This window comes from Papio anubis, chromosome 9, assembly GCF_008728515.1.
Source record: "Papio anubis isolate 15944 chromosome 9, Panubis1.0, whole genome shotgun sequence".
Classification (NCBI taxonomy): Eukaryota; Metazoa; Chordata; class Mammalia; order Primates; family Cercopithecidae; genus Papio; species Papio anubis.
The window spans coordinates 121331010-121475188 of record NC_044984.1 but is presented as its reverse complement, the minus strand read 5'-3'; the positions used below and the strand labels follow the sequence as shown (position 1 = coordinate 121475188).

General features: G+C 40.3%; 1 protein-coding gene and 2 long non-coding RNA genes across 5 annotated transcripts; 1 reads left to right on the top strand and 2 right to left on the bottom strand.

The window, feature by feature from the left end:
* Nucleotides 1-54896: 54896 nt before the first annotated feature.
* Nucleotides 54897-76279, bottom strand: LOC108581164. 2 transcript variants are annotated; one of them, XR_001893075.3, is made up of 5 exons: nt 76191-76279; nt 65158-65262; nt 61290-61825; nt 59818-59914; nt 54897-55081 (listed from the first exon to the last, which is right to left on the bottom strand). It is a non-coding gene; the product is annotated as an uncharacterized LOC108581164 (long non-coding RNA). The 2 variants fall into 2 exon arrangements; XR_001893076.3 differs by lacking the exon at nt 65158-65262.
* A 350-nt stretch (nt 76280-76629) lies between these two features.
* On the top strand, nt 76630-110072 carry LOC103876155. 2 transcript variants are annotated; one of them, XR_004176250.1, is made up of 4 exons: nt 76630-76718; nt 80390-80486; nt 108834-108993; nt 109198-110072. It is a non-coding gene; the product is annotated as an uncharacterized LOC103876155 (long non-coding RNA). The 2 variants fall into 2 exon arrangements; XR_635263.3 differs by lacking the exons at nt 108834-108993; nt 109198-110072 and adding an exon at nt 81533-81620.
* On the bottom strand, nt 84389-87720 carry LOC110740782 (transmembrane protein 132B-like). Its single transcript, XM_021923140.2, has one exon. It carries the CDS (start codon nt 86150-86152, stop codon nt 85475-85477), a length of 678 nt encoding a protein of 225 aa, XP_021778832.1. The 5' UTR covers nt 86153-87720; the 3' UTR covers nt 84389-85474.
* Nucleotides 110073-144179: the final 34107 nt, after the last annotated feature.

Below are 144179 nucleotides of genomic sequence, written 5' to 3'. Positions count from 1 at the left end.
TTCCATACCAACTTCCCAACAAGCTTACTAGGTCAACCCTAGTAGAGAATCACTTCTCAGCATTTGGGAAACACATGTCAAGGCCAGGCATAGGACTCAGTACTTAATCGGTTTGCTGTAAAGTCAGTCTTTTCCCTCCCTCCTTCACAGGACCCCACTTGTACTTGCAGTTTTGTTATTTTTAAAAATGCATCTTTTACATTTTATTTTTTTAAAATATAGAGACAGGGCCTCATTCTGTTACCCAGGTTGGAGTGTGTGGCATGATCATAACTCACTGCAGTCTGGAATTCCTGGGCTCCAGTGATCCTCCCACCTCAGGTTCCTGAGTAGTTGGGACCACAGATGTGTGTTATGCCCTACTAATTTTTTACATTTTTTACATTTTAAATTTTTTGTAAAGGTCAGGTGTCACTGTCTTGCCCGGGCTGGTCTTGAACTCCTCACCTCAAACAATCCTTCTGTCTTGGCCTTACAAAATGCTGGAATTACAGGCATGAACACTGAGTCCAGGCATCTTTTAAAAATATTTTTTATATTTTATTATATTACAAATGTATCATTTTGAATATTATGTGCTACAATTGTAAGCCTAAATCCAACCATTAATTTTTAAAACATAGCAGTGATAATTTCACGATTTAATAAAAAATCAAAGTCCCAGCATTGAGTTTGTTTCCACTAGCACCAGCTGGCTTCAGATCACATTGGAGGCCACTGTGCAGCCCAGGTGAGTGAGCTGAGCAAAAGCCGTGACTCGCTCCATGTTCACGTCTTTACAGATGATGGCTGCTTGCCCTTTCTCTATGGCCCTCCCTCTCCCCGCCACCTCCCACCCTCTCTCTCTGTGCACCTACTTTGGGTTCTGCTTATTCCCACAGTCCATAGACTCAGAACATGAACAGACCTCACACGCCCCATGAAGTGTGCCCAGCCTGCAGCCCTCAAGCAAACAGCATGTGCAGTGTTGATGCAGGACTTGGCTATGAAGCCTGCTGGGCTGGACCAAAGTCAGCCCTGAAATTCCTGGATTCCCAGGGATGGGAGAAGGAGCCTGAAACAGTCATCCAGGGAGATCCATCATCCTAATGGGAGACTGTGATGACAGACCCTTAGAAAACAAAAGGGGGGCCGGGCGTGGTGGCTCAAGCCTGTAATCTCAGCACTTTGGGAGGCCGAGACGGGCGGATCACGAGGTCAGGAGATCGAGACCATCCTGCCTAATATGGTGAAACCCCGTCTCTACTAAAAAATACAAAAAACTAGCCGGGCGAGGTGGCGGGCGCCTGTAGTCCCAGCTACTCGGGAGGCTGAGGCAGGAGAATGGCGTAAACCCGGGAGGCGGAGCTTGCAGTGAGCTGAGATCCGGCCACTGCACTCCAGCCTGGGTGACAAAGCGAGACTCCGCCTCAAAAATAAAAAAGAAAAAAAAGAAAACAAAAGGGGTTGTATACACAGACTCAAAAAAGAAGACCTACCAAGACTCAGAAAAGGGGGCCTCATCTGTGACAACCAAAAAATTCTCCAGACTTTGCTCAATGTCCCCTTCAGAACGTGGTCAGCCCTAGTAGAGAATCACTTCTCAACGTTTGGGAAACACATGTCAAGGCCAGGCATAGGGCTCAGTACTTAATCGGTTTGCTGTAAAGTCAGTCTTTTCCCTCCCTCCTTCACAGGACCCCACTGTGCAGCTCTTCTCCCTGGAATATTGATCCATGCTCTTTCTCAAGCCCCACCTGACCCAGTTGCACCTGTGAACACCAGCTGTGGGCACCTGCTGTGTAGTCTTGTCTCCTGGGCTCTGCAGTGCAAATGGTGCCCCCTCTGTGAGCTTCACATCCCTGGTGCCAGCCTGGGGAACCCTCCTTCTACATGAAATTGCTGTGAGTGTTTCACCCAGGATGTTAACTAAGCTGGGTAGAGGGAGAGCGATGTGAACTTTGTTCAACTTTCCCCATGGCTTATTGGTAAAAGTTCAGCTCTGGAGCCAGAATCACTTCTAAGGACGGATAGAGTTTATTTCACAAACTTCTAGAAATTGCCAAAACAGTTTCACATCCCTTTCGAGTTGGACTGGGGGCTAACATAACCTTAACAGGAAAAATTCATGAATGTTATCCTTAAAATAATGCTCCATATGCCATTAAAATCTGCCTTGCTGGAAATGCAGATGGTTTTTAAGGGTATCTCAATGTTTAAAAGAATCTTAAAATAAAGTTTTTAAGAATGAAAAACAAACAAAAAGGAAAATGAGGTGTTGCCCATCGGTAGCACAAACTTAAGGTCTGGCTGTGGCTCTGTGATGTTAACACACTTGTCTCCTGGGACCACTCATGGTAATAACTGTGATTTCAGTCTCTTCCAATGTCTCTCAGTGTATCCCACATTTGAATCACCAGAAAAGAGACAGGAAGAGGCACCACCCCCACCCACACACACATAATCGAATTGTTGAGATGCTGGAAGAATAACCTATTGGCAAAACTGAAACGAGGGTAAATTAGCAAACAGAGGGGTGTGAGGAATTCCAAAACCAAAAACAGTCATTTAAAAGCATCTGCAAAGAGATACATTAACATGTGTCCTTCACTCTAAAATAGCACCAAAATTCAGAGATTCCAGGGTCCAGAATTGGAACTTATAATTACAAGTTAATATATCATCATCTTAGCTGAGTATAGAGGTTTTAAGGACAAGTGTGAGAACTGGTTAGACATGGGTTTATCTGCTCGTACATCACAGTGATGCTTGAGTCTGAAGCTCTTACAGACAGCAGCCACATTTATTTTTCACTGCCTCTAGAGAAATGCATGACAGAGGAGATTACATGATAGGTAAACTTACTACCAAAAAAATTCACTGTGACTAGCTGGCTTGTTGGTCTGTATGCTAAGCTCTAAAAACTGCAAGATCTCAAAAATTGAATTGTACACCCCACATTGTTAAAAAGTGAAATGAGCTTTGAGCATAGACTTTCTAGATCTTTGTTTGAAATACCTGCTGTTTCTGTTGAATCTGAAGCCATTGGCTGCCTTCCTTATCCAGTCTTAGTAGCTAGGATAGCTGTGAAGAATGATATTCTGATTGTCAAAAATGCCTATCTGTCTGTGTTCTTGTACACTGTTGTAGTTAACAGAATGAATTACCATGAAGAGCAGTGTCAAAGTGGAAATGATGTTTCCTTTAACCTAAGGAAACTGTGATGAGTACAATTCAGAATAAAAGTAGCATGAGCAGATCTTTATCTGTTGGTATGGAACAATAGTTAGGATTTTTTTTTTTTTTTTTTTTTGAGATGGAGTCTCACTCTGTCGCCAGGCTGGAGTACAATTGCGAGATCTCGGCTCACTGCAAACTCCACCTCCTGGATTCAAGCAATTCTCCTGCCTCAGCCTCCTGAGTAGCTGGGACTGCAGGCACCCAGCATCATGCCCGACTAATTTTTATGTATTTTTGTAGAAATGGGATTTCGCCATGTTGGCCAGGCTGGTCTTGAACTCCTGACCTCAGGTGATCCGCTCCGCCCTTGGCCTCCCAAAGTGCTGGGATTACAGGCATGAGCCACCCTGCCTGGACAAGATTTACTGTTGCAGAATTCAAGGAATTGAAACATAGGTGACATATATACACAAATACAGGTGTAATTCACATGATGTTGCGGAAATGATACATACGTTTTCGTGCACACAGACACACACACACACGGAACTTGTAACCGAACAGCAGGTCAGTTACTCACCACATAAAGAGTCTAATTAACAAGAGCAAGATCTGGTTTAAAGAAAGTGACTTATTCTGAGGCAGCTTAGGGGAAGAGGCACAGATGTCCTGCCTTCAAATGTGCTGTTTTGCTTTTGGAGCAGAAAGTGGACACTTTTAAAAGGTTTTGCAGAGGAGGAAGCAAGCAAAGTCGGGGGTGGGGATCTGCATGTCAGCTCCGGTGCAGTGCCTTAAGTGAACATCGCTGCTAACTTACATGTTAATTTAATAAATTCATCTAAATTTTGAGGAGTGAGATGAACTTGCCCTGTAGGAAGTGTCTGGTGAAGTGGGTGGAGGTAGGCATAAAAGCTGTATTTGGCCTAGTGTGATGGCTCATAGCTGTAATCCCAGTACTTCTGGAGGCTGAGGCAAGCAGATTGCTTGAGCCAAGAAGTAGGAGACCAGAGTGGGCAACATAGCAAGACCCCATCTCTACAAAAATCACAAAATTAGCTGGGCATGGTGGTGCAGGTCTGTGGTCCCAGCTACTCAGGAAGCTGAAGCAGAAGGATCGCTTGAGCCCAGGAGGTCAAGTCCACAGTGAGATGAGATTCTAACACTACACTTCAGTCTGGGTGATAGACTGAGGCCATCTCAAAAGAAAAAAAAAAAGGCTATATTCGCATTTCTAAAGGGGTAAGTAGGAATGGGGAACTGGAGCAACAAGAAGAAAGATAAAAACACATTTAAGCAATCTGTTAGAAAAAAATGAGGATACTCAGTTACAAACTTAGTTGAGAGAAAAGGAAGAAGGAAGCTGGGAGGCTGAGAGATAGAATGGGAAGGAAACTTACTTTCTCACTGTGTACCTCTTTATTTTGTCAGAAATATTTGTACTATTCATTGAAAAGGAATTCATTGGAAAACTACAGTTAGAAATCACCATTGATTTCTTTCAGTATATCATCCTCAACATTTGTGATTACAGACATTGCAACTTTACTGGGAGGCAGGCATTGTGGTAAGTGCTTTAAATATATCACTTTCTCCTCACGACCACCTATGAGGAAAGTAATGTTAAAGAGCCTAATATTACAGATTAAAATAATGAGCCACAGAGAGTTAAGTTCCTTGTTCAAGGCACACACCTGATTAATTGTGCCTCAGATCCAGTTGTGTTTGTGTGCAAAGTCTAGAGCTTAATCATGACACTATTTCCTCTGTAGTTCAGAAAGAGTAGGAATAGATTGATCACTTATGTCTTATTTGATCAACCTTCTTATATGCTAAAAGTTATACCAAAGAAAATTACCTGTTAGTATAAGGTAATTTGGAAGAGGAAAGTCTTAATTAGAACTTATGGGTCTTAGAATCACTTCAGTTTGTAGTATTCTTAATTTTAATAATAAAAAAGACATTCTAATTTCACTCCCAAATTATTGAAATTCTTTTTTAAATGTTGTTATGTTATTTGGCAGCAACTGCCCTGCAGAGCACTATATTACTTGATCTCTAGGATTGCTATTGAATTCCTGGTGGCCATTTGCACAGTTGCATAGTTGCAAATTTCACTAATAATGTCCATATTGGAAATGTGACTTGCTCCCCGAATATGTGGTTTGATGGAGCTAAACTCTATTGATTTAATATTGGATAAGCATTTGATGGGCGCCTAATGTCTGCCAGCTGCTGAAAACATTGTTTTATGTTTTTTGTTTTTTTAGGTGGAATTTCGCTCTTATTGCCCAGGCTGGAGTGCACTGGTGCCATCTTGGTTCACCTCCGCCTCCTGGGTTCAGGCGATTCTCCTGCCTCAACCTTCCAGAGTAGCTGGGATTACAGGCATGCGCCATCATGCCCGGCTAATTTTGTATTTTTAGTAGAGACAGGGTTTCTCCATGTTGGTCAGGCTGGTCTCGAACTCCCGACCTCAGGTGATCCACCCACCTTGGCCGCCCAATAAGAAAGAAATCATGTCATGGAGCTTTGAGTTTCTGTGGAGCTTGGAGTCAATCTGATCAGAGCTCATATAAAATTATTCTTAAGTCATTTGGTTTAAGGACAATAGCAAGTAGGATTTTTGCAAGAAAGTACCTGGAAGAAATAATTCATGAAGTGGTGGGAAATATCCCCCGCATAGCCTATTATTCATAAATAGGAGCATCATAAGCTTCCTAAATAAGATAAAATTAATTTAGAATTATATTTTTAGAGAAATATAATGGGTTTCACTCATCTACCTTTATAAAGAAAAACAAAGAACATAAAACTATTCAAAATCAGAATGATTAATAACGTAATATTTTATTTTAGTTCCATATTATGATTGATTAAGAAAGAAAAAGAAGATAGAAGAGAAAACATGAAATACAAGAGAATGGAACTATTTTTGCAGAATTCTCACGGGTCAGAGAAGCTGCGAATCCATTCTGGATTTTCTCATGAGAGATCTTGGTAGAATGGTTCCAGTAACACAGCGGGAATATTGAGCTAATGGTCCCTGTGCTGTCCTCTTAAGACATGTGTCATATAGAACCAGGAAGGAGGAATATAAAGAAAGATAAGCCTGGAGAGAAAAGAATAGACAGACAAAGAAATTTGGGAGTTCCGGTTTTATGAAAATTAAAGCCCATTTTTCCATTGTCAAGATACTTAACATAAAGATTTTTGAACAAAAACACTTCCACTCACATACTTAGGTATTAAGTCTTCTCACTCGTTCTAGGAGTTGGAGAAGAATAAAGCCAATACATTCACATATTCCACAAAGCTGTCTTGCACAACTTCTATGTACCAGCTAACACTCAAGGCACAGTGAGCAAGAGAGATAACGTCTCTATCTGATGAAGCTGCTATTTTAGAGAAGAAGCAGAGACACTGGACAAATAAGTCAAATGTATGTTATGCCTGATGGGAAAAAGTTCTAGGGTAAGAGGTGGAGTGGGGCAGGGTGGTGGGGGTGTGTTTCAGAGGCTGGCGTAAATCTATGTCATATCTGAGTCCAGTTCTGCTGATAGTTTGATTCTGGACTAAGTTGTTTCTTCTCAATTTTTAAAAATTTCATGACTTATAATCTGTCCTTGAAATCTGCACATTACATGTGGCTATTGAGAGACTGAGATAAATGGTATGTAAGTAGGGCTAGGAGCTTGCGTCTTCTTTTGGGACATTAGTATGGGATATGGGTCAATGTGGGCAGACGTTGCGCTGAGCTGGGTTTTGTTGCTGCTATGGTTACGATCTGTGAACCACAGGCTTCAAACTCATCTAACCACGATGCCGTGTTTTATGACATCCAAAGTGTGTCTTCACTGTTTGTGGTCCATCTTCAGTTCTGAGTCGTCTGTCCATCGTTCATTGCTGTTTGTTACTGGATGTTTGCTGAACTCGTGAGGTGGCAGCATGGTTGAGTCTTCTCTGCTGTTCTGGTTTAGCCTCAGTCCTAGGTGGGGCTGGTGGGCCTGGATATTCGTGCTGGGACTTTCTCAGCATCCTTGCCCCTTTCTCTAGCATCTACATCTGTCTGTTAACAATGGGTCTTGTAGAAGAGTTGAGAACTCCTTCCCCAATGGAGGGAGACTTGTAATGGTACTACAATAGAGTCTTGATCCCAAGACTGCCATCAGCCCCCACTCTACAAGTATACAGATATTTTCTTTTTTCATTTGTTCTGAAATAACAAGAGGCCTTTACCTGTATCTTGGGAGTGGCAGGGTTTGCTGCTCTTCTTTTCAGGGTAAAAGGCATTTGCTTTCTATGTTACAAGGGGTGGGGTGGAGGATCAGGCATATAGCTTCATGCCTTTCCCGCAGCATCACCCATCACTCACCTTCTGCACAACAAAAAGAGCCTTTCTCCATTTCACCTCTTGCCTTCAACCTTTCACATAGCATGAAGTGGAAGATCTATAGAAAAGGATTCTGCAAGTGCATGCAACCCTGGCCTCCCACACAGCCGACTCTGTGTGAATTACTCTGTCTCCATTGCAGTTTCTCTGTCTTGATAAATTGGCTCTGTCTAGGCAGCAGGCAAGGTGAATCCATTGGGCAGTTACAAGAGATTCTGTAACCTCATACCAGTCTACTCCCAGTCTTTAATGAGTGGCTAAAATATTGGCATTTGACCTGATTCTATGGCCAGAATCCTTTCTTCCCAGGCTCTGCCACGACTGGGGAAGTCCACAGGATCCATCCATCTTAGTCAAAGAGCTGTCCCTGAATGGACTTCAGAATATTTAACTACCTAGCAACCTCTGCTTTCTGATAGGTTAAAAAATATGATTTTTAGTTTACATGGCTTTTCTCATTGGTAGTTTCTGAGTGTTGTGGCTGGGGGAGGGGTGGGGATGATTAGAAAACAGAACTTTCTCTCTGCCTTCTTAGTTCTGTGTCTGGGGCCTGTGAATTAACTTGACAAATGGCAGATTAACAGGAGAAAATGCATAGGTTTTCTTATTGATGTTCATAATTTTATGTGTCTGGAGGCTTCTTGAGAAAGAAGTGAAGACCCAAAATGATGGCAGTTAGACCCATGGGCTTATATATCCCTTTCGGAAAGGGTGATACATGGTGGAGACGTGACTGCAGAAAGGAAAAAGGGTTGGGACACTCAGGGTGGGTAAATTGTGGGAAGGTGACTAGGCAATGTGTGGCAAATAGGATTGTTTAGTAAGTGTTGTGATGCAGGTATGGCTCCTTCTCCTCCTCCTGGTACAGAATGGAGAGACCCCTCTATAAATGGAAAGTAATGTCATCTTCACAAATAAAAATGTACACTCTACTTCTAGGCAGAAAGGGAGAGGATAAAGGGTTCTTCCTGCATCTGCTGGTTCTCAGTAGTCTCCAGCTCAAAATATCCCACCAGCCAGAGTGGAGTATTTTGGGTGACATATTGTCATCCCCTCATGAGCAATGCTCTTTTCAACTCTCTGTGTTCAAGGCAAAGCCAGATGTTTTTAGTCCTTTCGAAGGAATTAAAACTGTGAGTTATGAGCCCCACCCATGGTGAATATAAGCTGTTGGGAACTAATTGTAACAAAGAAAACAATCATTTCAATCAAACTGAATGGCAAAAAAAAGATAAGTGAATATGTTATTGCTATTTTTCATGTTAATTAGGTCAATTTAGTCATTAAATATTGAATACATATATCAAAATGTCACACTGTATATCATAAATATATACATTTTGGTCAACTAAATCTTAAGCTGAAAAGAAGTTGGAATAGTTAAAAAAAAAACAATAGAATTTCCAAGTTAATTCATTGATTCCATATAATCTCTTTTAATTTCCTTTCTAATTTTTTAAAGGAAAAATTTTAATGTCTTTCTGTTTGTATGTTTTAATTTTAATTATCACAATTTGGGAAAGCTTCAAAAGTTGAAGACTTTTGGTGTTCTATTTGTTAAGTTTTTCTATTGAAAGATTTTAAAACTAACTTTGACAAAATACAAACAAAATATACAGGATGATTCATTTACAAAATGATCAGTACAACTGTCATATACATAGGTTGAATTACAAAATACTGTCACGAAAGATCAAAGTTTTCCAAAATCCAGTTTATGGTAAGCAGGAAAAAATGTATACCAACATACTAAGGTTTGTTTTATTTTTATTCAACATTACTTTAATCACAAAAATTTTGTAATTCAGTTACTTTCTGTTTTTAAACATGAAGCAATTCAGTTTCTATTATTGGTGAAATCTGTAGCTTCTTTCCTCCAAATCAATGAAGACTTTCTTCTGAAAAACATAATATTATTTTAAGTTTAAAAGTGTTTTAATTATATAACACTTTTTACTAAAATTTGAAAAGTAGAAAAATGAAGATTAGAAAACAGAAACTAAAATTAAAATGATAAAAATCTTACCTCTCAAATGAAAAAAATCTAGTAATAATGAGTGAATTTTCTCATATATTAGTAAACCTATATATAAATGGTTATCTAGGTTTTTTAAAAAAAAAGTTGTCTTAAACTTTTTAATATATGTGAATTAAAATAGCATTTCCAAAATGATGTCATACATACAAAAAGGTACAACTTTACACAAAAGGTAACCTGAGGAAATAGGAAAGAAAAAGAAATCAACTGACATTCCTCTGGTTTACTCCTGATGAGTCCTGGGCCTAAGTTTGTATGATGAACATTGCTATATTTTGAATGTTTATTTCCCCCCAAAAGTCATATGTTGAAATTTTAATGCCCAACCCCACCAAAGCAATGAAATTAAGAGATGGGGCCTTTGGGAAGTAATTGGGCCCTGAGGGTGGAACACTAATGAATGGGATTAGTGTCATTATAAAAGAGGCCCCACGGAGCTGCCTTACCCCCTGCACCATGTGAGGACACAGTAAGAAGGTGCCATCTATAAGCCAGGAAGTGAGCCCTCACCAGACACCAAATCTGCTATCATCTCCCTCTTGGACTTCCCAGCCCCTAGAGCTTTGAGAAATGCATTTCTATTGATAAACTACCAATGTATGGCGTTTCATTATAGCAGCCCAAATAAACCAAAACCATATACACTTATAACATGACCTCCAATATGGCTTGCTATTCCCTCTTTATCTGAATGAAACCTTATCCAGATTGAAAATTTGTAATTCAATGCAGTATGTTCTGTCTCTAACTCAGCTTTATAAGCCATTATGTGATTTTTCACAGGCCAATCCAAGACTTTTCGACTATGTCTTATTTGAAAGCAACAGTGGATTTCCAGATCCTCTAATTCTGTGTGTGATTCTTCTTCTATGGTAGCCATACATGTCCACTTGCTGATTAGCTCATGACATGAGCTGGGCAGGCCAGACTGCAGAGACTTAAATAATGCTTAAGTGATGAAGACTGCAGAGCCAATTTTCTTTCTCCAAAAAAAGTTATTTTATTGCATACATAAAATCCTTTCTCCTGGAAATGAGAAAAACAGGTGGCTGCAATTTGTATCAGTTAAATTGTGACCTCGTTTTTGTAATTTACACTTTTTCTTCCTTAATGATAGTTCTTTTTTTTCTTTTTTAACAAAACTGCTGATGGGTACTTGGGTACTTATATGGCATAATGAGTATTTACATGGCACGATTTTTCTGTGTCCATCTTCTTTTTTACAGTACTTTGAAAAGTTTTAATAAGAAATGTAAGCACTATCTACTAGAACCATAATGAACAGAGAACTAATGCATTTATTTTTGCTTAAAAAATGTAAATCCAAGCAGAGCACTTGTGGAAATCATGAATAAGAACCTTGTGATTCTACATTTTGTTTTTTTTTACAATTTTTGTCTGTCAAGTCCTGAGTTCTCATTACAGTTTAAGATTCTTCTGCCCCATCAAAGGAGATGAAATTCAGAAACTCTAAATAAAATAAAGACAACTTAGATGGTTGCTACTGCAAGCAGTTAATTCAAAATTAGATGAGTTGATAAAACTGAGTAATTATAATGATGAGAGTTGATTTGTTTAATTTACTTTATATTTTTGAGTAGTTTTAGGTTCTAGAAAAATTGAGAGGAAGTTACACAGCTTTTTTGTGTGCCCCCTACTCCTGAAACATGCACAGATTACCCCATTTCCAACATCCCCCACCAGAGTGGTTCATTTGTTAGAGTTGACAAACCTGTATTGACACATCATTATCACCCAGTGTGCACAGTTGACATTAGAGTTCACTCTTGGTGTTGCACATTTTATGGGTTTGAACAAATTTGAAATGACATGCCTCCATAGAGGGTCATGCACAGTAATTTTACTGCCCTAAAATTATCTATATTCTGCTTATTCACCCCTCTCAACCCCAATTCCTGGAAACTACTGAAGTTTTTACTGTCTTCAGAATTTTACCTTCTCCAGAATGTCACATAATTGAAGTCACACAGTATGTAGCCATCTTTTTAGGCTGACTTCCTTAACTTAATAGTATATTTCTAAGATTCTTCCACATATTTTCATGGTTTAATAGCTCATTTCTTTTCAGCACTGATTAATATTGCCTGGTCAGGCTACACCACAGTTTATTTATCCATTCACTCACTAAATGGCATCTTGAATGATTCTAAATATTGACAATTATGAATAAAGCTGCTATAAACATCCATGTGCAGGTTTTTATGTGGAAATAAGTTTCCAGCTTTTTTTGGGTAAATACCAAGGGGCATGATTGCTGGATTGTGTAATAAGAGGATGCTTAGTTTTCTAAGAGGCCCCAAACTCTCTTCCAAATAGTGTGTACCATTTTGCATTACCACGAATAATGAGAGGATTTGTTGCTTTACTTTCTCACTAGCATTTGGTGTTATCAGTATTCAGGATTTTGACAGTTCTAATAGGTGTGTAGTAGATTTCTTTGTTGTTTTAATTTCCATTTCCCTGATGACATACGATGTAAAGGATCTTTTCTTATGCTCATTCGTCATTCATATATTTTCTTTGGTGAGGTGTCTGTTATAGTCTTTGGCCCACTATTATTGGATAAAATTGCTTTTCTTTTGGTAACCTAATTTTCCATTATTCTATTTTATCATATTTTTTCTTCTTTAGTTTTATTGATGTGCCTAAGTATCCTTGGCAACGAGTGGTCAGTAAAGGTCATTAGGACAAGATAAGAATAAAATGAGAGCTTTATTAGCAGTTTCGTACTCCTCAGTGGCTCATGCCTCCCTTCTCAGCACATAACTCTTCATTTTGCACGGAACAGTTTCGCACAGTTTTCAGTGTTAAGGTAAGTACATGAGCCAACACAGACATAGCCAGTTTCACCACCATTACCACGGAGAGCAATTCTGTATTTTTATTTTTTCAACGTTTATTTTAAGTTCAGGGGTACATGTGCAGGATGTGCAAGTTTGTTACATGGGTAGACGTGTGCCATGGAGGTTTACTGCAGAGATCATTGCATCACCTAGGTATAAAGCCCAGCATCCATTCCTTCCTTATGAACTCTTTTTCTTCTGAGTTCTAACAGCCATCCTGGCTAAGACATCATAAAACATCAGACAAAGGAGGCGCTGACTCCAGCAATAAAACACTTCCTGAAAGTATTGAACACATTAATACCCACCCAAACACACACACACACACATAGACATACACAAATACACATTCATATATACATACACACAAATATATGTATATGCATCTACACACATGTAATTACATAAACACAGACATATGTACACATGCATGCACACATGTATGTGTGCATTCACACACGTGCATTAACATGCATATATACACACGTATACAAATATAAACGTAATTATATATGTGCATACATATATACACATAAATATACACATGCATACATGCACACATACACACGTGTGTATACATATACACATACACATATATACATGTACATATACATACATATATACACACATATATACACATATACACACACATATACACACACAGATGTACACAATACACATACCTATATACACACAGTGCACATACTTATATACAGACCCATACATGTACAAATGTTTACACACATACAGGTATACACACACACCCATGCATATATAAACACACATATATACATACATACATAGACACTATATATACATACAAACATACATACAAAATGTATACATACAAGTGTATATACATATACATATATGCATATACATTTATATAAGCCTACAATACATACATACATATATTATTTCTATACACATGCTATATGTACTCAATTATATAAGTACACATATGTGTATTTTCTGTATTTCCTTTGGATATTCTAAGAACAATGTTGATCCACTCATCCATCAGATATTTCCTGGGGGCTATCTATAAGCTGGCCATTTTGCCAGATTGCATGATATGTTAGAAAAAAGCCAAAACCCAGCTCCTTCCGCTCCTTCAATTCCCTAGTGATTTAGTGCCACTGAACCTGAATGGACATGAGAGGAACATGAAGCAGAGGATGAGGACTGTGAGATGGAAAGGAGAGATGCTCTTATTAATGATTGTGATTAATAATCATGACAGATAATGGCAGTAATCACGATAATAATGATGATGATGATTATCACGTGGAAGATTATTCAGCAAATAGTCCTTCTCCTCTCTGCTATTACAGGGGACAAAAGTGCTTTCTTTCCTACCGATGTTGGGCATGGCCATAGACTGACTTTTGGCAATGGGATGTGGGCAGAGGCAGCAGAGTGCCTCCTAAAAAATGCGTGACATGTCTACCAGCCTCTTATGCTCCAGCGCTCCAGCAGGGACCTGAATGCAGGCTGTCATGGGCACCATCTTAGTCTGTTTATTAGGCCCTTCCATGTGGGTTAGGAGGCTTAATAAACATACTAAGATGGTTATTTTGTGGGTTCTTGTAATCAGAGAGCAACATTTCGTAAGGCCTCTTATTCTTCCAACCTGCCCTTCTCCATCTGCATGGAGACGGGGAGAAGAATCCAGGAAATGTCCTTTTCTGACATCCCTGCAGCTCAGCAAGGGTCCTTCATGACGTGGCATTTGCTTACAATCTTGGGGGACTTTCCATTTATCAGAGGTTATTAACCAGGAGTGCACTTTAATCAATCACAAATATTTATCTGCTACACACAGAGGATAGAGGAGCTAATCGACAGAAGAGTGTCTTGTCTCTATGGCACTTTTAATCTATAGGAGAGCATTTTCAAAACCCAAATGCCTGACTGTAGACTTTCTGTTTTGGTGGGTATGAATTCGACACTGTGCCTTTAATAAATGACAACTGCCACAAAGCTTCTCATCACATTTTGACGTGCAGAAAACTGCTGAGCTTAAGTTATAAGTAACAGGTTTGCTTATTGCTAATAATAAAAATTATACATATTAAAAAATGTTGTGCCGCATATAATTCCTTCTTTTCAAGTTATTCATAGAGGCAGGAGGCAGAGAAATTCTAGGCAGACAGGGGTGGATCCCCAGTGACACCACACCTTCAAGCCAAAAAATAAAAATAAAAAATCAGCCTGGAACCGCTGGCTCAGCGTGAGATCTTCTCTTCCTGTTTGCCCGCTCTCTCCCTATTGGTTCTTTCTGAATCATGCCTTTTTACCAATCAAACGTTGCCTTTTCCAAAATTACCTACAGCCTGCCCCAACCCTATGTTGTGCTTATGAAGCCCCCAGACTTAGTCAGTAGTGGGAGAGATGACCGGGCCTGGAGAGAGATGGCCGGACTTCGGGGAAGATAACCTGTCCTTCCCATCCTCTCTCCAGCTCTCCTCTCTGCTGAGAGCAGTTTTCATTGCTCAATTAAATTCTCCACTTTCACTGTCCTTCAACTGTCTGTGTGACCTCATTCTTCTTGAATGCAGGACAAGAGTTTGGGACTCACCAAGTGCGGGGACCCAGAAAGGCTGTCACACTGGCCCTTTGCCCTCACTGGCAGAGGACAGCCGACTCATGCAATGAGACAAGGAGCCAACTGAGCTGCTAACACGCTGCTGTCCATAGACGGCAGAACTAAAAGAGCACCGTAACACCTCCTCTCGGGCTTCAGGGCCACAGACAGTTTAATGTTAATATCAACAGCCTCTGTTAGTTGAACAGTGTCGTTCTTATTAGTGTATTTCACTCTCTTAACTACCTTATAAAGTATTTGTTACAATCTTTCATCTATAGACAGCATGAATGATATCACTAACAAATATATCCCAGGGTCAAGCCCAGGTTCATTTTCCTTTTCAGCTTCCTATATTACAAAAGTGATTGTAAGTTTGATGTCAGAGGTCAGTTCTAACAGATTAATGGTAACTCCTCAAAGTCTTATGTTGAGAAGTCTTCTTTGGACACAAATGCTCTCAGATTAGCAAGAAATTAAGGTGCTATGATTTATTGGGTGAGATTTCAATAGAATCTTGGCCCTCTTACAGTCATGTGCCATTTTTTGAAGAATACTTCTCTTTAGAAATAGAAAATTAGAAGACATTCCAGGGTGATAAGTTGAAACATGCATGTAGCAATTTTCTTTTCTTTTTTAAATTTTTAATTTTTTTTTTTTTAATTTTTAAGACAGGGTATAGCTCTGTCACTCAGGTTGGAACGCAGTGAAGCCATCTCAGCTCACCGCAACCTCGGCCTTGTGGGTTCAAGAGATTCTCCTGCCTCAGCTTCCTGAGTAGCTGGGACTACAGGCATGCACCACCACACCCAGCTAATTTTGGTAGTTTTAGTAGAGACTGGGTTTCGCCATGTTGACCAGGTGGTCTCGAACTCTTGATCTCAAGTGATCTGCCCGCCTCTGCCTCCCAAAGTGTGGGATAACAAGCGTAAGCCACGCCGCCCAGCCCATAATTTTCATTTCTTGACATGTCCTCACATACTCACGTCCTAATTAATGCCTAGTGCATCTGGACACTCCACAAAATATGATTTTCTTATTAACCTACTTAACAAGCAATACATGTATTAATATACTACTTTAAAACTGTAGAGACCGAAAATTATAAGGGCTGAATTACCCAGTGAGTGGGCAGTGACATCTCAAATGGAACTCAGATTTTGCAACTAGTGTTCTAGACATGGCAGGGCCGAGAGAACACAGTAGAGCTTTAGGAACCAGATGGGACAATGTTCCTATGAGATACAAGATAGCATCTTTTCTCACTGCCAAGGGATTCAATTAGAAAGAGATGAGGCAAATAGCTCTGAAGATGACCCTCAATCTGGGAGCAGCAGAAAAGGAGTGCAGAGTTGAACAATAGTTCTGGCAGGGAAATGCCTTCTCTCTTCTCATTTATCCTCAAAAGGCCACCTGGGCAGACAGGCAGCATGACTGCTCTCCTTTTGCAAATGGGAAAAGTAACGCACATAAAGGTGGAAGAATCTTCCTGAGTGCCTGCGTGATGAAGGTCCAAGGAGAAAGACGCTAGTGTCCTTGTTTATTGTTTACTCCAGGAGCGCTGGATGACTTCTGTACACCACAAAGAATCAACTTTATTGACGAGGAGCGGCTATCCTTTAAATAAATACGTTCGATTTCATTTCGATGTTTTGCATGCCCTGTACTTTATTTTCTCTGGATGAGAAGGAAACAGTTAAGCGTTTCTTTTCACCCACAAGAAAGCCGAGAACACCGCCCTCTGCCACGTGGTGTGCCGTCTCCTCCACCATCTTGTCTATAGGGTTCTTGAGTGGACATTCCATCTGCTGTGAGCTGAGCTAAATGAATCAATAAACAGTGGCAAGAAAGATATTGTCAGAAAAATGTAGGCTGGTTACTGCAAAACCCGTGGGTCCTGGTATGTAGTGCAGGCTTAACAGTGTAGAGAAGTCTACATTCTGGACGCCGAACAAGTCCCTAAATCTGTCTGATAGCTGTTGATTCAGGCTAAGAGGGGCATTCTTGGAATTTACAAAAGATAATCATGTAGCTGGGATTCGGTTATGCATATCGACACAAACTCGACCCCTATAAACCCATAGTTTAGAAGATTTTTAGGAAAGGAGAGGAATGGAGGTAACACAGAGAGATACCCCTGGGATGTCTGAAGGCGATGTTACCGGATGATATTACTGCATGGTGTTACGGGATGATATTACAGGATGGTGTTACCGGGTGATGCTACTGCATGGCTGCCTCAGCCGGCCTTTCACAGAACAAATTCTGCAGCCATTTCTAGACCAGTCGTGAATATCTATCTACAGAAACAAGAAACACCTGTAATAACTAATACATAGTGAAACACAGAATGTTAATTATTCTTGAAAAAAAGCCCACCTCCTCCTACCTTTGGACACCTCCCAGAAACTTGATTCTTAAGACAAAAAAGAGACAAATTTTTTCATAAATTATTCTTTATCTAAAAGACAAAACTACCTAACTTAAATAAGTTGAATCTGGAATTATTCATACATTATTTTCACAACCTTTTTGAATACGAACTTTAAAAAATATCTATTTCTATTTCTTTTTTTTTCGCTGTGATTCCTTTTTTTAATTATTTTACTTTATGTTCTAGGGTACATATGCACAACATGCAGGTTTGTTACATATGTATACGTGTGCCATGTTGGTGTGCTGCACCCATTAACTCGTCATTTACATTAGGTATATCTCCTAATGCTGTCCCTCCCCACTCCCCTCACCCCACAACAGGCCCCAGTGTGTGATGTTCCCCTTCCTGCGTCCAAGTGATCTCATTGTTCAATTCCCACCCATGAGTGAGAACATTGTGGTGTTTGGTTTTCTGTTCTTGTGATAGTTTGCTGAGAATGATAAGAAAAAAACAACCCCATCAAAAAGTGGGCAAAGGATATGAACAGACATTTTTCAAAAGAAGACATTTATGCAGCCAACAGACACATGAAAAAATGCTCATCATCACTAGCCATCAGAGAAATGCAAATAAAAATCACAATGAGATACCATCTCACACCAGTTAGAATGGCAATCATTAAAAAGTCAGGAAACAACAGGTGCTGGAGAGGGTGTGGAGAAATAAGAACACTTTTACACATTGGTGGGAGTGTAAACTAGTTCAACCATTGTGGAAGACAGTGTAGTGATTCCTCAAGGATCTAGAACTAGAAATACCATATGACCCAGCCATCTCATTACTGGGTATATACCCTAAGGATTATAAATCATGCTGCTATAAAGACACATGCACACATATGTTTATTGTGGCACTATTCACAATAGCAAAGACTTGGAAACAACCCAAATGTCCATCAATGACAGACTGGATTAAGAAAATGTGGCACATATACACCATGGAATACTATGCAGTCATAAAAAAGGATGAGTTTGTGTCCTTTGTAGGGAATTGGATGCAGCTGGAAACCATCTATTTCTATTTCTTTGTGAGAAAATCTATTTTAAATCAGTACATTGGTTAAAATAATAATTAGGAAATTATGATTCTTAAAAATTAACCTTATCCAAACAATCAAGTACAGATATTCTTCTAAGCATTTTGTGCGTTAGAGGGGTAAGAAGTTGATCTCAAACATAGTTTAGAATATTTTCCTAAATGGCTTATAGCTATATTCATTTTTGTATAATGTGGGGCCATTTGGACCTATAACTAATTATATTACTTCACTTTATTATTATCTCACATATATAAAATACATTATGCTTGACAATGCCAAGAGTTTGATCTCACGGACATTTAAAGACTCCTCCAATATTCGAGTTTGATGATAAAAGATTTCTATTAAAATATTCCATAGAATTGAGTCTTTTATTTTTTATTTTTTATTTTTTTTGAGACGGAGTCTCGCGCTGTGTCACCCAGGCTGGAGTGCAGTGGCGCGTTCTCGGCTCACTGCAAGCTCCGCCTCCCAGGTTCAGGCCATTCTCCTGCCTCAGCCTCCGAGTAGCTGGGACTACAGGCGCCCGCCACCACGCCCGGCTAGTTTTTTTGTATTTTTAGTAGAGACGGGGTTTCACCATGTTAGCCAGGATGGTCTCGATCTCCTGACCTCGTGATCCGCCCGCCTCGGCCTCCCAAAGTGCTGGGATTACAGGCTTGAGCCACCGCGCCCGGCAGAATTGAGTCTTTTAATGAATATTTTCTTACCCTCATGTTAATAAGCATTAAAGAAAAATAGGAAATTAGAATCCAGTATTTGGGATCTCACTGATTTCTCCATTTGCTATGACACTTGATGTTCTCCAAGCTGAATTGTCACTAACAATTTGAACTGAAATTGTCAGCAAAGCAACAGTTGTCAGCTCTATGGAGCTGAGAACCCAGCTTTGTTTGCAGTGATACTTATGCTATTAATGTATTCTTAGAAAGTGGGGAAGATTGCTTATATTGAGGTTTTGACTGTGTTTTTAGTTGTTGCTTTAATAAGAACATGTATTTTCCTTACAGAAATTGCTTCCAAGATGTGGGCATCAGGGGGCTCAGGCAGTTTAAGGTGGTATTTTGTGCATAAAATTAGATTTCCTGTAACCTAGGTTTGTGTCTCAGCTCTGCTCATGGCTGGTCACGTGTCTGTGCAACTAGCCTGTAGTTAGGAAGTCTCTACTTCCTCATCTGTAACATAGATATAATGATAAGTCAAACTCGCACAACTGTTTTGATGACATAATCCATGACAGCATTGAGCGAACAATACTTCAATTACTTCGTACAAAGAACATTTTATTTTTAGATTCCGAATCCATGTCATTCTAATGTGGTTGTGAAATATGTGCTTTCATTCCTTGGTGACACTTTTCCTAGCACTACCTAGGTGCTCTACATTATTCTAAGTGCTTTTCAAATTTTAACCAAAGTTATTCTCCCAACAACCTTGTAAAGTAAGTCTCCCCATTTTACCAACAGAGAAACCGAGGCACAGAGAGATTTGCTAGCTTGTCTCAGATTATACAGCTAGATCTGAGTCCCAAAAGTCCAGTTACAAAATCTGTGACCCCTACTCTGAGATTGTCCTGCAGTTCCACACCCCGACTCCACACATCAACTCTGTGGAGCCATGAGACTGCTTCAGCTGCTGGGACCAGTGGCTCACCCCAGGATGGGCATATGACCTGGGAGGCCAGCCAGCATCCACATCTAAGACACTCAGTGCTGTGGATCAGAATGTCTTGGACTGATCGCTGTAAATTCATTTAGCCTGGATCTGTTTGAAGCAATCTTTGCAAGTCATGGAGAAAACCTTCCCAAGAAGGGAGTCAACATGGAAAAAGTTGATCTAAGCAAGTGACAGAGACTTAGAGCCTCCATAGCAATAGCTGAGGCCTTGGATCCACCAGGCTGATCTCAGTGTCTTTTGGGCTTCTCAAATGCACAAACAAAGGAATTCTCTTTTATATTTAAGTTGGACTGATGTGGTCTCCTGGGGCTTGCAACCGTAAAAGCCACAAAATCAGAAAATCATAAAAATTCACACAAAAGTCACACAAAATCAGAGATGGAAGATTTCTGATATATATTTAAGCACTCAACAACTGATAAACATCTAACCATACACATATACACAAATACATATATAAAGAAAATAAATAACATAAAATATATACATATATAACACTATATAAATACACAGACAATACATATATAACAAAATATATAAATAACATAAAATACATAAATAGATATAACGAAATATATAAAACATATATAAAAATACCTATATATAATATATTACATCATACCTTCAAATAACATCATTTCCTTCAAGATCTTTTCATTATAACATTGGTAAAAAAAAAAAAGGTTGCTTGTGTTAGATGTCATTTCACTTAAAGTCACAGTTTCCAATAACTTATTGACAACGTGACATGAAGGTTTACTGTATGTGAGAGACAGCGAGAGAGAGAGAGAGTGAGACAGAGAAAACACACCCCAGTCCTAAGAGATGAAACTCTCTACTGATTTGAACAGCAAAAAGTGCCCACCCTAGATATGTTTCTATAACAAATTGTTGATATGGTAAACCCAGCCAAACCTCATAAGTATATATTGGCCAAACCTCATAAGTATATATCTTGATGATTTAATAATTAATATGCTCTGCCTAATACATGCCTGTTTATAATAGGTAATATATTGTGTTACAGAAGTACAAATGTGCTCAATTAAAACAGCATCTGTTATTTAATACACAAGATCAATACGATTTATAGAATGTGAAGACCATGGCTACCACATGGCTGGCAGTCACCTGGCCACATTATATAAGATACATGTGTACACTATCATATTCAGTTCTGAGTTAACTGGTCTGAAAACCAATTCATGTATTAATTCCAGGCTACCTATGACAGTAAAACTGTCAGTACTAGAAGAGGCACTAGGTTCTGGTTTGGGATTGAATTTCCCCTAATTAAGTACACTGTGAGTGCATTCTTTCAGTTCTATGATCTGTGTTTACAGGATTATACAAAGGTAATACCATGTGATAGATGCAAGCTAATGCATGCACCCCTTTTATTATACATAGGGCTGCATATTCAATTTTTCTTTTTTCTTTTCTTTTTTTTTTTTGAGATAGACTCTCATTCTGTTGCCCAGGTTGGAGTGCAATGACACAATCTTGGCTCACTGCAATCCCATCTCCACCTCCCAGGTTCAAAAAATTCTTCTGCCTCAACTTCCCAAGTACCTGGGATTACAGGTGTGCACCACCACACACCGCTAATTTTTGTATTTTTAGTAGAGATGGGGTTTTGCCATGTTGGCCAGGCTGGTCTCGAACTCCTGGCCTCAAGTGATCTACCTGTCTCGGCCTACCAAAGGGCTGGAAATACAAGCATGAGCCACTGCGCCTGGTCCACATATTCAGTTTTTACCTACTGTTTCTCTTTCTCACAAACTAAGGCAAGCATTTGGTTCCAACTGATTTCTTTCTCTTCTTTCAGACATAGTCAATGAGTTTCCAAAGTAAAATAATGGAATTTCGCTACAAAACAACATAAAAATGGTTTTCTTTAAAAAGTGCACCTATCACTGTGTCGGAATTTTTTTCCCTAGTCCTGCTTATTTATCTGGCCATCAGAAACAGTGGCAGATGCTTACATTTTGATAAAACATTTTAGAAAATATGCCAGAGACTGAGAGCAGGAAAAACTGCTGAAGGAGAACATAATGTTCATATTTATCTAAATGTGTTTATTTACATTTGTGTTTTTCTCGGTAGCAGAATATTGTGACATGCAAACTTTTTCTAAAATGTAATATGTCATGCTTCATTCAGGGTGCAAAATTTTCCTTACAATTTCTACCTTATATATGATTGAGTGACACTTCAGAAAGATCACTGCTATCCAAATGTTCTCTCTACATTTTAATCCAACAGAAATATACTGTATTACTTTAAAACTTTTTTTCCCAAAATTGTATCCATTATGATCATGGGCAAGGATGATGTCTAGGATATGATTCTGAGATTGTATAAGTGATACGAGATGGAGGAAAACGTTTAAAGAGAGGTAAATAAATGGAAAGCACATGCGTGTAAAAGGATTATTCGTGTGAAAAATGAAATGACAAAGAATGATGACAGAAGAGTGTTGAGGAGGGGGAGGAGGAGCCAAGAATTGAAAGCTTTATGGCATGAGGAAGGATGACATTTGTGTCATCTACCAATAACTAGGACAAAGATAGACAGTAATGGTGAAATTTGAGTTTCAAAACACAGTGATTAGTAATATTTTAGAAGAAACAACGAGAAATGTTTATTTATGCCTACTTTATGCCTGGAGTCAAGAGTAAGAAGGGTGTGATTTAGAAATCCGCCACTAAATGTCCGTAAGAGAAAAAGAGTCCTCAGGGGAGCTGGTGCCCCCTGACGAGAAATTGAAGGGATCCGATTATTTTGAGGTGGAGACTTTTCTTAAAAAACTAAACATTATCTAAATTACTCAATAAGTGGTAGGGAAACAGATCATCTCTGAAGTTACAATACAAATGATTATTACTAAAATAGATACCAAGGACTAAATCTCACTAATAAGTGAAATCTTGCCATATATTAAAATTGATTTTTAACTGGCAAATAGAATATCAAGCATACAAAGCTATACAACACCAGTGAAACTGATTGATGTGAAGCAGATTAAACAACACTGTGATCATATTAATAAAACTCATTTAAACTCAACACATTCCTTAGTAATGCTGATTCTTCCTTAATCAAAACTAGAAATAAAACAACCACCAAATGTCCTCAGTTATCTCAGAAGTTTCTTCAACACCCTGAAGAATATCTACTGGAAGCTTTAAACTACATCCCACTCTGCAGTGAAGCATAGGAAGAAATTTCCTCCATTACCAAGAATACTCAACACTGTATGAGAGTTCCTGACCGATTTAATGAGAAATTAAAAACCATACCACATATACATATTGGCTAGGACAAGAAGAGTGGTTACGCTTTGCAGATGATATAATTAATTACATAGAAAATTCAAGCACATCAACCAGAAAATCTATTGTCTCCATTTGCTACAACTTTCTTTAAAGCAGGTATTGATAGAATGATTCTTTGCTCTCTGTAATTTAATCAGTCTGACCTGTCTGGCTTCTTTAATTCTGAATCTAGATCATAATCTTTAGCAGCAAAACAAAAAACCCAGGAGAGGAGGACACAGGGAGACACACACCCAAGAAAGCATGGGAAGGACAATACTGTGCACACCCTACTGTTAAAACACTGTGTTTTATATCACGAGAAAAGATGACAGCAGTGATATATAAATGAAATGGAAGGGTTTTATGTCTCACAATCGTAATGAACAGAATGTTTAAATCAAGGTGTAGTGGATTCGATAGTTGTTCTCAATTCTTCACTTCCCAAATGTCATAAACTTATGTGTCCCTCACCATGCAATGTTCCAGCTCTCTGCTTATGGGTGGCAACTACTCTGTTGCTAGTAGATAATGGGATTCGCCAGGTGACTTGCTTTGACTAATGGAATGTTAGCAAATGTGATGTAAGTCCAAGATTTTTTAAAAGCCTACATGACTCAGCATGGTGGCTTATGTCTGCAATCCCATACTTTGGGAGTGTGAGGAAGGAAGGTCGCTTGAGCCCAGTTTGAGACTAGCCTGGGCAACATGGCAAAACCCCACCTCTACAAAAAATACAAAAATTACCCTGGCATGGTGGCATATGCCTGTAGTCCCAGCTACTCGGGAGGTTGAGGTGGGAGGATCACCTGAGCCCAGGGAGATCGAGGCTGCAGTGAGCTGTGATGGAGCCACCGCATTCCATCTTGGGTGACAGTGAGATCCTGTCTCAAAAAAAAAACAAAACAAACAAACAAAAAAAAACAAAAAAAAACTCTACTTGTCCTGGCTTACCCCTTGCTCTTCTGCCGTTAACTATAAAACACACACACACACCCACACACATGCAAACACACACACACATTAATCTTGAAGTGCTGCCACTTCAACCTCAACTGGTACCTCAAATGGAACTGGCGAAGCTAGGTGCTTTCATTTGTAGGAACCTGTGTAAAACAAGCTTTCCCATGTTTCCAAGCAATTAACTTCAGGGTCATATCTGTAGGCTTTCTCCTTTTACTCTGAGTTTCTCACCCATATACAAGTGTCGCCATTCTGTTCTCACATTTCTTTGCATTTCCATAGATATCTTACTTTTTCTAGGTCATAGGTCTGGAGGACATTAAGATATGGTCCATCTGTGCAACTGAGGAACTGGCAACCCTTACTAAGTATTCGATGTATTATGAAGAGACAGAGAGAAAATCCCTAATTCCCTTCCAAGAAGAGTTTTCTATCTAGAAACAAAAAATATTAAGACAAACTTCCTAAGAAGATTGCTCCTGATTAACTTTTTGTATTTTGTTACATTTGAGTAAGATCTGCAAATTTGGAGCCAGAATTTAATTACTCAAAACATGGCAAGACTGGACCATAGTTATCACTCTTTTCCCTTTCCTAAGAACTCTTGTCTTCCTTTCCGCTGAAGGCATTTCGATCTAGGACACTGCTCCTATTACATTACCCACTTATTTGCATTCATGGCTGCTTCTGGTTCTCTCAGAGTAAGAACCAGGAGAGAAGAGTAAAGACCAGAAGGAGGGTCCTATCTCACTGGTCCAGATGTAATCTCCTCTTGAGTTCCTCCAGTTGAGGTTCATTTGAGATACTTTCTCTCTGAAGCAATTCACTGACATCCTGGGAGAATCCCCCACTGTCATCCTCTGACTGGATCCGCCTCAGGATGGGCAACGTTCTCTTATTTGTCCTGATAAATTCTTATCTCCTATTACAGAGCATGCAGGTCACTGTCCTGATCACTGGTTCCACAGCTGGCTCTAGGAGATGCACACCTGGGACCACCCACCTCTATCTGCAGAAAAGCATTTATTTCAACAAAACGGTGAGTGAGTGGCTTGGTCCAGTTGTTATTTATATTAGACATTTCTAGAAGTGGGTCTAGAATCAGTCCCAGGTTCCCCATAAACTCCAAAGAACACCAGTCAATACATGTGTTTCCCTCAAACCTATAGCGGATGCTGCCCATTTTAGAACCATAACCCCATGGCTGGTTTTCATTTCCACATGTGCCAGAGCAAATTTCCAATCACGACTTTATATGGAAAGCTCTCTTTGGCCACAGGACCCATTTTGCCTTTGCAAATGGCAAGGAAGCCATGCCAGAGAATTAGCATCTCTGCCCCCCAAAGCTGTCCTCAAATAGCACCTGATAAGAATTGGTAGATGATCATTACGTGAATGGGGTATCCGTCACCTCAAGCATTAATCATTTTTTTGTGTTACAAACATTCCAATTATACTCATGATCATTGCTCATTGTATGCTTGTATCAAAATATCTCATGTACCATGTAAATATATATACCTACTATATACTCATAAAAATTAAAGATAAAAAGAAATGCAAACAACATTCTAAATCTAATATTTAATTCATAAATGCATTTTACCTTCCCCTGCCAACGAAAAACAAATTGGTGGATGAATACGTCAGTTTCATTTGTCTATTGTCAAGGGAAGATGACTCTCGAGTGTGTATTCCACGCTCCTTCCAAATGTTCCTCACTGAGGCTAAGAACTGATTGCCCCACCGTGGTGACCAGCTTGATAGCACTCCTTTTAAAAGCTTCTTCCTTATTCTTTCTCACTACTTCACTTTCCTACAGTGTTTTCTGAGAATACCGACCAAAGAAATTATTTGCACTTGAATCCTCATCTCAGTGTCATCCTCTAGCTGATGACATCATGAGACAACTGCATCCTCCACTTTGCTGATTATGAGAAAAGAACCCACCAAGCTACCCCTAGGTAGGATAGCACTGGTATTGACGAACACACATGACTTTCTAAAGAAATGTGTAAACACCTGGACTCTTCTATCAACCTTTCTATGCGCTCATAGTTTTCATTAACAACTTTGCAAGTGGATGCCTATCACCTCATTTTGGAAAATGAATGTCCTTATTACCCATTGTTTGTCTAAGCCAGAAAGAGTCCTTTATATAATCTCGTTTGAGGAATGAGAATAAATAGAAACACCGACAGGCCAAAACGATTTCAGTAATAAAGCAAGTTGAGTTCAAACCTATTGAGCTCTCTTCCCAAACTGTGATATTTTGCTATGAGAGAATCCTTATTCTGAATTTGATGTTTGTTATTCTCAGAAGCTCTTTTCATTTTGTGCTTTGGGCGCTCCTGGTCACAAGAGCTTAAACCCCTATCAACCAACGACTTGAATTAAGAGTATACACAAACAAAATTGCAAATACAGGCTTATGATTACCAGATTTCATGGATATTAATATTTCATAAGGAGACAAGCTATTTCATTGCATTTTACATTAGTTATTTTAATAAATCTTTTCCTACCAGTAGCACTAACAAATTTAATAGACTTTATAAATAATTGGTCAATACTGAATGTGTCATAAATTTACTCCATCTTTGGAAAGAGTTCCATAGCTACTTTTGTGTTATGTTATTGTAAACGATCTGTAAGTCACAATTAATGCTGGTAAAACTGTGACAGGTATTTGACTTTGTCAAATGACAAGTTTTGTTTGAATGCCAAGGAAGTTTAATTCCCTGTAATTACAGATTATGACACTGCAAATTTCCCTGAGCTCTAACCTAGTGCTATTGATAAGAACACTGAATGAAAGACGCTCAATGGAGGAAGAAATCAAAGTTTAGTGAAACAAGAGAAATGTAAATCAGAGTCACAGAAAGCTACAAAAAATCCTATTACTTAATTTGAAAATAAATGCACCAGTCTTTCAGTTTGATTGTTATGACTCTTTGTGGTATATGCTTTATAATAATAATGTTTTCCTCAAAAGTTTAAAATTATATAATGTATCCACATAGGTAATGTAGAAACATTGGAGATTTGTTTTAATATTTTGAGTTCCTGGGTGTAACTTTGGGGCAAATATTTTGTATTGAGTTCTAGTCTTTCGCTTTTATCTCAATGATTATTCAAGCTGTTTGCCACGCAGGCAGTAGCATTCAAGATATTTTCAACTCTGAGAAAGGTTGCACATAACATACACTAGAGAAGACTGAACTTTCTTAAAGACATTGGAAGCCACAGCCTAGTATCTACAAAAAGGAAATTAAACAAATAGCGGGGTGTAGTGGTGGTGTATGTCTGTAGTCCTGGCTACTCAGGAGGTTGAGGTGGGAGGATCACTGGAGACCAGGAGCTCCAGGCTGCATCAAGCTATGATCATGCCACCACACTCCATCCTGGGCAACAGAGTGAGGCCCAGAATTTCAAAATATGAATTAAAAGACACGTGAGGATATCATTAAAATACTTGACCTTCTCATTAGTTTTAAAAAAACAACAACACGCAAGCACAAATTTAAGTCTCAGATAATGTAAACTATTTTTTCTTTAGGAAACATTAGCTATAAAGTGAGTATCTATCTTTGAAACACAGAGTGCTGATTGTCAAAATATTAAGTTTATAGAAATACTAGGTTAGAGTTCAGGGAAATGAGCATTGTTATTTAGAAATTGAGAACTACATAGTAGTTGACAGCAAATGCTTTAATGTGCTGTTGAATCAAAGAGCACTAAAATTTATAATAATTTTCATGACTAGAAGGTATTGCATATTCTGTTCAAGGAATTATTTAGTCTCTAGAAATAATATCTTTTCTACAAACATAAAAGTAGTACCACCACTCAAGTCAATGTTTCAATGAGTTCTCTTTCACCCGGACTAACTGCTTGCATTTGAAGGCTGCCTTGGTCAATACTTTACTTATTTTGAAAGAGCTGGCATTTCCTTTAGAGACATTGACCTCTTTCTAATCAAAGTGGAGCACACAAGGTATATTGATGTTTGAGTTATAGATATTATAATGTTCAATGAAATCACGGGGCAGGATTAATCATGTCTGCCATTGGCTGAGGGTTATTGTGAGCTGTGCTTGTGGGCTGGTGTCTGGCAGATGTTTCTAAACTTGGGGTCCATAAGGGCTCTCTAGCTGAACCTTTACCTGTCCCACAGTGTGTGACATCCCTGTGCAATTCCACGGCGTGGAGAGTCCAGCCCTCAGCCACTCCGATGCCGGTTCACTGGAGAGTGTCCTGTAATCTTGGCTCACCTGTGTGGACAGAGGTCTGTGCTGCTTTCCCAGTCTCTGATGGGGACAAGGAAATTTTCCTTTGTCACCTGAGCTCAGCCTTGCCTCAGGATGGAAAAGGAACCTTTATTTCAGGGATGAGACTGACAAAGGTTCCAGACTCAGTGAGTTCTCCTTGGTGTGTGTATTTGTGTATGATCATAACTATGGATCTTATTGGGGTGAACAAGCGATTCTCCTGCCTCACACTGTATTTCCAGATTCACCCCACTCCATCTGTCATAATTTATATTCACAGAACTTACAGAACTGGGACTACCATACACCTAAGAAAGTCAAAGGCGCTATTCAAGGGGAAGTGCAAACACAAGATGAGGGAAACGGATGTATTTAGTGTCTACATTTTACAAATGGATGTTTTTCATAATATGGAAATATTGCACCATGAGATTGCCAGTCACAACATCATGGCTATAGTGGAAATGTGAGTTCACAACACAGTACAGCGCTTACAGTTGGCTAATAGAATGTGAGTTTTAAAGCTGTTTAATAATTGTCAGCCTTGTTTTTTTCCAGGATCCCAGTGGATTTGTTATGGTGAGAAAGCTTCACTTGGAGACAAAACCAAAAGCCTTCCTCCCAGGCTCCCTTGGATGCAGGGAAAGGAAACTGGCCGTCCAGGCATCTGAGCCACATCTACACACCTCATGAGAGAGCCTGCGCAACATTGCCTTAGAGATGGAGAGCTTCGCTTCAGAATCAGGGAAGCCTGAATTTCACCCCCGGGGCTGCTGCTTGTGATCTTGAGTAAGTTACGTTCTACAAGTCTCCATTTCATTTTCTGTAATTTGGGATTAATAATAGAATCTATTTCCTGGGACAGTTGAGTGGATCAATTAGATAATATGTGTAAAGTAGTTAACACTAAGTTCTGGATTGAACGTAGATATTGTTCAATTAATGGCAACTACTTGGCCAGGCGCAGTGGCTCACGCCTGTAATCCCAGCACTTTGGGAGGCTGAGGTGGGCAGATCACTTGAGGTCAGGAGTTTGAGACCAGCCTGGCAAATGTGGTGAAAACCCATCTCTACTAAAAATACAAAACATAGCTGGGCATGGTGGTGCACGCCTGTAATCCCAGTTACTCAGGAGGCTGAGGCAGGAGAATTGCTTGAACTCTGGAGATGGAGGTTGCAGTGAGCCGAGGTCATGCTACTGCACTCTAGCCTGGGTCACAAAGCAAGACTCTGTCTCAAAAAAAAAAATGTGGTGACTACCGTTATTAGTAAAATAATATAAAATTATGCAAATAATACTGTTAGTAATAATAATGTTATAATAACTACTATTATTATTAAGGTTAGCTTTATTGGCATAACCTTTATTGGAGGCTCTCTGAATGACAAAACTGTTTTAGAATCATTTAAAAGTGATTAAATGTGCTAGCACCTTACTCTTCCTGGACATAGATTTTAGTGCCAACTTGTAATATGGGCTTATAGAATTAAAAATAGCAGCTTATCATTCATATTATGCTTTAAAATTATTTTAGATGAATCAACATCATATTGTAATTATCTACTTAAAATACATCCAAACTTTTATACATATTATTACCCAACACTAAACTAAATGAGCAGTTTGCATGATTGGAGAAGTGGAAAACATTCCGATCAAAATCAGAACATAATGTTTGCACATGTATTTTTAAACAGCTTTATTGAAATATAATTAATATACTACACAATTCACAATTCAGCGTTTGTAAGTGTATTCACAGACTCATGTAACCTTCCCCACAATCAATTTTACAACATTTTTTGGCTCAGAAAAGATATCCTGTATTATCATTATCATTCACTGCCCATTACTCCCTCCTCCCTGGCCCTGGCAACCACTAAGCTTCATTCTGCCTCTGGACTTACGTATTCTGGACTTTTCATATACATAGAATCATAGACCAGGTGTGATGGCTCACACCTGTAATCCAAGTACTGTGGGAGGCTGAGGCAAGAGGATAGCTTGAGCCCAGGAGCTTGACACCATGCTGGGCAGTATAGTAAGGCCATGTCTCTACCAAAAAAAAAAAAAAAAAAAAATAGCCAGTTGTGGTGGTGAATGCCTATAGTCCAAGCTACTCAGGAGGCAGAGGTGGGAGGATCACTTGAGCCCAGGAAGCAGAGGTTGTGGTGAGCCATGACCCTGCCACTGCACTCCAGCCTCGGTGACAAAGCGAGACCTTGTCTCAAAAAAAGAAAAAAAAAATCATATAATGTGCAATGTGATAGAAGAATAATGGACCCCAGAGATGCCCACAGCTGAATCTCTGGAATTCGTACATACATATGTTACTTTACATAACAAGAAGAGATTTTGTAGTTGTGATTAAGTATCTTGAGCTAAGGAGATGATCCTAGATCATCCAGGCACATCCTGTGCAATCATAAGGGACCTTATAAAAGGGAGGCAAGAGGGTCAAAGTCAAAGAGGAAGAAGGTGGGATGAAGGAAGCAGGGATTAGAGCAATGTGGCCACAAGCCTGGGATTGCCCACAGCCTCTGGAAACTGGGAGAGGCAAGCCACAGAGTCTGCCTCCGGATCCTTGAAAAATAACGGATCCTGACAAATGTTTGATTTTAGCTCCTTAAAACTGAATTCTGAATTCTAGAAACGAAAGAGAATAATTTTGTGTTGTTTAAACCATGACATTTGTGATAATACATTACAAAAGGAAACTAATACATGTGGTCATTTGACTGATTTCTCTTTTTTTTTTTTTTTTTTTTTTTGAGACAGTCTCGCTCTGTTTCCCAGGCTGGAGTGCAGTGGCACAACCTCGGCTCACCACAACCTCCACCTCCCAGGTTCAAGCAATTCTCCTGCCTCAGCCTCCTGAGTAGCTGGGACTACAGGCACGTGCCACCATGCCCATCTAATTTTTTTTCTGTGTGTGTGTTTTTAGTGGAGACAGGGTTTCCCCATGTTGGCCAGGATGGTCTCAATCTCTTGACCTCATGATCCACCTGCCTTGGCCTCCCAAAGTGCTGGGATTACAGCTGTGAGCCACCACCATGCCCAGCCTCGACAGATTTATTTCACTGAGTGTAATATTTCTAAAGTTCATTCAAGTATTATGTCCTTCATGTACTTCATTTCTTTTTCATGACTTAGTAATATTCCATTGTATGAATGCACAACATTTGGTTTATGCATTCTTCAGTTGTCAGACAGTTGGCTTGTCTCCACTTTTGACTATTCTGAATAATGCTGTCATGAGTATTCATAGACAAGTTTTACATATGTTTTCACTTCTCTTGGGTATATAGCAAGAAATATTAGGGTGAAGCAAAAGTAATTGCCGCTTTTTACCATTATTTTTAGTAATGGTAAAATAATAATGGGTGTAAATCAGAGTGACAGAAAGTTACAAAAAAATCATATTGCATAATTTGAAGATAAACACACCAAGTTTTCAGTTTGATTGAAAGATTTGATTGAAAGAAAACTGCAATTCCTTTTGCACCAACCTAATACAATGGTATGTACATAAAATCCTGTTTTAACATTTGAGGAACTGACACACTCTTCTCCACAATTGCTAGGCTAGTATACAGTAAAACAAGCAAATTACAAGGTTCTAATTTCTAACATTCTCATTAACAAGTGTTATTTATTTATTTGTTTATTCATTATTTTATTAATTTTTATAACCATCTTAGTAACTGTGAAGTGGTATCTCATTGTGGTTTTGACTTGGATTTCCCTAATGATTGATGGTATTGAACTTCTTTTTAGGTGCTTATTGGCCATTTGTATGTTTTATTTGAATAAATATTTATTCAAGTCATTGACCACTTTTAATTGGGTAACTGATATTTTAAATTTTAATTTATAAGAGTTATTTCCATATTCTGGATACTAGACCTTATCTGATATAAAACCTGCAAATATTCTGTAGCTTATCTTTTCACCTTCTTGACTGGTTTTTTTTTTTTTTTGATACAGAAAAGTGTTTTTGATTAAGTCCAATTTATGTATTTATTTGGTTTCTTGTGTGTTTGGTGTCAAGTCTTTAAATCACTGCCTGTTCTAAGATCATGAAGATTTACAGTTGTGCTTCCTTCCAAAACTTTCATAGCTTTAACTTTTACATGTAAACATACAATTAACATATAATCCATTAGGTCTACTGCTGGTTGTGTATCCAGAGGAATTAAAAACAAGTCCTTAAGTAGGTGCATGTGCTTTCTACTTACAAAAGTAACAATAGAAAGAAACCTGGAAACAACCCAAATGTCCATCAGTGGATGAATGAATAAGCACATCGTGTTACATCCATACAATGGAATATTACTGAGCCTTGAAAAGGAGTGAGCTATTGGAATAGATAGCAACATGGATAAACCTTGAAAAGATGATACAAGTGGAGGAAGCCAGAAACAAATGGTAACATAACGTACAATTCTATTTATATGAAACATCCAGGCAGATAAACCCATAGAGACAGAAAGGAGATGGAGGCTTTTAAGAGCTGGAGGGTGGGAGGAATTGAAATAAATTACTTAATGGGTAAATGGTTTACTTTGGAAAGAGGAAACTGTTTTGGAACTAGATAGAAAGGGTAGTTTCACAATATTATGAATATATAAACCCCACTGAGTCTTTTACTTTAAAATAGTTACTCATACGATATGTGAATTTCCGCTCATAAATTACTATAAAGTTACATTTTGGGGTTTATTTTTCTTCTGGTATTTCATAAGGACTATGACTTTTTGTCAGCTTGAATTTCCTGATAGCTACAGCAGATTTAATAAAAGGTTACAAATATATTCGGCATCCTGGGGTCACCAAGAACCATAGGCATGCAATAACAAATAAAATGCGGGCCTCTTTGGCGAGAACTTCGTGATCCACAGGGTATGCACGGGCATGAGGGGATGGAGGAAGAACGTGCTCAGTACCACGAGAGACATGAGCACAGTGTTTCAAGGGTTTGGATGGAGACAGACACCGGTGTTCTGCAGGGAAGACTTCGGGAGGTGATGTCGGATAAGGCGTCTGGGAAGGTAGAAAGCTTTACCAGCATGTGAGGGCTCATGTGGAGGTTCCAGGTGTAGGGGACTTAGCAAAGACAAGGACGTGGGAAACACACAGCAGTGAGACGAGCATGCGGCTTCTATTGACTGAAGGAAAGAGCACGTGTTCAGCAGTGAGTCCCAAGTCTCAGCACAGAAGGGACCATACTCTCAAGCTTTTGTAAACCTGTATACAACTTGTTTAGAAGGGAAGACCCTCCTAGTCACACTATAACTATGAATGTTAATTAAAATGAGGACTGACAAAAAGTGATACCTATTTGCCTCAGGCATTTTATTTTAATGTAAACGGTATAAAGGTCACCGATTTCCCTCTCCTTTCCTGTGAGACTGTAGCAATCACTCAAGGAGGCCGTATCACATTGCCAGCGTCCCACGTGAGGACGCCACAGCAAAGGCCTGCCAGCCTGGGCACAGGTGCCATCTGGAAGTACGGGGAGATAATGCCCGGGAGGAGGCATTCCTAAATGAACGGGGAACGGATGCTGGTGGATAAATGCTTCCAGCCGTCCATCGGGAAATTCTGACATGTCTTCCATATGGCTACTAAAAATCCCAGTTTCCCAGTGTTCACGAGCACAAAAAACAACCACATGGCGCCTTCCCCTCTGTATCCTGCTCTTTCCTCTCTTAAACCCACTCTCCGTGATGCTCCTGGAAACACCTCCCAAATCACCAACCTCCAGCAAGATTTTAACTCAGATTTTATATCAGCGACCCAAACCATGACAAGGCACAGAAATTTTTCTCTGGCCTGGCATGCTGGTTGGAGTTTTCCATCTTCTTTCTTGCATAAAATATATCTATCACTCATCTGCTGTAATAATCAGCTTTAAGTAAACTGGAGCAAAACCTAAAGACACTTGAGAAACAACCAGGAAAGAGAGTCCATAGAGCCTTTTATCATTTGTTTCCAAAATTGAATACTGTTTTCTTTACTCCCAATTTTACAGTGTTTCCTTCCAGCAATTTATATTTATCCAGACTTCCCAATGTATCCAAGGAAGTTTTCCTAGAAATCACATCTCTTGTTCTTTTCACCATGTTAAATAATTAATTATACTACTCAATTACAATAACAACTAGTCAATCCGAAATGAATCTGCTAAAAGCCTGCAAAAAATCTGGAGTCAAATGTAAAGTATATCGGAGTTAGTTATCTTTGTTAGAGGGGCATAAAGGAGGTCAATTTAATTTTCCAAGATCCAGGTAACGATAAATGAATTATGGGGGAAGAAATAGCCTATAGAAGAATATGAGATTAAAGAGTCAGATTCAATACAGATACATGTAGTGAACATATATATTTTAATTAATACATAATACGTTTGTGTATGTATATATGTGTTTACACAGGCATACACACACAGAAACCTAAAAGCATCTCAAATAATTTTGATGTGATCAGATCGTATATGCCATTAACATGTTAAACCTCAACATCTCACTGTGTACATTAAGGACATAAACTGACATGTAGAATGAGTGCAGTCCACATTCAACAAAGAGTCTGGGAAATATGAATCACGCTAAACCTGGAGCCCATTTTGTAGAAACTATGCAAACACTCTATGGCTCTTGCACCACAGGAATATAGATGAGTCCACACTCAATTTTACCGGAGGCTTAAGATGACTGGACAGTTTAATTAGAAGGAAACTGTCTATTTTTTTCAAAGTGAGAAATTGAGAATCTGTCTGGATAGGTATGCTAATGTATAGTTAAACAATTCCTAATAATGAGAAGTACAAACAATACGGTATTTATCAGCGTTTGTCCTTTATTATAAAATCAAACCTATTGAATGTTACACACATTTTTCTAGCTCAGACTTTTAGCTAAATGTGGCGGGGGGAATAAAAAGAAAGGAAAAGTTTTCCTGGTTGAATTTATTGAAAATGTTTATCGCTACCATTCTTCCTCTTTATCTAGGGTCAGTTAGTCTCACAGAATATTCACATTGGAACTGAGAATACCAAAAGAATAAAACATAAAACTGAGATTTGGGGGCTTTTAGTAAGTTCAGATTTATCACCATTGAAAATATGAATGCAATGGAAACCTGGAGCTTCTTCTAGCAATTGACTCAATCTATTTGTCTTGAATTTAGGTCATGGTGAAAAAACAACTGTAAATTAATGATATTGACAACATAATTGTTTTGCCACGCTTTGAAGCACCATTGAGACGTAGAAATATGTTTCCTAATGGTGTGCACTGCCATTAGTATCAATGAGCTGTCAGAGGAAGACCAAAATAATTTGGATTTGATATATTCATGGGCAAGAGAACTATGTGCTTAGATTTAAGGATAAGATAAGATAATGCAAGACAGAGAAGATATTTCTGTTTATATTTCTTCTTGTCTTTTTTAGTACCTCTTTCTCTTCTTAAGAGCACCCCAATTTATTTGTGTGCATTAGAGAATTTAAGACAGCTCCTACTCTCCAGTGTTGAAAAGGTGGGTTAAAAATCCCTAACTAAACCATTTGTCTGAGTGGAAAGACAAATTGCTTGATGAGGTTCCAAGTCCCATTCTCTCAAAGTCCCTTTCATTTTTCCAGAAGGCTCCTGACAAGAGACTGTGGGGACGTTCCTGTTCCCTGCCTTCCGGGACTGCCGTGGGTTGCCCATTGATGGGTCAAAGTCCAGCTACCTGGTAATTCAATGAGTCCCTAGTGTGCATCCAATAAATTATCTTCTGTTTATATTAGAATAAACTGTTTTTAATCTGCGTGCTAAGAATCTCATTAAATGCATCATAAATTTCAAAATCAAAAACTAAAAAAAAAAAAAAACCATATTGTCTATCGAGTACTAAAATTTGCCTGGGTGTTCTTAAGTATATGTGGAATCCATGCCTTCAAAACTCGATAATTTTTCTTCTCCAGTAATCCATATAGCAATTAGTCTCCCCCAAAGTTAATTAACATCCTGTGATCACAGTTTTGGTGAGTGCTCCGTAGGTTCCCGGACTGAAGAAAGGGAAGTACTCGAAAAGATTTCAGTGAAGATAAAAAAGACGGGAGACATTTTGTACCAAAATACAGACATACTGGCTAATTGCTTTTTTTTAAGCTTTACAAAAAAAAAAAAAAAAAGAAATAAGACTTTTAGCTCAACACTGCACACACAATTCCTACCATCAACTGCACAGCACATGAAACAGAGTATTTTAAACATGAGCCAAAATCTAGAGATCTCAATTCATTTATATACTGTCTCTCTAAATTCTCTAAATGTACCTGCCACTAAAACTGGATTCCCATATTCCCTTATCTAGTGTTGTCCCTTAGACATGGCGTCCCAGGCCACTTTAGCACAATAAGATGAGCAGAAATGATATGTATCACACTGAAGCAGAACGCTTCAAATACAGCTTCATCTTCTCTAGTTAATCGTTGTCTTTCTCCGGGCTTGACTCAGACAAATATGGTCACCGTGGAAGCCACATGTAGAAGGTTGTGGAATCACAGAACACAAAGGGCTGAGTTTCTCATGACCACTTAGAGGAGGGCCGTATGTGATCAAGAACAATTGCTTTGGTATTAGAAGTCATAGATATAAAAGAAATAAACTTTTATCAAGTTTGAGCTGTTACATATCTTTGGATTTGTTTGTTAGAGCTGTCAGCATTACCGTAAGTGAGAGAAAGAGAGAGAGAATGCTGCACTGTGGACGTTTGCATAGTTTGTGTGACATAGGCCTGAAGATACACATTTCTTTCACTCAATAAATACTCTATGCTAGATAGTCTGCAAAAGCTGTTGATAAAATGTAGTTTATCATTTTTAGAGCATCATGTATTAATCTTCTTGGTCTCAGAATCACTATAAAGTGATCTTAAAAATTGATGATGACCCTGAAGGTCTTTTGTTTCTGTGAATTATACTTGGATTTGCATTTACTATATTAATCATTAAGAGTAAGCTTTTAAAAAATATTCATGCATTCATTTGAGACAATATAAATATATCATAGGTTAACACAAATATTTTTTATGAAAATGACTATACTCCCCAAACCAAAATTTATGGGGATGTTACATTGTTTGCAACTATCTTCAATGTCTTAGAGAAGACAGCTGAATTCTCAGATCTGCTTCTTCATTTACTGTGTTATGACAGGTTGTTTTGATTGAAGTATATTAAAAATATAAACCCCTCCTCCGATGGAAAAATAGTAATTCAAAAAATCTATTCAGATAAATGTAGATATTTTTCTTTGATACTATACCCAAAATCAACAAGTGGGATTTAAAAAATTATTAGGTGTATTATGGAATTTGAAACTATATCAATATACAATTCCTACTCTGCTATATTAAAATCCATTGGTGTATCTTGCATATTGAATAGTTCTTTTAGCTGTGTTGGATTTTGTAACATGATGCATTAATAGTTTGAAAGAGATTAGTTCACTGTTTCTTCAGATCTTTCCTTTTTCACAATATATTTTTTAAAATCATATTTATTCATGTCATCGGTGATCTCATTAGCAGTTTTGAGTATTGAAAACATATTAAGCTTGTGATGATACATACAAAGTTTCAAAAATTATTATTGTTACTTGAAAGTTCAAATTTTATCTCGGGTAACAAATGTCATCAGTTTCCCCCTGCCCTTGAAGTGACAAGCTTGATTCATATTTGAGAAAATGTCTGCCAAATTCCAAAATCTGAATAACTCACAGTTTATCTGTCAGTTTGTGTTTCATACAAAAAAAGGAGTTTCATGAGTGTTTTTTAAGCTAAGAACTCAAATAATAAGAGAATTCATTTTTTATGGTAAACACTATACTCCAATAGGCAAAAGAAGTGCTTTATGCTTTATACAATCTTCTTATGTCCTGACACAAAATACTTAGAGATCTATGCTCAAGTGCTGAGATTTAATAAAATTGATAATCTTTCCTTTATCAGAAGATTTAGTCCTGATGTCAGGGAATCTCACAGTGACCACCAGAGCCTTTTCATCCCACTGCCTTGATCTATGCTAAGGTACCGGCGGTATCGCCCCCTGCCATCTTCCTCCATCAGGGCAAGAATCAACACACTTGCCCCAGAATAAACCATGAGTAAAACGTTTTCCAACATTTCTCTGTTAGAGTACCACTTCATTTTCATCACATAAAAGGCGATCTTTGATGGCTACTTAGTGCTCATGCCAGATAAAAATAGCAAGCCCAGGTGAACTTAGGGATTCATCCATTTTTATCTTTTTACTTCTTTCATTTTTTATGAATTATGAGTTTATTATAAAAGAGGGAGCTGGAAATTATTTCACTGATGAGAGATTTCAGAACTTTAGTGGAGCGGGCAGCTTCGTGTGGATGCCATTTCGATAGTGATTTATTTCAGTCTAAATACTTTCGTGTGGGCAGCTTCGTGTGGATGCCATTTCGATAGTGATTTATTTCAGTCTAAATACTTTCCAAGTATGTAACTATCTCTACAGAAGAAAGAATCCTTGCATCTAGAACGACGTTGATGCCTCTGTATTCTGGGAGAAGAACTTCATCTCTAACTGTTATACTAACTGGCTGAATCTCTCCACCCTTTCCTTTAGAGCCCAAACCAATAGCTATGACTATTGCTCGCATGACTTTTCCTCGAGATTTTTCTTCGGTTACAGTTTTGGTGGGACTCCTTTTGACCAATACTCATCAAAGAGTGGAAGGAACTTTCTTTTTTTTTTTTTTTGAGATGGAGTTTCGCTCTTGTTCCCCAGGCTGGGTAACAGTGGTGCGATCTCAGCTCACTGCAACCTCCGCCTCCTGGGTTCAAGTGATTCCCCAGCCTCAGCCTCCCAAGTAGCTGGGATTACAGGTGCCCACCGTCAAGTCCAGATAATTTTTTTGTATTTTTAGTAGAGACGGGGTTTCACCATATTGGCCAGGATGGTCTCAAACTCCTGACCTCAGATGATCCACCTGCCTCGGCCTCCCAAACTGCTGGGATTACAGGCATGAGCCACCGCGCCCAGCCAAGTGGAAGGAACTTTCTAAAGGCTGGTCCTACCATCACTCCTGGTTCCACAACTCATCCTCATCCATTTTCAAAGCAAACGTATGATGCGGCATATGAGATATTAACTCAGTCTTCATGTTGACAGCTAAGTCTTTCTGTCAGTGGGATACTGTATCATGGGAAAGTGGAGGTTCTGTCCTTTCTTTTACTAGAGTTTCACCTGGGAGAAATCCAGCCATGCCAACCCAGCAGAGCTGTGACATTCCCTTGCCTACTGTCGATACCACATCATAATTTACCCTTCAGAAACATCATGTTTGTTTTTCCCTTCTAATTTGAAAAGCAGCAACAAAAAAGTTGTGACTTTAACGAGCACACATTAGTGCACATATTGGTGCAAAAGTTATTTCAGTAATAACTTCACCAAAAGTATTCAATGCCTTCTTTCAACTTGAAAAGATTAATCACAAAATGATACTGAAGTCTATCTTATACCGTATTATTATTTGAGATGTTCTCTTGAATACGATACAAGAAATTAACACTTATTAGTTAAGGGGAATATACATTTTTTTCCTGTTTTATTTACCATTTAAACTTCCACCTAGATTTAAAATTTTATTTTTTAATTGACAAATAATAATTATACATTTTAATGGGGTATCTAAGAATGTTTCTATATATATACACAACGCAGAGTGATCAGATCACAATGACCAGCATATTCATTTTCTCAAACACTTATCATTCATTTTTTGGGGAATGTTTAACATCCTCCTTCTAACCATTCGAAACTCTATAATTTTTTTTTTTAAGGTAAAGTTGTATTAAACGTCGTGTCTTTAAGGACTGGGAAAATGACATAACAAGCTTGAACAATATGTGTAAACACATGTGAAATGCAGTTTGATTTCAGTAGTTTACTTGGAGAAAAAGCTGTGGAAGAGGGCGGCCACACTTTCCTGCTTCCCCAGGGCTCAGGGTTAGAACGAGGAAAGGCGACGTGCAGACGTTAATCAAGGTTCAACACTCAAGTCATGTAAACGTAGTTAGTCATTGGGCCCTCAGTTGCCAAAAAAGCCGGGCACTTCCGAGGGCTTCCACCCCTCACCCAAACCCTGTGCCTCCCTTCTCAAAGGGGGCACCCCCCTCCAAGCCCAGCTGATCTAGGGAAACTGTATAATACATTATTGTTAACTATATTCATGCTACAGTGATACAGAACAGTAGAACTTATTTCTCCAAGCTAGCTATAATTTTGTATTCCTTCTTAATTTTTTTGTTTTTTTGTTTGAGATGGAGTCTCAATCTATCGCCCAGGCTAGAGTGCAGTGGCACGATTTCAGCTCACTACAGCCTCCTCCTCCTGGGTTCAAGCAATTCTCCTGCCTCAGCTTCCTGAGTAGCTGGAATTATAGGTGCCCACCACCATACCTGGCTAATTTTTGTATTTTTAGCAAAGACGGGGTTTCACTGTGTTGGCCAGGATGGTCTTCAAATCCTTTAACAAATGTCACCTTCTCCCTCCCTTTCTCCTCTATTTCGTAGCCTCTAGATTCTTTTGAGCAGATTTCTCCCTTTCATGAGATAGACAACTATTTCAGCAGTCATTTTTAATTTTTTCAGCATTTTTATGTAGTTAGTGCTGTTTTAGCTTGAGAAAGACAGTCTTCAGATCTCACTTTTGAAGTTCTAACCATTTTTAAACAAAGAAAACCATATTTTAAATAATATTCGGATTATTTCAGAATAAAATCCTATTGAATGGTAAAATTGCAGATTTGGAAAAAATAAAACTGTATCAGTTTTTGAAAAGCAAGTATCATTTGAAAGCTAGATAATAGGTATCTCTTGTGTTTTTTCACAGGCTCAAGGAAAACTGTGTGTTCAAAATAATGTCTTCTTGAATGATAATGAGGTTCCAACATTCCGCAGACAAACCTGAAGATAAATAGTAGAGAGTCAGGAGAAGCACTAAAAACAAACAATTATTTTCTGAAAATGTACACTTTTTTTTCCCTAAATTTTCAGCCTTGGAACATTTTAGGAAACACAAGAACACACAGGCACACAGCCCATGAATCTTCACAGCAGTGACGTCGCCACACCTCAGTAAAAACTGCCCTGTACACACCTAAGAGATTTTTGAGTGAAAAAGGCACCGGTATCTTAGCATGATTTTGTAAAATGTTGTGATTGCAGAGGCCCTTCGGATGATTGCCTGAGACCTCCAAGGATTTTCTAAGCACATTAGTAAAAGCATTGTCCCAGAGATTACAGCTTAGAGGATATAGCTATGTAACAATCCTCCCTCCCACTTATGTGATATTCATCTCCTATTTATATGGTATCCATACATGTTTTGTCACATTCAATAACTCATTTGACTCTCCCCAAATCCCTGCAATGTTGTAAGTACACCACGGAGGGATCATAGTCACTTTCCAGGCATGAAAACTGAGGCCCTGGAACTTGCCCAAGTTTATGAATTTCCTGAGTATCTGAATCAGGACAAATTTTGTGACCTTTGCACATATATTTTTCTTCAGAACATTTATCACATCCAGGATAGATACGGCATGTGTGCACATGATGTCAGAAGCTCAAAATCAGAAAAGAAATGTAACAGGGGGAGCCAATTAAAAAGAGAAGAAGGTGCAAATAAAAATGCAAGCAGTGAAGTCTGACATAAAATATCTTCTCTCTTAACATGAATAAGCCCATTATCCCCTTTTCCAACCTCACTCAGAGCTGAGTGATCCTCTCTGGAGGTGAAGAGCATTTCAAACTTGTCGTTCCTCGCCTTCAGCCCCCCCAATCACCCACTCCTGACATGCATGTCTCTTTCTGCCACTTTTACTATCCAATATGTGAAAAGATCCTGCTTAATTATTCTCATCTTAGCGTTAAGTCTATCTTGGGTCTTAGAAATGTCAGTTTACAAAGAATGAGATGCAGAGGAAATATAATTTTAAGAACCTCTTTCCATATCTGTCATCTGACACCTTTATTCTCAAAAATTAAGACAATAAAACAAACAGAAGCAAACAATATCTTTCACAACCCAATGCAAATTATTTCCTTTAACAAGAGTTTAGAAAACTGTAATTGGTGAGAATAAATAATATTTTAAAACAATAACTTTGTGGATGATTTGACATTCACTATTTTTTGAAGTGAGCTTCTCACAAGATGAATGGTGACGTGCTTTTGAGGAACTGTCTGAGGCGTTTGAACCAGTGCCACTCCATCTTGAATAGGTCCTAGGTAAAATAAGACTGAGGCTTACTAGGATGCATTCCCAGGCAGTTGGGCATCCTCAGTCACAGGATGAGATAGGAGGACAGCACGAGATACAGATCATAAAGACCTTGCTGATAAAACAGGCTGCAGTAAAGAAGCTGGCCAAGTCCCACCAAAATCAGGATGGCAACAAACCTAACCTCTGACTATTCTCACTGCTCGTTGTACACTAACTATATTACATTAGCGTGCTAAGAAACACTTCCACCAGCGCCATGACTGCTCACAGGTGCCACGGCAACCTCAGGAAGTTGCCCTGTATAGTCTAAAAGGGGGAGGAATCTTCAGTGTTTCTTTTGTAGAAGAAATGATGCACAGCATAGACAGAGAAAAATGGTAGATCTTGAATTAACTGGCAAAAAAATCCTATAGGCAGTAACTAACATCTGGACCAGTAAATTACCGGGACAAAATAAGTGGCTTTGTTGATGTGACGAGATTTAAATGGGCATAAACAGCTGCAAATGAGACAGGAGAGCACTCAAAGAATATAAATAAGAGTAAGGTAATTAAAGTCAAGTGTAGTCAAAAAAAACATGCAAAAGGCAATGAGTGGTCGTATTTCTTGAAGGGTCTCTCCCCCACACTGAGTACACAGCAAAATTCAGATGAAATCCCTGAATGAAGAGATCTCAAAGGGTAATCACAAAAGAGCTCTCTAGAACCACATGGAGAGGGAAAAGAGGATTTCCAAGAAGAAGTGGCCAAGGAGGTCTTGGGGAAAAATAAGAGAATTTCTGCCGAGAAAGTACGTCTACCATTGACACAACCAAGAACCAAGAGATTTTTAAGCCTGTTAGAAGCCAGTGTAGACCCACCGAGTTTCTGTATTAGGCAACGTTAAGCCATTTGGATTCTGAGACACTTTTTCTTCCTTTATGTTCAATTGAAATAGAATTGGTTATTCCCTCGGTGAATATTTAATGAGCTCTCCTTTCAGTCTCCCCATGTGCCAGGTGCAAGGAGACCAAAAGAAACGAGGTCCTTCCCTCATGGAACTTAACAGCATAGAAAACAAAGATTTCTTCCTCAAAGGTTGTTTATAGAAAGCAAATTTGCACATGTGAAACCTGTTACGAAAAAGCACACTGAGAGCGACAAAAAGTGACAGCATGCATCAATAAGACTGGACATTAAAACACCAAGAGAAAAACCCCAGAAACGTGCTTGTCTGATAGCAGTATATAAAGCAACAAACGGGATGAGTCAGGCAGCTTCAGAGGCCTCGCTGCATCCAATGCTGGTACCTGACAAACAGCCAGTGCTCATGGTGATGATATTCAGACGCACAAACACACACACATGCACACACAGTGATACACACACACAGACACACACACACAGACACATAGTCACACATACAGACACAGAGTCCCACATACAAACACACACAGGTACGTACACACACAGACACACAGCGATGCACACACACACAGACTCAGATGCGCACACACAGACACAGTCACACACACACACACGCGCACACAAAGACACACACAGTCATATACACAGACACATGCGCATACATAGTCACACACAGAGACACAGTCACACACACAGACACACACATGCACACAGATGCACACACAGAGTCTCACACACACACACAGTCACATACCCACAAACATACACACAGACACATGCACACAGACACACAGGCACACATAGACATACAGACACAAGACACACAGTCACACACACAGACACATACACACACAGAGTCATGCACACACGGACACCCACACACAGAGTCACGCAAGCACTCAGATACATTATCATACATTCCTCATCTTCTGCTTAAAGGACAAGAAAGCACAACACATTAAGGATACTCCAAAATATGGTTGTACTAAAGTTTTGTTGCTTAAAGAATATATGTGTCAGAGGCGTTGGAAGCATTGCAACTCCCATGTTAAATAGGAGCTATGTAAAATAAGGCTGGGACCTACTGGGCTGCATTCCCAGAGGTGAAGGCATTCTAAGTCACAGGATGAGATCACAGGGCGGCACAAGATACAGGTCACAAAGACCTTGCGGATAAAGGATGCAGTAAAGAAGCCAGCCAAATTCCACCGAAACCAAGATGGCAACAAGGGTGAGCTCTGGTGGTCCTCACTGCTCATTATATGCTAATTAGAATGCATTAGCATGCTAAAAGACACTCCCACCAGAGCTATGACAGTTTACAAATGCAATGGCAACATCAGGAAGTTACCCTACATGGTATAAAAAGGTGAGGAACTCTCAGTTCCAGGAATTGACTACCCCTTTCCCGGAAAATTCACGAATAATCCACCCCTTGTTTAGCATGTAATCAAGAAATAGCCACTCAAAATGGGCAACCAGCAGCCCCTGGGGCTGCTCTGTCTGTGAAGTAGCCATTCTTTCATTTCTTCACTTTCCTAATAAACCTGCCTTCGCTTTACTCTGTGGACTCACCCCGAATTCTTTCTTGCGTGAGATTCAAGAACCTTCTCCTGGGGTCTGGATCAGGACCTTTCCAGTAGCATGCATATTTGGTGTATATTAGAATCACATGTTGTTAACAACATCAGATACATGGGTTTTCCGAGCTGTGATCTAATATCTGTTTTGCCTTATTTGTTGCCAAGCATTCCACATAAAAGTTACTCAGGCCAAGGTGGTGAAACCCTGTCTCTACTAAAAATACAAAAATTAGCTGGGTGTGGTGGTGGGTACCTCTAATCCCAGCTACTCAGGAGGCTGAGGCAGGGAATTGCTTGAACCCGGGAGCCGGAGGTTGCAGTGAGCCAAGATCGCACCATTGCACTCCAGCCTGGGCAACAGAGTGAGACTCTCAAAAAAAAAAAATTATTCAGGGCCAGTGTGTCTCACACCTGTATTCTCAGCACTTTGGAAGGCTGAGGTAGGAGGATCCCTTGAGCCCAGGAGTTCAAGCCCAGCCTAGACAACATAGGAAGACCCCATCTCTACCAAAAAATAAAATAAAAACGATAGCTAGGCATGGTGCTGTGTGCCTGCAGTCCCAGCTATTCAGGAGGCTGAGGCAGGAGGATTCCTTAAGTCAGGGAGGTGGAGGCTGAAGAGAATCGTGATCACACCACTGCACTCCAGCCTGGGCAACAGATCAAGACCCTGTCTCAACAACAACAAGTTGTTTGTTGTTTAACCCAGGATTTCTTTCTCCATCTGATGTGGTCAGTGACTCAGGTGTATGAAGATATTGAGCAGGAGTCACCAGTTCAGTAGGGGCTACTCAGTAAGTCAGAAATAAGATTCAGAGAGGGGGTGAGCAGAACTAACCCATGACCTCAAGTTCATTTGTAGGATAGATTCTAGGAGACACAACTGCAAGGATAAAAGCTACCACACCAAGAAGGGTTAACCCAGTCATCAGTTCTTGACACCCAGGGTCATTCCTGATGTTCCTGAAGCTCACCTGGGCCCAGCGGGTATGCATTTGGAAGGGTGGCACAAGGGTCTAATGTCTTGTCAGAGCATACTTCAAAATGAAAAAACTCATTTTGGTCACTGAAGGTCTCATTTACAGAAATAGATTTCCAATAAGGAGGCATTGGTAACTTTATTCAGAGCTGTGCGGAGAGGTGCCTTCCAGAATCTGAAGTCGCTAAACAGCTTTCTAAAACTAGAACTATTAATGTACTATTTGGAAGCTTTGGAAGAAACTTTTCGGCCTGATTGAGTTAAATACCAAAGTTGAAATTCGGAAAAATGCTATTAAATTATAAACTTAATGCAGGTAAAGGGTAGAACGAGTTCCCCCCTCACTCTACTGCAGATGGTAAAATACCACCTAACGTTCTGTATCATTTTGTACGGCTCCAAAAATCTAGAAGAGTGAGCAGGGCTGACAACTCTCTCCATGAGACTCTGAGCATCCACGTGGGGAGTGCATTCGTCAGAGACATTTGAACCTGAGCAACTCCATCTTAAACAGGAACTGGGTCAAATGAGGCTGAGACCTACTATGCTGCATTCCCAGGAGGTGAAGGCATTCTAAGTCACAGGATGAGATAGGAGGTTGTCACAAGATACAGGTCACAAAGACCTTGCTGATGAAACAAGTTGCGGTAAAGAAGCCATCGGAGGCCGGGCACGGTGGCTCACACCTGTAATCCCAGCACTTTGGGAGGCTGAGGCGGGCAGATCACGAGGTCAGGAGTTCGAGACCATCCTGGCTACAGTGAAACCCTGTCTCTACTACAAAAAAAAAAAAAAATACAAAAAATTAGCCAGGCGTGGTGGCGGGCGCCTATAGTCCCAGTTACTCGGGAGGCTGAGGCAGGAGAATGGCGTGAACCCGGGAGGCAGAGCTGAGCGCAGATCACGCCACTGCACTCCAGCCTGGGTGACAGAGTGAGACTTGCCTCAAAAAAACAAACAAAAAAAACAAGCCAGCGGAAACCCACCAAAACCAAGATGGCGATGAGCATGACCTTGGTCGTCCTCACTGCTACACTCCCACCAGCACCATGACAGTTCACAAATGCCATGGCAACATCAGGAAGTTACCCTATATGGTCTAAAAAAGGGAGATGTGAATAATCCAACTCTTGTTTAGCATATCCTCAAGAAATAACCATGAAAATGGGCATTTAGCAGCCCTCAGGGCTCCTCTGTCTGTGGAGTGGCCATTGTTTTGTTCCTTTTCTTTCCTAATGAAATTGTTTTCACTTTTCTCCACGGACTCTCCCTGAATTATTTCCTGCGTGAGATCCAGGAACCCTCTCTGGGGGTCTGGATCAGGACCCCTTTCCTGTAACACTTTGACCCTCCCCAGTGTCAGGACCTGTGCCAGTGCCCAGAGGCTGGAGTTCTCAAGAGGTTGCCTCCTCCGGTTTTTCTGAGAATTGCTGGGCCAGCCCCTGCAGGAAGGTGGAATTCCTCTCCTTTGCAATGACATCAGCGTCTCTTGACTCTTGTCATCAGAGAAGCAGAGAGTAATCATCTTAAAATTAAAGCTGTGAGTTCCCAGTAAATTATAAAAGGTGACTCTTAGTAAAGGAAAATAAAGCTTTAGGGGAAGGGCAAAGCAGATGGAGTGAAACAAAGTATGATTAGGAATTTCAAATACAGGATACAAAATTAAAATAGTGGCTGGTTTATAATATGCACGAGTGACTTAACTACAGATCACTGAACACATTTCCCCTCTGAGGACATTTCTGTCTTCTTCCTCTTTGTTCATAAAGGAAATACTAATGTGTATGAAGGAAGGAAAAAAGAAAGGGAACGAGAAAGAGGGAGGAAGAGAGGAAAGGAGGGAGGCAGAAAGAAAGGAAGATTTTCTCTATATACTTTTCAATTTTGTCAATAAAAAGCATATACTTCTTTAATCCTTTAATATGAATCTTGCTAATTGCAACAACTTGTTATTTCTTATAAAGGATGCATCATTTTCTGTGATACGAGTGACAGGTAACAGGATAAAAATAGTAATAAAGAGAAAAATGTGATGAGAATCAAGATGTACAGCAGTTATTTTAACTTTAAAAGTCAAATAATTCGCTCACTCATAGGGTTAACTAAATGTTGAAAGCACTCTCTTATTCCTCTGCTGGGTGGATGGTGTATAGAAAATGCAAACATCACTTATTTTTTACAGAATCATTAATCATGGTTCAGGGTTAACATATGAAGACCTAGGGATTAGGTCTAATTATTACTTGGCATAAAATCCATTCAAGAAATATGTTTTCATAAGAAAAAATGTACATTATGAAAATATTTTGACCTTTGCCTCTGCTCCATAGGACTTCAGGGAGCAAAGTTATGTAGATGTCCTGGTTAAAATGGATTTTTTTTTGAGGGTCAAGACATTGAGGGTACAAAGAATCATGCATCCTAGGAGATTAAGGCAAAAAAAAAAAGGATGTTAACAGGTTTTTATGTTCTTGTTTTTTCCCCCTTCATTTCCATAAAAGCTTGATTTACAAACAAACTATACCTACCAGAGAAAAAACAAAGAAAGAAAAGGAGCTGATTTTGTCTTCTTGAACCCTTGGTGCTGAATTTTTGTCTGTTTTACTGGCAGTTAGAAGACACTAAAAGCTGAGAAAGCATCATAATGGAATAATCAAGAAATTGATAATCATATGGGATGAAATAAATTAAAAGCTTACATTTCATAGCCCATTACACTGTGGTCTACATAACATTAAATTATCCAAATGAAATTGTAAAAAAGATCGGTTAATCAGCATTTAGTAAAGATGTCAAATTGTACCCCCCCACTCCTTCCCAAACACCACTAAAATACAAATATTGATTCTGTTTGTAAGTCATAAACCCAACAGACAAAGGGAAAAGGAGAGGATGTAATAAAAAACAAACAAGAAACGGAAGTTGGCAAACAGTGAGGGCCCCAGCCAATTAAATCCTATACCAATGGGGAGGGAGCGGGAATCAAACAGCCATCACATTTATTCCACAGAGTTCGGCCCCCTCCCCAGTTCCATGCACCTGGATACTGTGGAGGAAAAGGTAAAAATTGAATTTGAACTCAATTGAACATGGACACAAACAGTGGTCACCAAGGCCCGGAACAGGTTGTGTGAGCCCCTTGAGCCGTTCATCCAGCGTTGTTTCAGAGAAATCTCTATTTCAATCTATTCCTATACGTTAGTTATTCAAAACAATAGACAACAGCAAAAACGAGTTGACCTTTTTGTGTTCCTTGAGCCAAGTCGCGAAGGGCCCTGGTGACTGGGCCTCATGCCAAACAACTCGTTACAAAAAGAGCTCAGGTCCCAGACCACGCCAAAGCTTCATGAGACCTCTCTTCAGCTGGGCTGTGCACGGACGAGTGGCCGACTCTGGAACCCAAGCTGTTGCTTCCCGGTCTGGTGGTGAATCCTCCAAAGGCTGGTGAGTGTAAATACGTACATCTTTTCCCTTCTCCCCTTCCCAGTGTAATGTATTATATCATTTGCTTATTCTATGATTTGCTTACTATATCTGTATTGCCATATACTTGGGATAAAGGCTGTTTACCCTTAAAGGTATTGCGTGTGTGCCTTTTCTTCTCTCCTCGCACGTTTCCTGCACAGAACAGATACCTACCTTCACTGATGTTGGATTCTTCTCTGCAGACTGCGAAAGAGAAAGTCTCCAGTATGGTTGGAAATGAGCGTCCATACTGAGCAGATGCCAGGGTGCGCTGAACACTGGGGTGCACAGTCTTTCCTCAGCCGGGCTCCAGGGTGATGACGGCAGATCAACACCCTCCTCGCAGGAGACCGGATGCTCCTTCTCTGAAGATATTGACCAAGGCAAGAAGAAATGCCTAAAGCAACCGGCATGAGGGCCTCTGAAATGAAACAGCCCAGCAGACCGCCCCACAGGGATCAGCCCCAGCAACTAGCCACAGACTCCACTGCGCGGTTCCCACTTTCTGATATGGACGAGCAACAAAGACCACCACACACGAGGACACCCTTCAACACAAATGACACCAAACAAAAAATGAAACAAGCAGACACACATTGGGAGTCCAAGGCAGGAGGACAGCTTTGAGCTCAGGAGTTTGAGACCAGCCTGGGCAACATAGCGAGACCTCATCTCTACTAAAAATAATAACAATAGAATAATCAGCTGGGCATAGTGGCATGCATCTATGCATTCTTAAGAAAACCACAGAAGTTTGTTTTCTCAGCCTCTCTAGCAGTCACAGGTAGCCATGCTGACCTAGCTTTTGGTGAATGAGATGTAAGATGTCTGCCAGAAGCTTCTTGGGGCGGGGGGGAATTCCTTGATAAAAAGAAAGATGCGGTGTGAAAATTTTGTCTTCACCCACCCCCCTCCTTTGTGGTATGTGACATGTGCTTCTGTCTGGAGCTGCAGCAGCCTCTTGCATCCATGGGGAGAAAGCCTGAAAATGCAGCCATAGACTGATAAAAATAGAATAAAAAGAAAGACCTTAAATGCCTAAGGACATAGCTGAGCAACTAAAAGTTCCAGTAAATCCCCTTCCCCTGACTTGTTCTCATGAACACCGTTGGTACTGCTGTTTAATCCACTTCCCATTTTGTTTTCTGTCTCTCCAAGCTCAGTGCAAACATCTGAAAGAAATGCCTTTTCCCACAGGATTCCCCTCCCTTCCCTGGTCACTCCTGGTCATCCACCCAGACTCCACTCATCCGTTCCTTTTTGGGAAGCTTTCCTTGATGTCACAGAGAAATTGTTCCCTCTGCCATTTTCGTAAATGATTTAGATTTTTTTTTTTTTTTTTTTTTTTGAGATGGAGTTGTGCTCTGTTACCCAGGCTGGAGTGCAGTGGCGCGATCTCGGTTCCCTTCAACCTCTGCCTCTCGGGTTCAAGTGATTCTCCTGCCTCAGCCTCCCAAGTAGCTAGGATTACAGGCATGCTCCACCACACCCTGCTAATTTTTGTATTTTTAGTAGAGACAGGGTTTCACCAAGTTGGTCAGGCTAGTCTCGAACTCATGACCTCAGATGATCTGCCTGCCTTGGCCTTCCAAAGTGCTGGGATTACAGGCATGAGCCAGCACTGCTGGCTAATAAATGATTTAGAATCTTTAATTGCAACATTTATAAGGTTGGTATTACAGTTATTCATTTACTGTCTACACAGATAAAAGATGGGCTCCATACAAGTCAACATGCATGGTGATTTTGACACCTCATCTCCCATCCTCCTTTGTAACTTCACAGCCCCTTGAATATGTTTAGATAAATCAGACGCCCACCCCAGTCTCAGGCCACGTGCTCCGGAGGGTGACATCACCCCAGGCTTCATGGGGACCATGTGACTCAAGTCTAGCCAATCAGTGCACAGAATCCCTTTGGGGGTTTCCCTCATGTCTGGCCATAGAAATGTGTTCATGAATGCACATGTGATTGTGGACACCTCAGAATAGAAGGTTGATGGCCTGGGGAGAGTAACGCCCTGACATAAATCTCGGAGCATTGTCAGGGCCTCACACAATATACACATATTTCAGAGGATATCCAGGTACGTGTGTTTGGTGGGGGAAGTTTATTGACAATCTCATGTCTTCAGGGTTAATGAAGACGGGACTCTTTCTGTCCAGGATGAGGTCCTGTCCGTTATAAGCACATGCCAAGTGGAATTTACCAAGATTCTGATTTCCCCAACCTAAGCACCTGAACATACCTTAAAACGTAATTGATCACCTGACATATTTGCAACCACTGCCCTCAGCCAACCACTTTTCCTGGACCTCATGCCCAGCAACATCTCACCATGCCACCAGCATCAGCCTGAGGACAATTACACATCAATAACCTATCAAAGTGCCCAGCTGATGTGAAACTACGCACAATTCCTACTCTGGGGGCACAGGCCGTCATCTGAGGGCCTAAGGAATGTAGAGCCTGTTAGACCTGCCCAGGATCTGTTTGCAATTAGAGTGAATCCCAGTGTGGCAGGGTCCCCAGGACCACTACCAGGTTCAGTAATTGATAAGGATAATTCACAGGACTCAGCATAGAATCAACCCCTGACTATGACTTACTATTGAAAAAGCAAAGCATAATTAGCAAAAGGAAAATGTGCATGAGATGAAGTCAGGAGGAAGCGAGGTACAAACTTTCAGAGTCCTCCTCCAGTGAAGCCGACGGGAAGCACTCAGTTCCTTCTGTAACGTGTCTCAGCATGTCTGAAACGTTGTCTTTCAGAGAAGTTCATCAGAGAATCAGCATCTGGAGTTTCTATTGAGAGCTGGTCACATTGGCAGTCTCTGCCTGGCACATACCAAAATTCTAGACTTCGCCCCAAAACACAGGAGGTCACCATAAACCACATTGTCTGAATAAATAATCTTGATGCACTGAGCCATTCTTATTAGGAAACGGCGGGAACTCTCTTGAAATCCAAGTTCCAAGATGGCAACCAAGCGCCAACCTTGTCAACAGGCCGTTCCAAGGACAGCAGTCTAGGGCAGTTATGTTAACTCTCTTCTGCACACCCCAGATGTCTGGGACCTCCGGGGGTAATAATAACTTTCATTTTTGCTAGACTTAAAATTAGAGGAACTACAGGTGGCCCTTATTGCCTTCACAAAAGAAGTGTGACTTGGATTTGGCACAAAAGAAGACTAAACTTAGAGATGAAAAAAGATAAACCATGTCCTTCTGAGCCCCTGAATATAGCCGCAGCTGAAACTCAAATGTACCTTGGATGTTTGTGTTGTAAACCAATAAATTCCCTGTCTTCTATCTAGAAATAATGTGATTTTTTTCACTTGCTAAAGAAAGAGACCTAATTTTAAAATTTTATACAGTTAGAACCACATATTGTTTACCATAGGACAATGTAGTTCTTAGGAAACACCATAAGCTATTGAAAAAAGGTTTGAAGAAAGTAAAGAAGGAAGGCAGGAGTTAAATAATGGCCGGGGTAAGAGGGAGAATGAAATATAGGTTTTGTTTGTTTGTTTTGTTTTGAGATGGAGCCTCACTATGTCACCTAGAGTGGAGTGCAGTGGCACAATCTCAGCCCACTGCAACCTTCACCTCCTGGGTTCACACAATTCTCCTGCCTCAGCCTCCTGAGTAGATGGGATTGCATGCACGTACCACCAATGCCCAGCTAATTTTTGAAATTTTAGTAGAGATGGGGTTTCGCCACGCCTAGGCTGGTCTCGAACTCCTGAGCTCAAGCGATCCACCCACCTTGGCCTCCCAAAGTGCTGGGATTACAGGCATGAGCCATCTAGCCTGGCCAAATGTAGGTTTTAATTAAATAGCCAATCTGAGAAACCAGGAGAGCCTATATAAAGAGCCTGAAAATTTCCTTAGAAATCTTATCCTTCTGCCCCCAAAGGATGCCACCCATGAAATAAAATACACTGTGGATTACACTGCTATCTCTGAACGGAAAACACAACCTTTAAAAGATCATTAGTGTGAAAAGAAAGTAATTGGATTGTTGAATGATACAAAGAAGTAGGTTTTGATAAGGAAAATTGTTCTAAGTTGACACCCTAGGGAAATCATTTCTAAAAACAGTTAATAATGAGATAGATTTCATGCTTCAAGAGAACCCTTAATAGAGGTTTCATTGGATGAGAGACAGAGAATATTTATAACCTTAATACAAATGATCCATTTGTTAGATACTGGCCCTGGATAGTTTTTTGTTGATTTGTTTGTTTTTTCTATCTTGGCACATGGGAGAAAAAGGAAAGAAGTGCTATAGGCCTGTATTTCAGTGAAACATCTCTTGAAAAAATAATTTGAACAGTGGAGTCATTCATTGCTTTTGAACAAGCCAGTGTTCAGATATGCAGACATGCGAAAGAGATGAATAAAGAATGAAATCCATATTTCCTAAACTTGACAAACATGGACATCTTCTAAAAGGTACAATAATATTTTGACATACCAGTAACGTTTCTCAAGTTGCTAGTGTGGAAGGAAAATCCTGAATTGGTAGTTATTCACCATCAGTCTGTGGCGGATGTCACACAGTCGCAAGGGAAAGAAGGTAACACCAGTGAGTGAGGGTGGCCTGGTGGACCAGATGGGAAATTTAGTGTTTTAGGGACTACCTATTAATCTCCTCCAGTCCTTTCATAAGAGAGGAATATGAGCCCAACAGTACCATTTTTTTTTTCAGAACACTAGAAGTTCAGATTTTTAATAAAATTTCTAGAATTTATAAATTTTGTAACTAATTTGAAAACTTTATCACATTGACAGATGAAAGAGAATTCTACTGAGGTTCAGCCTGGCTACTGAGAGATTGCTTTAGGACATCTTCAACATTATTGGGATTCTGAATAAAAAATGCCACTTTGGACATTGAAACCATGTAACATTACTCAGTCACAGAGGTCTGTATTATCTCATTGGCTTAAATTAAGAAGGTTTTGATTCTTGTTATATTATGGCTCAGTAAGGGTGGATGGGAGTTTCTGCTCCATGCAGTCATGAAGGAATCCAGGCCTTTTCCATAATGTGGCTACTTCATTTCTTGGGCTTCATCCTCTGTAATCAACTGATGGAAGAAAAAGGAGAAAGAATACGTACTGGATTCAACTTTAGCATCTTAAAGGTGATAAAATTTGATGTCAAACCATTATTATAATTTCTATTTTGTCGATTACTGAGCTTAAATATTAAAAAATAACTATTGGACATTTGCAGTTCATCTTTTATCAATTGCTTACTCAGTGTACTTTTTAATTTGTATACAATTTTTAATTTTAATGTGAAATTTATCTTTTTTTTTTAAACATGTAAAATCTACCAGATTGATTGCCTTCAAATTCTCACAAACAACCACATGAATCGGACCGTTTTTACAGATGATGAAAGAGAAACTCAGATCTGTCATGCCAAGATGATGCCACTGAATGGGAAAGAGTGGGGACTTGAAACTAGGACCATAAATCCCATGATATTTTCTGTGTCTCCTTTTCCTTTCTCCCTCTGCAAGATCCATCACAGAAACTAGGTCAGCCTGTAGGGAAGAGAGAGGAAAAGATGTAAAACAAATCCTCCTTCTGCCCCTGAAGTGTGGGAGCTGGGAGAGTCTGTGAAAAGCCAGCATGGTGTATTGGGACTGCCTTGATCAGGGATCGCATGACTTTCATTCTTTGTTCTCGCTCTGGGACTGGCACTTTACACTTATAACCCCTCTGGCCTCAGTTTCCTCATAATCAATACAGAGGTGATGGCAGCTTCCCAGCCTGCTCTACTAGAATGCTACCAAATGGGGGACGTCAATGTAAAAATGCCGATAGTGCCAAATATGGTGTTATGTTAACAGTTATGAGGACTAGGAGTTGAGGGACAAAAGGTCTACTATTACTGTTTTAGTAAATAATTGACATGAAGTTTTGATTATTTACACGAAAACATTTTGTAAACTATATAGAGTTTAAAACAAGTTAATAAATTATGTTTGAATGATTACTTGGACTAGAGTTTAAAACAAGTTAATAAATTATGTTTGAATGATTACTTGGACTGAATGATCATTCTAAGTGTTCAGTCTATTGTTTCAAGTGAATTTGCAAAGTATAGGGACACTTTAAAAACAACAGATTCGTCTTTATAGGCAAAATACCTCCAAATAATTGAAGAGTATGTGATTTCTCAACTCTACAAGATCATCATCAAAATAGTCTCACTCCAACAAAACAAAACTCCCTCAGTTACTAAGGCAGTGGCCCTCAGTGAGGGGGCAGCTTTCCTCCCAGGAGAATCGCGGATGGTCTGGAGTCGTTTTGGTTGTCATAACTGGGAAGGGAGTGCTTCTTACATCTAGTGGGTATTGGGCAGGGATAACTGTAAACATTTTACGATGCACAGAACAACCACCCACGAGAAAGAATTATGCCGCCCAAAATGTCAATAGTGTTGAGATTGAAAAACTCTACTACATGCCAAATGGCAAGACCCAGAACCTGTGTACTTTGAAAGCTGATATATCTGAATTTCCTTTTTTTTTTTTTTTTTTACTTTTTACTTTTTTTTTTTTTGCTCTGAGTCATACATTTTTTTTGTTTTGTACTTTAAGTTCTGAGATACGTATGCAGAATGTGCAGGTTTGTTACATAGGTATCCATTTGCCATGATGGTTTGCTGCACCTATCAACCTGTCATCTAGGTTTTAAGCCCCGCATGCATTAGGTATTTGTCCTAATGCTCTCCCTCCTCTTGCTCCCCACCCCCACAGGCCCCAGTGTGTGATGTTTCCCTCCCTGTATCCATGTGTTCTCATCGTTCAACTCCCACTTATGAGTGAGAACATGCAAACATATTCCCTTAACACCAGGAGATACCCCTTCTAAAGAGGAAAATGGGGCTGCTGTCACCTGCAGCTTCTGTTATCCAGTGATCCGCCTACCCTATTCCCCAGTGGTTAAGATTATTGAGACTCTGATTATTTCAAAGAACAAGAGAAATTCAATTACTATCAAGTCATTTCATGGAGCTCTATAAAATAGCCCACTGAAAATGACCAAAAGTGAAATGCACAAATCTGAATGCTGCTGATTCAGTTTCAGAAAGGGCAATGATGCGTCTGTGTTTCCAAACCACAGTCTCTCTTTGGGAAATCTATTTGGTCTTTAAGGCTCAGGAATCCCCGAATTGATACTCATTTCCATCAAGACATTATTGATTATCTCACAAGAAGAGTAAACACTCATGCCTGTATCAGATAATTGTTGGGAATAGGCCCCCAAAATCTGGCCATAAACTAGCCCCAAAACTGGCCATAAACAAAATCTCTGCAGTACTGTGACATGCTCATGATGGCGATAATGCCCACACTGGAAGGCTGTGGGTTTACCAAATGAGGGCAAGGAACAACTGGCCCATCCAGGGCAGAAAACCACTTAAAGTCATTCTTAAACCACAAACAATAGCATGAGCGATCTGTGCCTTAAGGACATGCTCCTGCTGCAGTTAACTAGCCCAACCCATCCCTTTATTTTGGTCCATCCCATAAGGGATACTGTTAGTTAATCTAGTATAGAAACAATGCTAATGACTGGCTTGCTGTTAATAAACATGTGGGTAAATCTCTGTTCAAGGCTCTCAGCTCTGAAGGCTGTGAGACCCTTGATTTTCCCCTTCACACCTCTATATTTCTGTGTGTCTTTAATTCCTCTAGCGCCACTGGGTTAAGGTCTCCCTGACCGAGCTGGTCTCAGCAGATAATAAAACCTGACCAAAAGAAAATGCCCTAGAAGTTGTTTTCTGTCTTTTACAAAGATTTAGTAAATCATAAGCATTCAGAAAATGTTGGCTGCATTAATGAGTGAAGATTTCCCTATATCTATTCTCAAATACATCAACTCTTTCCACTTACTAAAAAAATCAGATATCATAGTTTAGAGATAAAATCCTATAATTTGTAAATGTTAGCAGTAGTATATTGTGTGGTTTAAACAGAACTCTCTTGCTTGTCAAGGGAAGCCAGAGTGAAACCTCAGAATTAAAGATTGTATGTTTTTTTGTCTTTGTTTTTCTGTTTTTCCAAAACAAAGGGCTATCACATTCAGCATCTTTAACTTCAGAAAACAAGATCCACTCTTGTTAATTTTAGCAGGAAAGGGCATATTAAGAAATGCTAGGAAGCTCATGCATTGTCAAAGCAAGGGTAGCAGAGGTTTGCTTGTGATTCCAGAAACAACTCCAAGAGACACTTCAACAGCCAGCCAGCATGGTAAAGAGAAATGAAAAGTGGGAAGACCAGGAAACCAGAGCAGCCAGGATGGAGGGAGCCAGGGAGGTGAGGGACTGTGGAACGGGAGGGGCCATTAGTGGGAGGGGTCATGGGTGGGAGGAGCCCTGAAGGAGAGGGACTATGAAATGGGAGGAGACATGGATGGGAGGAGCCATTGATGGGAGGAGCCTCAAAGTAGGAGAAGTCATAATGGCTCTAACACTTGAGAAGATGCCACCACCACTTTTGATCCAGGAATCATGCTACCACATTTGTGACTGTCTTTCACAATGTTGATGCCCTGTGTCACAGTTATTTCCTAATGTAGCTTCCCTATCAAAATCTCACGCAAAAGCGTCTAATTGGCAGAGCTCAAGTCTCATTCTTTCCCAAGTGTGACAATGAGGTTAAAAAATACAGCTTTTGGTGTTTGTATTCTATGTTTGGAAGCTGGATTCACAAGTAAAGAGGGCTATCAAAATATAATGAGTGTATGTTAGGGCTTGCTGTATGTCCACAATCTCTGAATCCCTTTCTTCCTGGACATACAGGTAAATTTCCTGGCCTCTATTGCAGCGAGCAGAGTATGTGATGTATGATTTGGTCCCTGCGAATGAACTATCTGGCACATTCCTATGTGGCAGTTTCAGGTGTGTCCCTAATATCCTCCCATGTAATCTTTCTAATCATCTTTCTTCATCTGTTGGCCCAAGGCGCAAGGAAGCCAGACAATGCTTTTGAGATCTTAGGGGCTTCCACAGTCACTGAAAGAGAGAAGCCTGGATCCCTAAGTGATTGTGGAGCAGAGCCTCTCATATTCCAGCAGCCAACTGGACTCTAAAGACACTTTAGCGGGCTGACTGAAAGTACAAGTTTATCTGTTACTATTGCTAGGTTTGCTTTAATTGATACAGAGTACAATGATTGAAACTAGTAATACACAAAGCTATAACCTCCAAAGAAGTAGGACAAATTCTGACATCATTGAAAGGGTAATCTCAAGTCAAATTATTAAGGTTTCATGAAGTCTTTGGGGTTTATTTTCTGCCAACATACCCTGTAACATTTGTGATAATGTTATTACTGAAGTAGTGAGAATCATCAGAAACACAGATTACAAGATCTAATAGAACAAAATGTTAACCATTTTGAATAATCAGTCTGTCTATGAAAGCTTTGGAAAACTTCCATCAAGAAAATGCAGCTAACTCCTTTTTATACATGCTCTGCTATGGATGATATTGTTTGCATATTTAAAATCTTATGATTGAAAAGTTGCTTCTTTTCTTCTTTATGGGCCATTTACTCTACTGTATTATATCAAGAAGATGCAAAACAAATGTCTAAGACGTAATTTACTCTAATATGTTACTTAATGCAAGTATGTATGAACTGTACATGGTTTTCTTATAAGTACAGTAGGTGTGAACTCAAAAATATTTTTGCCTTAAGGTCCAGAAAATGTTCTTAGAATATTTTGATAATTGACCTTTTCCTGTGATTGGCATTTCTAGTTCAATTGTCCTATTGTTCTCTAGATAGCAATCACTCACCACTTTTTTTTGCACTGAGGAAATGTCACAAGAGGTTGCAGAAAATATTAAATGTCACCCATGCAGATGATAATGATGTTTTCTAGAATGGGAGCCTCTACGACCAGAAATAAATAAATAAATAAATAAATAAAAAACCGTTAATGCTGCTTGGCCCTTAATTTTGATTCCCTGACCCTTCTGTATTTGTTGTAAGAGTGATAAAAGGTGACATTCTGGAATTATTTTAATTGATATCACAATTAACATATTCTTCAGGTAAAGAGCCAAGTTCTGGACATAGATGGCTTGGGTATGATTTGAGGCTTCAACTCTTGCTTATTTCATAAACATTGTCTATGGGTAAATGAATCATAAACCTGGCCCACATGTGAGGAAATACAACTTAGATCTCATCTCTCTGTGGAAGTTGTGGGAAAACAAAAAGTTGTTGTCCTTAATCTAACACAGAGTGGGAAGGCTAAATGTCACCCCTGACTTACTCTCTCTCCGCAGGGCCCTTATTCAGTGACCAACCTGAACAACTGCACAGAGCAGCCCCACCCATAGGAGTCCCAAAAGAGAACATTTGATCTTCTTCTCAAAGTAGTTATTCTTTGCAAGTGATTTCTCCCTGACTGACCAGGAAAGAGAACTGCATATATTAATTTTCTGATTCCAAGTGTAGCAAGGTTACAAGATATTTGTTAATATTATAGTTTCACTTTCAAATAATTCTTCTGTGCTCTAGTAAATCATTTCAGAAAATGGCATCTAATGAAGCTAGTAAAAGTCCCCAGTTACTGGCCACTCCATTTTATCTTCCCCCACGAATTAATGCCAATTTTGACTTTAAATCAGTCAGGTGAGATGAACAAGCAAAGCCTACTTAGATAAAACTATCCAATAGATACTATTTTATGGCTGTACTTAAGGGCAGGAGTATAAATCCAACACTAACAGATGCAGTGCCTGTAAGCGGTCTGGGTCTCTGCTCCCTCATTCTGAATTACTGGGAGTTTTATAGTTCTTTATATTCTTTCTTCACCTAAAATAGAAGCCATGTCCTTTCACCAGTAGGTGACAAACACATTAGATTTCTGAGGAAGGCACAGTGCAAAATCATAATTGCCTTAGAATGAATGCCTTTGGATGACAGTCACAGAAGGGGTGGAGCAAGTCCGAGTGTAAAGTTCCTGTAGCTGAACCTGATGTTTAGCCTGGAGGTCGTGGCTTGGAATATAAACATCCATTTGGGCATCACATTGTCTCTGAGCTGTGTGAAATTCTCAAGCAAGCCTGGAACCTATTGCTTTAGGGAACAGATGACCCTCTCAAGGTTCTTTGTGACATAAACATCCAATGTCACCTCCATCACATACATATCCTTGGAAAGAAAACCTCGGGGCAGACAGCACAGAAGCCATCAGGCGTGAATGGGTAGAGCTGACCCCCGGAATCAAGTTTGAAGCTGAATCAACTATCATTCTCACCTGATGTCCATGACTGGTTAAGGTGATAACCCAAGACAACCAGCGCGTAGCATTGCATAACATCTCCCTAACCACAGAGACAAATTCAAGGGTGCAAATAACCTAAACTAAGTCCGTCAGTGAAATCAAAACTTTCCTGTGCCAGGAGAGGGAATTTCAAGAGAGTGTGTTGGAAGGAGGACTGGAATTGCAGCAGCCATGAAGATCAAGGTGACATAAGGAGGAGAGACCTCAGAGAATCAGCTAAGAGCATTACATTGAACCAGACTTCTGATCAACCATCATCTCTGCAATCCTCATTTTTCCTCATCTGAAAAATAGGTAGAATAATTGTGTTAGCCAAAATAGGAAAATTTGTGCAACACGTAACCACAAAACTCAGTGGCTTAACACAAAGGAGGTTTATTTTTCAGTCACAGTCTAACATGAGTCAATGATGGGGTTCTTCTCCATGCAGTCACTCAAGGGCCCAGGATTCTCTCACTGTAGGGATTCTTCTTCTCCTCTGGGCTTCTCAGGGTCCTGCACTGGATCATCTGTGGCCATCCAATGGAGGGAGTAAGGGAGAGAATAGGAAGAGCTGAGCAGGAGGTTTTGTAAACCCAAAACAGAGGTGACAACAACACTTTCACCCACTTCCCACTGACCAGAAATCAGTTTTATCAGTAGGAGATGTTGACTAGGTGGAGGTTCAAGAAGAGAGAAAGAGTTTGGTGGACTTGATGCCTCTCTGTGCTACTATAATATCCCCTACCCCATGGGGTGGATGAGAAGATCAAAGGGGAGAATGCAAGGCCAGAGTCCTTAGCCACAGCACGACATTTAGGGCCAGCTAATTCTTTGTCAGAGAGAGCTGTGCTGTGCATTGTAGCATGTTAACAGCATCCCTGGGCTCTACCCACTAGAGGCCAGTAGCGTCTCTCCCGTTGTGCCAATAAAAATTGTCTTCAGACAATGCCAAATATCCTCTTAGGTTAGAAATGGACCTTCGATGAGAACCACTGACATATGGCCTAATAAATATGTTTACTTTTTATTGTGTTATCTGTATTAAGTGTGAGAATTACATTGGAACATTTTTGTAGGACTACTTGCCACCAAATTGATGCTTATCAATATTAGCTATTACAATGTTGTTTTTGCTGCTGACATCACCATAGTGGTTTCTACACCATGCCATTTATTTAGAAACCTTTAAATAAGCCACTTATTGAAGTGTCAGGAAGGTATAAGCAACATGTATATATCTATATATTGACTTCGTTATTTTGTAAATTCGGTAGTTTATTCACTTGGTATTGATTCAAAGCTGTTTGATATTATTTTCTGCAGAGATTATTTAGCACAGATAATAAAATATTTCATGGCAATAAAGATTCTTCCTTTACAGTGGTATCTGCTCTCTCATCATGTAACAGAGTCCAGTGCTGTAATATTCTATTTTCTCCAAATCCCTAAATTATTCCTGTAAGGTTAATGTATAGATAGATAATAGGCAAATAGCAGATAGTTGTATAAGAGACAAATAGATGTTTATTTTTAAGGGCAACTAACAGATCCGATACATCAAAACAAAGAGGGTTCATTTCAAATACTGTAGAATATACATATTTTTATTAATTTTTGGCAGCACAACTCCCCTGTTTTCAACACTAGCTGATATTAGGATATAATCTGTGGAATTGTTTAGGCAAGACCTGGACCTCGAAACCAAGGACCAGTATTCTACCAGTTGCAATAGAAAAACACAGATGATTCCACCCAGCCTTTAAAGACCCCCTGTATATACCAACAGAAGCCACATCAATCAAAGGTGAGCCAGTGTATCCCAAAGTCATCCAAAACCTCCCCTGCTTCAGCGCACTCTGGGAGAAAACTTCATCCCCGAAGGATACTCACCAATCCGGGACTGTCTTAAAACTTAAGACTCCTTTGCTTCCATAAAACTATTTTAAAACCCCTGGGAGTCTCTGCCAAAACGAAAAGCGTGCTAAGTCCCTTATTGGTAAGATCTGAATAAAGAACCTTTGATGACCTTTACAGGTGGTCCTCATTCTGTGGGTGGATTTTACAGAATAAAACATCACAAAAGCCAAAGAAAGGTTGGCGGGGTGGGCAGAGTAAGTAGGAAATTTTCTTTTCTTTTTTTTTTTTTTTTGAGACGGAGTCTTGCTCTGTCGCCCAGGCTGGAGTGCAGTGGCCAGATCTCAGCTCACTGCAAGCTCCGCCTCCTGGGTCTACGCCATTCTCCTGCCTCAGCCTCCCGAGTAGCTGGGACTACAGGCGCCGGCCACCTCGCCCGGCTAGTTTTTTGTATTTTTTTTGGTAGAGACGGGGTTTCACCGTGTTCGCCAGGATGGTCTCGATCTCCTGACCTCGTGATCCGCCCGTCTCGGCCTCCCAAGGAAATTTTCTTCAGATCCCAAAGGAGAAAAAAATAATGCCTAAATGTGCAGCGTTATTTTCAAAAGAGATTTTTGTTCTTAAAGAGTTTCAACTCATCAGCTTCGGCCCTAAAGCTTCAATATAACAAATGGTGTTTATTAGGTAAAGATGCCTCATGTATCTCTCCTGATAAAAGCAGCGACTCTTTCACTGCATTTCATCTAGCTGAGTTGCCTAGAGATTAAATGTCTTTTAATAATATCTGCTGAACTTTTTCTATACCCCTGTGCAGCCTTAGCCACAAAATCCATTTAGCCATTATTTACTGCCAGACTAGAAAGAGGTTTCCCTGAGAAGAAGAAATTCCACCTGTGGGCCACAGCCTGGCAGAACCACAGGACCACAGCTCCCGGCCCTTAGCGTTTCTTGCCTGCCCTTTCTGACAGCCTGCCCTACAGATTTCAGATTTGCTTAGCCAGCCTCTAGCACGTGAGCCAATTTCTTGGAACCTTTCTCTCACTTTCTCTTTCTTTCTCTCTCTCTTCTTCCCTGCCCCATGTCCTACTGCTTCTGTTTCTCTGGAGAACCTTGACTACCTATGAATAGGTCTGTTAGTTAGAGTCACTAGGCTCTGATCAAATTCTCATTCTGCTAAAATCTTCCTTCAAATTTATTAAGTCACCAATTCCTGCTTAGACAGGTATATGGGGAATAAAAAGGGTAAGTGCCTGCTGAGCAAGGTGTCAGATCTCCGGCAACAAAAAGTGATTTACTCACGGGTAGGAAGAAGAATTTACCAACAACAGTATAGGTTTGAAAAGGAAAGGTTTTTTTAAACTTTTATTTTAAGTTCTGGGGTACAAGTGCAGGTTTGTTACACAGGTTCGTTAGTTTGCTAAGGATAATGGCCTCCAGCTCCATCCATGTCCCTGCAAAGTACATGCTATCTTTCTTTTTTATGGCTACATAGTATTCCATGGTGGCTATTCCTCAAAGACCTAAAGACAGAAATACCATTTGACTCAGCAATCCCATTACTGGGTATACACCCAAAGGAATATAAATAATTCAATTATAAACATACATGTGTGCATATGTTCATTGCAGTACTATTCACAATAGCAAAGACATGGAATCAGCCTAAATGCCCATCAGTGACAGACTGAATGAAAAGGAAAGTTTTATTAGAAAGAAAGAATGCTGCAGAGGAGCTCAGCGGGAGCCTCAGCAAGAGAAAACTGAGCCCACCATGGATGTTCCTTAGGGGTGTGTATGGACCTTAAAGCAGGAGCTTTAACTATGTAGGTCATCATAGCTGATTACATTTGTAGACATTCTGGTGCCTTGATGTCATCAAGGGTTGCAAAATGAGGTCTGACGCATATGCATTGTGGAGCGTGTAGAAATTCTAGTTACTTATACATTTTGGGGAAAGAAGGCTGGTACCAGATGCCTGCTTTGGATAATAGGGAAGTCTAATTACTTCTGAATTCCACAGGTAAGGAGCTTTGCCTCTAGAAGTCCTGCTTGATGAGTACCGGGTGATCTTTGCTCTCCTCAGTGTCTGCTCCTGGTCAAAACTCTCACTCTGAAACAAACAAGCAAACTAACTAATGAAAATCCTGAAAACTGGGCCGCTAGAGCTTTTCCAAAGTTCTCAATTCGTTAAAATTCTTCCATCAAAATTACAAACCTCATGCATTGCGATAAAAATGTAATGTATATAAATGAATTATTGTGGGGTGATGTGTATGTGATAAAATTATAAACTCACTCTTCCTTCTCAAGCAATGTATTTCATTGATTAGAGGATGCTGTGTGTGTGTGTGTGTGTGTGTGTGTGTTTCTTTCAGGAAAGAATAACCTACTATTGGAAGTATGAAAATTGATTTTAAAGATTCCTACTGCCCTTCATAATTCATCATTGTATATAACAAGGTGAAATTTATGTTACCTAACTGAATTTGGTGGTGCAATTTGGCAGTTAATTATTGTAAAATTGTGTTTGTAACCAACAGTGACTGTAATCGGATGTCAAGTTTAATTGTGGCTTGAAACCTGAATGGCATGTCCTGGGAGATACCACGTCCTAGACAAGGCGCCTCAACGTCAGCCAAATACCTCCTCATATGGGCCGTGTTTTTGTTCACAAGATTGGGAAAACATATGCTATGGCTGATATCATCAATATGTCATGAAAACATATGCTATGGTTGATATCATCAATATGTAATCAACACAAAATAAAGCAGCTCCCAAAAGAAAGGCGTGACCCGGCCAGACCATAACATTCCAATGTGGAAATGAAAGACATCATTTTTTGCCTGCCATGAAAAGAAACTAGATCTACAGAAAGAGGGGGAAATGCAGGGGGGCAGAGAAAAATAAATCTCAGAAAAATAAAGCCTCAGAGCTTTTTGTTTCCCTGTTACGGAGACCCCATTCCAACTTAACTTTTGTATTCCATGGGACATCTTGCTTCTCATAATAAATTGTCCTTTTAAGCTCTGCTGACTTGAGAAGATCTCTTTTACATATAGCTGTAGGATGCTAACTTAAGTAAGTATCTGGTGGGTACTAGACTGGTAGAATGGCTGAAACCAGAGGAACCTAGTCAATTACAGTAAAAGCTCAGAAGTCATAAATGTGTCATACAGCAGTAGAATTTATCTCTGAAAATTGGAAAGTTTATATGTATTTCTCCCATGGGTTCTTATTTTAACACACTTGTTACTTATAAAATGTTAGACATAGAAGGACTTTTTAAGATTATCTAGTTCTGTAAATCACACTATCCAGAATAACTGTTGCTTTGGGGGACATTTGACCCATTTTGGAGAGGAAGACGGCCTCGCATCCAATCAGCCTTTCGTTTGCTGGGTGGTCCCCACTGTGTGACTTCTGATAAGGGCTGAGTTTTAGATCCGTTTGAAGATGTCAAATGAGACCACAAATCTTCTTCCTGCTTTCTGCCAGCTCAGGCACAGGAAGGAGAGCTAGACATGGCCCACTGAATTCCTGCCCTGACATTTGCATCCAGAAGCAGGGACATGAGAACAGAACCAGTGGCAGCTCCAGCGTCCAGTTCACAACCACATTGCTCCTCCGCTACGCGGTCTGCCCAGCCTCCAGCAATTCCAGCTGGCTTCCTCTTGGCTGTTAGTGGATTTGGGGAACTACCCATTAATTTTCAATAAATTCATTTCTGTTTAAGTCACATCAATACTGTTACTGTTATTTGCAGCCAAGTTCCCTGGCTGATCCCATAACAGAGGATCATTCGGCTCCCCTGTGTCCTGCCGGAGACAGAGCTCATTTTCCAGGGTAATCCAGTTCTCTTTGGGGTAGCTCTTGGTATGAAGTCTTTTCCCTAATGCTTCTACCCATTGATTATAGTTTCGACTTTTGCAAACATAAATCTATGCCTTCATTCTTTGGTTACAAGTAGCATAGGTTTCTTGGAGGTTACATAAATTAGGATATTTAAATGCATGAAAGAGAGAAGAAACAAGAAAAAAAAAGAGAAAGAGAGAAAGGACAAAGGAAAGAATAAAGAAAAGCCATCTAAATGGTTCAAATGTGCTGTCCACACTGAACAGCACATCGAATGCCCCAGAATGAACCCAGAACGCACGTAGTGATCCTGTTGTCCCCTCTGTCTGGGTCCCGTGCTGTCTCTGAGTCTGAGCGTCACATCACCCTGAACATGATCCTTGTATTTTCACACTACATGGCCCTGGAGTGCCAGGCGCCCTCTCCCTTTGGAGATCAGCTGAAGATCAGCCATTCAGCCTCAACACTGGAGGGAAATTGGCTGCCCTGGACATGCGGAGAGATTCCCTTGTCCTGTACTTTCAAGTATCTTAAGGGATGCCCAAGGCTAATTCTGACTGCTTTTGCCATCAAGACTGAAGCAGTATTTTTCTCTGTATAGCCACGTGACTTACTTACTCCCCGTCTCTCTCAAGTCTTTCCTCCAGTGGCAGCTTATCCAAAAGGGTCTGTGGACCATTACGTTGAAACAGTAAACCCTGTCCCTGACCACTGACTTCAAATGTACATTCCCTGGATACTTTCTCAATACCCTGTTTTTCTGTCTGCCCTGCCATATTCATTTACCTGTGACTTAAGAAAAAAATTTTTTCCCTCTACAAAAATATAAGCTCCTCGGCCGGGCACGGTGGCTCACGCCTGTAATTCTAGCACTTTGGGAGGCCGAGGTGGGTCGATCACGAGGTCAGGAGATCGAGACCATCCTGGTCAACATGGGGAAACCCCGTCTCTACTACAAATCCACAAATTAGCTGGGCATGGCGGTGCGTGCCTGTAATCCCAGCTGCTCGGGAAGCTGAGGCAGGAAAATCGCTTGAACCCAGGAGGCAGAGGCTGCAGTGACCTCAGATCGCACCACTGCACTCCAGCCTGGCAACACAGCGAGACTCCATCTCAAAAATAAATATATATATATATATATATTCATTTATACTTATTTATTTATTTATATGTATATAAGCTCCTCAAGGACAGAAGACACATCATCCTATGTATTCTATAACCTCTGCAGGTACAGTGATGGCTGTCACAGAGCAAGTGTGCAATAAACACTAAGAGAGCATGTGCGTAGATACCTATTATATAAACTCAACTCTCAGGCAGCCTGGGAGAGCCATCCTCTCACTCTCTCTCTTGCTTTCCGAAAAGGCTCCCATACAATATTTATCTCTTCCTGTGAATTCTCTTACCTTTCCCACTGGATTCATTGGTGAAAATCTTTAACACAGACTGAACAAATTGCAGCTTCCATGAGAAGGGAGAGCTGTGTGTATGTGGGTGGGGAGGGGGTCAGCTAGAAAGTGGTTGCTGGGAAACCACAAACAATGTTCCTCTGAGTTGCAATGATAACAGAGATGTCAGATTGACTTTACAGTTAGAGCTGCATCTTAGAGAACCTAAAAGAAGCTGGGCACAAATGTCTAGGCTGACTTTGGAGAGTTCTACTGATGTAAACATATCCCTTGGCTGAAGCCCCAAGTCCCTCACGGGCTATGTGATAATGAACAATTTTGTCATAGCTTCGTGCCTCTGTTTCTATATCTCTAAAATAGGAATGAGGGAAGTTTCTATAATACCTCAGGGGGCTAATGTGAGAATTAGATTCATTCACGTATTCACAGATGTCTATGTAGAAACTCCTATGTTACAAACATTGCTTTACTTCTCAGAGATACAGTGGAGAATAAAATAGGAAGAACCTCTAACCTTGAAGTACATAAATACATAAATAACCAGGGTGTTTCAGGCATTGAGAGGTGCTGTGTAGAAGACAAATAGGGACCAGTTTAAATCCATGTGCATTTGTTAACTGTGGCCGTGATGGTTCTGCAACCAACCACAGCACCTCAGAGCCCAAGCAGTCATCATTTGTGGCTCAGACATTTGTGGATTACCTGGGGACTGGCTGATCTATGCCGGACCTGGCTGGGGTACCTTGTCTTCAAGGGGTTGTGCTCTGTATGGCTGTCACTTTTGTCTTAGAACCAATCAGCCCAGGCGTGTTGTTGCACAGGAATGGCAGAGGTTTGTGACAGACAGTGGAACATTCAAGGCCCTTTAAACCTACCTTAGCACAGGCACTCTGCCCCGTGCACCTCATTCTATTGCAACCCAGGTGACATGACTGAACAGAAATCCAAGGAATGAATAAATTCATTCTGCTGTTTTGTTGGCAGGAATTTGAAGCTCACTGATCCCAGAGGTCCTAAATTATGTTTATATCAATAGAACTCTCCAAAGACAGCCTAGACATTTGTGCCCAGCTTCTTTTAGGTTCTCTAAGATGCAGCGCTAACTGTAAAGTCAATCTGACATCTCTGTTATCATCGCAACTCAGGGGAACACTGGAACATGGTATACACACAAGGAAGGCTTAAGGAATTAGCACCAATGATGCAATTGATCCCAGAGGCCCCACTGAATAGTCACGCTCAGCAAAAGCCTGAATCGCTGGAAGAATCTGAGCTAGAAAATATCGGAGTTACAGATGTCCAGGTTGAGAAAAATCCTCCAGCCGAGGAACTAATTTAGGGAAAAGGTTAGACAGTAAATGGAATATAAAACGGCTGGCGAGTCCCAAGTGTCTTGAGGCAGGGAAAGGCCAGGGATTGGTGGCAGCTGGCTGGACCCTGGGCTGGGGGTCCGGGGCCATGCTACTTTTGCGTGCTTGGAGGACATGTAAACCACAGACAGGGAACCTGGTCCCGAAAGGTTCATTTTTCCCTGCTTGCTCTACTGAAAATAATGACAGCGTATAAAATATCATGTGTATATTATATAGAGACCTCTTGAAAAGGTAATAAATTCTTGGGATTTGGGGCACAAAGGTGGGAAGCAAATCTTATTTTATTGCTCAGTGATCCATCCTGCTCAGCCTGTCTCCCTCCTTAATTTCTGACAATCCACAGGCTCTTCCCGAGTCTCTGCCTGGGGCTGTGTTTGGAAAAACAAGGTCACATGAACCACTGGGTAAAAGGGAGGCAGGGATTTCTCAGCATCACTGACTCTGTCCTTAGTGGCAGGGAGATTCTCTTCTGCAGGGGTGTAGGGTCTTGGGTGCAAACAGGTTCCTATTCAGTGGCAGGGACTACATTACTCTCTTGTATTGGTACAGATGCCCCTTGTGTGGGGCATTCTCAGGCATTCCAATTCCAACTGACGTGGTAGCTCAATTTATCTATTAAGAATTTGCTCAAACGCTGTTTCATTGCTTGTCTAATGTTATAGCTGCCTCCTTTGCCTGCTGTGCTTTGCCAAAAGCTGTGTGTCTCGCTCCTGTAAGCGGAACTTGTCCCTGAAACTTACCTCACCTCTTTCCATGGAGATCTCAGTTTTCAAAGTCATTGTGCTTATGTTGATTAGCCATTTTATTACCTTATTGTTAACGTGAGAGTAACATATGCATACAGCTTTCATTTTTCTAAAGGAAAACCAAACTTCATAATTTTTTGAACGGAATTAATAAAAACCAATTAATCACGGTTAGGCCTACGGTGCCATGTTCAACAACAGATGCTTCTCATAGTAATTAGGTTGGAATAATAACAGGAGAGGAAAAGCCCAGTCATTAGTACTGCCAAGAGTGCTAACAAGACTGTTTCATCAATAAAACCGCTGGGAGAGGAGTTCTTAGCATCCAGGGCTGGCAATGATTTACTGTGTGCTTTCAGTGGGGCCATTCCAACTTCCTGGGCCTCAGTTTCCTTAACGAAACCTAAAGAAATAACATAGTTCCTTTTTTTTTTTTTTTTTGAGATGGAGTTTTGCTCATGTTGCCCAGGCTGGAGTGATCTCGGCTCACCACAACCTCCACCGCCCAGGTTCAAGCGATTCTCCAGCCTCAGCCTCTGGAGTAGCTGGGATTACAGGCGTGCACCACCACGCCCGGCTAATTTTGTATTTTTAGTAGAGACAGGATTTCTCCATGTTGGTCGGGCTGGTCTTGGACCCCCTACCTCAGGGGATCCACCCACCTTGGTCTTCCAAAGTGCTGGGATTACAGGCATGAGCCACCGTGCCACCCATAGTTCCATTTTTAATTTGACCACAAAACAGCTATTTGGGGGAAATTGGTCTGCGAAAGGGTGGAGGCAATGTGACAATTCCCTTGTAAATGGCCTGCATTTTCTTTATTTAACGGTTATCCTTTGGATTCTAGATATACAAATCTGTCCCCTGAGCAAACTTGGGTTATTCATACACATTTTGGCTGCTGTCTATAGTTCATTGAGCTTTTGCATTTCCATCTTTTATCACATAGAGACAGTATAGCCAGATACAGAGATGATTTCAAATCCTCACTTCCCCACTGATTCAATAAGAAAGGGTTATGCAGCTTTTTGCATTTAGCTGGCCCGTGTAGGGACAGTTATGGAGCATCATGCTCGTAAAACTCTTAGCAGACCATCTGATGCATTGTGCATGGGGGCACTCACCAAATCAGTTGATGTTACCATCATGATTTTGAGGCTTCCTGGAGTGTGCAGGGGCACATAAGTAGTTGTGGCTACCTCAGCAGATGCAAGAGACAGGCCTCAAATTCTCCTGCTGTTTTTGTTTGTTTGCTTTTATGTCTTTATATATAGTGTCAGGGTGTGTGAGCAGAGTTTAAACTCAAGCCCAAAATAACCAGCATGAGAAACATCTGAGTCCATCAGACTGGTGAGAGGGACCCTGTTATGGGCCTGGGTCAGGAGGACTGGAGACCGGGGTGGGCTTACCTTCAGTACTGGGTGGAAGAAATTGCATCTCTCGCCATTCACAAGAAAGCCTTGTGCTTTGGAGGACTTACAAATGCTTCAGTGACCTTCCCATTCTGGCTGGTGGGGATTGTGAGCTCTGAGTGCTTTTCCCTCACTCCCATTGAGGTGGTTCCTCCTTGGCTAACCTCATGTGCATGTGTGGATCAGAATCCGGCTGAGGACTTCACCTGAGCTTTCTGTATAGCCCAAGAGTTTCTTCTAGGTGCAACTTTCCTCATCTTTGTTAACTCTGCTTGCAAATGTCAGCTGCCATTGTCCCCCCAGAATCCCTACTCCACGGCAGCAGCTGAGGAAGTTCACCAGGCTTCAGCTGGGTCCTCGCTCTGTGCAACGTACGCAAAAGTCTCTCTAGGCAATGGACAGGGGCAGCCATAGGGTCCACCCTGATCATTTCCCATCTCTTAGGGAATCACTGTCCTACATGGTCTGATGCCTAATGTCTTGAAGACCATTATTTTATATAATTTTGGTTTTTTTCCAGGTGAGATCATGAATCTAGTCTTGATTACTTCATCTTGGTCAGAAGGAGACTTTCCATCTGTGTAGTTTGCTGAGGTGAAAATCCAGATTTTTGCAGTGGCATTGGGCCAGCACTGTGGCTCCATGTGATACAGTTTCCATTCTGCCCCGTTCTCGGGACAGGTTTTGAGGCACCACACAGTCACCTCTGTCTAGTCTGTTTCCCCACCCCCTCACCCGCCTGGGTATTCTGCCTGTCCATCCTTGCTTCTCCTTTTTTCTAGTAACTGCATTCCATGTTGTCCTTTGAGGAGCTGTCATTTGACCACTCTCCTTTCATGTGGAAATCCTTTAGAATTGGCTTGATCATCAGAATGTGTCCTGTCCCTTCCTATAATGATGGCCTCAGAAATGCATATGTGACTGAACACATGTAACGAAGAGTCCTCCAAGAGAAGAATGTGGTCCCTAATTGTTCCTGTGGAGGGAATTTTTGTGGAGGGTTCTTATTGCAGGCATTCAATTACGTGCCTTTTTCTGAAGTGACCACTGTGGTTAGGAGTAGGAAGCTGCACTTCACCTGCGTATGTGTGGGGTCTGAGTATGATTTGCTAAACTGGTAGAATAAAAGCATGGCACTGCACATTCGTTACCAAATGGAAAGAGAATACGGCCAATACAGGAGAGAGAGAGAGACAGAGAGAGAGAATATTTGGGAAAAGAAGGAAAATTCCTTAGGAGACTGTTTAGGACATTGAGGGCCTGGCTCAAAAATATAGCAACAGTCAACTAATCTAAAGAAATTTTCCAGGTAAATTTTATTTCCGTCTTTTTGTTTGTTTGTTTGTTTGTTTTTGAGAAGGAGTTTCGCTCTTGTTGCCCAGACTCGAGTGCAGTGGCTGCATCTTGGCTCACTACAACCTCTGCCTCCCAGGTTCAAGCGATTCTCCTGCCTCAGCCTCCTGAGTAGCTGGGATTACAAGCATCCACCACCATGCCCGGCTAATTTTATATTTTTAGTAGAGACGGGATTTCACCATGTTGGTCAGGCCGGTTTCAAACTCCCAACCTCAGGTGATCTGCCGGCCTCAGCCTCTCAAAATGCTGGAATTACAGGCGTGAGCCACCGCACCTGGCCTTATTTCCATTTCTTATTGGAAACTTTGTCTGTGTGTTTTTAAGCCAGAATGGTTGGGATTTAGTTATTGGTACATAAAATAATCCTACTATGACATTCATCGTAAAGCTGTTCACACCGCCCTTTGTTAGTTAGCCCTGCTTGTACAGGCACAGTGTGGGTCGCGGATTACGCCAGCACCCAGAAACCCCAGTCTGAAGGAGGAGTGAGGCCCCACCCATCGCTGGAAGGGATGGCCTGTACAATTACTGTTTTTTTTCTAAGAGTTCTGAAGCACAGCATGGAGGGTTTGGAAGTTAGGTATGCCCTTTACTTCACAAATAACAGCAGTTAGATTGGCCCTGAACTGCCTCCTTGTTTTGATTTGTTGAAACTGGATGAATTCAGGCGTGAGAGTGAAGGGCTCCCAAATCCTTAGGTTATGCAGAATGTGTACACTAAGACCTACTCTTAAATATCTTTTTCCCTGCTTTCCTCTTGCTACAGAGAGAAAGCACAAAAGATTTTTATAAAAGGTGATACTGTTGGCATAGGAGATGGGGGGAAAAAACAGTTTTCCAACTTGGTGATCATCTGTCGCTAGTTCTCTTTCCTTCCCCCGGATCTGGTTATCGGTGGATCACCGTGTCCTCTGAAGGCTCTCCCAGAGCTGTACTGGGGATTGCAGGGATATGAGGACCACTTCATAAAAGCTCACTGTTGTTTGTTTTGTTTTGTTTTGTTTTGTTTTGTTTTGTTTTTTGAGACGGAGTCTCTCTCACTCAGCCACGCCGGCCGGAGTGCACTGGCTCACTACAACCTCCGCCTCTCAGGTTCAACACATTGTCCCATCTCAGCCTCCCAAGTAGCTGGGATTACAGGCACCCGCCCTCATGCCCAGCTAATTTTTGTATTTTTGTATTTTTTTTTTTTTTTTTAGTAGAGACGGGGTTTCACCAAGTTGACCAGGCTGGTCTTGAACTCCTGACCTCGGGTGATCCGCCCACCTCGGCCTCTCAGAGTGCTAGGATGACAGGCGTGAGCCACAGCGCCCTGCCAAAAGCTCACCTTTAATTCAGCTCCGTCTAACTTGTGTTTCTCCTGTGCATTTTTTTTTTCTCAAGGCGTTGAGATTTCTGCAGTGACCAGAGCTGCTAATTAGTTATCACAAGCTTTTTCCTTAGGGGAGATAAAATGGTTTTGATAAAATCAAAGTGCTTCTTTCTAATTCTGATTCCATTCCTTTGTTCTTTTTTCTTAGGTCCCCAGCTTACAAAGGGACTGGCTGATGCTTCCTTTTACTTTAGACTGTTTCTTCGCCAATGTTAAATGGTAAATCCATACCTGATGTATCTGTCATTGATAAAGTTCAGATGGTATTTCAAGTTTCTATAGAAGCTTTCTCACTTCCTGTGTGAACATTTTCTAAATGGAAAGATTCTTCCTTCCATAGGAGATTTTCAATTTGAGTTCTAAGAAATGTATTTGTTAGATTTTTCTTTTTCTTTCTTTTTTTTTTTTTTTTTTTTTTTTTGGTTTACTATCTGTCTTCTAGTTTTTTCCTCTAGGAGAAAGTGTTTAAAAGCACGAAAAGGTTTCTCAAAAGGAACTTTGCCTAATGGACAATGTGGTCTTCATTTTATAATTCACTCTTTATATTTAATTTCAGATTTCCACCTTCTACATTTTTTTCTATTGGCTGGTAGATACGTGATAGTCAGAAACGTTTCCATCAGACACTTAAACTAAATCTATCATTTAGGGTTTGTGTTTTGTATCCATTAGAGTTCCAATAATTTCCTTCTGTCTATTCAAGTCCTTCTCCCTTTCTTTCCAACCTTCAATTTCTTGTAAAAGAAATTTTCAGTGTTTTTAAAGACCAGAAAGTGCTTTCTTAGGTTGTGAATTATTTTTCTGCCAGGCTGGTAAGCTGTTTTCACTCAAGTGACTTAGAATGGCCGGGCTTCATCTTACAGAAACCATATCTAACTTTGAAAGTGACCCATATACACAGTTCACCATGGAGAGAGGGGGCTCACCTGTGGCTTATTTTCAACAAGGCCCCTTTTATCATTATACAAAGAGATAGACCTGTTCATATTAGTACTAACTGATGACAAGCCCAGTGTTTCTAACTCACTCAAAGAGCTGGCCTATCTTGAAGGAAGCTCAAGAATTTCCTGGGTTTATAATCTAGTCAAATGTGTTAAGAATTTTACAACATTTTTCACTTTGCCAGATAGTCTTTTGATTACTTGCTTTGTCCATGTTAAACTATGTTTGTTTGTTTGTTTGTTTGTTTTGAGACAGAGTCTCGCTCTGTTGCCCAGGCTGGAGTGCAGTGGCACAATCTCGGCTCACTGCAAGCTCCGCCTCCCGGGTTCATGCCATTCTCCTGCCTCAGCCTTCCGAGTAACTGGGACTACAGGTGCCCGCCACCACGCCCAGCTAATTTTTGGTATTTTTAGTAGAGACTGGGTTTCACCTTGTTATACAGGATGGTCTCGATCTCCTGACCTCGTGATCTGCCCACCTCAGCCTCCCAAAGTGCTGGGATCACAGGCGTGAGCCACCGCACCCAGCAAATTATGTATTTTTTAAAGACTATTAAGAAGGATTACTTACCATCACCTCCCCAGGAACCAGGAGGACTTGTGTATCCCCTGAGCCTTCAGACACCCCCACTGCTAACGCAGAGCTGGGAGTAAAGGCTTGTGGCCATCAGCAGACCTAGTACAGTAGCCAAGGCCCTGCATGCCTGCCTCTGGTGGCCAGACACCAGCTTAGACACAAGACCACACTGGACCCTGGGGAATGTGGAGCTTGGAATGCAAACAAGCACCCGGCAACCAGGACAGGCTACCAGGGACTAGAGAGCCAGGAGGCTTCATTGGGTAACAAAGTTCTACCCAAGCATTCTCTTGCATTCAACCTGGGGAACGAGACAGCACCTGGTTTCACACTCACAAGGCATGAGACTGTGTGCAGCCAGAATGACCAGCAGGGGGTGCAAAGGCCACTCCAGGCACCTGCTGGCCTCAGAGAAATCAGGAAATCAGGAAATCAGGAAGCCCCCTCCTGCTATCCTTTCTCTGCAAGGAAATGTGCCAGGGGACTGCAGCCCAGACAGTCGGCAGTAGAGGACGCATGAAGGTCATTGTCACTGCTTTTTCCTCCTCTTATTGAAACTCTTCCCTCTGCAGCCCTGGAAGCCTGATCCTACCTACAGGTGTCAGAGAAATCTCCCTCCCTCAGAGTCCTTGTCTGGTTTGTTTTTGATCCGGCCACAAATACTAGGGCAGAAAAATAATGGACGGTACAAAGGTCTTTACTGTCTTTTGTTGGTTTGTTTTTATTTATTTATTTTTTTGAGGTGTTTTCCCATGATAATGAGTGCAGTGGAGGCATAATATATTTCACGTTGTAAACCAAAAAGTATCTGAGACAAGACTCAATCAATTTAGAAGTTTATTTTGCCAAGGTTAAGGACATGCCGTGACACGGCCTCAGGAGGTCCTGAGAACAAGTGCCCATGGTGGTCAGGCCACGGCTTGGCTTTATACATTCCAGGGAGACAGAAGACATCAGTGGTCCAGAAAGGCGGGACAACTCAGAGTGGAAGCTTCCAGGTCGTAGGCGGATTCAAAGATTGTCTGATTGGCAATTGGTTGAAAGAGGTTGTCTAAAGACCAGATATCCATAGAAGGGAAGGTCTAAGCTCAGATAAAGGGTTGTGGAGACCAAGATTCTTATCATGCAGATGAAGCTTCCAGGTAGCAGGCTCAGAGAGGATAAATTGTAAATGTTTCTTATCACACTGTAAAAGGTGTCAGACTCTTAAGTCAATTCTCTCCAGGATCAGGAAAAGAATTTTTAAAAATGTTTATAAGCTCAATTATTTTATTAATTTATTGTTAGCAACTTTGAGATCTGATTAAGAAATCTTTCCTAAACCCAAGATAGCAAAGAGTTTTTTCTTCCGTTTTCTCTTAGAACCTTTATTCTTTTAATTTTAACACTTGGGTCTATAGTGTCTCTCAAAATCAAGTAACGGGTCACTTCAGTTCCAAGTGTAACAATGAAAAGTGAAAGCTGTGAATTACCTCTTTCCCTATATTTTCACAGTATCTTTGTGCAAAGAAAGCAGCAAAGAGAATTGCATCATATAAAGAGTGAATTAAACCATCTAAAGGAGTAAAAAGTCGTCATCACATGGACAACAAATTAAGACATAGCATCCATCTCACTATTTGCAAAGTGGTTTATTCCTACAGACAATGCAGATATGTAAAAAGGTTTTTCTATAGTTTCATCCTTTGTAGGACCTAAGGAAATAAGCCCACATTTTGAAATAAAATTTTTAAAAATCGTGTAAAAGAATGACCTACTGTAGCAATGACGTTTTGAAGACATCTCGTAGAACATGAAGATCGCCCAGTATTATGAATTGATAACATGATTGCTTTCTTGGACTGGGAGGATAATTTCCCTAATGGACATTAAAGCGTTTGGATCGTTATTTTCCATCTGGAAAGTGATAGTGTCCTGATTGTGTCAAGTAAGGGCACCCCATGAAACATAGGCTCAGGTCATGTCCTTCTCCAAATTTTCCTCCATTAAAAAATTCTAAAAAATAAACACAGCAAACATGGCACCATAACTTATCTAAATTTTACAAATTCAAAAAGAGATCATTGATGCATATTAACAATGTGAATTTTAAAAATCTGATATGTAGTATTTGCATTTTGCAAACAAAAGTCAAAATAAAGGTATACTTTTTTTCATGAATGCCATTTTTCATTTTCAAATTCCACTTTTTCTTCTTTTATTGGAACTGCATTTACTACACGGCATACATGCATAGTGAGATCTGGAGAGAAAATGCTGGGATCTGTGGCTCAGGTTTTCTATATTCTAGGGGGAAGAAGTTTCCCCTAAATTACCTAAATTATGTTTACATAAATAATTATGTAAATTTAGATTGTTTGTTTTTAGGAGACAGGGTCTCACTCTGTCACCCAGGCTGGAGTACAGTGGTGTGATCTTAGCTCACTGCAACCTCTGCTTCCTGGGTTCAAGAGATCTTCGTGCCTCAGCCTCTCAAGTAGCAGGGACTACAGGTGTGTGCCACCACACCTGCTAATTTTTGTATTTTTTTTTTTTTAGTAGAGATCGTATTTCACCATGCTAGCCAGGCTGGTCTCGAACTCCTGACCTCAAGTGATGTGCCCACTTTGGCCTCCCAAAGTGCTGAGATTACAGACATGAGTCACTACCCCCAGCCATAACTTTGTGTGTGTGTGTGTGTGTGTGTATATAATTATATATATATTTAAATATATATATGATTATTTATATTAAGAAATAATTATTAATAAAATAATTTATTTTTATAATTATTTATAATAATAAATAATATATATATTTAATTAATATATATATATTTGAGACAGAGTTTCATTCTGTCACCCAGGCAGGAGTGCAGTGGTGCAATCTCAGCTCACTGCAACCTCCGCCTCCCAGGTTCAAGTGATTCTTCTGCCTCAGCCTCCCGAGTACCTGGGATTACAGGGGCCTGCCACCACACCAGGCTGATTTTTGTATTTTTAGAAGAGACAGGGTTTCATCATATTGGCCAGGCTGGTCTCGAACTCCTGACCTTGTGGTCTGCCCACCTCAGCCTCCCAAAGTGCTGGGATTACAGGAGTGAGCCACCATGCCCAGCCTTTCAGGATCATTTTCTGCCAGCTTTTTAGATTCATAAAAGCATGCAGTTTCACAGATTAGTTTCACAAAGACAATTTTTAAGTTGTATGTCTATTATTATATGATGATTGTGATGTTTGGAAAAGGGGGAGCCATTGATCATTAAGATACATCCAACTAAGACTTCCCTTTCCATACCAATGACAAAGGATGGCATTTGCCAAAATGGCAAAGGTGAGGCTGACAGTTTCGTGAAGTGCGTGGTAGCCAACAGGATGGCTTGTAAAAAGTTTAGTAAATAACTCGCCCCCTAATCCTGAAACATCTGCAGCAATCTTCAGGGATCCAAGCAACTCCTCAGTTGTCTTGAGTCTTTCTTATGTCTCCAGAACTCTGCATGTCTGGGCCAGTAGCATCTTTCACTCTTGGCCCCATACAAAACTCTTGCCCTTACACATATACATAATCAAGCTATTAATGCAAAAGAGCAAAATGGGAGCCAAGGCCTCAGCCACTAAAATGCTAAGTTTTTAGGTAGTTTGCTCTGCTGATTAGAAAGTAAGAAATATTTGTCCTGTTTCTCTTATCATCAAATGGGGACATCTGGAAAAAAACTTTTACTCAGGTTTGTAGGAAAAAGGAAAGTTAATTTTTTAGAGATTCAACTTCTTTATGCCTTTTCAGATTAAACTTTTTTTTTTTTTGAGACGGAGTCTTGGTCTTTTAGAACTGTAGTACATTGGCACAATCTCAGCTCACTGTAACCTCCCCCTCCCAGGTTCAAGCGATTCTCCTGCCTCAGCTTCCCGAGTAGCTGGGATTACAGGGGTGTGCCACCACGCCCAGATAATTTTTGCATTTTTAGTAGAGATAGGATTTCACCATGCTGGCCAGGCTGGTCTCGAACTCCCAACCTCAGGCAATCGGCCCTCCTCAGCCTCGCAAAGTGCTGGGATTACAGGTGTGAGCCACTGCACCCGGCCGATTAAATACCTTTTAAAATTGTTTACATTACTTTCAATTTCTGCAAAACGAGCATGTGTGGAAAAATGTTAATGCATGTTTATAAATCTAAATGTCAAATTACACAGATATTTACTTTTTCTTGTTTTCAGCAGCTGGAAATCTAGGAGCAGAAGCCCAGCATAATGATCTCTGAAAGCCTGGATGCATGCATTCCTCTCTTACTTCCCAAAACTGTGGGGTAGAAATGTGAGTATCAGCATGCTGCACAGACTTCTACAGATGTCCAGGGAACTGAATTTCCAGAAGTTATAATCTATGTTCTTTCCCAACCCCCGCTTCAGTTTACATATCGGAGGCCTGTTTGTTGAAAAGCAATCAGCTAGAAAATAAGAGTGGCTATAACCTGTGCTGCCCAGTGATCAGGGAAAGAGAGCGGATGAAACTTTGATGACTTTCTGTTAGTCTGATGAATATCCATGCCAAATGTAAGATTAGTTGAAGGCCTTATCGCTTCCCACCAAAATGTTCCTTTGCTTGCTGTATAGTACATTGAAATGTAAAGTTATGGGTTTGTTTAACAGTTTAATTTGTCAGTGGGCATTCAACTCTTCTATTTGTGTTTTTACTTTGAGCTTAGTAGGAGCAGACAAATAGAGGTGACCCCTGTTTTCTTCCTGAAGCCATTTTTCAGGGCAGAAGTGCCTTAACCACTTCATTGAGAAACCACCTTTGCATGCAGTACCCTGAGTTGGCTTCAGCACGCCAAGCTCCACAACGTGGGAAATACCCTGCTTTCCATGTTGTTTTAATCCCAGTGCTCATGAGTAAGGACATGTCCTGTCTCTTGTCCATGAAAATACTCCCACAAAACGAAGTCACACCCAGGATCTGTTAACGGAGATACCGAGTGGGTGAAGGAGACTCATTCCCTGATGCAATTCAGGTCACACAAAGTAAAAAAGAAAACAAAAACCCTTTTCTGTTGAGGATACAGATGCAAAGAAAATGGAAAATGCCTTTCAAAATGCACAAGCCTCGTTTTCTAATTATGTTTCGGTGAACATGCCGGTGAACTTACCTGTGTGGCTTGGTATTGAGGTGGGTTTTTAGCTACTTCTCCACCAAATCCTTTGAAAAGCAGCAGTGGCAGAAACAAATAACCCAATTAAAAACAATAATAGCAACAACAAAAAAAAAGATAAAGAAGAAAGCAGTGGTTTTCTTTGGCTAGCTGAGGAACTTTCTACTAGGCATTAGCAATCGCTTTGCAAACTTTTTTTTTTTTTTTACAGCAAATGCTTCATTCTCTAGACAGATTTCAAGAATTTTCAAGCATCAGCAGACTCAATTCTTCACCCCCATTTTAACAAAGAATCAGCTGAATGCCTGTGTTTAACAGTCAAGCCCATTAAACCTGTGATTTGTACGTTGCTCACACTCTTTATTCCTATTAGCAAGAGATGCTAGGAGAACTTCTTGGTCATCAATCTGATGAGTTCCGAGGGGAATGTGGGTTTAGGTTGTGGCGTTCATATACATAGGCATCTGGCTGAACACATGTACCTAAGAGTCCTCTAGTTTTCCTTGCTCTACTGAAAATAAAGACAGAGTGTGTAAAATATAATGTATATATTATACAAAGACCTCTTGAAAAGACAATAAATTCTAGTGATTTGGGGCACAAAGGTGGGAAGCAAATCTCATTTTGTTGCTCAGAGATCCATCCTGCACAGGCTGTCTCCCTTCTTAATTTCTGACAATCCAAGGGATCTTCCCAAGTCTCTGCCTGAGGCTGTGTTTGGAAAAACAAGGTCACATGAACCATTGGGTAAAAGTGAGGCAGGGATTTTTCAGCATCATTAAGGATGGATGACTCCTATTCAACATAGTATTGGAAGTCCGGGCCAGAGCAATCAGGCAAGAGAAAGAAAGAAAGGGCATCCAAATAAGAAGAGAGCAAGTCAAACAATCCTTGTTTGCAGATGACATGATCCTATATCTCCAAAACCCTATAGTCAAAACCCAAAAGCTCAATAAGCTGATAAACAACTTCCGCTGTCTCATTTGTAAGTGGGAGCTAAATGCTGAGAACACATGGACCCATAGAAGGGAGCAATCACACTGGGTCCTATCGGAGGCTGGAGGGTGGGAGGAGGGAGAGGATTAGGAAAAATAACTAATGGGTTACAGTAGGTTTAATACCTGAGTGACAAAATAATCTGCAAAACGAACTCCCATGACACAAGGTTACCTAGTAACAAACCTGCACATGTACCTCTGAACTTGAAATAAAAGTTATATTTTAAAAATAACAATACAATGGATGACCTGAACATTTCTGTTTTGAATAGCTCAATCATCAGCCCTTTGTGGTCATGAAAATGTCCAAGGTAATTCCTCTATGTCCTTCCATGTCTATTTATTAAATATGCCAATGGCTTGATAGAGCCCACACTGAGGTCTTACTAGCCCAATATCTGCTCTTTTAGCCATCTCGTCTTAATAAATTAAAATACTGTCTCATTTTCTTATTCTAAAAATCTTGATTTGCTTAGTATTGTATTTGCTTAATATCAACAATATAATACTATTATTTCAACAATAATTTCTATTTTAAAAGCTATTTGAGATTTGAGTAATTTCTTTTTTCTTTGACAATTATTTTTCCAGTCCCTGTGTTCTTGACAACTGCCTCTTGAGCTTCAGAGCTCATTCATATTTTTTCCTGATCCACTCATTTTCATGACTTTATTGAGCATACTTGTTGATTTTCAATCTCAGTACACATCCCATGAAAGTTTCAACTTTGCTAGGATTATGGATGTGAATGCTTTTCTAGTCACCGAAAAGATGGATTTTCTCACTGCTAAGTTGAAACAGAATTTTGCTCATTTCTTATTTTTCTTTTTATTTTTTTAAATGACAGTTTTAATCTGCAGCTGTTTCCTAGGGGATTTTCTTTTTCTACTTATTAATGCTGGTTTTATATTTGAGCCTGGGTGGCAAAATATGTTTTTCAGAAAATACTCGTATGAATACAGGTGTTTTCTTTGAGACTTTTTGTTTTCATACTTTTCCAATGAATGTTCAGCCACCAGATAACAAAATACAGGAATTGCATGTGATTCACAGATATTCCCCCACCTTTGCAAAATTCATGTTCAAAATTGACCCTCTCTCACTGGTTGTTAATATTGTTAAGTAAGATCTCTCATGCATTGCCAACATAAGATGTCAATGAGAAAAGGAAGGAAACAGAAAGTGAGGATAAGTTGATTAGTTTCTATTAATAGGCAGTACAGTATGGAAAAGTAGAGAAAACCTGAAATTCAATATGGATTCCATTAATTAAAATAAAATGGCTAATCTCTTGGAGCTAGAGACTATCATTCTTAGCAAACTAAGGCAGGAACAGAAAACTAAATATCACATGTGCTCACTTATAAGTGGGAGCTAAATCATAAGAATTTATGAACACAAAGAAGGAAATAACAGACACTGGGGTCTACTTCAGGGACGATAATAGGAGGAGGGAGAGGAGTAGAAAAGGTAAATATTGGGGCCAGCACGCTGGCTGAGGCCTGTAATCCCACACTTTGGGAGGCTAACGTAGGTGGATCACCCGAGTTCAGAAGTTCAAGACCAGCCTGGCCAACATGGTGAAACCTCATTTCTACTAAAAATACAAAAAAATTAGCTGGGTGTGGTGGCACACACCTGTAATCCAAGTTATTCAGGAGCCTGAGGCAGGAGAAGCTTGAACTCGGGAGGCGGAGGTTGCAAGGAACTGAGATGTGCCACTACAGTCCAACCTGTGCAACACAATGAGACTCTGTCTGAAGAAAAAATAAAAGAAAAAATAACTATTGGGTACTGGGCTTAATACCTGGATGATGAAATAATATGTACATCAAACCCCATGACCTATGTTTACCTATGTAAAAAACCTTCACAAGTATCCCAAAACCTAAGACAAAAGTTAAACAAAAATAAAACAATAAAACTTTAAAATTTAAAAAATAAGTAAAAAATAAAATTAAAAAAGCCATGGCTAATCTCAATGAATTAAACTTCTGTGTAAACAAAGCATGTCTCAAATAAAACATAATATTTTTACAAATAAAAAATATTTTTACATGTTTTAAAAAGACCTCTAGAAGTCAAAAACAACAGGAAAAAAACCACAAGAACAAAAAACAAAAAAAGCAAACAGCAGTAAAACCCACAACAAGCAGATGTTGTTATAAATGTCTGTGAAAACAATGAGCAGTGTTTGTTACAAATAAGGCAGCTACATTCTTATTTCCTTCCACGGGAGACTGGGGGTTGTGCTATTTGTGGTACGTTCCTCTTGGCCAACAGGTGCGCCATGTTGCAATCCTTCCTGAACCCCTCTCTCCTGGTTTCCTTAATGCTCTGTGGGATCACGGAGGTGGTCTTTATAGTCTCAGTGTATTCTTTCAGTATAAGGGCATCAATTTCACACAAGCCTAGTCTCACACCAAGGGCCATAACTGTCCACTGTACCTTACCGGTATCAAAGAATTAAACATCTGTCAAATTCTTTCTCATTGCAAACAGCTGTCTGTCATGAGATGGGTATCAAGGCCTTTGGCTGAATTTATTTCTATGAATTAGCACCGAGCCAGTACCAGGCCGTATATAAAACCGTTCCTAAAACTTCAGCAATGCCTATGTGGGCTGTGTTAAAAGCACACCCTGGCTTATTACATATTTGCATTTGATTTTCAGGCCTCTGACACCAGAGATCTAATTGATAATACCCTGACAAATTATTCTGTGCTAAATTACCCTCTATTGCTGACCAAACTCACAGCTCCAACTCCCTGAAAAACAGAAAGCGTGTAGTAGAATTCAAACATAAGAAAGTTTTGTTCGTTTGTTTGTTTGGTTTTGAGACAGGGTCTCACTCTGTCACCCAGGCTGGAGTGCACCGGTGTGATTATAACTCACCGCAATTTCTGCTTCCCAGGCTCAAGCAATTCTCCCGTCTTAACCTCCTGAGTAGCTGGGAATACAGGTTTAGACCACCACAGCTGACTTGGTGATTCAAAAAATTAAAAAATTGTTTTAGTTTTTTGTAGAAACGGAGTCTTACTATATTGCCCAGGCTGGTCTCAAACTCCTGGGCTCAAAGGATCCTCCCACCTCAGTCTCCCAAAGTGTTGGGATTACAGGCATGAACCACCGTACCAGGCCCATATGAAAACATTTTAAATCTGCAAGTACCCCAGCCCCATATCTTGGCAGACCCACTTGATGTTATCATCGCTGTCAAACAGGATGGAGTTGGTGTATGGGCCGCCGTCCTCTGGAAGGATGGTGGTGTAGGAAGTGAACTTGACTCTCTTCCTCTTTGGGCCCGAAGAATTCATAGGTTCATTTTTAATTTCTTTCTCATAGACATAGTCAGAGGGTCTGAGGAGTTGACTATGAAAAGTCTTCTGGGAACTGCCATTCAGAAGGAAGTTCCTCTCCTCAAACTGCAGGCCCCTGTCTATCATGGTTGTGCACTCCTCCGACGGGAGTGTAATGTCAACAGGGTTCTCCAAAAGTTCCACTTCATTCCCAAGCCAGACCCAGTCGTGGGAATGGGGGACGTTGCCCTGCTGACTCACAGCAAACCTTTTGTGTCTGTGTTTCCAGGAAAACGCCACGCAGTTGATCAAGAAGACCAGAATGGCCAAGAAGGAGACGCAGAGCAGGGCATACATGCCTATCTCGAACTCCGTTAGCCCCCTTGAGGTCACTAGGATTACTGGGCTCCAGTGACTTCTCTTGAGTGGGGAAGCTTGTGAAGCTGTCTGGACCACCGTTTTTGAGTCATTTATTATTTTCTTCCATGGGAGACTGAGGCTTATGCTTTTGTTGGTACTTTCCTCTTTCAACATGACCAGCAGGTGACCCTGTTGAAATCATTCCTGAACCGCTCTCTCCTGGTTTCCTTCACACACTATGGAATCACTGAAGTGGTCTTTACCGTATCAATTTATGCCCTTGACATCATTGCCGTGTCTTTGGTATTCATTGCTACTTGGTTCAAATTTGACCTCGGCATTTCCTTTACTCATGGCAAGGACACGCTTCCTCTTGGTCTTCAAACAAGGTCACTAATCATCATGTTTAACTTAATCAAAAGCCCTTGGCTTTCACCCTCCGCAACCACAAAGCATCATCTGAACTCAAGACAGACCAACCACTTCATGTAATAATGAGACAGTAACCATCTCATTGAACCTTAAAGGTGACATTGAAACATCACCATACAAAAATTCAAAAAGAACCAAAACTTTGTGTTATGATAAATATATTTCATACTTGAAAAATTTATTCACATAAATGTTGATGCCAAAAATTATTTCAATATACAGAATTAGAAAAATAACCTCTAGTGCTCTGTAAACTTAAACAGTTCTTGACATGCATCAGACGGTCATTAGTGATGATCTCTACCCCACTGATGTGAAGAACAATACATATTAATAAGTACATGGAATTAGGAAGTACACATTGACTTATTTCACATTCTATGACTGAATTTTATTTTGTCACTTCTTAAAACATTTTGAAGATTAGGAAATACATCCAAATTATTTTAAAGGGCAACTAATTAGACCACCACTCACGATAATATTATTTATACCAGAACAGATAGAAAAAATGCAGATAAGGCAATACACTCCTACCCTGAGGTATTTGGCAAAAGGATGCATTATAATTCCATTCTGCTTCAAAGACATAATGCTGCTGATACTCTTTTTAAATGATCTGCTAAAACTCTAAAGATGTGGGAGCATTTTAGAACTGGCAATAATTATAGTGAATAGGTAGCAATTTGGTACTTACTTGTAGTACCTGAAATGGAATTTCTAAGTGTCAAAAACTGCCTGCTTTGGTAAAAGTGGAAAAATAGAATCCTTTTGCCATGGTCTAACAGTAGCCTGTCAACTGCACAGATAAACTTGCTGCAAGGAAATGGCATTTGGACCTGTGATGGGTATATAAAAAACATCTGAGAAGAAACTTTTTCCATGTCATGGAGCATTGCTGTAAAGGACAGGACAGACTGAACAAAAAGCAGAGAGAAGCTTCAAGAATTTCCATCTCAGCTGCAAGTACTTGATGCTGATCTTCCTTGCAGGATATGAAAACTGAGAGGGACAAGTTATCCTCTGATATGGTTTGACTGTGTCCCCACCCAAATCTCATCTTGACCTGTAGCTCCCATAATTCCCATGTGTTGTGGGAGGGAGCTGGTGGGAGATAATTGAATCATGGGGGTGGTTTCCCCCACACTGTTCTCCTGGTAGTGAATAAGTCTCATGAGATCTGATGGCTTTTTGTAACTCCTTTTGCTTAGTTCTTATTCTCTCTTGTCTGCTGCCATGTAAGAAGTGCCTTTTGCCTTTGACCATGATTGTGAGGCCTCCCCAGACACATGGAACTGTGAATCCATTAAACCTCTTTTTCTTTATAAATTACCCAGTCTTGGCTGGGCGCAGTGGCTCACGCCTGTAATCCCAGCACTTTGGGGGGCCGAGGTGGGTGGATCACAAGGTTAGGAGTTTCAGACCAGCCTGGCCAATATGGTGAAACCCTCTCTCTACTAAAAATACAAAAATTAGCCAGGCGTGGTGGCGGGCGCCTGTAGTCCCAGCTATTCGGGAGGCTAAGGCAGGAGAATCGCTTGAACTCGGGAGGCAGAGGTTGCAGTGAGCTGAGATTGTGTCACTGCACTCCAGCCTGGCTGACAGAGTGAGACTCCGTCTCAAAAAGAAAAAAAAAATTACACAGTCTTGAGTATGTCTTTATCAGTAGTAGCATAAAATCGGACTAACACACCCTCACCAACCTAAATCTCAAGAGTTTCTGGGAGTCACTCATCTTTAGGAACTTGAAGGATATCCTAGGAAACCACTCTCTTGTATCTTTAGATAAGTCAGCCAAGAGCCACACACCCAGCTCTGTGTTGATGACCAGTCACCCAGGAAAATCCCCGACCCTTATCCAAGAGGGAGCTAAGAGAGGGAAAGAGGATATTCAAAAATAAAAGTGAAAACCTGTGTCTCTGCTCCATACGGTCTAACCAAAAAAAACTACCAACTTTGAAATATGTATAGGAAATATGTATATATGTATACACATATATATGTATATGTATACTGTATAGGAAAACAAATCATTATAATGACAAGGATGTTTTATTTTTAATCACAGTTTTATAACAAAACACCTAAAACTTTGTAATTGATGTTTATACCAAAATATGTTCCTAATTTACTGCCAAAAGTATGCATTTGCTGAAATGGTTTATTAAAGCATTTCGTAATTGTTTGATTTCACCTGCCAATAGAAAGATTTCTAAAGAGAACAGCTTACTGCATTTTATTTCTTTGATTCAAACTGTAATAGTTTCATACATTTATAAAAGGGCATGAATTAGCTTATTAGTAATAATTTAAAATTTCAATAAGAATGCACATCTTGTTGCTGAGTATTCAAAGTGCATGAATCATCACATTAAAAAATTAATATGTATGCTGATAAAATGGAGTAAGTGTAAGACGGGTGTGATGGCTCATTCCTGTAATACCAGCACTTTGGGAGGCCAAGGCAGGTCGATCACCTGAGATCAGGAGATTGAGACTAGCCTGGACAACATGGTGAAATCCCATCTCTACCTAAAATACAAAAATTAGCCAGATGTGGTGGCAGGCTCCTGTAATCCCAGCTACTTGGGGGGCTGAGGCAGGAGAATTGCTTGAACCTGGGAGGTGGAGGCTGTAGTGAGCCAAGATCGCACCTGGGTGACAGAGTGAGATTCTGTCTCAAAAAAAAAAAAAAAAAAAAGGAATGGAGCAAGTGTAATAAAACAGTTTAAATGCTGGTGCTTAGCTGTCTCTCCCTACTTCATTACCTTCGAGTTTGACATAGATATTTATGGAATGATAACGAGTAGACTCTGAAAACTTTCCTAAGTACCCTAGGAAAGCACAATGGAAAAAGGAATTTTAAAATTTTAATGGCCTAAAGGCATCAGTCTAACCAATTCAATATTCACTTGAAATTTAGTTCTAGAGAGGAACGTACCATCATTAAAGCAGCTATGGAGAAAATGAATGTTAGGCAACTAACTTGTTGGACTGACACTTTATATTAACAGTTTAGTTTCATTAAGAGTATCTATTGATCAATCTCCAAAATATTACTCTGTATACATTAGCTAGAAAATATTTTCCATATTTGTATAAGAAATAATAGAACACAAGACTCTAGTAATTTTACATGTTGTGCCAAAAATGGAATTTTAAATATTTTTAAATACTTTTATTCACTGTCCAACACCAAGTACAGCCAATGGTTCGACTCCAAAATTAGACAGTAAGGTTCCTTATCTTCTATGGGTAATATACAGAAAGTGAGGGTTATGTTTGAAGAAAAATATTGTTTTTATTTATGTTTTCACTGAGCTTTTCCTGTCAACTTAGGTCACACTGACGACGTTAGTTTGTTTTCGTTCACTACAATCCTGTGATGTGAAACTGGCTTGTATGTTTACTCTCATTTCACTGATAATTAAAGGCTCAGAGAATTTAGAAGGTTTGCCTACTCACCCATCTCACAAATGACCTTGGAAAAACCTGATTCCCAAAATCTCTTGGGCCCAAGCCTTAAGTCTGCAGAGGCATCACATGGCCGTGATACGAATTTTGCTCGTTAGAGCTGCCTTCTTCAACAAGGCCACTAGATTCCTTGAAGTCAGACATGCGTGAACTGTGAATGTGTCTAAATGTCCCAGTCTACACTTTATGAGTAGCCAAGTGCAGCCAATATCTTATTACGCAGACAGCTGCACTCCCTGGGCTCAAGGGATCCTCCCACCTCAGCCCCCTGAGTAGCTGCTCCTCACTCTTAAAGACCCTTTGACCACATCAGGTCAGGTCAGCCCGGAATCCAGGATAATCCCCTGATTTTAAAGTCAACTGATTAGCAACATGAATCCCATCTTCAACCTTGATATCTCTTTGCCATGTAATGTAACACATTCACAAGTTTTGGGTATTGGGATACATACGTCTTTAGGGGAGTCGGTTCTTACTTTGTTTACCACAGGAGATAACTAAACCTTCCTGTTAGTCATTTCATTTTGCTGCTTGGCAGTGGAGCATGGCTCATTTGATTCAGGGCCACTCCTGTGCTCTGTCCCTCAGTGACAAGCCCTGTGCATTGACCAGTCTCAGGCCCAAGACGGGGGGGGGGTCATGCAGCCATCCTCCTAGCTGCAGTGTTTGTGGAAGGATGAACACATACTCTAGGCAGAGGTTCCTGAGTTCTTCCTTGGGATTTTCCCATCTAGGGCTGATAGGAATGACCCCTTCTTCCTCCCTGATAGACTGTACTGCTACAGTATGAGTTCAGGACTTCCTGTACTCACCTTTCATCTGGCTTAGAAAGAACATGTCTGCAGTGCAGAGAATGGAATCAAATTATAGAAACAAAGAGAGAAGAAAGATCAGGAGAAATAAGAAGAATGCTGTCTGGTGATGTTGAAGTCCCAGAATCCAAGGGAGTCTGTTCTCTTGGCAGATCAATTTGTGTATAGCATGGCTTCATGACAAAATAAATTGCCCAGTATGGCTTAAACTAGATTAGAGTGAGCTTTCCTGATTTTCAACCACAGTCCTGAGAAATCCAAACAGAATATCAAGTTTATTTGTTGGGGAACATCAGAGTTGCCAGGAAAAGCTAGAGAAATACTGTTCTGGGGCATGATGAAAAAAAAAAAAAGAACAATCTCAAGGGAGGATTTCATTGTCTTCTAAGACTAGGGAAGCAGGGATTAAATCCTCACTCAAACTCTTGAGAAATAGTTTAGATAAAATAATCAAATGCTTATTTTCTACCTTGGTTTTGGGAATCAATGTCACAGGCAAAGCACTGGCATTAGAACTAGACCTTGGCTGGGTGCAGTGACTCTTGCCTATAATCCCAGGATTTTGGGAGGCAGAGGCAGGTGGATCACTTGAGGCCAGGAATTTGAGACCAGCCTGACCAACATGGCAAAATCCCATCTCTACTAAAAATTTAAAAATTTGCCAGGTGTAGTGGTACGCACCTGTGGTCCCAGCTACTCAGGAGGCCGAGGCACAAGAGTCCCTTGAAACCAGGAGGCAGAGGTTGCAGTCAGCTGAGATTGTGCCACTGCACTCCAGCCTGAGCGACCAAGCAAGACTCTGTCTCAAAAAACAAAACAAAACAAAAAAACACCTAGATCTAGCAGAGGACACAAGACAATGCAAGTTCATGAGCTCAGAAATAAGTCTCTGCTCTGCTGGAAAAGATATTTACTGAGGCAGAGAAATGAAAATGCTTACAGTATGAGAACTGGGCCACAGGAGGTGGGTTTGAGTCCCAACCACTCCCATCATCACTGTATGATGTAAACTGTGCACCTAAACTCTTAGTTCACTCATTTCCACACCTGCAAAATGATGATAATGTCAAAAAATAATTTACAAAATTGTTGGGGAGCAATGAGAGTTAATTCCCCCAAAATATTGCTTAGAACAACCATCTTAGAGTTGGCACATTTTGGGCACTCCGTAATGCATTGGTTTTTAATCATCACTATTATTATCTACACAATCCCAATTTTTACTAGATTGATTCCCAAGCATGACTCTGCTCTCTTCTACCCTTGTTATTATTATTGCTATTTTTCATTTGACAAGCTACCCAATCAGGTAGATGAGTAGAGCAGTCATCAGCCACAAGCCAGGTGTTCTGAGAATCCAACATCCACATCAGAAGCTAAAGACTTTATTTGACATAAGCTCCTTAGCTTCTCATTCATTCTCTCTTTACACAACCGGATAGACAGGCACATGCCTTTGTTGAGCTTTTATTCTGCCTTGGAAATCAGATACTCAGTCCCAGGTTGTCATCGTTTTTCATTTCTCTCATTATACCCACATGCTGGGGAATCCATTGACTTAAAACATTCCATTTCTTGAGCCAATAATTATTAGTAATGCCAAGGGGAAAAAAACACTAATCACTTCTTTCTTTATGGTGCTTAGGGAAATTTTATTTTTATTTTTATTTTTTCTCCTCTACTGTGTTGACAGTATACCTGTTTTTAATAGTCTCTCTGAAATAATAATTATGGAAATACTATTATAAAAAAGTAAACTGCTGTTGCTGAAAAGAATTTTATGACAAAGTTAGAAGGCAAGAAGTTGCATATGCACTTCCCAAATGGCCTTCAGAGCAACAAGCAAACCCTGCTCTATAGGCAGCTGTGCTGTGTTGAAGTTTAATCTGTAGTGATACGGTTTGGCTCTGTGTCCACACCCATATTTCACATCGAATTGCAATCCTCAATGTTGGAGGAGGGTCCTGGTAGGAGGTGATTGAATCATGGAGGTGATTTCTAATCATTTAGCACCATTCCCCTAGTGCTGTCCGTGATACAGTTCTCAGAAGATCTGGTGGGAAAAAAGTGTGTAACAGCTGGGCGCAGTGGCTCACGCCTGTAATCCCAGCACTTTGAGAGGCCGAGGCGGGCAGATCACGAGGTCAGGGGATTGAGACCATCCTGGCTAACATAGTGAAACCCCGTCTCTATTAAAAAATACAAAAAATTAGCTGGGCCTGGTGGTGGGCTCTCGTAGTCCCAGCTACTTGGGAGGCTGAGGCAGGAGAATGGTGTGAACCCAGGAGGTGGAGCTTGCAGTGAACCGAGATCACCCCGCTGCACTCCAGCCTCGGCAACAGAGCGAGACTCTGCCTCAAAAAAAAAAAAAAAAAAAAAAGTGTGTGGCACCTTCCCCTTCTGCCTCTCTTTCTTTTCTATCGGTCATGTGGAAGCATGCCTGCTTCTGCTTTGCATTCCACTGTGATTGTAAGTTTCCTGAGGCCTCCCCAGAAGCAGAGGCCTGTGTAGTCCACAAAACTGTGAGCTAATTAAACTTCTTTTCTTTATAAATTACCCAGTCTTAGGTATGTCTTGATAACAGTGTGAGAATCAACTAATATATGTAGCCACGGGAAGTTATGTACCATTCCAGCCTTCCCGTCAAAGCAGCATTAGAAACCATTCATGGGCAAGTTTCTGGCCCCTCTTCTCGTGGCAAGTGAATTTTGCTTTATATAAAAGAAGATTAAAAGCTTGGCGTGTGTTGTGTGTCTGTTACTCGCAGCATCTCATTACTATCTGCCCCTATGCAAGTCTTGAAGACTGGATTATCTATTCCAGGTACCTACTTTAGTGTCCCACATTCAAACCTTGTTACTTGAACCATCAAGTAGGGTGGTGATAGGGATCTCTCAGGTGTCCTGCTCTGCATCCAATCTTTTTCAAAGCACTAGATGGAGACCAGCAAGAAGGAGATGGTCAGTATACACAAACTTCTCTTGCATCTGTGGTGCTTAGGGATTCTTCCCTATCATGCAATTCTACACTTGACCATCAAGGATCATTAAGATAGCTGCCATTTTCTACTAACAAATTTCTCTGTCAGCTTTCCCTCGGTACTCTGACTGACTGTGGAATATGGAAGGATGGCATCCCATTGTCTCATACAACAGGAAGTCCGGAGATTGGTGGCTCCCAAATGGTTCAGTAGCTCAGTGATGTCATTTCCTGTCTTTGCATTCTGCCATATTAAGAATTTTTCCTTTGTGAGGTTGAACTTGTTGCCTCGTGGCTACAGGATACTGATCTAAGCAGATGGATAAAGGACTCTTTGCTACCAAGGCACATGTTATCCAGAAATAAAATATTGCCCAGAAGCCCCTGCAAGCTTTCCCTTGCATCTCGTTTGCTGGAACTGGGTGACCTGCCAGTCTCTTAACCAATTAGAAAGATATAATCATGACCAGTTTAAATTTGAGGATTGGACAAAGGAGGGAGGCTTACTTCCTTGAGAGCAAGAGTTTAGTGCCTACAAAATACAAAATCAGAATTCGATGAGCCAGAATGAAAAGGGGTGAGAGAATATAAAAGCAGGTCTACGTATAGCCTATCAAGGTAAAGAAACAATGTCACAGATACATGAAAGACTCCTGCATGCCACTTCTTAACCTCATTACTTTCCTTATCTTTTCAGCAGCAAATGGTTATTCCCTAAAGTGAATAACATTGTAGAATTTACCAAAAATTTAGGGCAGTATTTGAGTTAGATGTAGTAATGAGGGTTTTTTTCCAGGGTTTCAGAATCACCAAAGCTGTTGTTGGTCCATTTGTTGATTATGAAGATCTTTCAAGAGGGTTTATTTTTTTAAAAGAATGTTTCTTCAGCGTGACCACTGCCCTGAATGTAGCAATATTATTCCCTTTTTAGGACTTTTCAGCATGGGATGAATTGTTAATCTAATATTGTTGATTTTATTCTCTGCTTCTTTATTTTTCACAGCTATTTTTTTTTTTGTGCTTCATTTGAGATACTTCTTATTGCTATGTCCTCAAGTTTACTAATCTTTGATTTTGTAATAGCTATTGTGCTGTTAAGCCCAGCCCATGTCATTTTCTTCTTAGTCATTGTAATATTCTTCTCTAAAGGTTTGTTTTGTGTCTTTTAAAAATTCCTTTCATGTATCTACTGAACCATTACCTTCTCAAACATATGAGCCCTATTAATGATAACTGTTTTAGTACCTTTGCCTGCTTGTTCCATCATTGATGTCATTCTTTCTGCCAGACCGTGTAAAGGTCACATTGATGTTGTGGGATTTTCTTATTGCGTAAATATTCATGCACTTTGCTATGAGACAATTTGGCCTTTTTAATACTTGCTTTTAAGCTTTGTTAGTAAGGACCCAGGCTTACTTTAGCTTAGTGTCAATTTGGCCCCACTACGAATGCACTCTCCATCTTAATACTCAACCTGATGCCCCACGTAGTATTCAGTTTCTCCATTTTCATGGTGGAAACACAAACCATTTCTGACACTGTGTGAGAATAATATTTTCCCCTGCATCTCTCTCGTTTTTAATATACTAGTCACCGTTATTTTATTTAAGTTCTTATACCAACTCTGTAAGATATGAACTGTCATTCCCAGTTTTCAATTGATACATAATAGCTGAGCATATTTGGGGGGTACATGTGATATTTTGATATATGTGTACAATGTGTAATGATCCAGTCAGGATAATTAGGATGTCTATTACCTCTAACAATTTTTTTCCTTACTTTAGGAATATTCCAATTTTTCTGGCTATTTTGAACTACACAAGAAATTATTGTAAACTATAGTCACTGTACTGTACTAAATACCAAATCATATTATTTCTAATTGTATATTTGTACTCATTGACCAACCTCTTCTTCATCCGTTCTTTCCCTCTCACCCTTCCGGCCTTCCCACAGCTCGGACCATTTCTCTGTATTCATTCATGGGTTAGCACTTAGCTGAAGACTTGAAAAGAACTCTCTGTGGGAATGAGAAATGTCTCTTCTCTCCCTGTAAAACAAAAACAGAAACAAACAAACAAAAACCACCTCTTTTGTCTACGGTATCCTATGAGCTCCAGCTGCCTTGGTCTCTTTGGATTTCCATGTCTATCTTCTCAAATCTGAAAACTACTGGGCTCTGCTTGGATTCCCCTCTCTGTGTTGTGCCTTGGTAATGATCTCCAGGAAATAAGCTGGAATAATGATAGGACTCAATTAATTTGCTTTCCTTATCATAGAGATTAATATACTGCACCATCTAATGCCCAATGACTAAAAGCAGTTGTTTTATTTTATTTTAGCCTTTTTTTAAAGTTATTTCAAGTAAATGGTTACATTTAGTCCATGTTATTCCATCTTGACCAGCTACTAACACATCTCATGAGCTCCTTTATTTTTTATCATTTTGTCCCTGACTCCTGGAGATTAAAAGACATCATCAGCACATGCACATGTTAGCTTAGAAAATGATCTAGGCATTCCTAATTCATTAAGTGGTTGCCACAAAAGGGATCAAGACCTGTTTGCCTTGGTAAAGCCTGACATATGGTGTCAATGTGCTTCTTGCATCCTCTGGATCCTTTGGATCCTTTGGATCACTGCTAACACAGAGCCTGCTGCTCATAGAAGCATTTTTAATTATGTGCCATTGACACAAACACTGAAATAACAAGCTTAAGTGTTCAGGGTTTGCACAGGAAATTCTTCAAAGGAAAAAGAGAAAGAAAAGGTCTATAGGATTCACAGTTTCCAAAGTTTTGTTGAAGAATATTTATTTAAAGAACTATGTTGAAAACACTTGGCAGAAGCACGCTAATGCTGCCCACAGCCAAGAAAAGTTGAATTTTAAAACTTACACTCTAGTGAATACCTCCAAAGAGAAGTCAAGCAGTTGATCATCGAGCCAGGCTCACATGGTTCATGGAGGCAAGCTGGTGCAGAGTAATCCCTTAAATATTATAGGATGATTCAACAGAATCCACTCCTTTATTGGACTTTGAATTCATTCTACCGTGGGGAAAGCTATTTGGAATCCATGAACATAAAAGTCTTTGTCCTGAACAACCTGGGATGTTGAGCTCCCAATTCTCACCAGTGTTGTGAAGACATTATAGTTACTCCATACTCTAAACAACACTTATATATAAAATCTAGATTCACAAGTGATAAATTACAATAATGCTATTCATTACATGTAAATACATTTAATTAACAATTATGCGATAGGCTTAATTTTCAAGACCCATTATATACTCAGAGAATCTTATGAGGTGCTAGTGAAAATAAATAAGCAGTAGTTAAAAGCAAAAATCTCTGCAGGGACAGGCCAGGTAACATCAATCAGAGAAGCAGATCTGCTGTTATTTAATTGGCAATGTAGGGTGTGCACCTAGCTGGGATTAGAATGTCCATTCCTAGGGGCAGCCAGCACTCACTGCAGGATGTGGCACCAGTGTGTGTGTGTGTGTGTGTGTGTGTGTGTGTGTGTGTGCATTTTAAATTGTGGTAAGAACATTTGACATAAGATGTATCTTCTTAATTTTTAAAGATATACCTACAGGCACAATGTTGTACAGCAGATCTCTAGAGCTCATTCATCTGGCATAACTAAAAGTCTGCACCCATTGAATAGCAGCTCCACATTTTCTTCTCTCCCCAGCCCCTGGCAACCACCATTCTGCTCACTGCTTCTGTGAGTTTGACTATTTTTGATATTCCTTGAATATAAGTGGAATCTATGCAGTATCTGTTGTTCTATGGCTTATTTCACTTAGCATTATAGAGCTTCTAATTTTTCAAGACAAGTTGGAAATAGAGCCTTTCATTGAAATCTGCAAACTTTTCAATTTCAGCCAGCAATTATGAATGAATTATTCATGCATGTATCAATGCTTTACTGACCAAAACAAGCCGTTCTCATAAGCTGCTGCTTAGAACCTAAAGAAACTTGACAATATGACTCCAGATGCCAGTGGAAAGAAAAAGATATGGGTTTGTTTGCTTGTTTAACTCTAATAAATTAACTGGTACAAATCTAGGCCTCATTGTCATCATGGTGCAAACATTATTAAAAGTGCTTGTTGACTTCTCAGAAATAGAAAATTGGTTCATCTACCTCAAATATATTTACAGTTACTTTATTTCCTTTTATATGTTTCTTTTCTGTGTGTGTGGTTGAGAGTGCTTCAACTCAAGCAAATTTCCAACATAGAATACGATTATGAACTGTGTTTCTTATGTTGTACTTTGGACTTCTAGACTACATTTTTAGCCTTTTGTTACTATCGAATATTTTATGATTTCATTGTGAATTAATTTATTCATTTTTCTCTTTGTCGTCTCCAAAGTATTGATTTTCCAGTGATGTTCTTGTACAACAGACATCCTTTTATGTGGCACTCTAAACCGGCAAGCCTCCCAGTTTTCCTCCTCTCTTATTAAATATTATCATGGACTTTTCTCTTCTCTCTTCTGGCCAAATCCCATGTCAGCTCATCTCCACCCTTGCCTCACTCACTTGGGTATGCACAATATGCCCAGCTTTTCATCTCCATCCATCTTTTGTCTGCTTTACATTTATTAGGATCACCACTGGGCTACATCTTTTCTGATGATAGCCCTGGCAGTCTCCTCTCAGGTTAGAAAGCCCAGCTTTAATAAAGCACCCCATTTCCCAAGAATTTTAGCATAATCCTAGCAAAGTCTTTGCATGGAGTTCTCCAAAGACCACCAGGATAGCTAAGTAGTAGAAACGAGAGTTTTATTGGTGGTATCAGTTTGCAAATCAGGAAGAAATATCTCTGGCATGTGCTAAAGGTGCTCTCTCTCAGAAGAAGGAAAGAGTAGGTTGGCTTTTATACCTCCCACAGTGGAGTCATATATATACAGAAGGTTTCCAGGAAAAGCTACACATATTTATGCAGGGAACTGGGTGCACGCACAATGGGTAAGCATATATGTTACATATATCCATGTTCACTTTGGAGAGGGGTTTTAGCATTCAAATGATATGGAATTTGGCTTCTTACATCAGAAGGTAAATTATAGGGCTTGATGACAGTTTATGTGCAGCCTCTATAAACCAGCTTAAAGTCTGCAGTTGCTTACCGGAAGACAATGTTTGTGAGGCCAGTCCTCCGTCCAATCAGAGTTGTAGAGGTCTGAGTTATAAATCAGAGTTAAGTACAACACTGATTGAATTTGCCTGAGAGCTCCTACAGTTAGGGAGTTTAGTGATAGTGCGGTCTTTTTTGGAGCCCTAGGAATTTAGGAAGTTGCCAGGCCAGCCAAGCCCTGAACTGTGGAACCGTAGGTAACTTTTGTTTCATTAACGTTAGGGTCATCTTAGTTGATAAAGGGGTATCTAGGTTGGTCTCTCAGATCACAGTGGTAAAATTTGGATATGTCCATTTCTGAACTACTCACTTTGGCCAGGAAGATGGAGTGCTGGCTGGCAATGTTTCATCTATGGCCACCCTGGAATCCAGCCCTTCAGAAGTCATGGGGTATTGGAGGAGTTGTTTGCAAAGAGAAACAGGAGAAAATGTATATAAGGAGAGAATATTAAATGCTTACTTCACCATGCCCAATCTCTGTAAAGGGGTCATATTATGCAGGATAAAAGATGCTGGGGAATGAGAAGATTTCATATTTATATTGCATATAGGCATAGTTCTAGGTACCATGCATATATTAGCTCATTAATCCTCTTAAAAATGAGATGGGTGACATTATTGTCCTCAGATTATACATGAGGACACTGAAAAATGGAAGGGCTAAACACTTTGCCTAAGATCACACAGGTAACATATGGTAGACCTGGGGTTTGCACTCAGGAGATCTGGCTCTAGGGCCCATGCTCTTAACCACCACTGTCTCTAATACAGGGACCATGGTTCTTGTTCTGGACACTAACCCTGGGACCTCCAGTAAGTCAATCACTCCAAATGGCAAAGCCCTCTTACGAAAGTATGATAGTAATTGCTCAGCCAACTTCATGAGATTATTATAAGAATACAATTCAACAGTCATACTCAGTCGATAAATAAATATTGATGTCACCAAGCGATGTCTGACACTAGATGCCCAGGTGAATGAATAAGGACATCACCTTGTTCATTCGTAATGTGCAAAACAGAATAAAAAGGTAAGATAGTATGCTTTTTTCCCCCTTTGCTCTTGACAAGCATTCCTTTGGTTCCTTGGATATCCGTCCACAAGGGTCAGTTAACTAAACTGGGACAGTATTTCCAAAGTGAATTGAAGACATAAAGAAGCATCCTTTCCCCTTCAGTGCTCACTAGGGGTCATGATTGAGCAGGGTTCAGCCGTAACTGGACTTCTTTTACCAGACTTTACAAGGTGCTCTTAGTCACATCTATGGAGGCTGTCAAATTCTCTCTCTCGACATCTTGACGATTGCACTGATATGTAATATAGCACATGGACATTCTGAAGCAAGGCTGACCAGTAGTCATCTGATCAGTGGATTAAATATGGCCACAGAAATGGCAGAGAAGACAGGCCAGCCTTCCAGGGTAGCTGTTTATAAGTGCTGGTGGTTCCCACTGTTTTGGTCCCATCTTAGAAGGCTATTCTTTCTAGTAAAGAGGTTGTTTTTACAATGAAGACAGCAAGGGTTGCAGGAAACTAAGTTTTTCCTAACTTAAGAATTGACACTAGCTGACATTTGACAAAGTCTTGACCTATTCTTTGAAAAGTGTGTGTGTGAGCTCCCTGCAAGGTGTTGGCAATTAGCCTGGAAGCCCAGGTGGACATATTTGCACTCTCTTCAATTCCAGAGATACCTGACTCCTCCTTCATTCTGCATGCTTATCTGGAATCCTAGAAGCTCTCAGTTGTTCTCTGCTTGTGACATGCAAAGTAATGCCACCCCCACCCCATCCCAAATATTTCCATGTCCTAATCTCCATAGCCTATGAATTTGTTAGTTTGCATGGAGAAAGTAAGGATGCAGATTGAATTAAGGTTGCTAATCAGCGGACATGGATGATATGGTTTGGCTGTGTCCCCACCCAAATCTCATCTTGAGTTGTAACTCCCACAATTCCCACATGTTGTGGGAGGAATGTAGTGGGAGGTAATTGAATCGTCAGGGATTCAGTTACCTCCCTGGGTAATTGCCTCCTAGGGAAAGAGCACAGGGTCTTTCCCGTGCTCTCTTCACATGCTGGAGATCTGACGGTTTAAGAAACAGGAGTTGCCCTGTGCATGCACTCTTTTTTCCTGCTGCCATCCACATAAGATATCACTCGCTCCTCCTTGCCTTCCGCCATGATAGTGAGGCTTCCCCAACCACGTGAAACTGTGAGATCTCCATTAAACTTCTTTCCTTTGTAAATTGCCCAGTCTTGGGTATGTCTTTATCAGCAGCGTGAAAATGGACTAATACAATGGAGATGCAGAAATTATCCTGCATTACTCAGATGGGTCGAATGTAATCACAGAAGTGCTTATAAGTGGACACAGGAGGCAGAACCAGAGAGATGACAGCATGAGAAAGACTCTTGCTGACTTTGCTGACTTTGAAGACAGAGAAGGGGTCCATAGGCCAAGGAATCTGTGCAGCCTCTAGAAGCATGGAAAGGAAAGGAAAGAGATTCTTCCATAGAGCCTCCAAAGGGAACTTGGCTGCAGACTGCTTTATTTTAGTCCAATGGGGCTGACTTCAGACTTCTGACCTCCAGAACATTTTGAGTGGCTTTATTTTAGTAATCTCTCTGATCTGTGAAACGAGGATCATGTTAGAGTCAGACCCATAGAATGATTTGAAAGGTCAAGTGAGATGTGTGGAGGAAGCGCTGAGCACAGTGATTGGCACAAGGTAAAAATTAATATCAATAACTATAGTCATCATCGCCATCAACATCATTATAAGAAATGAGACGCCCATAACTAATTTAGACCAAGTGCATTATTTCACTTTTTGGAATGTTGGGATGTGGTTTTAAAGGTCAAATTCTTTCTTTCATTGAGAGTATGGCCAATTTTGTTATGAGCTTAACTCTAGAGGGAATAAAAAACTTACATTGGTACATTTTTTAATTCTGAAGAGTTGACAGATTGGGAACTACATGTATTCTGGGACCACTTTATAATTGTTTTTAAGTGCTGAGTTTTAAGTTTTATTTGTTTTTGAGTTTCTTCTTCCAGGAATATAAATAATCATTCTATTATTTACTTGTTTTTCTATCTCCAAAGATCGGCAGGATGAGTTGCAACATAAGGACTAAGCTAGGTGGTTTTAAAGTATTGGCCTGTTACTCCCATGTCTTAAAAATTCACTCGAAGTCTTGAGCAGAGTGGGTTAGATGGAAAGCCTTCCAGTTTTAGATGCTTATGGATTTATGAACTGAAATGAACCTCCAAGATCCAGACTGGAAGATGGGCTTCTGAGATGCTGGAGCTGGGGCAGAGCAGCTGATCAGGGACCACTAGACCTGATGTCCCCTGATCTTGGTCCAAGAAGCAGGAGCCCCTGATGTTTCTAAACATTTGCTTAAAGGGAAGCACATAGGTTAATGATACAGATCCTTTTAGAAACATAAATAAACCTTTCCTAAAACAGGATTTCTTCCAGCACTATAGGGAATCAAGATTCCATGCCCAGCAACTTCCTCCCCTCGCCGTCAGAGTCCTGATTCTGTCACTTCTGCTGAACTCTCTTAATTCTACATGTCAGATCAATGTGTGTTTCTTTTCTTCTTGTGATGCCACCAAGAAGTTTGTGAGGATGGAATGTGACCTAGATTTGCATTTATTTGTCTTCTTATTTGTGCCATAAATGAATGACATTTGCATGTGAGTTGAAGCTAACTCTTAAATATTTTTAGTTGCATGACAATAACAACCATGGAAATTGTCTGACATTACATTGGAGAGACAGCTGGACCCTCTGAGAGATTCCGGTCTCATCGATCTCTTTAGCTTCACTACCACTCATGGTGTCTGTCCGGTGAGCTATATGTTTTCAGCAAATGTCAACTGAAAGGATGAATGGATGACATCTTCATGGCCAAAGTAAAAGTGCTGCAAGAACTCAGTGAGCATCAGTCTTCCTTCACATCCTACCTCTTTTCACTCAATCCTATCCCACATGAATTTGTGGAGCAAATATTATTTGCAAGGCATTGCTGTTTTTGATGCTGGCTGGGTGTGTTATAACCTATTCATTCGTTGGCCTGTTGGCCTGTCCTTATTCTCAAGATGGCATGTCCAGGAGAGCAGGGACCTTGACAATCTTGTGTATCATCATCACTCACCACCCTGCCTGGCACTTAGAAGATATTTTATAAATATCCAATAAGTATTATTGAAATGAAAAGCATGTGTTCCCTGCCCCTAAGGAGCCCATGTGATCTATCAGTAGAGAATATCAGTGCCGGAAGACGATGCCTACCATTGTGGATTAACAGGGATCTTGGAGTCAAGTGTAATTGGGTTCCAATTCTGGCTCTGCCATTGCTCCCTGGGGTATCTTTGCAAATTCTACCATTTAAGGTAACCTTGGTATCAGACCTCTTCTTTTTGTAGCTGTTGCATATTAACCCAGGAAATTCACTGCTATTTAAAAGCCAGTGATTTTCTCCAGAGGTGACATCAGATTCTATTTCTAGGAAAGGAGCTCCCTGCATATTTCCAGGCAAGCAGCAGGTAACTTTAAATTTCCTCTGAGAGCACATCTGTCAGAAGACACTCAGCCTCGCCTTACTCATCACAGACTAAGTTTGGAAACAAGATGTTTCCTTGGGTGTAGGGAAGGCTTTCAAATGTGAAATCTCTTTTATGATTCTTTAGCATCTCATTAGTGCCGAGTGCCGCTGAAACTGAAAGCTGAAAAACTGAATTCTTGCAGAGAGAAGTTGGCAGGCACTACCGTCAAGGTGACCATAATTGTACTTTTCTTAGTCTTATGGAAGCAAGAGTATATCCCCTGCTGATAACATATGATAAGCTTCTGGGACTCTAAGAAGCCACAAATTATTGATAAACAATACAATTACTAACACATAAATACATTAGCCCACCACTTATCCAGAACTGTATATGTTTATACATCACATTATAGCCACACTATGTAAGTCATAGCTGTGTTCTTCCTTCCTGTGAAGACATTCACAAAAACTTGGCAAGGAGAAGAAGTCATGCTTTCCAGGTGATATAGTTGGAAGGAGAAAGGCATTTTGCAAGTTTAGGACTGGCGCATCAACAGCTAACTAGTTCCTTTGTGGAGAAATAGAGGAGGGGTATTCATTACTATTTCATAAGGGCAACCCCCAGGCCCTATGGCTCTACATGATCATGCTGAGTGGCGCTTCATTAATGGCCAGTGGTGAATAGAGCTGGCTCTGGAGCTAGAAAGCATAGTGGGACCCCTGGCTTCACCATGCTCAAACCGTGTGGCCTTAGGTGAGTTACTTAACCTCTCCGTGACTCTGTGTTTCTCATCTATAAGTGGTGTCATAAGTAGCATTACCTAATTCAAAAGCTTGTGTGGATGAAATGAGCCAATACCTCTAGTGTGCTTAGCATCTGGCACTTAAGTGCTCACTAAATGCTAGCCATTCAAAATCATTAGTTTGACTGCAACATCCTAAAGAAGAACCACATACATTTCATGATAGTAACTGTCTTGGTACATTGCCCTACACAAAGAAGGTAATCAATATATATATATTTGGGACAAAAACATCTCATGAAATCTGAAGAAGACTTGGATCCTAATCCCTAAAATATCAAGACAGGTCTTCATCCAGTAAAACCTGTTCAACAAAGATGTTCTGATGATGTACACTAATTACTGATATCAAAGATCATGTTAGGATTTTTCACACATACTCACATGTTATTATTAAGCTACATCTGCCACATTATCATGATGCAAAGTAATGTTGGACCTAATTACAGAATTTACATTCATCCATACTGATTTTACTCCACTAGGCACAAGGTTCCAGACTGCCGATGATTTTTTTTTCCAAATTCTAGATTCTAATACATTTCTTTCTCTATTACCCAAAAGGCATACAGTCCTGAGACACACAAAATATAGTATATTTTCATGTTACCATAATTTATATTATCACTTCAATTGATTATATAGGCAAAGGCCTTTAGTTAATGCACAGTCTCTACTATATAAAATAATTTCTTAGATGTGATTTGTAGGGATCTTTAATAGTCCTTTTAAGATCTTCCCTGGAGACCAGGTGTGGTGGCTCACACCTGTAATCCCAGCACTTTGGGAGGCTGAGGCAGGCGGATCAACCCTGACCAACATGGAGAAACTCCATCTCTACTAAAAATACAAAATTAGCCAGGCATGGTGGCACATGCCTATAATTCCAGCTACTTGGGAGGCTGAGGCAGGAGAATCGCTTGAACCCGGGAGGTGTAGGTTGCAGTGAGCTGAGATCACGCCTTTGCACTCCAGGCTAGGCAATAAGAGTGAAACTCCATCTCAAAAAAACAAAAACAAAAACAAAACAAAACAAAAAAAACACCTTCCCTGGAAATCACACCAAATTTCCTGCACTGTTGAAGAGTGATGACACCATGAACAAGGATCTTATACAGGATGCTAATAAGTGCTTCACACTTTTGGAGGTGCCTCATGATGATTTCAAAGTAATGCAAAGAAGAAGACACTCTTTGATTCTCGAGTCACTGTGGAGTCATGGTATAATGTGTTATTCATGTACGCATTAAAATTATAACAAGCACATTGCAGCTAATTAATTAGATCCCCTCAATTTACATAGGTCCCAGGATAAGCAACAGAATTGGGTATCTCCCAGCAAAGTATTAACATTGCTCAGAACATGGTGGCCTGCAGACCACAGGGGTTTCCCCTGGACAACAGGCTAAACTATAACCTCCTGTCATGGTGTGCTGAGAAGAAACCCCCATCTTCATGCAGTAGCAGAAGTGACAGTTGAGCCGAGGGCTACTGTCTTCCAAAGTGATATATTTAGCAGGCTAGGTAGGGGATAATGTAAATAAAGTCATGTGGATGAAATTTGTATTAATTAGGATTCTTCAGAGAAAGAACAAATAGGAGATTAGATAGATATAGATAGATGATAGATAGATAGATAGATAGATAGATAGATAGATAGATAGATAGAAGACAGATAGATAGATGATTGTGAGGAACTGTCTTTCATGACTATGGGCGATCTGCAAGCTGTAGATCTAGGAAAGCTAGTGTTGCAAATTCCAATCCGAAGTCAAAGGCCTGATTCCCAGCCCAAGGGTAAGAGAAGCCCCAATGTCTCAGCTCAGACAGTCAGGCTGAGAGGACCCATTCAACCATCCTCAACCATTTTCTTTTATTCAGACCCTCAAAGGATTGAATGACACCCACCCAGACACATTTAAGAAGGCTATCTGCAGCAGGCAAAGTCAAATGCTAATCTCATCCAAAAATACCCTCACAGACACATTCAGCATTCAGACACAAACCACATTGAGAAATGCTATTTACTAAGCTATCTGAGCACCCCATGACCTAGTCAAGTTGACATGAAATGAACCTTCAGTGAACTCAACCAAGAAGACTGCAAGAATGGGACAAAGCCCACCATGGGCTGAATCACCTCTCTTAAGTTATGACTGTAAGGGTCCCAGCTCATGGGCCTCTAGTTTAGGCTCTCTGTAGGAAAGAGAAAAGACCAAGGGAATTTCCAGGGCGATTCTTTTTCAGGGTACACACACGAGGACACCAACGCCAGATGCAATGATTCACGTCTCCCTTCTGCCATGACGAGTGTAGGAATAGCAAATAATGTGCAGAGTCAAAGGCAGCCAAGGGCAACAACTCATTCACATTTTGATGTATTCATATTCCTCCATTAACATTTTAAATGCATTCATATTCCTCTGCAGAGAAGAGGAATATGAACGCATCAAAATGTGGATAAGTTGCTGCAGTTCTTTTCAAACCCTGGTTTGTTGCCAATGCCCTTCCACTTGTTTAGTTTCTGTAAGGCTCACATCATACACAGATTGCATCGACATTCCAGGCAGCTATTTAGGTAATTCATCTTGAAAAAGTGGTCTCCACAACCAAGAAATATGTCATGCTTCATTGCAACTTCCAAATTAAAAAACATAAGTATTTATCATGCAATATCATTTGTTTCGTATCAACACTATCGATAACTTCAGGGACAGTCTCCTTCAAAAGTTCCCAGGTCTAATTTTAGACTACGAGAAGAAATTAACTGCTCTTACAACTTTTACACTGGAGGAGAAAACTTTAAGTCTCTTCTGTCTACCTTGAAGTATTTATGATAAATGCAAACTTAAATTCAACCTCTGACTAGGAGAAAATGAAACGTGAGGAAATACAAACTCAGCATCGTTAAGGTTTTCAAAAATGAACAAATAGATGGAGACTGAGGGGCTCCTTTTAACCAGTTAAAGAAGGAAGGATGTTTCTGAGGACCCAGCTCTGTTTCCTAAGAAGTAACCTCTGAGGTCTCTGCTGCAAAAGGAAAAGTCCAACCAATGTATTTTTTTAAAAAAAATAGACGGAAACACAAAAGACTGTGATTCAAACAGACCCTTGGAAAGAAATTGAGAGAACCATGAACTGGATCCTACTAGAATTTAGAGACATAAAGCTGGCCAACCAGAATAAGAAACAGGAGACATGTTCTTAGGGCAGAATTAAAATGTGTTGATGTTCAGAATAATGTCAGCGGGTACATGGATAAACATTTCATTTTAATAGTTAATTATTTTTATGTGTATTAAAAATACCAAAGAGCATGATATTATGTGACAGTGTTTATCATTTCGAATTAAGCTAGCATTTGTTGTTGTTATAAAGTTGGTTTACTCAAAGAAAACTATCAAGAAGGTAAATGTAAGAGGTCCACAGAATTGGCAATCATTATAGTGACGGCATGTGAATATGGTTTAGGAAATATTCTTTTAATAGGAAGGGCTCAAAAGAGTTACTTCTTCTTGAGATTAAGATCCAGGGGTCCCCCATTCAGGGCAGAGGAAAGTTAATCCCAGGAGAATTTCTGCTGTAGGTTTTTACTCCTTAGTGTGTGTTTCCAGCTTCCAGCCACTCCGAGATTGGGTGCTCAGTCAGAACAGATTTGGGAAGGGCCACAATGACACATGGGATAGTTAGGAGATGTGTGGACATGGCCTGAATTACAGAGTGTGATGGTGAGGCCAGAACTATCTTCTCAAATTGCCATAACATTGAGAGGAACCAAAGAAGCTTTTCCAGTGACAATGGCTGTGAATAAAACTTTTATGACTTAAAAAGAATGTAGCAGGACAGCAGACATGAAAATTGTAGGAGGGGCAGGAGAGTGACTAACTCAGCTACCACACTGACTTTTTTCCCTATGCAATTTAAAAGAGTTGTTACACTCACAGCAAAGAGACTATTATGAGCCATTGGATGGCATTCTGTCCTAAACCAAGATGACCAAGCAGGCTTGCTAGACTAAGACAGTCTCAGTCAGCCACCAGCACAGCGAGGCCAGTTACTACAAGCTCAAGATTTCCTGCTTTACTCAGCCTCACCACCCATAGAATCTTGCAGATACTCACAGACACATCTAACACAGCACAATCAGAGCATGTTTTTTGTTAATTGTTTCCTTCCTTCCTTCCTTCCTTCCTTCCTTCCTTCCTTCCTTCCTCCCTCCCTCCCTCCGTCCCTCCCTTCCTCCCTTTCTCTCTCTCTCTCTTTCTCCCAGGCTGAAGTGCAGTGGCCCAGTGGTTGCTCACTACAGCCTTGACCTCCCAGGCTCAAGTGATCTTCCCACCTCAGCTTCTCAAGTGGCTGAGACTAAAGGCATGTGCCACCATGTGAGGCTAATTTTTTATTTTTTATTTTTTGTAGGGACAGGGTTTGTCATGTTGCCTAGGCTGGCCTTGAACTCCTGTACACAAGCGATCCTCCTGCCTTGGTCTCCCAAACTGCTGGAATTACAGGTGTGAACCACTGTGCCTGGTCTTATTTAATATTTTTTCAAAATGTCCACAGAACATTTGTTTTGGAAATGGCCATCTTCTTGTCTAAACTGAATATTAAGTGAAATGAAGCTCTTGTTTCTGCTCAGATTTAAAAGGACAACAGCACACATAAGGAAAGAAAGGCTGACCACTGAATAGAAACAACTCCACACCAGAATTTGCCACCAGCAATGTCCCACCACCTCTGCTTCCAGATGTCCATGGAATCTTTCCCCCAACACTCTCACCTCAGAGAAATCTTAAAAGGTAACAAGCATCAGTTTATCTTTTCATCGTGAGTGGCCCTGAATCATTCTCTCTCAGAGCACTCAGTCTTTCCCCGCATAGTTTTGCCACAATTTGTAATTATAAATATAGGTTTCCTTTATAATTTTGAACTTCGAAAAACATTAGGCTGCAAGTATTATGAGGCTATGCACTATGTACTTTCTGATCTCCATCCAACCCCAGGCCCTGGAATAGTGTTGGACACTTGAGAAGAATGTCAGAATGAAGGATAAGTACATGGGTTCTGCAACCAAACTCTCTGGCTTGGAATCCAGGCTCAGCCAACTTGTTTCATTGATAATTATGTTTAACTACACTGACAGAAAAGCTGATGGAGTGAGTTAAACCAATAAAGGTACTGTTTTATCCCCACTAAATAGAAGTCTGGAGCAATGGAGGTGCAGGCTTTGGCTCCATAACCCAATGAGATCAGGTGGCATCTTTGCAACTAGCTTGGACATGCCCTAATGGTAACAAGATGGCGGTCACTATGGCAGGCAATGTGTTCCTGTTCAAAGCAGGCAGAAGTGGAGAGCAGATGGGAGATTGAGCATGCTGGTCCCTATTAAGTGAAAAAGTAAAAGGTTCCCCTGAAGCATGCTTGTCATACTGAACACTATGCTCATCTGGCCATATCTGGATCCCATAGCCACCCCCGCCTGCAAGGAAGTCTGGGAGAGCAAATTCCTCTAGGGGAGGCAGCAAGAGAGTAGGGATGGCTTGTTCATTGTGGATCAACAGCTTCCTTGTGAGTCACTATTTCCAGTGTAACCTTGGGCAATGCACTTTACAAAGAGGTGCTTCAATTCCCTCATCTTAAAAATGAGGATGATAATAGCACTTGTCATATAGGGTTGAGGTAGAGATTAAAACAGTTAAAACAGTTAATCTATGTAAAGTGCTTCTAATTGTGTTGGTACGTAGTTAAGTACTCAATGATTGTAGCTATTATCATAATAGGCACTCAACAATATTAACTCAAGAAATGAATTAAAGAATGATTAAATATTCAAAATTCATGATTAAAGGTTCAAGAAGGGATTTCTGTAGATGTGCCTATTTTTATGTGTTTCTGAAGGGAAAGAACAACAGCCAGATACAACAGGCAACAGAGCTCACAAATGGCAGTACATGAAACACTTGATAATCTGCTCTCACCAGATTTTACAAAACAGATGGATATCGTAGTGCTTTACTCATTTGTAATCCTAGCCTTATCTCAGTGGCTAAGTAGGTTCCACATACCACTTTGCAAATCAGGCTCTTATTATTCCATTTCAAATCCTAAAAAAGATGAAATTGAAGGTATCAGAATTACAGATATTTATATTATCTAAAATATACGAAGTGCTGTGTGTTAGGTGCTGATCTAAATACTTTACACATGATTGCCTATTTGGCATTCTTACAACTTTGATGAGGTAGACATTATCATTCTCAAATTTGAAGATAATTTGTTTGTTATTGATTTTGAACATGCAATCAATAGCTCCTTATGAAAGCAAATAACAATTTTAGAATCAATATTTGAAAACAATGGCAATCAAGCTAAGAAAGGAAAGGCATTGACATTTAGCATATGCATAAGAATCACATTCATTCATTCATTTATACAATAAATGTTCCGTTAATATATATTCTTTGCCCAGAGTCATTCTCAGCATGTAGAGGACAAATGTAAATAAAGTACAAGACAGGCCTTTACATTTTAATAGTCCAGGCTTCCGAGGGAGATTATATATACACATGTGAATATTAGTGGAGAATGGGATCAGGAGAATGTATCAAATGGTTCACAAATGTATGAATGTAGAAACAAAAATACTGTGTATAATTAACTGAGGAGGCTCTGATGGTCTCACAAGGATTGACTCAAATCAGTACCTAGTGATAGTGATTGCTTTTGTCTATGCAGTCTCACTTGCCATATCTTAACAACACCACTGTGGTTTTCTTTCAGATACTGTTTTTTTCCATTATCAGCACATGTATCCTGAATGAGACTGGGTTCATTTCATCTACTCAGGTTTTAAATTGGACATATGATGCAAACCTGATAAATAATAATATCAGAATATTCCATATATCCACAATGATCCACAGGTATAATCAGGCAACCCAAGACATATCAGTGAGATTAAATCCCAAAACATTGTCCAGAACTATTTTGAAGACAAATAAATATATAATTTATCTTTTCCCTGGGCTTTCTAAACTATATGGATGCAGGTTGGGAGGTGCTAGGAGCCTTTTAAGATAAAGGGATTTCTGGGAGTAAATTCCAAATCAAGAAACACAGGGTTAAGAGGTAGAAAGAGTCACATTCTTGTGAATCAATACCTGAGATGCTGGGTCACACTGAATCTGAAGCCTGTTACCCCTGTGATATGGGAACCAATTTGTTTAAGTCATTGTGAATTGAACTTTCTATCATTTGCAACTAACAGCATCTTGACTAAAGATGCTGCTCAAAAGCATCAAACTAGGCATTAGGAAACAGAAAAAATACAAATACTAGACTTTTTTCAATGTGAGTTTTTAGCCAGAAGAGAGAAACTTCCTTAATTATCACAAACTAAGATTCAAGCTCATGGTTCATTTGGTAGAATGCTCAGAAGATTCTTACCTCAGTCGTGGGAAATAATTAGCCTTAGAATAAAAGCTGCCCCAGTTTTACCTGCCAAATTATAAAAACCATGTCAAAAATGGTTAAATAACTTTATTGCAAAACAGATTGTAAAAATGCTTATAAGAATGCAAAAATATCCAACACTCAACAAGGTAAAAATATCCAACACTCAACAATGTCTTGCATTCAATAAACAATTACCAGACATGTTTTAAAAAAAAGGAAAATAGTATCCAAAAAGAGAAGAAAAATCACAATAGAAATCAACCCAGAGACTTTCTCCATGATGGCCGGCTAGATGCAACTGGGGAGTGCTGCTCTCACAGAGAGAGACCATGATTTTGACTACACCAACATAATTTGTACAGATTTTCAGAGAGAAAATGCCACATGAGAATGGAGAAAAGACTCGGTTACTGAGGCTGAACAGGGTAAAAACTGGGAACCCTGTGTGGGATTCCTGAATGCTATGTCTAGCTCCTGGCCTCAAGCAGTACCTGAAGAAGGGTGAATGAAGGGACTGGGGAACTGCTCACTCTTAGCACATCCTAGCTGCTGTAAGGCATCCCACACCCCTACGAATGCATGAGCTGGCAGGGACATCTCCCCAGGGATTAGATGGAGTTGAAGTTGCAGCAGGCACACAGCCAAGGACCTTAGAGTGTGAATCAGCTCTGGTGGAGCCCAGCTATAAGCACCCACCCCAAGGGCTGCCAGTCTCCCTCTGAGAGGCCCTGGCATCAACTAACTGCCAGAGAGAAAGCATGATCTGTTTCTCTGTGGGGCTGAGGCATATCTGTCCTGCAGATATGCTTTCCCACCAGCCCCTCCCAGGGACCCTCCCTGGCTACTCTGTAAGGGCATGTTCATGGTACAGCCTCCACCGCCCAGCCTGGGTAAATTTGCTCCACCTGAGTGCCTTCCAGCAGCCTTGAGCCCTTCAGATCTCCAACTGCACCTAGAAAGCAACTCAGAACATCTAAAGGAGGGAATTGTGAGCAGGTCCTGGTGCCCCATGGCTGCAGCCTGCAGCTGAAGAGTGCTGAGCTGGGACTTCAATCAGGGAGGAGCCCACACTCTCAGAAAACTGAAAGGTATGAGTCACACAGGTTTGTGGGCTGGTTTGGGACCCAGGCATGCCTCCCTACACAGGGTTGGTGTGGTAAAGGTGTGGCCTATTTCCCTATCAGACCTCTCACCAAAGGAGCCCCATGGCATGAAAAACATGACAACAACAACAAAATTGTAGGCACAATGCCAGTTATCAGAGGTGACTCCTCCAAGACTCATAAGCAGATGTGGTGTGAGAGGGTAACCTCTCTCCCCTTCGCACCTGAGAACACAGTTGCAGATGCAAGGATACACAAAGGAACTAAGTTTCAGAAGTGAAGGACAAATAAAATCCTCCTCTGACAAGTAAATGCTGAGGGAATATATTTCAAGTAGACCAACCTTACAAGAAGTCTTTAATGGAGTGCTGAACATGGGTTTGAAACAATGACACCTGCTACCACAAAAGCATGCTTAAGCACATAGCCCACAAGCACAATAAAGCAACTATATGCTCAGGTCTATATAACAACCAACTAACAACACAATGACAGGATTAAAATTACACATATCTGTACTAAACTTCAATGTAAAAGGGCTGAACACCCCCACTTAAAAGACAGAGCATCAGGCAGGATAAAGAGACAAGACCCAACCATCTTCAAGAGACCCATCTCACATGGAATGGCACCAACAGGATCAAAGTAAAAGGGTGGTGTAAGATCTATTATGCAAACAGAAAACAAAAAAGAGCAGAAGTCACTATTGTTATAGTAGATAAAACAGATTTTAAGCCAATAAAAATTAAGCAGGACAATGAAGGGAATTATATAATGATAGAGTATAATCCAACAAGAAGCCTTAACCATCCTAAATATGCATATATATACAAACACACATATATACACAATATATACATATACAGATATGTATATATAGTATATATGTGTGTATATATATGTATATATGTATATATTGTGTATATATATGTGTGTGTGTATATATACATATATATATACACACCCACCACCATATACATATATATGCCACCATTGCCACCAACTAACCAAACAATGACAGGATTAAAATTACACATATCAATAGTGAACTTCAATGTAAAAGGGCTATAACACCCCTACTTAAAAGACATAGAGCATCAGGCAGGACAAAGAAACAAGACCCAACCATCTTCAAGAGAGCACCCAGATTCATAAAACAACTTCTTGGCCTATGAATAACTTAGGCAACCAGGCAATAATAGTGGGAGTCTTTAACACACCACTGACAGCATTAGACATATCACTGAGGCAAAAAATTAACAAAGAAACTCTGGACTTAAACTTGACATTTGAACAATAGGACCTAATAGACATCTACAGAACATTCCACCCAACAACCATAGAATATATATTCTCATCTGCAAAAAGGAGCATAGTCTAAGATAAACTACATGATTAGTCTTAAAGCAAGCCTCAATAAATTCAAATAAATTGAAAGAATATCGAGCACACAGTTGAATGACACTACAATAAAAACAGAAAACACCAAGAAGATCTCTCAAAACACACAACTACATGAAAACAAAATAACTTACGAATAATTCCTGGATGAAGATTTAAATTAAGACAGGAGAAATGTTATTTGAAATTAACAAAAATAAGGACACAACTTACCAAAATCTCTGGGATGCAGCCAAAGCAGTGTTAAGAGGAAACTTCATAGCCCTAAATGCCTTCATCAAGAAGTTAGAAACTTACCAAATTAACAATCTAACTTTGCACCTAAAGGAACAATAAAAAAAGAACAAACCAACACCAGAGCTGTTTGAATAAAAGAAATTACTAAAATTAGACAACCTAATGGAATTGAGATGCAAACATCCATACAAAGATGAATAAAACTAAGAGTTGGTTATTTGAAAAAAATAAATAAGATTGATAGACCCCTAGCTAGATTATCAAATAAAAAGAAAGAAAAGATTCAAATAAGCACAATTGGAAACAACAAAGGCGGTATTACAAGTGATTTTACAGAAATAAAAAAGATTCTTAGTGCCAAGACCAGCTTGGTCATGGAGACCCTAACCCAGTGGCGCTAGAGGAATTAAAGACACACATACAGAAATACAGAGTATGGAGTGGGAAATCAGGGGTCTCACAGCCTTCAGAGCTGAGAGCCTTGAACAGAGATTTACCCACATATTTATTGACAGCAAGTCGGTCATAAGATTTACTGAAAGTATTCTTTACAGGAAATAAAGGGATGGGCCAAAATAAAGGGATGGGCTCTGGCTAGCTGTCTGCAGCATGAACATATCCTTAAGGCACAGATCGCTCATGCTATTGTTTGTGGTTTAAGAATGCCTTAAGCGGTTTTCTGCCCTGGGTGGACCAGGTGTTCCTTGCCCTCATTCTGGTAAATCGACAACCTTCCAGCGTGGGCATCAAGGCCATCATGAGTATGTCACAGTGCTGCAGAGATTTTGTTTATGGCCAGTTTTGGGGCCAGTTTATGACCAGATTTTGAGTCCTGTTCCCAACAGTTAGAGATTACTATGAATAACTGTGCACACAAATGAGAAAGTCTAGAGAAAGTGAATAGATTCCTGGAAGCACAGAGTCTTCCAAGATTAAATCAGGAAGAGATTGAAACCGTAAATAGACCAATATCAACTTGTGAAATTGAATCAGTAATAGATAACCTACAAACCAAAAAAGCACTGAACCATATGGATTCACAGCTGAATTCTACCAGATGTAAAAAGAACTGATACCAATCCTACTGAAAGCATTGCAAAAAATCGAAGAGGGCTTCACACTCACTCATTCTATGAACCCAACATCAGACTGATACTAAAATCTAGCAAACACAAAGTAAAAAAAGAAAACTTCAGATCAATAAAAAATCCCTCATGAACATAGACACACAAATCCTCAACAAAATACTAGCCAACCTAATCCAGCAGAACATCAAAATGTTAATACACTACTATCAAGTAGGCTTTATGCTTTATTCCTGGGATGCAAGGCTAGTTCAATATACACAAATCAATAAATGTCATTCACTACATAAACAGAATCAAAAGCAAAAACCATATAATCATCTCAGTAGACACACAAAAAAGCTTTCAATAAGATCAAACATCCCTTTATAATAAAAACTCTCAACAGACTAGGCATCAAAGGAATATACCTCAAACTAATAGGGCCGTCTATGACAAACCCATACCTATCATCATGCTGAATGGACAAAAGCTAGAGCCGTTCCCACTGAGAGCTAGAATAAGATAAGAATGCCCATTCTTAGCCCTCCTATTCAACTTAGTACTGGTAGTCCTAACTAGAGCAATCAGACAAGAATAAGGGATAAAAGGCAACCAAATAGGAAAAGAAAATATAAAATATAAAACTATCTCTCTTTGCTGACAATATAATTTCATACCTAGAAAATACTAGAGTCTGCCAAAAGGCTCCTATAATTTGTAAGTGACTTTAGTAAAGTTTCAGGTACAAAGTCAATGTACAAAAATCAGTAGCACTTCTATACACTAACAACATTTAGGCTGAGAGTGCAATCAAGAACCCAATCCAACTTACAATTACAGAACATGAAATCCCTGGGCATACACCTAGTCAAAGAGATCAATGATCTCTACAAGGAGAACTACAAAACACTGCTGAAAGAAATCAGAGTCATTACAAATAAATGGAAAACCATTCCATGTCCATAGACTGGAAGAACCAATATCATTAAAGTAGCTATAATGTCCAAAGCAATTTATGGATTAAATGCTATTTCTATAGAACTACAATGCCATTTTTTACAGAATTAGAGGAAACTACTCTAAAATGTATATGGAACCAAAAAAGCACACAAATAGCCAAAGCAATCCTAAGCAAAAAGAACAAAGCCAGGGGTATCACACTATTTGATTTCAAACTATATTATAAAGCCACAGTAACAAAAACAGCATGGTACTGGTACAAAAACAAACATATGAACCAATGAATAAGAATACAAAACTCAGAAATAAAGCTGCACATTCACAATTATCTGATCCTTGACAGAACTGGCCAAAACAAGCAATGGGGAAAGGACTCCCTATTGCTGAATAATGGTACTGGAATAACTGGGTAGCCATATGCAGAACATTGAAGCTGGATGCCCTGTATTTTACCATATAGAAAATTAACTCAATATGGATTTAGGATTTAAATGTAAGACATAAAACTGTAAAAATCCTGGAGGACAAACTGGGAAATACTCTTCTCAACATTGGCCTTGGCAAATAATTTTTGGCTAAGTTCCCAAAGGCACTTCAGCAAAAAGAAAAATAGACAAGTGAGATCTAATTAAACCATTGGGCCTCTGCACAGAAATAGCAACTATCAATAGAGGAAACAGAGAATCTGCAGAATGGGAGATGATATTTGCAAACCATGCATCCAAAAATGTCTAATATACAGCATTTATAAGGAACTTATAAGGCAACAATTCAAAAACAAATAATTCCATTAAAAACGAGCAAAGGACATGAACAGTCATGTCTAAAAGGAAGACACACAAGTGGCCAACAAATGTATTAAAAAATGCTTGTCATCACTAATCATCAGAGAAATACAAATCAAAGCCACAATGAGATGCCATCTCAAACCAGTCACAACGACTATTATTAAAATGCCAAAAATCAACTTATGCTGATGAGGCTGAGGAGAAAAGGGAAATACTTATACAGTGTTGGTGGGAATGTAAATTAGTTCAGCCACTGTGGAAAGCAGGCTGGAGATCTCTCAAAGAACTTAAAACAGAGTTACCATCTGACCCAGCAATCCCATTACCTTGCATATACCCAAAAGAAAATAAATCATTCTACCAAAACACATATGCACTTGTGTATTCATCACTATACTACTCACAACAGTAAAGAAATAGAATTAACGCAGGTGCCCATCAATAGTAGAGTGAATAAAGAAAATATGGAACATATGCACCATGGCATACTATGCAGCCATAAAAAGGAATGAAATTGGCCAGATGCAGTGGCTCATGCCTCTAGCCCAGCACTTTGGGAGGCCAAGGCGGGTGGATTGCTTGAGTTTAGGCATTCAAGACCAGTTTGGGAAACATAGTGAAACCCTGTCTCTACAAAAAAAAAAAAAAAAAAAAAAAGGAAAGAAAAAAAGAAAACAAAAGAAAAAAAGAAAAGAAAACAAAAATGAGGTAGGCATAGTGGTGTGCACTTGCTGTCCCAGCTACTTTGGGGTGGGGGCTGAGGTGGAAGGATTGCTTGAGCCTGGGAGATGGAAAACCAAATACTGCATCTTCTCACTTACAAGTGGACATAGAGCACACATGGGCATAAAATATGGGAACAACAGGCACTGTGGACTACTAGAGGGTGGAGGCAGGGTGGGCTAAACTACGTATCAGGTACTGTGCTCACTATCTGGGTGATGGGGTCCTTATCCCAAACCTCAGCGTCACACAATGTTCTCAAATAACAATTCTGCACATGTACTGTCTGAATCTAAAATGAAAGTTGAAATTAAACTTTTTTTTTTAAAAGTCGTCCCAGAACTTACACAGATGAAGGAAATGGCATACAAGGACATTAAAATAGTTATAATTTTATTTTAATTGTTTCAAAAATTAAGTGGAAACATGGAAGAAAAACAAAAAGACTCAAGATTCTAGAGGTAAAAATTATAATATCTGAGATAAAAATATCCAGGATTAACAGCAGATTAGATAATATAAAAGGCATTATAGTATTTATAGTAAATGTATATACTTTTGTATAAATGTATATAATTTGAAGTAAACTTAAAGATACATCAATAGAAATGATTTAAAATGAAACAAAAACAGAGAAGAGAATTTAAAGATGATGGTAGTGACAGAGTAGAAGGAGGAGGATAAAATGAAATAGGAGGAGAGGGAAAGGGAGGAGGAGAGGAGAACAGGAGGACAGAAGGAGGAGGAGAAGGAGGGAGAGAAGGAGGAGGAGAAGGAGGAGGAGGACAGAAGGAGGAGGAGGAGGACAGAGGGAGGAAAAGGAGGAGGAGGAGAAGGAGGGGGAGGAGGAAAAGGAGGAGGAGGAGGAAGAGGAGGAGAAGGAGGAGGAGGACAGAAGGAGGAGAAGGAGGAGAAGGACAGAGGGAGGAGAAGTGAGCTGCAGGAGCAACTTGGAGGATCCGGATGGAGAAGGAGGATGGAGGAGGAGAAGGAGGAGGAGGGTAGGAGACAGGAGGAGAAGGAGGAGAAGGAGGAGGAGAAGGTAGGAGGAGTTAAAATATTTTGTCCTCTTCTACCCTAAGCTTATTCCCACAATCAGGCTGCAAGACTGAATAATGATTTTATGTGTTTATCCCTAATCATTCCCCTGTGTGTGAATCTATGTGTATTTCAGTCAGCCTCTGCTTAATTACAACTGTAACCTGCTAACAGTGGTTCTTTGTTGTTTGAAAGATACTTTTTATCCAGCCTAGACTAAATTAAAATTTAATCTAACATCAAGTTGCCACAGAGCTAGCAAGCAAATGACAGCTGTTTAATGAAAACCTAAACCTGATTAGCTAGCTCTATTGAGATGAATACTCTGGAGAAAAAGTACAAAACTATTAAGATCCAAGAGATGAATAATGAGTTTGAAATATGAATTAACCCTTCTGTGTGGTTACTGTGAATGGGCAGGTGCTGCTGACTAAAATGAGCAGTGAGAGCCTTGGCTATTTGCCTAGAAGCTTGAGATAATTATTAATAGCAAAAACAAACTAACTGAAACAAACTAATGACCTGATTTTTAAAAATGAGTCAAGGACATGAATAGACATTTCTTCAAACAAGGCATACACATGGCCAACAGGTGATTGGAAAGATTATTGGAGAAATGCAAATCAAAACTACAATGAGGTATCATCTCATACCTGTTAGGATGGCTAATCTATATATGCATATAGATACGAACAGATGGGTAGATAGATAGGGGTGTGTGTGTGTGTGTGTGTGTGTGTATGGTGGCATGAGCTGGTGAGGGTGTGGAGAAATTGCAACTTTCGCACACAGCTGGTGGTAATGAAAAATGGGGAGGTCTCTATGGAAAACAACATCCAAGTTCCTCAAAACTTTAAAAATAGAACTACCATGTGGTCCAGCAATCCCACTTCTGGGTGTTTATACAAAAGGGTAGAACTTGGGATCTCAAAAAGATATTAGCCTCCCCATGTGGGATGTTCACTGCGGCACTATTAACAATAGTCAAGATGCAGAAACAACCTAAGTGTCAGACAGCTGATGACTGAATAAAGAAAGTGTGCTACATTCATACAACGGAATAGGATTTAATCTTTAAGAAGAAAGGAAATTTTGATGTTTGTAACAACATAGGTGAACTGGAGAACATTAGAGTAAGCAAAATAAGTCAGTAATGGAGGGACAAATATCACATAATTCCACTTATATGAGATATCTAAAATACTCACATTTGTAGACTCAAATAATGAAATGGAGGTTGTCAGGGGCTGGGAGGAGGCAGAAATGGGGAGTTACTCATCCAGAGGCATGAAGTTTAATTCAGTGAGATGACTAAGCCCTAGAGATCTGTTGGGCAACATGGTGCTTACAGTTAACAACACATTATCGTACACTTAAAAATGTGTGAAGAGAATAGATTTCATGTCAATTGTTCTTACCACTATAAAATAAAATAAAACTAACAAACAGCAACAACCAAAACAGTACTTACAGCTCATTCTGTTTTGAGGACAAGTTAACACATAAATAATTGAGAAAATTGCCTGGCATATGGCAGCTGCTCCATATGCAGATTTCTTACTTTTACCCCATATTTGTTCCTGGAAAATTTCTACTTCTTCAAAACCTCACTTCAAGGCTGGGCGTGATGGCTCATGCCTGTAATCCCAGCACTTGGCAGGTGGATCACTTGAGCCCAGGAGTTTGAGACCAGCCTGGGCAACAAGGTGAAACCCCATCTCTACAAAAGAAAATGCAAAATATTATCCAGACATGGTGGCATGCACCTGTAGTCCCACCTCCTCAAGAGGCTGAGGTGGGAGAATCACCTGAGCCCCAGAGCTTGAGGCTGCAGTGAGCAGTGATTGCACGTCAGGATGAGCGAGAGACTGAGATTCCATCTTAAAAACAAAAACACATCTTCTGTCCTAGGCAGGTGAGCGGCTTCCTTAATGATGTTCTCATCTGATTTGCAGCATAAGTGCAGCATAAGAGACACTGGTCTCTATGCTGTACTGAGATCTCCTTGTGTGCAAGGAAGGGATCTAATTTTATTTTGTGTGCGGAATCCTCCTACAATGCATGAAACAGAGAAGGTGCATAGATTACTTAATACACGCTAAACTATTGGGAAACTCTTATAGGCTAAATGGAGTGGTCTTTCTTAACTGTCAAGTGAGTTTAGGGGATGGAGGAGAATGAGGACACTGGTTTGGAAAGACAAGTTCTGAGTGCCTCTTGGGGTCCTTGAACATGGACCTGCAAAATTCGACCCCACACTCAAAATAGGTTGGCTAGTTTCAAAACTTCCATGTAAATGCAAATATAACGAAATAAAGGCTTTATGTCCTTATGGGAAAGTGTGACAGGAAAGAGAAAATAATAATGCGTCTCTTTTCCCCTTAAAACCTTTGTAATTACTGTGTGTCAGAGAAGGCTGACAAAAGGTAGCAAAAAATAGAATTCTGTAAAACATACTTTCCTATTTCTAGTAATTTTCTCCACATGAATCCTCCAAGGACACACAGTGGTGTTAGAGCAGAGCTTGTGAATATCTATCCTTCTCATCCTTCAATTAAAAAATGTGAATTTTAAGCGTATGATAGGATTTTAATTTGAGTTTCTTGTTACTTTATTTCACACGTTTTTCTCCATGCCTTTCTTCAGGCAAATAAGTCAGGTGATGTAAGTTCATTAATTCAGCTTAAATTATGAATTAGGCAGTCCACTAAAGTATTATAATAAAAACCATTCTGATGTGCAGTCCAACACTTATGAATAGCATTTCAGGATTCCAAACTTATACATAAAACTGGTGTCTCCAAAAGTATTTCTTCCATATTATAAGACATTCAGCTCTATTGCTCTGTGATCTATGTCTTCGATTACACAAGTGGACTCCTGCAAGGCTACATAAAGCAAGACAAGAAGTAAAATGTCCTTGACTATTATACTTCTAGAAAAACCAAAAGCAAATTCTATAGCACTCAACATAATTAAGAGAAAACTTCAATCTTTCTTATATTTTAATAAGTATCTTACCAATTTAGAAAAATAGTTTCTTTTTTCTTTTTCTTTTTCTTTTTTTTTTTTTTTTACAAAAAATATTACATTGCAAAACGGTATTTCATCACCTGTGACTCCTTATCTGTACTTTGGAATCATAGTATTCAATGACCCCACACACAGGGCCTTTGTTTAACATTTTCATTTGACAAATAACAACTGCATATATTTATGGGGTAAAATGTAATGTTTTGATATATGTATACCTTGTGGAATAATTAAATTAAGTTGATTAATATAGCCAACACCTCATATCATTTTTTGTGATGAGAAAATTTGAAATGTACACACTTAGCAATTTTGAAACATACATTCTTATTAACTGTGGTCAGCATGCTATGCAATGATCTGAAAACTGTGTTCCTCTTGTCTAACTGAAATTTGACACCCTTTTTCAGGGCATCATAAAGTTTCCATTTTGCTTTCAAATGATCTATCCCAGGTGATGATGTTTTTCTATGCCTATGAGAGAAAAGCATCGTCAACCTCTCTTTTTCCACATAGGAATTATCTTCCCTCAAATGCTGCCAATTATACACACATCTCTAATATGTGCCACCCCTGGGATTCAGTGGTCAAAAAAAAAAATTCTAGTTTGAGAGACCTACTTTACAACATTTCATTAGTACTATATATAGAGATAGACAATTACTAAACAACATTTAATTATAGGAATTTTAACTCTGCCAGCTCCTGGGGAGAAGGAAAATAAGAATATTTATGGTTAGATGAGAGCAGATTAGCAAATAATGCTTAGCGATTTCCTGCCCATTAAATCACTTTAAAGTATAAATTAGGTGCTTTTACAATGTGAGATTTGAGGCTCATAGACATAAACACTAAATTTCATTTAAAAGGGGAGGAGTAGAAAGGCAGTTGTAAATATTTGAGTTAAACATATCCTGCTACCAGAGAGCAAGACAAAGAATTACATTCCCTCCCTTGATATTTCAATTTAAGGAACTGTTTTCTGTATTGAAAAGGCAAGTAAAATGTACCTGAAGAAATGAGATGAAGTCACTGTATCAGGGAATTTAAGCTGTGTGATGCTCTGGAATCTCTCGGTCACCCTTAGTGAATCTAGTCTCTTTTAAAAAATTTTTATTTATTGTATCCTAACTTTTATTTTAGGTTTGGGAGTATATGCGAAGATTTATTACATAGGTGAACTCCTGTTAACAGGGGTTGTTGTACAGATTATTTCATCACCCAGGTATTAAGCCTAGTACCCGACAGCTATCTTTTTTTCTTCTCTGCCTCCTCCTACCCTCCACCCTCAAGTAGATACCAGTGTCTGTTGTTCCCTTTATGTTCATGAGATCTCATTATTTAGCTTCCACTTACAAGTGAGAACATGTGGTATTTGGTTTTCTGTTTCTGCGTTAGTTTGCTAAGGATAATGGCTTCCAGCTCCATCCATTTTCCTGCAAAGATATGATTTCATTCTTTTTATGGTTGTATAGGATTCCATGGTGTATATGTACCACATTTTCCTTTTCCAATCTGTCATTTATGAGCATTTAGGTTGATCATGAATCTAACCTCTATGTTCATTTATCCTAATGGAATTTGGAAATAGATTTCAACAGCGGTGCTGAAAATGCTGATAAAGACAGAGAGAAAAACGACAGTGTAGCTTATTATTTCAGGATGGGGACACTGTCTACACCTAGATGACTATGGTCAGGTTAGACAAGCCCTGCCCCACAATTTGCTCTTACTCCCTTCAGTGTCAGGGGCTTCCCACCACTGACCAGCCCCTGCAGTAGAACCTGGAATCCAGACCTAAAGCCAATCAGCCTCTGGGATTATCCTGGCGAGAGAGTGTTAAGGCTGAGATTTAGCTTCTGATGGGCTCCATATTGTTTACAATGTCTCCAAATACCATGGGAACCAATTGTTTAAGATGAGAGACAAATCAAGAACACAATCGCGGTTACAATACTCAGAAAAATAATAAAATACGTAGGAATATAGCTAACCAAGGAGGTAAAAGATCTATGTCAGAAGAACTACAGAACACTGCTGAAAGAAATCAACAGAAGACACAAATAAATGAAAAAATGTTCCATGTTCATGGATTGGAAGAATCAATATTATTAAAATGATGTACTGCTGAAAGTAATTTACATATTCAGTACCATTCCTATCAAATTATCAGTGTTTTTTTTCCAAAGAATTAGAAAAAAGTGCTAACATTCAAATGGAACCAAAAAAGAGCCCAAATAGTCAGAAGAATCCTAAGTAAAAAGAACAAAGCCAGAAGTTCTACATTACCCGACTTCAAACTATAACATGAGGCTACAGTAACCAAAACAGCATGATACTAGTACAAAAACAGGCAGATAGACCAATGGACCAGGATAAAGAACTCACCAGAAATAAAGCTGCATGCCTACAACCATCCGATCTTTGACTTGACAAAAATACGCAATGGGGAAAAGACTCCCTATTCAATAAACGATACTGGGATAGCTGGCTAGCCATATGCACAAGAATCAAACTGGACTCTTACTTATTACCATATACAAAAATTAACTCCAGATGAATTAAAACTTAAATTTAAGATGTTAAACTGTAAAAATCTTAGAAGAAAACCTAGGAAATATCCATCTCAGGATTGGCCTTGACAAATAATTCATGACTGAAGTCCTCAAAAGCAATTGCAACAGAAACAAAAATGTTAAGTGATACCTAATTAAACCAAAGAACTTATACAAAGCAAGAGAAACAAGGGAGTAAGCAGACAACCTACAGAATGGGAGAAATTTTTACAAACTATGCATCTTACAAAGTCTAATATCCAGAATCTATAAAAATAGCAGATGTTGGTGAAGGTGTGGATAAAATTCAAAAAGCAAAAAACAAATAACCCTATTAAAAAATGGGCAAAAGACACGAACAGACACTTCTCAAAAACCACAGTGAGCTAGCATTTCACATCAATCAGAATAGCTTTTGTTAAAAAGTCAAAGAAGGACAGATGTTAGTAAGGGTGTGGATAAAAGTGGACCCATACACTGTTGGTTGGAATGTACATTAGTCCAGCCATTGTGGAAAGCAGTTTGGAGATTCATGAAAGAACTAAGAGTTGAACTATCATTCAACCCAGCAATCCCATTACTAGGTATATACGCAAAGAAAAATAAGTCATTCTTGCAAAAAGACACATGCACCTGTAGGTTCATTGCAGTGCTATTCACAATAGCAGAGACATGGAATTAATCCAGGTACCCATCAATCATGGATTGCATTAAAATATCCTATATGTACACCATGTGTATTAGTCTGTTCTCACATTGCTATAAAGAAATACTCGAGACTTGGTAATTTATAAAGAAAAGAGGTTTAATTGACTCACAGTTCTGCAGGCTATACAGGAAGCATGATGCTGGCCCCTGGTTGGTTTCTAGGGAGGCCTCAGGAGAGATAGTAGAAGGTGAAGGGTGAGTCAGCACTTCACATGGTTGAAACAGGGGGAATGGTAGGGGGGAGGTGCCACACACTTTTAAACAACTGAATCTCATGAGAACTCACTATCACAAGAACAGCACCAAGGGGGTGGTGCTAAACCATTCATGAGCAACTACCTCCATGATCCAATCACCTCCCATCAGGCTCCACTTGCAACACTGGGGAATACAATTCGACATGAGATTTGGGAAGAGACACAGATCTAAATCATATTACCATGGAATACTATACAGCCATAAAAACTAATGAAATTATGTTCTTTCCAGCAACCTGGATGCAGCTGGAGGCCATTATCCTAAGTGAACTGAGGCAGAAACTGAAGACCAAATACTGCATTTTCTCACCTGTACGTGAGAACTAAACATTGGGTTCACTTGTTCCCAATAGACACTGTGGACACTGAAGAGGGGAGAGAGGAGAGGCAACAAGGAGCAAAAGACTCCCTATTGGGTACTATGCTTTCTATCTGGGTGATGGGTTCAATCATATCTCAAACCTCAGCATCACACAGTATGCCTTTCTAACAAATCTGCACATGTCCCCCCAGATTTAAAAAAAAAAAAAAAAAAAAAAAGTTAAAAAATATAGGAAATTGTAAAAAAGAATAAAAAATCATCTTCTACAGCCCCCTGATCCATACTTCTCTGTCTCATCAGCTGATTCTTCAAAGACTCTCTCACTTGCACATCCTTAGTTAGGCACATGTCCTCTTCCACCATAGCTACCATGAGGCAAGCCTGGGCAGGGCTGCTATGTTCAGCATCTGAAATACAAAATTCAGAGCTTGGAGGGCTGACCCTGTCTTCTTGCTTCCCATGATCCAAGAAATGAGTTCCCAAGCTGGCACCTTTCTTTATAAATGGGCGTATCCAGAGCTCAGGGCCATTTGGGGTCATGATTATCACCACATGGACCAGGCTGTATTCTGTTGTCCCAGCTAAAGCTAAGTCAATAGGTCTTGAAAACATTATAGCTTATCATAAGAAGAGCAGGTGTTATATTCAAAGCTTGGTACACGACTTCAGGAAGTACTTTCACATCTGCCCCTGCAAACTAGTACTGGGTCACTGGCCCAGTCCTAGGCAACGCCAGTACATGCACACATATGCATACATCCTTGTGCGCACTGCTTTTTCTTCTGGAAAACAATGCCATGTAGAAGGACAATGTTATTGCTATGTTCTCCGTGAGGCTGTTTCCTAGAAGCTCCTTTGGTTGGTGTGAACCCATGTTCATGAACAGAAGGCTCCCGATGTTCTGCTCCTGCCTACCTCTCTGCCACATGCAACCCCTCCCTTCTTCTGCCTCAGCCACCTTGGCCTGCCTGGGTCCTCACACACTGCAGATATACATATTGCAGGATGTTTCCCTGACTGGGTCCACTGCCTGCAGGACTGTCTTCCAGGATATAGCATGGCTGATTTTCTCCATTTGGGTCTTGATTTTATTACCTCCCAGAGAGGCCTTTCCTGAAACTTACTTACCCTCCCTTGGCAAACTAGTATTGTCTAATATATATACATATATACACACACACACACACATATGTACTTGGGTATATATATGTGTGTATGTGTGTGTGTGTGTAGAGTATCCAAGTATATGTGTGTGTGTATATATATAGAAAATATATATTTTCTTCAGAGTATCACTGTCTAAAATTATATTATTCACTTATATTTTGTCTTACACATTTTCTGCCTCCTCCTCTAGAGGAGACCTAAGGTTACAGACCCTCTCCCTCTTGTTTACTGTTGTGGTTTCTTCCCTTAACACAGTGTCTGGCAGAGAATAGGTACTTCAAATCTAGCAAATGATGCATGCATCGATGAATGGATGGGTGGATTCATAGGTGGCTACATGGGTGGATGAATGCATGGGTGAATGGATTCATTGTTGAATGTATGGGTAGGTTGATTCATGGGTAGATGGATGTGTAGGTGGATGGGTAGGTGGATGCATGGGTGTATGAATGTGTGGACGGATGGACACATAGGTGGATGCATGGATGGATGGATGCATAGGTGGGTGAATACATGGGTAGATGCATAGGTGAATGGGTGCATAAGTGGATAGATGGATGGATAGCTGGGTGGATGAATGGATAATTGGATGTATGAGTTGATGGATGGATAAATCTACAAATGGGTCAATCAGTAGCTGAAGTAATTGATTTTTTTTGGTGTCTACAGTAACTTGATATTAGCATCAAGTTCTTTTAACAACAAAGTGCCTTAGACACAAAAATTCTGCCTCTTCTAATCATCACTTTCTGCAAAGACAACTAAAGCATCCTTCCCCTTTTCATCATCTTTAGATATGAAATTTATATGGAATGATATGCTGCTAAAAACATTAAAAAATCAAACCAAAACCACGAAACAATACAAAATCCTTTTGACAATCCTCCAAGCACTTTGATAAATCAATGACCACCATCTGGACTGTGGAAATATATGGAGTTTTCCCTGACTATTGGGTTTATTATTTGTATTTTCACTTCCCCATGCCACAAAGGTCTGACTTCAAAAATTTAGTATAGCAGTGAATGTGATGAATGTGATTGACCAGAAGATCTTAGAGACTTTTGCAGACAATAATATCTTAACATTCCAACTCACATTCTCAAACAAGCTAGATTCCAACTGGTTGATGAAATCCCCTTGTAAATACTTAAATCTTGTTTATTTTCTGAATGTTAGTTCTGCCTCAGGTCAGATTGTCTAGTTCTGTCAACATCACAGACTTTGTAGAAAACATCAGTTTTTTTCAACTCTAGATTATCCTGTCAGGTTTCTTGAGAGGAGGAGAGAATAGCGCTGACCACTGAGTTACCTGCAGCAAAGCAGAGTAAAAAGAGAGAAACACATGCCCCCAGGTCACCTAGCAGGTCCACAGTCCTTTGACAGCCTCCGGTGCCATGTTCAGTGAGATAAGAAAAGCACTGGTAAAAAGGCTGATAACATTTTCTCTCCAAAGAATAGAAAGGGGAGGTGATTGGACCCTAATATCAGACAGAATCAGTCATTTGCCACCTATCTCATTGTAAAAGGAAAACATCTTGGGTCCTGTAATCACTAAACTGAAAGAAAAAGTCAAGCTGAGAATTGCTTAGGGCAAACCTGCCTCCCATTCTATTCAGCCCTACCGCTGCTCACTGAGATAAATGCATATCTGATCTCCTCCTTAGGAAAGGCTAATCAGAAACTCAGAAGAATGCAACCACTTGTCTCTCACCTACCTGTGACCTGGAGGCCCCCTCCCTGCTTGGAGTGGTCCCACTAAACCAATGTTCATTTTTCACACATTAGTTGATATCTCATGTCTCCCTAAAAGGTATAAAACCAAGCCGTGCTGTGACCGCCTTGGGCATGTGTTGTCAGGACCTCCTGAGGCTGTGTCATGGGTATATCCTCAACCCTAGCAAAGTAAACTTTCTAAATGAACTGAGGCCTGCCTCAAGCTGTCGGGGCTCACAGCATCCATAAATTGACCTTGGTCATTCTCAGGAACCAGAGTCCACAGCTTATATCTGACTGCAGGCCACTTTGACAGGGATCTTTTATAAATGGTCCCGGGCCACTCCTTTTGACATCACTGCCCCACTTAGATCATTGCTCAGACATCACCCAACAGATAAGCTCTCCTGAGCCACCCACGTGAAACAGTATCCACCCTCTCATGCTCTCTCCCTCAACCTTGCTTCACAGTGTAACCCAGTATCCCAGCCTTGAAATGCATCTTAGAGGTTTTTTCCCCACTTTCTTTCTTAATCTCAGACTGTAACCTTGTTGAAAATAAATTTTTGGTGCCGCAAAAGAAATAGCACTCGAACATAAATTTTCTCAGCAAGACGATTTTACTTCTGTAGAAGGGTGCATCTCGCGTGGAGCAATGGCGAGAGTACACCTGAATAAGGGAGGGGAAGCGGTTCTTGTCCCTGACACAGGTAGCCCCTACTACTGTGCCATTCCCCTATTGGCTAGGGTTGCGCCACATAGTCTAAGCTAATTCCAACTGGCTATTTTAAAGAGAGCAGGCGTATGAGCCAGAGTGGCGGGGTGAGCAGTTTCGGCAGGAAAGACGGTTAGGGAAGGTGACTAAAGGTGACTCAGGTCAGAGCAGGTGACCAGGCGAACAGGTGTGAACTACTGATTAGAAGTGGCAGGAAGGTTGTTTACTGAAACTAGGGGCAAGGAGATCAAGCGAACGAGGAGGTTAAACTTTAAAATGGAGAACAAAGAATGGAACATACTGACAAGCTGATTCTTTGAAGACAAACTTAGAACTCACTGTATTTAACAGCCTTGAAATGCACTTTAGAAGCCTTGATTTCCCTCCCTTTCCCACCAGGCATTCCCTTGCACCGTGCTCATTTGTCTTATGTGCTTGTGAAACTAGGCCTCATAGGAATGAAACTAGGCCTCATAAAACTTAAAAAATTAACACCAGGTGGCCCTGGATAGGGTCCCACCCTGCCTCGATAGGGTCCCACCCTGCCTCGATAAGGTCCCACCCTGATAGGGTCCCACCCTGCCGATTCCGGGAAACAACCTCATGGGGTCCCACCCTGCCAATTCCGGGGGTCCCACCCTGCCTCGAAGTTCCTGGAATCAACAACTCCAGGAAAGAACCTCATAAGGTCCTGCTCTAACCAATTAGAACAAGACACCTTGCTCAGGCCCCAATCATTGTACGCCTTAAGCTTTGTTTGAATTTCGCGCCATAAGCTGTGTTTGAACTTGTGTTTGCCTATATAAACAGCCTGTAACAAGCAGTCGGGGTCCCAGGGCCAACTTAGAGCTTGGGACCCTAGCGCGCTAGTAATAAATAACTCTCTGCTGTGAATCTCGTGTCGGTGATCCTTGGCGGCGACCCCTGCCCAGGAGGGAATCGACAGTTCGGTTCCAACACTTGCTTAGAAATTCTAGGGGCTAATTTTGAAACAAACCAGGCCTAGAAATTCAGCTGCAGGATGCCCCCGACACATGAACAATTAGTCCACCACCACCAGGCCTAGGTCAAGGTGATAACTAACCGGACCTCTGGACGAGTGATTACTCCAGACAGCCATTGGAACAAGACCCAGCATTCTGCACCACTCCTGCATGCCTCCCACATGAAGGCTGTCTTTTTTTTTTTTGAGACACAGTCTTGGTCTGTCACCCAGGCTGGAGTGCAGTGGTGCGATCTTGGCTCACTGCAAGCTACACCTCCCAGGGTCACACCACTCTCCTGCCTCAGCCTCCCGAGTCGCTGGGACTACAGGCACCCGCCACCACGCCTGGCTAATTTTTTGTATTTTTTTTTTTTAAGTAGAGATGGGGTTTCACTGTGTTAGCCAAGATGGTCTCGATCTCCTGAGCTCATGATCCGCCCGCCACGGACTCCCAAGGTGCTGGGATTACAGGCATGAGCCACCAGGCCTGGCCCAAGTGTCTCTTCTTAAACCCCCTCACTCAGCTGAAAGAGTTGAGATGGTTCCTTGAGACTTAAGTCTGGCCATTCTCCTCAACTTCTGGCATTTGAATAATCAAGCTGCTTTTCCTTCACCACACATTGTCTCTTGTATATTCTTTGCAAGCTGAGAGCAGCCTGGCCTGAGCTGAGTTACAAAATACTTCTCAATCAATGAAACGTTCTTGTGCATAGTTTGAACTGTCTGGCTGTGTGTGCTTCCCACACCAGCCAGCAAGGGCCAGGAGGGTGGAGGATCCACCTGCCTGCATCAATGCGGTGTCCTCAGTGTCTGGTCTGGTGCCTGCTGCATAATAGGTGCTCAATAAATATCTCTTGAATAAATGGGTGAATCCCATCAAGGCAGCCTTTTCTGACTTTCATCTTCTTCAGCTAATAACTTGTGATTGATTAGTATCTTATGCAGAAAAGCCAAAAAAAAAAAGAACATAAAACAACACATCATCTCTGCCTGACACAGGTGATGTGAGAGACCCAGGTTCCTGGAAGGCTTCTCTCTTCCCAGGGGTAGATAAAGGTCTGTATACGGCTGTACAATCTCTCACGCACGTGCATTTGCACATAGACACACACATACACACACACACTTCATCTGACTTAAGAAAGTGAATGTTGACTAAAATAAAATGCTAAAATTGGAAAGTGACTCTTCAACATTTACAAAATTAAGTAAGTATGCTACGAATGTAAAGCAGTAAGTTTGAAATGATAGTTTTTAGAAATGTGTAGCATTTACATTTCTGAAAACGTTAAAGTTTAAAGGTTAGCTAAAACGTGTGTAGGCATAAACACTCATATTTATTTGTGTGACTATAATAAGTCATACTTTAAAGCATTTAGCATGTGCTAAGCTCTGTTTTAGGAATTGTATTCTATAACTCATTTAAGTGGAAGCTTGGTGTGAGAAAGGCCTTTCAGCCACTGCTTTCTGATCAGTTTTCCGTTGGAGTTGCAGAGAGACACAATGTGTGCACTGCAGCCATCTTGTGCCCATGAGGTAGCATCTGAGCAAATGCCAAAAATATCCCAGAGACCCTGGCTCTGATGTCTATCAGCAGGCAACCTTAGCCTGTAAGAATAATAAACTATCGATTTGAGCCTGAGTAGTCTTTTATCGCAGGGAAAATATTTCTAATGTATATATGCTATTAATAAGCCAAGACAAACTGCAATATGGATGCTGTGTTTCTTGAGCTCGATGAAGCCCAGAATAAGACGGTCAAGAAACTTGAAGCAATTTAACACTAGCCTTTCTTGACATAGGAGCAGCGGTGGAGAAAACAAGAGGTAAGTCAGTTGCCAACTGAGGAGTTGTAAGAGGAACATTTTGGAAACGTTCACATAAGTGGTAAAAGGAGCATTTTGGAAAACACTGCTATATTTATGAGACCCCTAATGATAAATACGTACACTAAATTTGTCAGCCTGGATAAAAATCTCGATTGTACAGTCTTTACACTTCCAATTGTAATGGATTTTCAAGTACCTGAAACAAGCTTCAGCCAAAGATCCTGATGTTCTTTTGATAGCAGAAACGAGACAGCAGATTGCTGTCAATTTTATATGTGACTCCAGGTGCCTGTAATTTTCAGAACTGCCTGGTATCTTAATACTTTTCTGGGTCCCCATCTCTTTGATGCCTTTCCAGGACCTGTCCCATGCTATTTCTTATTTCAAAGAAAATATTAAGCGTCAGAAAAAATCTACACTCTCTTACGCTCTCTAAATTATAATTCTACTCAAGGGCAATGGATTCTTGTGCTTGAACTAGAGCTTGGGAAGTAACTTTCTGCCCTTTATCTTGCCTGATACAGTTTCTCTAGTGCACCCTCCAAAAAGGGATGTAGTCATCACTTGTTTTTTCCCCAGTCTTTCTCTAAAATGAAAAGGACACGGTTTCAACAGCAGATGTGCACATTTCTGCTACCATTTGTTCAGCATGAATCTCAAGAATCACATCACTACTGCAAATGAAAGTGATCTGAGCCATAATCTTAAGTCCTCTCACCTCCAACCAAAATGCTGCCTCCTTAGTTTGCAGTTACCAATTCAAAAGTCTGGGGTGGTTGAAGATCATTTCAATGTATAGCTTGTAAGGAAATAACCTGTATTTGAAGTTGCACGGCCAGGGGAGGAAGGTTTTTGTTTTCAACTAGAACAGATGTACTTGAGAGAAAAACACAACATCCTTTGGCACATTCATCTCTCCTCCTGCCTTTAAGAAAGAACGCTCCAACCTTCTCAGGCACAGTGGGATGGCACTGTAGGGCTATTTCTGAGTAACAGAATTCCTGTGATTTGGGATTTGAGAGGAGTCTGTTACTGTAAAACAAAATACACCATAGTGCCAGGGAGGCTGCACTATCCTTTGAGTCTGCAGGAAACATGCCACCTGGCTTGTGGCTTCCCAAACCCCTCATGATGCATCCATAGTTTTCTCTGCCTAAGACGTCTTCAGACGTTATTACTTAATCATTTTCTTTAAATTAAGACTCTGGTCTTCCACCTTCCTAATAAGAGTGGTGTTCACAAAATGCTGATGTACTAGTTACGGACTTCATACAGCTGGAATAACTACTTAGTTAGTTATGCCAGTGAGGGGCGCACACATGCACATACATACACAGACACACACACACACAGTGCACACACATGAAGACACATACATGCAGACACACACGTGCACACATACATGCATGCACATGCACACAAATGCACACACACATGAGCACACATGCACACACATGCATATACACTTACACACATACATGGACACACACATGCACAGGGTAAGGCAGGGTGAGGGCCACGGCTCAGGATCTAAGGGAACGCTCATTCTACTCATTCTCAGGGTTATACAAATGGGAAGTGGCAACCATTTGTAATTTTGTACCCTAATGACTTGCTTGCCTACCTCTAGACTTTGCCTTGCACACACATAGACTTCCAACTACATACAAGAATTCACTTTCCTATGTGTCACCTAAAATCATCCAAACAAGCCGCCAGGCGTGGAAACTTATTACACGTTGGTAAACTCTAATCTTATCAAAACTGCAAAGACACTGTGCAAAGTGCACAGCCTCCTCTTCTCCCCAGGCTCTGCCAGCGAATTCTCCAACGGATCCTATGAACTGAGAAGCCTGATGGGATTTAAAGATCCCTAAAAGGAAGAACCACCTGACCTGCAATTTAGAAAATTACAGGGATCAGCTGAGGTTTTATCTGGGGTTCCTTTGGCCTCATGGGGCTTTCATCTCCATAGAGTGCTGCTCTGAGAAGGCTGCAGACTGCAGGGCAGGAAGAGCAGGTCAGAGACCACTCCTGAGAAGGCTGCAACCTCCTAGTGTGACTCACAGAACACACAAGGTCAGCTCCTAGTGCAGGTTTCAAGAATGGCAAATGCTACCTGCAGAGCCCTCTCTGGCCCAGACCCCTAAACCAGATAGATAGATAGATAGACAGATAGATAGATAGATAGATAGATAGATAGATAGATAGATAGAGATATACAGATAGATGATGATGATAGATATAGATAGATGTGATGATATAGATAGACAGATGATGATAGATAGATATAGACAGATAGATGATGATAGATAGATAGATATAGACAGATAGATGATGATGATAGATAGATATCGATAGATAGATGTGATGATAGATATAGATAGATATAGATAGATAGATAGATATAGATAGATGACGATAGATAGATAGATATAGACAGATAATGATGATAGATATAGATAGATAGATGTGATGATATAGATAGATAGATAGAGATAGACAGATAGATGATAGATAGATAGATATAGACAGATAGATGATGATGATAGATGTGGTGATATAGATAGATAGATAGATAGATAGATAGATAGATAGATAGATAGAGATAGACAGATAGATATAGACAGATAGATTATGATGATAGATATAGATAGATGTGATGAGATAGATAGATAGATAGATGATGATAGATAGATAGATATAGACAGATAGATGATGATGATAGATATAGATAGATGTGATGAGATAGATAGACAGATAGATGATGATAGATAGATAGATATAGACAGATAGATGATGATAGATAGATAGATATAGACAGATAGATGATGATGATAGATATAGATAGATAGATGTGATGAGATAGATAGATAGATAGATAGATTCTGATAGATAGATATAGACAGATAGATGATGATGATAGATAGATAGATAGATATAGACAGATAGATGATGATGATAGATATAGATAGATGTGATGAGATAGATAGATAGATAGATGATGATAGATAGATATAGACAGATAGATGATGATGATAGATATAGATAGATAGATGTGATGAGATAGATAGATAGATAGATAGATAGATAGATAGATAGATAGATAGAGATGATGATGACAGATAGAGGGAGGGAGAGAGTGGAGAGGAAAATGGAGACACAGAGGGTGGGAGTATAAAAGTGAGTGAGAGAAGGAGTCAGAAGAAAAGTGAAAGAAAATAAAGGAACAACAAAAGAAAGAAAAAAGACTCAGCTAATCAACTTTTCCATTTTATATCATGAGGACTTGAGGCCCAAAGAAAAGGTGTGATTTGCCCAGAGTCATAAGGTAGGTAAGGTAAGAAAATAGCAGGCAGCCTCCTCCACCGGCTTCCTGGAGATCAGATAGTCTTAGAGGAAGCGTGTGACGGTGAAGATTAGCTAGAAGAGGACAAGTTACTCACCTGCTACCCCTCTCCGTGTGCATGGAAAGCAACATCTCCCTCATGCACTGGATGCTGTCAGACCTTTGGAAACTCCTCTGCTAAGCGACATACTCTTTCCCAGGAGAGAACCTCTCATCTCCGTGATTCCACCACAGCCCTCTGGCAAATGCAGATTTTGGCTCTAAATGTCCTCTTGGAACCTCATAAATCCGGAACGTCTTTTCCCACGTGAGCTGAAACCAGGCTGAGCGGCTGGCAGGTGGAGCTCAGAGCAGCACTGGGTACTGCATTTCTAGAGCAGGAAGCTGGAGAGCGAAATCTCAGAGCCAGAAAACAGATGTCCCTGGATGTAGCCTAGACGTGGCCCTGCCAGGAGCTCCTTGAGGAGGAGCTTGGGAGAGACGCCTGGACTTCCAGAGGAGCTCGGTCACACCTGCGCACTGCCGTGGCTGCAGGGGGGTCACCACTACCCTTGGTATTGTTCCCCAAACTACAGTCATGCACATATGAAGCTCACCCATTTTTCCCCATAACCTTGTGTCACCTTCATTATTTTGTATTTAATAATTCATTTATTTTGTTAAAGCAGATCACATTTTACCTAAAATTTTTGTTAATTTATTATTTATTATTGTTTATTTTTTGGAGATAGTCTTGCTCTGTCGCCCAAGCTGGAGTGTCATGGCACAATCTTGGCTCACTGCAACCTCTGCCTCCCGGGTTCACGCCATTCTCCTGCCTCAGCCTCCCAAGTAGCTGGGACTACAGGCGCCCGCCACCACGCCCGGCTAATTTTTTTTGCATTTTAGTAGAGACGGGGTTTCACCATGTTTCCCAGGCTGGTCTGGAACTCCTGAGCTCAGGCAATCTGCCCATCTCGGCCTCCCAAAGTGCTGGGATTACAGGCGTGAGCCACCATGCCTGGCCTTAATTAAATATTTTTAAAAATTAAATACGTTTAAAAATCTAAACCCACATACACTCACTGCTATTGTTATTGACTTTTAATTGCAGGTAGATACTTCCCCCTGCCCAAAGCCCTGGGCCTAAGGGCTACTATTTCTCTGTTACAAGGAGGTGGTTGCAAATGTTAGAGTTATTCAAGGTATTAGAACACCCAAGGGAGATCCTCTAGTTGACTTATCCAAGAGTAAAAGAGGTCTGCAAAGGGCATGTCTTTCTCCCTGCATCACTAAGTGCTAATTAGGACTGTGTTCTCATCCTACCGGAAATCCTCATAGCACCAGAGACGTACATCCTCCACTTTGGGAAGCATGGGACTAGAAGGTCAAGTTCATACTCCTCAGTCAAATCCTTATGAATTTCCATGATCAGACTCGACTTCCCCTGACCTGTCCATCCCAAGCATCCCCTACTCATCCCTCTTTGCCTTCAGAGCTCCCCCACCCACACACCAGCTCAGGCTCCCACCCCATATACACAGGGGTTGCTCCTCCATGGAACTTAGCCAAATGGTAATTAAGGGTGTTCTTTGTTGTTTAAAGCCTGTCTACCCAGTAGAGCTCAGGGATGGATGTTTTGTTGCTTTTTTCTCCATTGTCTTCCAACAGCCTTGCTGAGTTACTGGCACATAGTAGATGCACAGAAAACACATGCTAAATATTCTTGTATGAATTATTACTTGGGCTAACTCAGGAAGTAATCCATTCCCAATCTAGTGCCAGTATATTCTCGAGCATATTAGCAAAAGGTACCTCTGTCTCAGTATACTTTATTTCCATCTAATAGAAAATCATCAAAAATGACTGATTGGATTGAACAAGACACTTTACTGCCATCTGCTGTAACAGTGTCCTACTGAATATCGAAATCTATCGTCTCTGCTGTGGGACAGGGAGTATCATGCGTTGCCCAACCTATTCAACTGTTCTCAGCAGCCCTGAGTGTGTTCAGACACCTGCAGACTGGGACTGGGCACCCACCTGATGGGAGTGGGGGCTGGTGCTCAGCTGAAAGTTTGTACTCTGTGGCCTTCAACAACCCTTTTATTAGAAATAGTTTACCCAAGAAGAATTCTCTGCTCCAATCAGCGTGAATGATTCACATACCCTCCATTGGCCTTTCATCTTGTGCTCTGCCCACCGTGACCCCTGTAATATCCAGGGAGCTTCGTCTATTGATAAATTTCAGATGCTAAATCTACAAAAATAGCACACAGCTTAGAGTAAATAAATCAATGAAGTTAATACACTAGAAAATAATTTCTATCATAAGGATATGCCATGTCCAAAAGCAGGCACACAGAAATCTTGCAGAGAAATGAGTCTGCAGTTTTATCAGTAAAAGGAGCACAGGGAAGGGAGGGAACTCTTCTGCTGAGGCCTCTGCGGCCATGAGGAAGGCTTTGGGAGGGTGGTGTGGTGATTTTGGGTGGGTGACTTTTGGCATTTCCCTTCCGATTTTGTTCCATTACACCCCAAATCTCTGCAGTTCAGGGACATTATTTTATCTAGATCAGAGGTCAAGAAACTCGTTGTTACTTTAAATTTACATTAAACTTGCTTTAAGGTAAAGGGCCACACAGTAAATATTTTAGGCTTTTGGGGTCATGTAATCTCAGCCACGCCTACTCAACTCTGCCTTTGTCCCGCCAAAGCAGTCACAGAGGATACTGTACAAATGGTTGTGCCAGGATCTGGCCAGGGGCAGTAGCTTGCTGATGCCTGACCTAGATTGCAGCTCTGAATTTTGCTGCCACTATTAAGTGACAGTGAAACAGCAAGTAAAAAGATCCTGCTACCCTCGCCAGGTTCGAATCTTCACAGCACAGGACATGGAGATGCCTCTGTCACTCTGTGCTGAGGAAACATCCAGTTATCCATCCACAGGTACCCCAGCCTGCAAATGCTGAGAAGCCTGAACTCCCCTGGGGAGAGACACCAGTGGGGTGCCTGTCTCATCTGAGTTTCCCTGGGGAATAAATACCCCTCAGCATTCTCACTGGGAGGTTATACATTTGGCTACAAATGCGTTATTCGAACACTGCAATCATTGCTTTTTCTTTTCTAGTTGGGAAGTAAATGATACGGACTATTGGATCAAACAGGGTATTAAAAGAGCTTGGGTATTCATACCCACTGTCAAGTGACAAGACCTGTGGAGTAGCTCTGGAGAGAAGATGTGAAGTCACTTCTTCACATGGAAAAACACAAAAGGGAGGCAGGGTGCAGGGTCTCATGCCTGTAATTGCAGCACTTTGGGAGGCCAAGGCAGCAGGATCACTTGAGTCCAGAAGTTCAAGACCAGTTTGGGCAACATAGGAAAACCCTGTCTCTACAAAAAATTTAAAAATTAGCTGGGTGTAGTGGCGCACATCTGTAGTCTCAGCTACTTGGGAGGCTGAGGTGGGAGGATCACTTGAGCCCAGGAGTTTAAGGCTGCAATGAACTGTGATCGTGCCACTGCACTCCAGCCTGGGTGACGGAGCGAGACACTGTCTCTAAGTGATAGTAATTACAATAATAGTAATAATCATAATAAAGGAACTGTTATCTCTTAAGGACAATCTCTTAGGTCAAGGTGGACCCCAACAGAGATTTCTTCTACAGGCACTCTTGTTTTGAATAAATACAACTTTTTACCATTAAATGTGTTTAGAGAAACTGGTTACAGTTCACAATGCCCTGTCTGGCGCCAGTTTGGAAGATTCATCCATAGCGTGTTCTGGCATTCATTTCAGAAAACCACCATTTTTAGTTTGAGATGTCTTATTTCGTGAATAATTTTAATGTGGCGTTCGAATCTGTGCCCCGTGTCAGCCCAAACCCACCTCCTTCAGTCTTCCAGGTCTCCCCTGATGGCAACCCCATTCTTCTAAGACCCATGCCAAAACCACATTGTCACCCTTCGTTCTTCTCATTTTCTCACACCTCTATGTGACAGGCCGGGGAAACCTGTCAGCGCTATCTTCGAATAGCCAGAATCAGAGCTCTCCTCACCATCTTAACGGTCACCACCCTCACCTAAGGAACCATCCTCAGCTGTCTGCCTTCACGCACTGGCTTCCTAACTTCTCGCCTTATGTTTTCCCTTGTTTCTTTTTGTTTATGCAGTGAGCCTAATAAAAAGGAGACCAGGTCCTGCCCGTTCTTGATTCGAACCCGAAGGCTCCTCAGGCTACACTAAGTAAGATCTAAACTCCTTGCAAGGACCGACGTGTCTCTGCGTATTCCACCCCCATCCCGTCCATCTCTTATCACCTCATCTCTGGGCCTCCTTCTCCTGGCACACCCCAGCCCAGCTTCACTGGCCTCCTTTCTGTTCCCTGCAATGTTCATTCTCAGGGCCCCAGGGCCTTTGCACCTGCTGTTCCCACTTCCTGCAATGCTCTTTCCCCAGGCACATGCCTGTCATATTTGCTTACTCCCTTCAAGTCCTCTCCAAATTCCATCTTCCCAGTGAGGATCCCCTGGCCGCCATCCTAGAATTGCAATGTCATCTTCCTACGCCAGCTTTTTCTATTCCCCTTCCTGCTTTACTTTTCTTTCCAGCACTTTTTCTCTCTAATATAGCACATATTATTCGTTTTGGTTTTGTTTCCCTTTTAGCATGTAAACTTCACCTGTCTTGTTCATTGCTTTATTTTATAGTACATGGAATAGTACACGGTCAACATTCCGCAAACATCTATTGAATAACAGATAACCAAATAGGCAGGAGAATCATAAACTGTACATCCTTTATACAGATCCTACTTCCATCTGTTCAATGTGGTTTTAACAGTCACACATTTTTAATGAAAGGATACAAATCGTTAATAAGTAAACATTACCATTTCTCTTCTCTTTAATTAAATAAATCCAAACAAACGTGACAAACATTTTTCATCTAGCTGGCAAAATTAATTCCATAAAGTGATAATACCTTGTAGCTGCAAGGTGACAATAAATTGGAATATCTCGACAATGAGAATATGCACAGGTACAACTTTTTGCAGAATATCTCGGCAAGATGCAATCAAAACCTTAGCAGTCATCACATAAGGAGCTTTCCAGGCTTTCGAGGTGATTTGTACCTGTGATTCCAATTTAAATAATAATCATAGAGAAGGAACCACAGAGGCAGGCAAAGATGTATCACAGCATCTTACCCCAGCATTGCTTATAATCTCCAAACTCTGGAAACCTCCTTAATATTCAGTAGTGGAAATTAGATGAAGTATACCTCAACCACAGGCTGAGATATGATGACACATCAAAATATTTCTTAGAGGCCGGGTGAGGTGGCTCACGTCTGCAATCTCAGCACTTTGGGAGGCTGAAGTGGGTGGATCATCTGAGGTCAGGAGTTCGAGACCAGCCTGGCCAGCATGGTGAAACCCCGTCTCTACTAAAAATACAAAAAAAAAAAAAGAAAAATTAGTCGGGCATGGTGGCACATGCCTGTAATCCCAGCTACTCAGGAGGCTGAGGCAGGAGAATTGCTTGAACCCGGGAGGTGGAGGTTGCAGTGAGCCAAGATCGCGCCACTGCACTCCAGCCTGGGCAACAAGAGCAAAACTCTGTCCCCTCAAAAAATAATAATAATAAAACAAAATCTTTTTAAGGAGGCAATTGAGTAACATGGGGAAAGTGCACAGGGTACTGTAAGTTGAAAAACTGAAAAAAGCACGTTTAAAAGTAGAGGATATACAAAAATTTCATCTTGTTTAAAAAGGAATGGATACAGAGAAAAGAGATAAATAGATAACAACTGGAAATAGGTAGATAACAACTCATGGATGTTTTTAAGGCTTTTGCTACACATTACCAACATTTTCTGTAGAAGGTCACACTTCTACTGTCTCCTTGGTAGTGTAGGAAATGCTCATTCCATTTTAACCTCACAGATACAACCTATTATTACTTTCTAATAGAGTTAACAGCGATTCTCTCTAGGTAATAGGATGTTAAGTAAAAATTATTATGTTCTGTGTACTAATCTGCATTCAACCAATTTTAGCAGCAGATGTGCATCAATTTCCCAATTAAAACATTTGTTTTGAAAAATTAAACTATTTTGCTTGAATAAATGATTCCCCCATCACTTACGTAATGATGGAAAAAGGTCCCAACATAGACAGAAAACTGAAGTTTTCTGGAAAAGGCATGGGATTTGAAATTAATAGAGATGGATTTGCTTCCTTTTTTATCATCTGTCTATAATTTTTTTTTTTTTTTAGCCACATAGTAGCAATATGAGGATAATGGCACCAATAATGTTTTGAGTAGCCACTGACCAATTGTAAATGTAAATTATTGTTTTCAGAGTGCATTCGTTCTGGGAAGCCCTCTATCAGACTCACCTGGGGTATTTTAACACAGATGAGGATTTCGAGGACATACACAGGCTTCCTAAATAACTCTGTAGGAGTTGATAGTCCAGGAATCTGCAGGCAAAATTAGCTCACCCGGTGTTTCTACAGTTCACTCGATTCTGAAAGCCAACATCCTGAATTAACAATTTTTTTTTTTTTTTGAGACGGAGTCTCTCTCTCTTCAAGGCTGGAGTACAGTGGCCGGATCTCAGCTCACTGCAAGCTCCGCCTCCCGAGTTCACGCCATTCTCCTGCCTCAGCCTCCCGAGTAGCTGGGACTACAGGCGCCCGCCACCTCGCCCGGCTAGTTTTTTGTATTTTTTAGTAGAGACGGGGTTTCACCGTGTTAGCCAGGATGGTCTAGATCTCCTGACCTCGTGATCCATTTGCCTCGGCCTCCCAAAGTGCTGGGATTACAGGCGTGAGCCACTGCGCCCAACCGGAATTAACAAATATTTTTAAATGGAGTGTTTCTTCTTCTGAATTCTTGTAATATCTTGAACAACCTTAAAGGATGGCATTCTTTTACTCATTAAAAATGGAGCTCGCCAAAGGCCTGTTTTGTTTAAATAAAGCAGGTTAAATGAGAATTGACTGTGGCAAAGTTGAAGTCCATTTGGGGATATGTAAATAAGTGTTCCTGAAATGCACTTGAACGTCTAAGATCTAAGAATTCCCCTCAGCTCTTCTGTAACTCTATTCATGTGATTGGTTTTCTCTCCCTATTCTGTCCGTTCTTACTCTACAGTTGATGGAACTCTGCTTATTTGAAAGGATTTGCTAAATGGCTAGAGTTTCTGGGTCTGAAAGGAAGACGTTTGCTGCCTGGGTGGTTGTAAGAGTCTGAACTTCCTCAGCTGTAGTGTCACAGATTCAGGGGGGCAGGCACGCAAAGAAACACTTCTCTTCATTAATAAAGGAGATTAGCCTTAACGTTTCTTGGCAGCTGTTTCAGCAGACGGCTTGTTATCACGACAAGCATTTTTTTAAAGACTCACAATGATAAACAATATGTCACAACAGCTGCCAAAGTGTGTTTTATGCAGTGACTTTCCATATGTAGCTTAGGAGGGTTAGAATTGTCCTGGGACTAACCACGTCCTGTTGGCTGAAGGAAGTTATAGAGGGTGATATGGTTTGCCTGTGTCCCCACCCAAATCTCATCTTGAATGGTCCCTCCCACAATTCAAATCTCATCTTGAATGGTCCCTCCCACAATTCCCAGGTGTTGTGGCAGGGACCCTGTGGGAGATCATTGAAACATAGGGGTGGTTTACCCCATACTCTTCTTGTGGTAGGAAGTCTCACAAGATCTGATGGTTTTATAAGGAGAAACCTCTTTTGCTTGGTTCTCATTTTCTGTCTTGCTGCCACCATGTAAGAAGTGTCTTTTGCCTTCCACCATGATTGTGAGGCCTCCCTAGCCACGTGGAACTGTGAGTTCATTAAATCTCTTTTTCTTTATCCCATCTCAGGTATGTCTTTATCAGCAGTGTGAAAACAGACTAATAGAGAGGGAATCCCTTAACATAAACATAACAGACCGATGGTGCTTTATTTCTAAGTCACAGTTCAGTCTGAAGTCTACAAAGGCTTTACTCTCATGTCAACTCAGGTTACAGCAAGATGTGAGCTAGTGCCTTGAGAAGGGCTCTTAGCATGTGCCCTGTTGACACTTCCACTGCCTCCTCCAACAAGCAGCTTCATCTATCACCTGGATGGTTACCCCAGCCTCCCTTGCAATCTCCATTCCATTCCCCACACGTTCACCAGGCATCCAGTTAGTTTTTTTTTTTTTTTTAATTATATTTTAGAGACAGGGTCTTGCTCTATCACTCAAGCTATAGTTGGAGTGCAGTGGAACAAGCACAGTTTAGAACAATCACAGCTTGATGCAGCCTCCAAATTCCTGGGCTCCAGTGATCCTCCTATTTCAGCCTCCCAAGTACTACAGGAGCATGCCACAGTGCCCAATTAATTTTTCAATTTTTTTTGTAGACACAGAGTCTTGTTTGTTGCCCAGGCTGGTCTTGAACCCCTGGCTTCAAGCAATCTTTCCTCCTCATGCTCCCAAAGTGCTGAGATTACAGGTGTGAGCATGGCACCCAGCCCCAAATAGTTGTCTTAAACATGTATCAGAACATGCTTCTTCCCTTCTTAAAAGTAGTAAAATAGGCCAGAC

Coding starts and splice junctions, on each gene's coding strand:
- LOC110740782 (XM_021923140.2), bottom strand. CDS start 86,152: ATGTTGAAAGAGGAAAGTACCAACAAAAGCATAAGCCTCAGTCTCCCA.